Here is a 121,896-nt window from a genome sequence, read left to right on the forward strand (position 1 = left end):
TGGAGGCCAGGGTGCAGAGATGCCCTCTGTGCCGAATCCAGGTGGGAGATTCTTGTGGCTGTAAATGACTTAGGCATACAGATGTTTAAGCATATGTATCCTATCGCTGGGGCAGCCTTAATGCTGTGGGAAATGTATGAGACGGTTAAACCTACATTATCTGGGATTTAAGATGTTTGCTTTGCAGAACAAGGGATTAGAGAAGAGAAAGCTGAAATGACCATCTGTCTGCAGAAAAAGGATCCTGTGAATTAAAATTTCCACAGTCATATTCCTTAATCTGCTTGACTTTATTTGATATCTTCCACCAGAGCTGACGTCCGTGTGCCCCAAACAGTAACAGAGTCCATTTTCCACACGTGGAAGTTTTCTACTGGTGTCTTTCTTCAAGGAGTTGCAAGGTCTCTGTAGAAAGCATCTGTGGCTGTTGGAGTTTCCCATTGTTTGCAGCCCTGTATAATCTTGGCACTTCTAGCACCTTCTGTCTCCAGAGAATGACAGCTGTGAGTGTGCACCCGGGTTTTTTATTGCTTCTGCATCTAGTATTGAAATGCAATTGCCTCTGGGGTGGAATGACTCACGCTGTTGAACCGTATCACTGCACAATAGTTCAGATCAGCAAGTAAATAGGAATACTGTGTGCTTATGTACTCGTGTTATCAATTTTTGCAATGTGATTGTGGATCTAATGGTATTTGATGTTTCTCTGTAGAGCCTCTGTTCCTGGAAACATAGGAACCTTGAGCTTTTGGTTTTAAATAAGCTTCTAGGCTTTGTGGCTATAGAGAAGAAATCTGCAAGCGTGTTAAAAGTGTGGCCTACAAATTCGCAATCCAGAAAGCTGAAAGCCCCAAGCTTATTAATTTTAAATCTCATTATTTTGAAGCGCAAATTATATTTCCCTTCAAATAGCAGACATAATACCTGCAAAGAGCCAGCAGATCCTTGGTTCTGTGGTGGAGCTGTGCACTGTAAAACGCAGAGGCCTCTGTTTACCTAACAGAACTGATACAGAGATGCTTAGAGTCTGAGTGAAATAAAGTTCTTTGCTTTTAAACCTTTCCTTGCTCTCATCCTTTGGTGGATGTAGTTCTGGAGACAGAGGCCCTGCCTGTGGGAGCTGGATTCTGGGCAGCTTCAGCCAGACAGAGAGGTTGCTGAGCACTGATCAGCCCTGGTGAACGGCTTGCGGTTGTGCTGGTGTTACCATGTGCTCTCCAGAGGCTCCCAGGTGTCTTCAGAGTGAAACACAACATAGACTGAGGTTCGTACCCTTGCGTAGGCTGTCTTGCAGCCTGAGTTTGAGATTTTTTTTTTGCTGCACTGTGTGTTTTCCCCTTTCTTTTCTTGTCTTTTTTTTTTTAAATTTAAGCACAAGCCAGCACCGCTGCTTAGCATTTCTTTGTTTACAGCAAGGTGAGTCGTATTTACAGTGCTGGGGAATTTGTCAGGAGCTGCATTCTGCTCGTCATCTGTTTCTTCCCCATTTCAGAAAGCAATTAACAGGCAGAGCATGTGAATAACAAAATGTGCTGGAAGGGGCTGTTCACCCAACTGTGCCGAACGAAACGACTGCCTGTCAGTTGCTCCAGGCAGCTGACAGCTCTGACACCAGGGTACAACCCAGGTCCTATAAACAGAGATGCCCTGGACTGGTAAGTCAGTAGAGGAGAGAAGAGATCCACATGAAATAGCAACTGGACTTTAGGGTGCTTGAGGAGAACAGAAAATGTTGTCTCTCCAGGGTGAGGGACCACAAGGCAAAGAAGGAGAGGAGAGAAAGAGCATCCTCTATCCCAGGCATTTGGATACTTCCAAATCTTTTCCTTCCCTCACAGATTTATTGTGGCATCCTTCAAGTGAATAGGTTGCCTGAAAAGCAGGCCCACTTGATGAAGCTTTGCATCCATCCAGCTTGCTATAAAATAATAATCATACCATTCAGAATATGAAACCCATCAGTATCGCCCGAGGGTAGGCGTGCCCTTGAAAGGGAGAGTTAAGAGTGTTTGTTCAGAGCAAGAAGGCAGCAGGGAGGATGGAGCTGAACGCAGGCGACAGCTCCTGAGCCTGATGCTTTCTGACGGGCAGTGGCTGCTCCCTCCATCAGCCGGTACCTTGGGAATCCGTCAGGCTTCCTACCTGAGGCCGTGGTGTGAGGATGAGCGAAGGTTTGGCTACACGGGCGGCACCGTGAACAACCTGGGCACAAGCCTGCTTGTGTGTGCAGCTCTGTGAGGAGATCCAGAGCCTGGTCTCGGGAAGGGTGTGGGCTGGAGAGCAGCCTTCCCAGGAGAGGCTGTGGGCAGAAGCCCTGCTCGGTTAATCCAGATGTGTTTGTGGCAGGAGTTTCCCTCGCGGGAACAGTGCTGTACATCACACAGGTTAGAAACTATTGTCTTCACAGGGCCGTCTCCCAGTGGAGTGCTCCCCTTGCTTCTTTAATTGCAAGGGAAAAATGTTACTCCTGTCCTGTCTGTTTCTCAGCTGCTGGTGGAGAGTGCTCGCAGGTATAAGAACTTACCAGGGCAATATTTAATTTACCTGAACAGACATGAGCTGCTGAACTGTCTGAAGCAACAAAACCATAGCACGGTGCAACAGTTTGCAGCCCTTAAGTGAAGCATGGTGACCAACCAAGCCCCTGAGCCCTGCTGTTTTGGTTCTTACGCTGACATTGAGTAGTTACATTTGTTGGAACAGAGATGGGAAAAGAAACTGGGTCAGCATCAAACATGGTGTTAGACTGGCTATTTGCAGACCCATGTTTATTTAGTCCTAGGGACACTTTTGGCCACTTTCGGCCAGTTTGAAAACGTCCTCTGTGCAGGCGGAGCCCTGTGGCCCAAGGAAGAGTCCAGATGCCATTCCTGTCTGTGCCATCACGCCTGTGAGAGAAGCATTGCAGCAGCTGCGCGAAAGGGCTTTGAGATTCAGCAACAAAGTGGTTATTTAGAAGTGAGATGTTTGTTGTTTTTATAATAGTGCATTCCTTTGAAATGATGGGCTCAGCTCCTTGGCAGAGGACGCTGCTGGATGTGAACGCCACGCACAGCTCGCACGTCCGCAGACGCCGCGGACAGAAATGCTCTGTGTGCTGGAGACGGCCCAGCTTGCGAAGCTCAGATCCGTGTTCCTGCAGGAAGGGTGCGTGTTCGCGCGTCTGTGCTCCAGTCCAAACGCTCTGATTTTTCCTGCCTCTACGTATGTCCTCGGCGCGTGCCGTGAATAAGATTGCTTTGAGCGAGTGCTGTAGTCCTTTAGGGTTCAGTCAGGACTTGAGCTGTTTTCTTCCTGAAAGCACTCGGGCAGTCCTGCACCTGGAGTGCGCTCTGTTCACGGATGGAGCAAGACTTCAGCTTGCTTTTGGCAGGTCTGCTTTAGGACATTTGTCTCTCTATTTGTAGAAGAGAACGAGTGGCTGGGAGACAAGGGAGGAAAGACGAAAGGAGTGTGAATGAGTAAATGTTAAGCTTCTGTTTACGGAGAGGCTTTTTGATAAGTTGGTAGCCATGTAAACAGCACTCTTAATAAAATACAGTCTCTCAGAAAGGCCAGTTCAATTCTGTTCATGGACGTGGAGAATCTGAGATGGAGGAGATCTCTCCTCTGCTTTCACGAGAAACAATTTATTTACAGGGTGAGGCTGTCAGACCTGCATGAACACTGCCAAACCTGGCAGGTCTGCAGAATAAGTAGTTGTTTGGTTTATATTTCTAGCTTCTTCCTTCAGCCAAAGTGCCCCTGCTTGAGCCGCAAGCTTTCTTCTGAGCAGAAGTATTAGGCGGTGAAAAGCCAGGCCCTGTTCTCACCTGCCAGCTGGTCCTGACTGATGCTGCGCGTGTTTGGCAGCGTGCTGCGTGAGATGGCTTGGAGCAGAAGTGAGTCCTGCAAAGGTGTTGTTGCTTGAGCCTCTATAGAGAATCAAAGCCTGATTTCTCTCTTTAGCTGGGATTAGTTCAGGGAATGACTCACTCTGCTGTCGAAGCAGCTAATGCTGCCTGCAGGATTATCCTGGCTGCTGCGGCTTGGACTCCCCACTCGCATTGTTCCGGTTACTCAAGTGAGTGACATTTGGCCTTCATTAAAATTTGTAATTGTAGTAACTTTTTCTTTGCTTCTTGCTAAGCTTATGAGGTGATCAAAGAAAGAGGTGGGAGGATCCACAGGGAAAAGTCAGAGATCTTTTGTGGCATTGCCAGAATGCCACAGCTCAACCCAGTCTAGCTTGTGGCATCGTTTTTTACCAGGAGAGATCAGACTCCATGAGCTGTGCATCTACTGTCTGTAGGAGATTAATGCTGCTGTTCCACTGGAGCCTATGGCTCAGAGATAATGACCTGGTGAGAGGCACGTGGAAATAGGGCATGGAAAGGTCATAATAACAATTATAGGAGAGTAATAAAAGCAATTAAGTATTCACAGCAGCTTATTCCTTTGTAAGGGTGCAGATATCCCATTTTAGAGAGGAGCAGAGGTCGTGCTGTAGAAAGACAATGAGCATATTTGATGCGGTGGGTGATGCGTTCCCTGATTTGAGCAGGATCCATGTCCTTTTCATCGGTGTTCAGGGCGATGCAGGAGCTGGAGTCAACGTAGACTATGAAGAAGCGTTTCCTTACACCTGCTCTGAGGCAAGAAGCTGCAGGACTTCCTCGTGCTGTGGAGGGGAAGCGAGCCTCTGCGCCAAATCCCTGTGGTGGTACCGTTTTCTAGGGAGAGAGAGTAGCCGCAGCACGCTGGAGCTTTCAACATCCTTAGCGCAAAGATGCACATCCTCTGTGGCTTCCACATCGAACTCTGCCGCTGCGATGCCTCTCCGTTCCTGGGCTGGATCTAGTGGGTTGGGAACATTCCTAACACCGGAGGTGTTATCTGCCACGCTGCAGGCTTGTTCCGTCATCTCTGGCAGAGGATTTGTAGCCTGCGTCCTCCACTATGCGAAGGCAAGGTTTTGCTGCCAGGGTGGTGGTGTAACTGAGATGTAAGGCCTGTGTGTGTGCAAAACCCTGCAGGGTTTGAAATGGGGGTAGAAACACAGTCATCCTCAATCTGGTTTTGTGTATGATTCACGAAGGGACTTCTGGGCCTTGAGAAGAAAGTGCGTATCCCGTGCCAGCAGATAAATGTTGCAACGCTTACTGGTGCATTAACAGTGGATTTGGTGCAGGATTGATACCAGAGCAGTGGGTGAGCGTGGCTGCGTCTCCCATCAGCTTTATCAATGGCAATGTTGTTGCTGTTGAAATGTGTGAGGAAGCAGGCTCGGAGTTAAGTGCCTTGCACATCTGGAGTTAGCGGCAGGACCCTGGTGTCTTGTCTCTCACTCCTCTGTTAATCACAGCACTGGAGGTGAGATGAAAGCCTTCTCCAATCTTCTACAGCTAGTGCCCAGGGCTGGGGGGCACATCTCCTGCTCCTTGGAGCGGAGATACGGATGGAAGGCTGTCGGGGCTCCGACACTCCTCCAAAACTCCTCCGGCTGCTCAGCTAGGATGCTGCAGGGATGTCCGCTGCCCTTGCTGAGTTGGAGGGGCTGCAGTAACGCTCCCTGCTATTAACCCGAGGCTGCTTTTGGGAACGTGATTCGATCCGAAAGCAGTGTGCTTGGCTCCCTTTTTGTCGTCGGTGGTGGTGGGTTTTTTGTTTAACGGCAATCTTGCCTTTGTTGCCAAAGCTGCGAGTAGGGCTGGGCCCAGCGAGGAAGCGTAATTAAAGTTTGCTCAGACAAAAGCGTTTGGTGACGAGATGCAGTGTTGCTGAATCCACAAGGGGCACAATTAACTGATAAGAGTAAACTAATTGTTATTCATATTAAATTAGGGCACAGGTGATTTGGAAAATCTATAGACACTCCCATATGCTTTGCGATTTTGCATTGCAGATTATGGTTTTATAAGGCCCTTCTGGGATTCGGATTATAGAGGCAGAGTGTGGAGCTGTATCTAAACTGAACATACTCTTTCCTGATTAACTACATGATAAAAACATAAATGTGCACATCAGAGGATTTATCACTGTGTTTGCATACTAATTTTTCTTTTCCAGGCATGAACACGACGGTTTTTTATAGATCCAAGTGATTCTGTTTAGCGACAGCTGAGTAAACCAAGGCAAGGTGACGCGCTTCCCGTGTTGTCACGTAATGGTTTTGAGATGGGGGTTAATAGCAGAACAGGCAGATGGCAGGGACGTGATTGCCACAGGAGTGGTAGGAGATGCTGAGATGTTGTTTCCAGTTCTTTTGTGCCGGACTGTCGTGGTTTGTGAATATGTGTAGGCAAGAGGTGGCAGGGCCGCGCTCGCCCTGGCAGGATGAGCTGAGGCTGCTGGAGCTTTTGGAGCAACTCTGCGTCAAGCTCTGTTGGTTTAAAACAGCTCTGAAATGAATATTTATAAACGGGACACAAGAAACGAGTCTAAATTGCTTCTGTGATCTTGGGACATGTGAGATATTATGATTATTTATGCGCTTCTGTGTCTTGCTTTATCGGTTTGTTGTTGCAATCCCAGAGTGTCACAAGCTGCTCTTGAAGAAGGTTCTCCCTCAGTAAGAGCCACAGCTGCCTGGTGAAGCAGTCGTAGAAAATGTGGGGACAACAGAGCAGTATCAAGAGAGAAATGCAAGCCTTTGCCTTGGACTTGCTAGTAAGTTTCCTGAGCCCTAAAAACGAAAAAAGAGCCTGTGACTTCCTTGCATCTGGAAGTCCCCATTTGGGATTATCCCATTTAAAACAACGAGAGACCCAGCAATAATCAGAGTGATGCATGCATGTTTTTGCTTCCTCTCCTCTCTCCTGATCTCAAGCTGTGGCATCCAGAGCTAAGACAAGGGTTTCTGACCCATATGATGGGTGCGTGGGGGGTTTGGAAACAGAGCTTAATTACAAAGCGATGTGGAGAGAGCTGGATCGCTGTTTATGTTTGTTTGCTAAGAGGACGCTTCCCAATAAATTAAAATCCCTCAGAGAACATTTTGGATGTATGTGATTTAGCACCGTCTGGGTTGCGCTAGTCTCTGAACGATCTCTGCCTTGGATTCTGGCCAGGATAACGATCGGAGAAAGGCTGTGGCTGGACAAGGAGCCTAGGGGTTATTGAATCACTCCTGCCAACTCCAGCAATGTGCTAAACCATTTCCTTATAGATGTTCCCCTGAGTTAGGTTTACCTACGATAGGTCTTTCGCCTGTGAAGCGTTTCTTCCAAGATGTTAAGAAGCAGCACTGTCCAAGGGAAGCTCTGGGGGAGGTGTGGCTCTCCTTTCCTGCGCTGTGAACTGATGCAGGCTCTGCCTCTCTCAGCAGCCCAGAGAAGAGGGGTCTTGCGTTAGACTGAGGTGAAATCCCGGTGGTAAAATGCCAGGCTAGGGCTTAACTGGTTTCCAGTTTGAAGAGGAGAGGACCACCTGCCCATACATCACCACGACTTTTCTTTTGATCTCCCGAACGCTTGCTCTGACCCGCCCCCATATATCTGTGAAGCATCCTGAGGGCGTGCTGGATCCACACCTCAGGGTGTGTAAATGCCCTCTGTGCACGTACAGAACCTTGCTGGGGTGAAACAGCTCCCCACAGGCAGTGCTGCCGGGGAAGAGAGCATCTCCCTGTCTTGGCTTCGAGGTAAAGATGGGCCGTACTCGGGGCATGGTTTTCCTCCAAAGGTCCTTTTGGACGTTCATCGTATCAGGTGGATCAGGTGCTTGTTGGTCTCTGGTTCCTTGCGTCTGTCTGAGGGCACTGCTCAGCTGGGGACATAAACATTTTGAGTGGAACATAAGGACATTTTGGATGGGATGACAGCTTTTATTGTTGCTTGCTGTACCTTTACCAGAAGAAAAAGAAACCTTGGCCTCAGAGTAGATTTGTCACAGAATTATCCTCCAGTTTGCCCCCTACTGAAGCCTAACAGACTGGAAGCCTGGCAATTGCTCTCTGTAGTACAGCAACAAGGGCAATAGTTGCTGGAAATGGTCTGTGCAAGTAACAGGATGTGTTGTTCCACTCCATAAGAAGCTTGTGCTCTGCTTGAAGACCTGCTGGCCTTTGTTTGGCCCTTGGAGAATAATAACTGGGCTAGCAGGTGCTTGCTGGAGGATCTTTTTTCTCAGTATGCACATGTCAACCAAAGTAGGGCAAGGATCCATTCCAGAGCGTGGGATGGACAGTGGTGCTTGAAGGGAGCACCACAGAGAGGCTGAGGGGTTTTGTCGCGTGGAGAGTTAACACAAGTGGTTATGAGCAGCTACTCCTCGGCCCTCCTGTGGGAAGAAGGAGAATTGTTTAAGGTTGGCAAAGGGGCCAAACTATGAGGTTTTCTTTCTTCATGGCCTCTCCCTAGGGTCCTTGTCCTCTGCATCACAAGGTAAGTGAGACTATCCCATGAGGTACTCGCTTCATAACGTCAGGGTCGGCTCTGAAGAGCTCAGGCATGTAATCTCAAAAAGCGGCCCGTCTCTTTCCTTGTCCTGTTTCTGTAGGCAGTTGTGTCTCAAGCCTGGCACCACGAGGCAGTAATAATCTAGAGCCTGGCCTACGGGCTGAGGAAGCTCGCAGAAAGCCTGAGGCGAGGTGGTTCCTAGGTTCTGGAAACAAGAGAGCGCTGCCGGAGGGAGTGAAGCTGTGATTCGGGTAGCAGGAGAGCCTGCCAGCCAGGTTAGATGGAGAAACGTGAACCACATCAGCCCTTGGGTTGCTCCAGCCGGCACGCTGCTCCCTCCCAGCAGCCCAGCGCCGTGCTGGTGCATGCGCTGCAGAAGTATACCCGGCTATTTGCTGACTATCTGCCCTCGCGCTCTTCCCTTTGCCCTGCGCTGCCTCGGCTAATGAGGTTATTATTTAGCCGGAGAGAGGCATCCGCTCGTGTTTGCGCCTGGCCGCAGCACGGTTCCAGGCAGGAATCCTCCTGACAGTGCCAGATGGTGAGCCGCGAGCGCGGGAAAGAGCAGGAACGGAAGCCGCAGCTCTGCCCACTCCCAGGAAAAAGCCTGGTGGGAGCGTGGCTGCCCCAGCTCTGCTGCCACGTGGCTTTGGGTTCTGGAAGGGGAGACGGAGCGCAGTCAAGGTGTGGGACTGGCTGGGGCACGCAGAGCGTGTCAGGCTGTGAGCATCTAGTTTAGCTTTTCTTGTGCCTCCGGTCCTGTGGTAATAAACCTGACATAAACCCAGCCAGAAGCACAGCATTAATATTTTTAAAATGACGTTTGAGGTGTTGAATATATGCTATGTTCTCCAAAAGAATATCCATGTCTGCGTGCAGACTTGGGGCTTTGTTTTCCTTTTCTAGTGGATGTTGTGTGTATGTATTTCACTCAGGGTATTTTGTGCTATAATAAGAAGGGGGAGGGAGCAGGAAAATACAGCTCTGTTTATATACACTGCTGTCAACAGCGGTGCTGCATGTTTCAGATTCGCATCCTCTGTGAAGCACGCTGGATTCTAGGCAAACAACACCCTTCCCCGCTTTATCCCAAATCCGTCGGGAGGATTGCCTGACCTCTCCTCCCATAGCCCTCTTTGCTGGCAGGCTTGCCCTCTCCTGGATTTCGGCTCTGGTGAGTGTGGTGCGCTCCGTACCCAGCACGCAAACAAGTCGATACGCTACGGTTCAAAGGGACAACCTTGGAAAATGTCAGAGCACCAGCTCTGCACCATTGTTCTGCTGCTCTGATCACAAAAAGGAGCTCTGAGGGAGCCGGGCTGTCATTTTCAATCAGGGGGGCAGGGGAGGGACACAGCAATGCCTCTCTCTGTCTATGGCCCTCCTGAGCTTCTGTGACACTTTTCCCAATGCCTTTCACCTTTGTGAGTCTTCAGAGACGCTGATGCAGGGCTGAGCCTGAAATGTTACTGCGCACTCATAATTTTTATAAATCTCAGGTATAGCACATCTCCTTTCCCTCCTCCCTGAGATTTTATGTGTTTAGGTTTTGTGGCAGGGAGCATTTTTATGTCTCTTCTCCCTTGTTTTCTCCTTTCTCACCCCGCCCTGAAACAGTCAAGACCTGTGCCCTTTCTTATCTCTTGATGTAGGCCTCAAGGGACGGTTCCTTCCTATCCATCTCCTGAATGCCGTAACAGCAGGTAGCCTGGGACACGCTGGAGAAGTGCTGGGTCTGAATCCGCCCTTTTGATATAAGTGGACATTATGCGTTTTTACTAGACATAGAGTTCAGTGAAACCCTTAGTACTAGCTGAATTGGCACAAAATTCCCAGGCAAGTAGTCTTTGGAGCTGATCTCTCCCTAGGTACCTTGCAGAAAATGAGACCAAGGACAAAAAAAAAGGCCACGTTCCCTTTGATTGCAAGAACTCTCTTGTTTGGCAGAGAAGGTGGCTGAGCAGAAGCGAGCCCAGCTGTGCTGTCCCTCAGCTCTGCATGAAGGATTCTGGATTGGCAGTCCTTGTTCATCCTTGGGCATCCACAGAGCAGGTACGGCGTGAGGGGAGAGGCTATGATGAAGGACTTCTCTTCAAGCATCACCTTCCGTGGACAGTACTTCAGCACTGGCCTGGAGGCGTCATCTCCCTGGTTTGTCTGGTTGCCAGTCTCAGGAAAGCTTGCTTAGACCTGAGCAGTGGCGTGGGGCTGTGCGTGGAGTCCTCTAGCTTGCTTCACTTCAGGGGGAAAGAGTATGGGAGCTGCTGTCCCTGTCCCTGTGATGATGCAGTTAGGATCTGTCAGTGTGTCTTGACACGTGCTGATTTGTGGGTAATGCTTTGACTTCCAGGCTACAGAGCAGACATCTCTGCTGCCAGCTACCCCTTGAGATCCACAAGTTAACTGGGATCTGAATGCTATAGGTTCAAAATGAAAAGCCTGGTGAAAATGATGGGAGTCACTGGTGAAGATCACTGAGATTGCTCCACGATATGGACCTGAGCTCCCCGAGTGCTTCTCACAGTAACTGGAAGCTTATGGTTTTTTCTTTGTTGTTCCTTTTTCGGTTAAGTGTAAGTAAATCTCCCTATACCTCCAGGTTACCATGGCACTGTCACCTTACCAGGTCTGGAAGAGATGGAGGAACAAGGGAGTAGCTGTGGCTGTGGATCTGTGTGTGTCCGCTGTGGAACGTGCAGCCGGGAAGAGGTGTGGGATATGGAGGGGATGATCTGCTTGGAGGCAGGCGAGCAGGCAGCAGTGGCAGTACAGGTAGAAGGTAACTCACCCCCAAGCTCAGGACTAACTTCTGGCTGATGTTGAATTGTCTGGCTGTGAGCGTGGCATTTGCAGACGTATGTTCTGTGGTGTTCAGCCATCTCGGAGAAATCTGCTGCTGAGCATGAGTCAGCCCTGCCCGGGTTAACTGTTAAAGGGCAGTGCCAGGAGAGAAGATCTTTGCTCCTCAGCCCGTTTAAGCCCTGTGTTCCCCGGGTGGTCCTTGTGGAGGAAAGGAGTATCCCTAGGGTCCTGCTCATTGTTAAAGGTCACAGAAGTGTCCTGTCTGCCCCTTGGGCTTGGTACAATTGTCCCCAGATTAGGGGCAGCGTCCAGAGCCTCCTTCCCATGGGGGAAGCGTGATCCTGCTGTCCTTTCCCCAGTGCCAGGCCGCTTAGTCAGCTGCCAGGGTGGACGTGGGGATACCTTGCTGTTTGGGTAGGGATGGCTGAGCGGGGCCATGGAAAGACGCAGTGGAGCTGCATGAGATCTGACAAGATCTGCAGAGCCCAGGTGGACTCAGCTGGAGAACCGTCCGTCTGGGCATGGAGGTACGCACGACGAGGTGCTTCCGCTGAAGTGTGCATGCAGAAAGTGCAGCAGAACTCAGCCTGCCTTCCTGAGAGGCTGGAGGGGAACCTTGCTTTGCACCTAGCATACGGTCAGTGCTTCCTCTGAGAGGTGCTGAGCTTTCTCAGCAGCCAGACCCTTCCCTCACGCCCAGCTCTTCCTAGCCTCACACTTTCCGTTTGCCTGCTGAGCTGGGAGAGCGTCTCCCCTGGCCTGTGGCTGCAAACTCAGTGGGTGACACCGTGGAGTGAGGAGAGCAGGAACCAATTCTTTAAGGGGCCATCTCAGAGCCTTCCCTGGCTTTTCCTCCCGACGCAGGGAGAAGTGCCCCTGCCTAAGTGGAATAAATTGGTACAGACCATTAGCAACGCAGGTCCTCCGCTGGCAGGGGGAGGGAAGGGGCTGTCGGCACTGCTCTGGATACAAAGCAGCCAGCTACGCTCTGGCTCCTTCCTCCCGCACCCCGTTGGCCTCCTCCTCCTCCTCCCTGTTTGCACGCTCCCTCCCTCCCTCCCTCCCTCTTTCACTCTCTTTCTTTCCCTTAACGCCACGCTGCAGAGAGGCAGACCTGGGGAACCGGAGCTCCACAGAGGCAGCGGAGGAGGAAGCAGCTCTCCAATGCCGTTTCTTTGCGAGTGAAATGGGGAGGCAGAGAGGCAATGAAGGAGCGTCTTGTTTGCTGCGTGGATTAAGAAAGCATACCTAAAAAAAGAGAAAAATCTGGACCCAACAAACGAGGAAAAAGGGAGGAGAGAAGGAGGAAGAGGTTGCTGGGGGGAGCCCACTCCGGTGGGTGAACGGCCGCTTTGAATCGTGCCTCTGTTCCCAGGGATTAAAGCGTGAATGGGAGCAGCTTCCCAGCCGCGATGGCGAGCGAAGGCGGTGCAGGCTGTGGGAACAAGGTAACTCTTGCCTCTTGCAGGCGCTGCATGGCTGAGCTGAGCAGGACAGAGATCCTTTATGCACAGGGCTGGGTGTGTGTGTGTATGCAGCGGGCAGGGAGCGGGAGGAAGCAGGAAAGCCTCAGAGTGATATTTTCTACCCCTCCCAGTGTATTTAAAGGATGCAGAGCGGGTCCCGGGGGCTGCAGTGCTGATCACTTTCCCCCTCTTTCTCATGCTGGGTGCCTGAGGATGCCAAGCCGCTTTGCCTGGGGAAGGCTGACTGGGTTCTGGGGAGATGTGCCGGTGTCTCGCCTCCAGAAGCACTGTGCTCCCAGCCTTGCCCTCCCACACCCACACCTGCTCTGGGGCTCTCTTCCTGGGCTCGCGTGCGGCTCTCGGGGAGGCTGCGTGGGGACTACAATGGCCCCGCGCCCTTCCAGCCCGGTGCATCCGTGCGGAAAGAGGGGAGGGAGGTGAGGGGCGACTGAGAGAGTTGCTTTTCTCTTCCCTTGGTCTGCCTTTTCTTTGCAACAGAAAGGGGATGGGATTTAGGAGGAGAGGGAACTGAAATCCCTTTCATTTGTGCCAGCAGTGGTGAGAGCCAACTTTGAGGCTACTTAAAAGGAAAAGCTTTCTGAGCGCTATCTTTTTGGGGGAAGAGGAGATGGCTGAGCGATGCTTTGCCATCTGAGGAGTGATCTCTGTGTCGTGTTATGTTGTGGGAATGGGTGGGGAGGAAAAATTGTGATTATGGGGGAGAAAGTCCATGGTGATCAATGAAACTGTCCACAAAGGATGCTTTCCTTCTCCCTGCTGGGCCTCTGTCTGACTCAGTTCCTGGGTCTCTGACTCTGAAAGTCTTATTTTGGCTCAGTCAGACCAGAAAGCACAACTTCAGATAGTATTGGGAGGTGGCTTAGCCCAGATGTTTGGCAAAGCGCTGAGGAGAACCTGATGTTTACAGCTGTGGAGCCCGTATCCACTTAATCCCACCAAGTCATGAGCCCCAGTTTGCTGTCAACTGAGCTGGGACCTTGTATACACATCTGAGGAGCGTACAGTCCAGTGGTTTTTATGGGCTGGAAGAAACTGTGCAGTCTGCACAGGTCTGCACGTACTTGTCTAAAATTGTTAGCGTCCCTGGCCGGCTGCAGTGAGGTGTCACCAACTTGTGTAAATGAGTGAGGCTGGGTGTGTTTGTGCACGCACGTAAATATGGAAGAGCTGTGTAAACGTGCAGTGGAGCTTCAAGCCAGTCTTTCGTTTCGTGAGTAATCCTTGGACGAGGAGATTCTTCTAACTCACCCGAGGTGCATCTTGCTTGCCTCGTTGGTGTAATTAGTCCTCCTCTGTACACAGATCTCCACTGCAGATGGGTTGACCAAGATTTGGCTAGGAGGTTACAGTGGTTGTGATTGCTTGGGTTACCTGGCAGAGCTGGGATCAAAAAGGTGTGGGAAAATGGAGGCACTCGGGGAAAAGAGGGTAAAATAGCTTCCTTCTCTGTGTAGCACACAACTCTGTTTTCTGTGCCAGCTTCAAAGCGCTGAGGAATACGGAAAATGTTGTAGTGAAGGAATTTAATAATTAGACAGTGAAAAGGAAAGATACTTCTCCCAGGAGGGTTCGCTCTGTGATGGAGGCCGAGAGCTTTGGAAATGGCCAAAGCCAGCAGGACAGTAGATGCTACTAGAATGAGAATGCTGATCAATAATTTCATTTTCCTGGTTGGGTGTGTATGGGTGTATGAAAAACAAAGTAAGAGGAATGAAATCGGTGACGTTGGCTCGGAGTACTTTCTCTTCTCACGCAGCTGAGTTATAAACCCCTCCCCGCACCCCCCCATAGGCGTTGCTACTGAAACGCTGTCAGCTTCTCCGGCGGAGCGCTGTGGACTTGGAGGCGTTAGCAATGCAGTAGCAGCTTTAATGCGAGCGGGCTCCCTCCGAGCCGGGCTGGCCGGGGGAAGGTGCAAAAGAGAGGACTCAGCTCTCGTGTCATTTTGATTCTCCAGGTCAGCAAAGTGAGAGGGCATCCGTAAAAAAGGGTCTCTCCACAGGCATGTGTCGGCAAAGAGGAGAGGGGGAGAGCTTTCCCACTTGTTGGTTGGCATCCCAAAGTTTCCTGACCCTTCGAGGCAGTAAATGCAGAGGGGGGATAGCACCCCAACCCTAGGAAGGGACTGTCGCCTTGTGTGTGTCACAGGCCTGGTGCGGTGCCACTGGGGTCAGCGATGCTGCTCTGTTTGTCCTCCTCAGGCGGTGTCTCACAGAGCTCCAGCGGTGCCTGCATTTGCTCTCTCTCCTCCTTTGACCTGCGGTGTTCTTCTGCGTCTTTCTGGGTTTTGCTCTGCGATTGTGCACCTTCTGAGGCAAGAAGACCAGCGAGAGCCTGCAGTGTGCAGGGCCTTGGTGGTTTTTAGCACGCTCACAAATGCTGCTCCTTTCTGGCAAACAATTGCTGTAGCTGGGAGATCTGGCCTAAGCTGGCCAAGAAATCTTCCAGTAAAAAAGTGTGAGCGCATGCTCTCCCCTTGTGCAAAGCTGGCTGCTCAGTGTCAGAATAATGCTTTCTGAAGCGAAAGAGTGCGTCTGCCCTTTTGATCTTTTCCAGCACCCTCGTGTTGCGACAGCAGAAGCCTCGAGAAATGAAAATAACTGTCTTTTAAGGGACGCTGGGGCAAATGTTGCAATTCATTTTTTAGTGTTTCTCAAAGACTTGCCTTTTGCAAAGCCTTTGCTCTCTCTTGCGCTTGTTCTGTTTCTGCCAGCTCAAAAAAAAAAAGTTGTGCAAAAGTAGCTTTTTTTTCTTCTTCAAACAAAACCCAGTGGGCAGATATTCATCCATGGGAAGAGAGGACATGGTCTTTTCTTGCATCATTTCGCATTTGGTCTTGCAGGGAGGCTGCCTGGCTTCCGGGACTGCTTTTCTCATGGGCTTACCAGGAAGATCTCTGACTTCTGGGGAAGCTGAAGGCCTTGGTCAGCATCATTCCCTGTGGGCAATGCCCTCCATGGCTTTCTCTTTCTCCACTCTTTCTGCAGCCCTCCGTTGCATGCAGTAGCCTTGAAAAGTGAGCTGGGCTGTAGCTTGTTTGGGGAGGTGCGTTTGGTGTGGCTTCAACCCACCCGAAGGCAAAACATCTTCTAGAAGCAATGTCTTTGGAAGGGCCCTCTGCAGTCTTTTTCGTGGGTCCTCTGTAGCATGTTTTTATGTTTTGCTTGTGGAGACCCTGAATCACTGACCTACCACTGTTTTGCTTCTCTGGTGTCGAGAGAAGTGATCTTTGCCAAGCACAAGGTCTTGAAGAGTGAGGATAGATTCTTCCTTTTTCTCCTGCAAGCCCCCCAACTGTTTGTTTGGGTTGGCAAGTTGACATCAGGGCTGGATTCACCTTCAGAAGCTATTAAGGGCTTTGCCTTATTAGGATGTGGCCCGTAATCAGTCTTCATATCCTGATGTAGACACGTGGACCACCCCCAGGTGCTCTAAGTAATACAGCGTATTAGTCACTATTGAATGTATCTTCCTACGTTTTTTAATGGGAACTCCATGCCTCCAGGGAACTGAGGCACTGTGAATTTGAGGAAATCATAGAATCGTAGAACGGTTAGGGTTGGAAGGGACCTTCAAAGGTCAAATAACTGAGAACAGTTCACTGTGGTAGGGAGCAGAACCTGGCCTCTTGCAGTGCTAATGGCTTTGTCCCACAAATTTAGCTATTTTAGTCCTTGTCTTGTTCTTCACCCTCTGTCTGTGGATATGCTGCTCAAGATTCCCCTCCTGCCTGGATCTGAGCTATCTCTCTAAAGACGGGACAAGAGCTAAGCTTCTGCACAAGGCTTCCTGTGCTTTTTGTGCTGTTCTGTAGGAGCAGGGGATGTATTCCCTCTCCAAAGGGTGTGTTCCTGCACGGGTCGCTGCTGTCCTGGCTCCAGCCTGTACACTGCACTGGGATGCCATTTACTCCTAGTTCCTGAGACGTGGTGTGATGCTCGAGGGTCCTTGGTGCTGTGAACATCCAGTCTCTGCGCTGCAGCATAGCATGTAAGTAAACAGGATGGATGGAGAAAATACTGCGTGCTTGGTTTTGATGGAAGGGCAGCCAAATGCTGACCAGGGAAAGGTGGTTGGCCTGTGATCATGTAGGGATCTGGCAAAGGTGCAAGAACCCAGAGAGGAAATTCTGCCAGTTAGAATGGGGCGATCTTCAGAAAGGCGTTAGGAAAACCCATCTCTGAAACCTCCAGGGAGGGGGTTTACATCTTCCCATCGTGATTGAGAACTCTCTCCGTTCAGCTCTGGGCTGCTGCAAAGATCTGTGTGCAGAGCAGAGCCCACGGAAGAGAGGTGTCTGCTGATCCCCGCGTTCCTTCCACAGTGCCTGCTGGAGACTGGTTATCCTCTCTGACATCACAACAGCTGCTGCTCAGCTAATGCAACGTGGAAAGGACGGTTCAGACTCTCTCCTTCCATTCCTGCCTTGTGCACTCCAGACTAGTGGGCTGGGTTGTCAGAAAAATTTGCTCCTCTGCACTGGCTGCCATCTGGGAACAGATTTTATCTCAGCTACCTTGCTGGATGTCATTCTTAAATGCCCTAGCACAGTTTCTTCCTTAGATTTGGCACCTGAAAGACAAAAGAAGGCTAATACAAAAGAAATACCTTTATCTCGCCTTCCGTTCAACTGGAAAGAGACCGGAAGCAAAAGGATGGATGCTGAGGCTCAGCTCTGGATTTCATGAATGGACGAATGTAGAGACACGAGTGGGGATTTTGAGGGGATTTGGAAGCCTGCTCCAGGATTTGTCTGGCACGCAAAGCATTTAGAATACTTCCAGCATTATCATACCATAATGCCAGTGTGATTGGGGGGCCACTCCAGCTCTCGGTGAATAAAATCATAACTTCTGTCACCTAGGAGAGGAGTCTCGCTTTTGAGAAATTGTAGGTTTGCATAGCCCATGCTCTTTTCTTGTCCTGGTGGCTGAGATACTTTTGGGTGCTGCTGTGAACGAGTGGGTCTGGTCACGTACACGTGTGGGTGCTGAGCAAGCTGCACGAGCCACGCAGCCTCGGAGCAGCGCACCGCACCGTGGCCTCTCGCGAAGAACCGCAGCGTGACAGTGGAGTGGGTGCCTGGGCTACCTCCCCCTGAGCTTCTCTATAAATACCACCTTGGTGCTGAAGCGTTCTGGCTAAACTCCTTAGATGTCATCCTTTTGTTTTTCCATCTGTTTAGCAGTTTCTAAAACTGAAGAAGAAATGTGCACCAATGCGTTTCTCTTAACGCAGGTGGCCCTGTGAGGGCCAGGACTATATTTACCGGAGGCTGCATGGGAAAGTCCTTGGGAGAGTCCAGCTTCTCAGGGAATGGGCGAAACCAGCACGCGCTGGGGAGTGGCATTGCTCTGGCCACGCAGGGCCAGACTAGTTTATCTTCTGTGATTGTTCCATCTGAATAGACTGACACAGAGAGCAAACCTGGAGCTGCGCTGAGATGCCGACGGCCTTGCAGTGCTCCTGGCTTGTGTGTACAAGTGAGCTTTTTCCAGCTTCAGCTCATGTCTTCCCTATCCAACCACAGAAACCTGCCGCCACCCTTGCACTGAGACAGCAGTCCTGCGGTGGGAATTACTACTGTGGGAACCACTGCGCCGAGGCCATCAGCCCACCCCTGCACTGGAGCAGCATGTCAGAGTGCTGTACCGTTTTTGAGCGGTCCAATGCAGGATTTTGGGCCTTTTTTGTGGTCTGCAGTGATGCACTCTGCTCACTTCTAGGGCAGCTGTGGCTGCTCGCAGTGCAACAGGAGATGCACTGAGCTTGCATTTTCCTCCTGCCTCCTCATCTCCGTACCTGCCCAGCCAGCCTTGCCCGTCACCAGCAAAGGAGCAGTGCTTCTGGAAGGATTTTCTGTGTGTGTAGATGAGAGGCAATGCTGAAAGAAATCATTCATACTGCTTCGTGGGGCATAGGAGCCATCGTCCAACCCGGGTCGGCTGTTACACTGTACTGAGCAGTCCAGCACTGCCACATTCAGATTTAGACTTGATGGAAAGGAGGCATAACTTTGCTGTTTTGTGTGAGCTCCTGCGTGCCTGCGGTAGCTAGATGCCTCCCTGGTTTGTGAATACCTCTGCAGGGACCTGTGACAAGGTGCAGGATAAGTCACTGTTCTCCTGTGGGCACCACATCACTTCCCACGCCCTCCTTGCCCTGCCATCCCCCCGTCCCTGCGGGGAGCTGTAAATCCGAGCCCAAGGGAAAGGTTGGAGTTTGTGGAGTGTACAGGAGGTGAGCGATACTGTGCCGTAGCTATTAACGAGGTACATTAACCAGATGATGAGGGAGCGGCCTGACAGGGTTGTTAACTCCTGTCCCTCACCGTAACAGAGCTGTAAAACCCTCCGGAGGGATCAGAGCGGGAGCAGCACTGAACTCTTCTTGGTGGAGTCCAGGCTGAGAAAAGAGCAGCTTTGCAGGAGGAATTTTGTTAGAGGCTGGGTGCGGTACCTGGAACCTATTTTGGCTCATGAATAAGTTGATATTTCTTCTGAATAATAAATGCACACGATGGTTGCTGAGAGGCAGATCTGTGAGTGGGCTGGGTCTCTGAAGGAGGCAGTGAGACATATGGAGTGAGCTGCAGTCCTGTTCTGCTGGATGCTGGAGCCTGGCAGGACTGTGCGGGGATGATGCTTTGATGGTAAACCTGCATGACTGAGCAGAGAGGGTGCCTGTTTGGCCCTTCCTTGTCTCCTACGGTCAGTATATACCACTGCCCGGCTCAGACTCTGGGGCTGAGGAAGAGAAATATTTGTAACGATGCCATTTATCTGTCTGTGAGGGGCTTGGTGTGAATGGGAGGAGAACGGTGCTGGGATTAAATCCTAGCCCAGTTTATAGTGGGGGTCAGCAACCCGTGACGTGTGTCTGCCAGGGCAAGCAGGCAGGTTGGGGACAAAGCAAAGCAAGGCTGGACCCTGAGAGCTGTGGCTTTTTTTGGAAGGCAGCAGCTGTGCTCAGATTAGCAGGATGCTTTAAGATGCTGCCTCACGCAGTGGTACTGAGAGGCAGCCTCTTGCTTCCTTGAGAGACAGCTTTCACCTGACTTTCTAGTGGCACGTTTTGCTTCTAATTTGAGAGAGAGAAGTATAATCTGGCACAAGCCTGCCACCCTTGAAAGGCTGCCAGCCAGTTCGTGGCACTCTCTGTCTGCGTGCTCTCTACAGCCTCGGTGATGGGATACAGGAATATTCTGTCCTTCCCATCCTCAGCTCGTGCAGTAGCTGCAGGGATGCGATGCCCAGGAGAGGCTGACTTTGGCCGTGTGCTGTGGGGTTGTGTGGACATTCAAAGGTTTCTTCAGATGGGCTGTGATCCACTTGGATGAACAGCAGCTGGTTATGGAGATTAGAGCTACGGAAGTCACTGCTAATGAATAATTCTTCCAGTGCCTTTCTCGTAACAGTGGCACATCCACGAGGCGTGACTCTGACATATTCATTTTCAAAGAGCGAGCAGCTCCTGGAATGACCTTCCGTCAGGGTTTGGAAATATTTGTTTCTGTGTGTCGGTTAGATGAGCATAATTTCTGGCATGATTTTCACCAGGAAAAAAAAAAATTGCAAGTGCTAAGACAGGGAGCATTGAAAAGATTGGGTGGAATCTGAGTAGTGAGGGTGGGGGCTAGGGCGGCTCTGCCTGCCTGGGAAGTCGTCGGCGTGCGCGCGAGGTGTCTGTATGGCGGCAGGCTCTGTGGGCAGCGGGAAGGATGCTGATGGACCTGTTTGTGCTAGCTCGGCCTGAGATTGTTGTGGCAGGAGATTGTTGAAAGAGCCAGTGAAGCAACGTGATTAGAGTTCAGCTCAATTCTTGGGTGGCTCACTTTGAAGTCACATCTGCCTTACGCGGAGTTAGTGACTCTGTTATTAGTTTAGCTCTGAAATTCTCCAAGTGCTAGCAGCCTGTGTTCAGCCAAGAGCATTGAGAAGGGGGCCTGGCAGGCACAACTGTGAGTAAAATTACTCTAAGATGAATCCCTTGGCAGCAAGGTGGAGCTGTCTGGATCCTGGAGATGTAGGTACTGTCTCTGCCTTCAGCTTGGCAGACTAGCCTCAGGAAGAAGGAAAAACGGTGGTAAAAGGTGCCTTTCTATAAATAAAGCCCAAAGGACGGTAGGAAGGGGAGCTGCCAATTTCTGCCTTTTGTGGAAGAGTAACTGTCCATGACACTGTGAGGATACGGGGATTATTGTCACTGTAACCATGTGAAGAGGTGCTGGGGTCAGGAAAACATCGCATGCTGTAAACCTATTGCTGCTGAATACTTTTGGAGTTTTGCGCTAGCAGGACACGTGTGTGGAAGGGGTGCTGTGACCTGTGGAGCAGAGGACCTAAGCTGTCTCCCTGCCACTGCCCTGTCCTCTGGCTTTGGGAAATCTGACAGCTGTGAAGGCGCTGGTGGCAAAGGGTTTGTTACAGTCCTCTGAAGCTCAGAGATACACCTCCTTTCTTCCTCCAGTTTATCTTTTAATAATGCTGCCAACATTATTTCTCATCGCTGTCTCGTGCGCTCTGTGCTCTGCCTGGCTGTCCTTTTTGTCTCGCCCAGGCATCTCGTACCATGGTGCTGTAATGGGAAGAGACTCCGGCTGCTCCAGTCAGTGACTTATCCGACAGCCTGAGTCACTCTTGTTACAGAGCAAATTGTGAGCTGTGCAGCAATCCAGGGCTGAGACCCCGGTCCGTGGGGAGAAAGGGGTTGTGGAGTAGGCAGGTGTTTGCATTCAGGTTGGGATCAGCATGTGCACTCTTCTGCTGCCAACACTGGTGCACTTTTGGCTTGTGAATCTTGGGATGCTTCCCAAAGCAGCGTTGCATTGGGTGGATGTGGGAAAATGGAGGATCAGGGACTCCAGGGAAACCTGTTCAAAAGGGAGCCTGTGGAGGAGGCAGAATGAAACAAGGTCTTCACTCTGCGCTGAAAAAAACCAACACATTCAGAGAGAATGAAAGAGGAAATTCTTCTCTTTTTTCTCAACATGACAGCGACTCCGAGGAGCAAGTGTGCCGAGATGTCCTCACAGACGTTCCACATCCCCTGTTTTCATGGCCTGCGTTCTGCATTTGTCAGGAAGCCCCGGTCCCTCGAGCTGCAGTAAGGCTTTAGGGCCGCGTGCAGCACTGAGCGCCGCTGAGTCCAGGCAGCAGTGACTTCTCCCTCTGTCTCAACCATCGTTACTGCTCTGGCTCGTTATCAACTGAGTCAAAGAGTTTAGTAACTCGTGTTTTTAAAGATTAGTCATCTGTAAGGCTGACATTTGAAAGATTGAGAGTTCCAATGAAATGACAAGGGCTGCTCTTGTGCTTGAAGATATTTGCTTAATTAAAAAAAGGTAAAGTCAACCTGACTAATTAAGTGTTGTACCTTGACATACAGCCTAGGAAGGTGCAGAGGTGGTCCTAGTCACTTGAGGAAGCTACCAGGCTGCTGTCACGTGCGTTGGACAGGACTGAAGGGAGTATGATGGTTCTGGGCTGTAGCTCTGTTGATACTCTCCTAACCCTGATCCCTCCTTGGGCAAGGAATGGCCTGCCTCTCTGTCCCTGCCACGCAGGGTTGGTGACAGTCGTAATAATAACGGTGTAATTTGCCTGGTTGATTTGAAATGCACTCTAATTACCGCGTGATTACAATATTCTTAGAGCAGCCATTACAAAACCCTCCGGTTTCTCAGAGTTCTCCAAGAGCTCACGTCGCTCCTCACCTTGCGAGTAAAACCCTGCAAGGGTGTCTGTCCATCAGCCGTGTCTGCATCTCTCTTTGGCCGGGCAGGTGAAGCTTTTGCGAGTGGTGAAGACGCTCTTGGAAGTGGCAGGGGCTGGTGAGCGGTACCGGGGAGCTGGGCAGCAGCGAGAGGCACTTGTGCCTGTCTTCCTCTGAAGGCTGCTTGCTCACTGCTTTTTTGAGTTGGTCTGTGAAACCGTTGACTTAATTCTGTCTCCAGCTTTTGTTTGGCTTTTCCATTTCTCATTCATATGGGGAAGACTTGGGCTGGGTTTGGCCCCTGGGTGATGCTAAAATGAGGAGAAATGACCTTCCCCAGGCATGCACACCAGGTTGGTGCGAGCTGCGCTTTGCCAGCACCTCAGGCATCGGTGCCCGTGCCATTTCTGTATTTAGCCTGCGAGCTACTTGAGCGCTGTGACTCCTGTCCAAAAGCAGGCTGCTATTTTCACCTCACCTCTAGAGCAAGCTGAGGTGCAGATGAGCCAAAATAACTAAGCCACAGGGGAAGCCGGAGTCAGAACCAGGCTTGGACTGGAAGCTGGACAAACTGGTAGATTTAGCCCTTGCCTTTCCCACTAAGAGACAAAGTAGGAGCCAAGTCCCACCTCTTTGGGCAACGCTGGAGTAGCTCTGGGGTTGTTGGATTGGCATATGGGCGTTTTATGCTAGTAGAGAAAATAAATAATTTCCTTCCAAATGCCTCTCGAATGGAAGATGGGCCAGTTATTCAAAGGTTTCCAGGCAGGCAAAAGCCTCCGTGTTCACTGTGGAGAAGGGAGGTGAGGGAAGAAGGACGAGTGCATCACGGGAAGCCCTGTGCGCTTTGTTTCAGCAGGCACAGTAGAGTTAGGAGAGCCTGCCGAAATTTGTCAGGGATCAGAAATCGAAGGGAGAGAATTTTAAAATAAATGACCTTCCTGTTTGAAAGGAGAAGGTTGGGTAGGTTTGTGGCTGCACTAATGGACTGCAGAACTGCAAGTGGCGATTGATTGTGTTGCAAGCTGCTGAATTAAGGCTGGGTGTTTGCTTCATCATCCCAGATCCCCCTGCCCTCCCGCTTCCCTTTCCGCGCTGTGCCATGAAGGAATCAATGTTAGTCCCTCGGTCCCATTAGTGACTCTTGCAGAGCTCACAGGCTGTCAGACTCTCTGTGCCCCGTCTGACCACCCGGCACTGAGCAGGGCTCAGGATTTGAGCCTCACCTCTTTCAAGAAGCCATCTAACAGGGGTGGGAGCTGGGGATTGTCTCTGTGGGTTGGTGTAATGCTTTTGGCTATGATTTTTTGTCCAACTGCTAGCCAAGGAGCTGAGAGAGCTCCGAGTGCCATGCTGCATCTTCGCTGGATCTGTCCCACGAGGCCATAGGAGAGAAAACCTGCGAGAAATACCTCGGTGACTCAGTGAATGGCCCTGTCCCTCCGAGCACCGCGGCGATACCAGTATATTTCTGCAGCATTGGGGCATGCTGTGATGCTGGAGGGTTTGTTGCTCGGGCAGCAGCTAACAAGGACTCTTGAACAGGCTGGGTGAGTAGGGCGCAGCAGCTAACCTGGAGTCTCTGACCCCAGCGTAGGCTTGTCTGCAGTGAAAAGGTAGTTAAAGCAGAAATGCAGATGTGAATTTACAGCCCAGAAGCTCTTCAGCTCGAATTATCTGCCTGGCTGCTCTCAGTGCCTCTGAAATACAAAGCAACTAATTCCCGGCTTCTGCGGCTGCCTCGTGAGCGGCACGTGTTGGAAGTGGCATTGGTGGGGAGGAGCGCGGGGGAGACGCCGCGTGTGAGGAGCACTCGGCCTCCCCTAAGCAGAACAGCGCCGTTGGACACTCCTCGCTGCGGGTCCGGAGCATGTTTGCTATTGAAAAAAAAGGAAAATGATGCTTTTGAAAACTAAATTCCTTTTTAAAGTGTTTAAGGTGCGCAGTGGTGGCGTGCTGCACTAGGAGAGGGACAGCTTGCTCACTAGCTCTGCAAGATTTCTTTTTTCCCCCTTTTTTAATGCATTAGAGTCAGGTTATTAATAACTCTGTTTAAATAGAGCAGGATTTCTTTTTATTTCAGAGGTAGGGAAGAACACAGTAATTAAAAGTAAGTGCTGATGGCTGTGAAGCCAGGTCTCAGCTATGGAGCTGCTGAGCGGATGCTGCGAGGTCTGTGCTGCGTGCCGGGGCCTCATCTCCCCAGCAAGTCAGGAGGCAACGGTGTGCGGGAGGTGAGCGGTCCCATCTCCAGGTCTGGAATTGGGAACAGACTGCAGAGCCAGCTGGGAGATAAAATTAGGGCTTGTGGCTTGCTGAGCCCAGCTCTTCGTATCTGAGGGTCGTGTTTGTGAACCTGCCCAGGTGCCGGTGTAACGGGAGGCAGCCCCCAGTGTTATCCCACCAGCCCAGGCTTCTCGAATGCACCCACAGCATCCTACACTGAATTTGGACAGCGTATAAACACCCGGGGCTTCTCTCAGCCGCTAACAACAGAAGCTGTGAACTGTGTGGTGGCGAGATAATCCTTACTACAGCATTAGCTAGCGCCGCAGCCTTTCTTCTGACAGCCACGTCGGTTCTTTCATCACCCAGCTGTTGTGATGAGTTTGGTTCAGTGATTCAGTCTTGCAGATCCTGAAACCGTGGCCATTGCTGGCTGGAGAGGTGAGGCTTGGTCATTACGGCTTGCCTCTCTTATGTGAGCTATCACGCAGAAGCACGCGTCTTCAAACCCTTTGGACAAAGCATATGCAAAGCCTGTTATGGAGCTGTGGAATTGAGTCCAGTCTTGCTGGAATTGGGTCATCCTTTGTTAATGTAACTTTTAAAAATCTCTGGAAGTCAGCGGTGCACAAAATATTCAGTGCAATACAGACCACAGAGGTGGAAATAGAGTCTGGAAATACGTCTGTTTCTGACAACGCTGATGTGGTCTTAGCTGAGCGAAGGGGATGACTCAAGGTATCGTCGTGTCACCAGTCGGAGAAGACCTGATGGAGAAGCCCTTAAAGGAGCTAATTAGTGGAGCCCTCTTTTCCCAGCGCTCATTCAGCGTTCACCCACCGGCAACCTTAAAGAAAGTCAAACGACATTTCATGGGTGTCATCAGCATTTCCCTGAGAAAACAACTCCCAGTTGTCTTTCTATTTCGGAAGTGGGCTGTAAGTCAAACAGCTTTTCATCTTGATAGAGATGCTTTTTAAAAATCACGTGTGAAGTGCAGCCATTTATCAAGAAGTATTGGGTGCCGTAAATGCTTTCACGTCCAAGACTTGAGTCAACGCACAGCTTTCCTGGCTTGAGAGGGAGTCTGGACCAACCGCTGCCAATCCCGACTGCCAGACCGGTGCATCCTGTGAAAGCGGTAAAGGCAGTGCCACCTCTGCGACAGACAGGATTTCCTGGGCAGCCAGGCCAAGACTGGTGAGGCTTTTCAAGGATCCACATCAGCTTTGCCACTTGTGCGTGGCACGTGTTTTGCTTCTGCCTTGTTTATAACAAGAAGATTGCAAAGCCCGGGTTCAGCCCTCTTTGAAGGCGCCGTAATAAAAGGATACCTTCCCCTTCACAGTGTTCCCCCGATGGAACAACCAGGAAAGGAGGTGCAGTGACTGTAGCTAAGGATCTTTGGGACATCCTGGACAGCACTTGGGCACCGTGGTGATGATTGCAGTGTAAGAACTTGTACAAGACAGCAAACACGTTTAGGACGATGCCTTAAATCTTTTAAGGATTTAGCAGAAGATCTGCATTGCTGTTGGAAGCAGTGAATTCTTGGGATTAGGCAGTGTAAGAGCGGTGCTATCACATCTGTCCTGTTTCTAGCTCTGGCCACCTGCAGACTTGGGGCAGCATAGGGGGAGGATTATTCTGGAGAAGAACAAGATTCAGATGCTTGTTAAAATTTGGCTGAAGCTCTGACACTGAAGGGTTTATATGTTTTCCGAACTGGTGGGTGGTTTGTTCTAATTCTGGATATGCAGTTTATTCACATGCACAACTAATCCTTTTTTGAATCCTGTTAAGTTCTTGTTTTTTCTTAGTATCCTGTGGCAATAAGTTACAGACACTAATTGTGCTTGTGTTGAGCTCCCTTGATCCACTTTACTCATGCTTGCTTTAAATGTTAAGTGTTGTTCTGAGAGAAGCTTGCTTGATATTCTATTTTTCTGTGAGATAATCTGTGTTCCTGATCCTGTTTGTTACAACAGGGCTCAGGAGCTCGGAACTGGAAGGGGAGAGTAGGTCAGGTTTTGCCTGAACGGTTGCAGGGTTGGGGAGATTATGTGATGTTTGTGCCTTAATTTCTCTATCAGCTTGGAAAACACGAGGAGTGGCCGCTGTGTATGTAGCCAAAGCAGGCGCAGCGACAGAACAAGGGTGTGCAGGTGAAGCTGGGCGAAGCACTGAGTGGAAAAACAGCCTCCTAAAACCAACCTTGCTTTTCAGGCTTTTCCAATATTTCTGCATTTTCTGGGTTTTTATGTTGAAAAAAGGAAAGAAAGAAAAAAGAACACCACATTATTTCTCTGGTTTTGGCCACAGGAATTATTTTAATTTTTTAAATAAGGAAACAGTTGCTGGATGAAGAGATTATGCAAACCGTCACCCCCTGTCGCAGACCCAGGCTGCGTTGGCTCGACTTTTTTGATTCCTGTGGATGAATCCGGTTCTCCTCCAGCTGGCAGATCGGTGACGACGGTCTGAAACGTTTTGGAATCCTTCTCACCCCCTTTCTTGACTCGGAGGGCTGGGCTGCAAAGCCTCCGTCCTTTTCCCCTAGCAGTCAGGCGGATCTGAGGTTGAAGTTAGCGCTCCTGATGAAATCCTTGAAGAACAAGCAATTCTGTGTGCTCATTACTCAGTTCTGGTGATGTTCTGCTTAATAACTAAACAGTAATTAGCTCAACGGTTTTGCTACTATACTTATAATAGCCCCCATTAAAGTTATGGGGTTTTTAGGCAGTAATGGCTTACGGAGTAATTAACGAGCACGAGGCTTTTATTACTACCTTTATTTTTAGCCTGGGCTTTACAAGCCTTTTCTGCCAAATACCAAAATCTTAGAGAGAGGCTCGTCGTGCCCATCCCCTGGGTGACTGCGAGGGAGAGCCGTCATCGCCCCGTGCCTCAATTTCCTCGTCTGAAAAACGGGCAGGTTTGGGGGATGCTTTGCCCAGGGGAAAAGCTGTCAGGGAGAATATATTTCGTATCCTGAAGTGTGAGTGTTTATTTTCTCTGTAAAGCTTTTGTTGTAGGATTTGGCTGTGTGTGTTTGTTATTTCCCGGCTGTTTTGTAATGCAAGTTAAGTGTTTGGTATGTTTGTTTGGGGTTTTTTGGGAGTGTTTTTCTTCCATCTAGACAATATTTTTACTCTGGTGACATGTATATATACAAATTCAACTCCAGCAGTTCTTTAGTTTAACGTGTTCCAAATCACCTCTGTTCGGTGTGGGAAAGCCGAGGAGCAATGATGCTGGGGCTGCTCAGCCCCCAAGGAAGAGCGAAGGTAAACCTGACTCCAAACCAGACTGCAGATCAAATCAGCCTTTCCTACAGCAAGTGTCGGAGCTGACGCCAATTAACTTGATTTAAAAAAAGAACCTTCCGCGTTTAATAACCCAGCACGTTACCAACACGTGGCTGCGGGATTTATTAAGGCTTTTTTGATGAGACGAGTGCCGGTTTGATGCTGTCACGCCTTGACTCCATTGCCCTCTGCCGGAGGATGGGATCTCTCTTCCGCCGTGTGGCATCGCCCTTCTGCCGGCAGCTTGTCAAAATATCTGTCTGCCAAGGGAAGTCTTTCCCAACTAGGTAAAACACCTTGGTTTAGAAATATTTTAACCCCAAAATCGATTACGTTTGAGCTGGTGATTTGCATCTTTTGCCTGGTTTTTCAAAACTGAAAAAATTAAGTATACTTTCTGTAGTGGAAAATAGAATTTGGTCTTTTTAATTAATTCGTGTTTTAAATTTGTTCCTCCTCTTCCTTTTTCCTGTGGAGGAGGAAATAGCAGAAGCCCGAGACTGACAATCTGAACAGAGCCAGGTTTTGTTTTGGATGTTTTCAGTGGGAGAAGGAGAGTGGTATTATGATGGGGCAGGGCTAGAGTGAATGCCATGGAAAAAAGCATAATTTTCCCCAAACTGATTTTTAGCTAGCCTCACTTGTGCTGTAAACAGCAACAAAAAGCATCCTTTGGCTCCGGTAGCAAGGGATTTTTTGGATGTGGGGCAAGCCTTCTGTCCTGGGCTGCGAAGCTGTGACTTCTCTCACCAGCAGTGCAAAATCGCAGGTGACCGTGTGTTTCCTAGCTGGTGCTGTTCACGGGAGAAAATGGATTTCGCCTTTCGCAGCTTTGACGTGTGATGGTGAGGTGGGAGCATGGCTTTGTTGCACTGAGAACTGGCGTCACCCTGCTCTGAGGCCCTCAGATTGCGTTAGCGCGTTGGGAGGGAACACGCTTGAAATGCTTTGCCTGGATCCAGAGTTCACAGCGCTCGCAGCAGCCCCAGGTGAATTCTGACAGCGTCCTTCAGTCAGGCTTCTCAGGGTCGTCAATAAAATCAAATCGCGTCAGGAATTAACGGTGAGCAAATGTCAGTGCTGCAGAGCAGAGTACGACGCTGTGGAGAGTGGCAGCTCGAGGTGCAAAAGCGTGGGGGTCAGCAACTGGGGGCCAGGCTGCGTCCGTGGCTCCACGTTCTCCCCCCAGCCCACGGATTCGCATCCGTGCTGGGGTTCTGTCCCTTTGGGCGTGCGAAGCGTGCCGTACAGGGAAGGGACCGTTAATTACAGCCGCTGCGCGTCGGGTATCTGATTCACGTCGGCAGCCCGATGGGGCGAAAGGCGCTCAGCGTCCGGCTGGCCCCAGGAGGACACGGGGAGGAGGCGTTCCCACGGTGGAGAGCACGATCCCCGGGATCCGTTTGCTGCCAGCCCCAGCGGAGCTGCAGAGCAAAGCCGACAGCTCTCTCTGCTGGGGCACGAGTGGGCTGTGCTGGCCCTTGGCAGCTGGAGCACCCAAGTGACAGCTGATTGACCAGGGAGCTGCTAAATGCTCTGCAGCGAATTAAAAGGAATCGATCCTGATGAGACCGGTGCCCGAATGGTTGGAGGCTGCTCGTTTTGAGGGGATGGAAATCAGAGTAGCACTCCAGCCCAAAGGTGCCCGTTCTCCATCACGGGAAGGCAGGGTCAGCCTGTCCTGCGTGGGACGATGCTGACGGTCTGAGTCTGGGTTGGCAGGAGGCAGGGAAAGAGCATCTTTAAGGTAAGAGCGCTGTATTGGGAGGAAGCTGCCCTTGACAAACGCAACGTTTGATGCGTGCCAGCCCACTGTGGCAGCTTGCCAGATGCCGTGAATTGACTCAGAGTGGCTCTTTTAGCATGTCATTTCCTCCCACCCCCTCTCCAGTGGCAGCGTCCTTTCCGTGGTGCGTTTGCGGCGAAGGCGCTTCACGAGGCAAAGGTGCTGAGTCTTTTTGGACTGCCCCTTACGGCTCTGCCCTACAGGGACGCTCAGAGGACGTGTTCTGGCTTTACTAGAGGATTCAGAGGATGCCAGCGCTTGGTGCCCTCTGTTCAGGCGCTGACAGCAACTGCAGGGACAACGAGGATGAGGCCAGATGCTCTTTCCTGAGGGCACAGTGTGCTTTGGCAGCGCTAGGCCAGCGGGATTTCTCTGGCTCCGAGAGCTGGACAGGGATGCAGCAGGAGGCTGATATTTGCTGGAATAGTTTCTCCTCTTCCTCCCTGGTTTATGTTGTCTGGATGATGCTGTTTTCTCCAGTTCTGAAAAAAATAGGGACAAATCCACGTTGCTGGGAGATGCTTCCTTGAAAATCTGCAGGGCATCCAGCTGCACAGAGCATATCCTTTGACTTTGAAAAGCTTTTCCCTGCTGGTTCTCCGTGCTTGACTGCGGGAAACCCTGCTTTCCGTAGCACCAGATGTGTGAGGTGGTTGGCTTAGGGGCTTCTTGTTGTTTCCCCTGGAGACCCTTCCACAAGCCTGGCTCCCTCTGAGCACCCTCACTAGCCCTGATCCACCACAGCCTCCTTCCGTACCCCTGGGTCCTTGCATTCCCTAAATGCCGTTTGCCGGCGCATCTGCCGATTGCATCCTCCGGCCAGGGTCTCCTGAGCACGGCTGTGCCGCTGTGCGTGGTGCCGGAGGAGGGTGGGGGCACATGAGGATGGGTCCCCAGTTCCGTGGGTGCTGGCACCTTGATCTCTGCGCAGGTTTGTGTATGGGAGGTGGCAGGTCTCTGCCTGGTGAGAGACCTCTGCGTGGGGGACTGGCTGTTGCTAGAGCTGGCTGGAGATTTTTTTATGATTTCGGGTTTTCTGTGTTGTAGAAAAAAAAATGAATTTGCTGAAAGTTTTGTTGAGGGACATTTACATGTCCCTTTTAAAGACAAAGGCCAACCTGTGATTTCCCACCCCCTTGTTTTCTCTGGTAAATGAGTACCTCTGTGATTGAAGTGCTAAGTTGGAAGAACCACGTTCTGTCCACAACTTGAATATCGCTTCCTTGCACTTTAAAAGGACAACCTGTCAGTTCTTGGAGCCATTTCACTTCAAGTCTTCCACTGGGCTCAGTGCCGGAGGCTGACTGTACAGCCCATTGATCAAGGCATGGCCAAGGAAAATTCAGATCAATCCAAATTGGGCTAATTGGGGATTTGAACCTGGATCTTTCCATGACTGCCCCGTGCAACCGAGAAAAAGCAAGCTCCAAGGGTGTCGGGAAAAACATCTGCAAAGCAGCATCGTATCTACAGCCCAGGCTTGAGGAGCTCCCCTCTGATGTAAGGAGGGGATGGGATAGCTTCCAGGACACCGCAGCAGCTGTGCAGTGGGAGACCGGTGGTTTTCCCCAGAGCAGGCTGCTCCCTGCCTTCGACTGCGATGTTCTCTGGGCTCTGCCTCATCTGCAGTGCAGGCTGATGCATTCCCCGGCGCGGGACGGTGGTACTAAACCGCGAGCCATGTTCGCAAACTGCCCGGCACTGCTAAGTGGTGCGCTTTGCTTGCCGAGATACTTGGATAAAATACAGTCTGCTTAAATCTTGTATGTGCTTGTGTTGAATCAGACTAAGCCGTTGTGGCAGTTTAATGTACTCCAGTGGCAACACCTCTGAGATGGAAGAAATGAACCTGAGCAGGCCGATGGAAGGCTGAGTTAAAACTGGCTGCGTCGGAGATGCTGGTGGGATGGTCTGAGCTGAGGGGGTTACAGGGACGGGTGAAGCACGGAGTCAGGAGCTCTGCTGGAGCCGAATTCCCACGAGCGTGGGCGCAGTCGGCCTGAGCGCTCTGCCTGACGAAGGGAGAGGGTCTGGGGGGCAGAGCACCTGCCGATGTCTCAGGCTGGTAATGTGGTCGTTACGGTCCCTGCTTCCTCCGAGGGGCTTGGGCCCAGCGCGTGGTGGTGTGAAGCTTGGCTGGCTGCTGCCTGAAGGGTCCTTTTCTGCTGGGGGATGGTTCAGACACTGTGGTGCTGAGCAGCTTTTGCTCGGCTGAAGGAAGTGCCTTGCTTGACATGGGGTTGTGAAGGAAAGCAAGGCTCTGACACCCAGGAGGTGTCTCTCCTTGGAGGGGAGGGACACATTGCTGCTGCTCACTGCCCCAGTTTGATTTGCTCTTCTTGAGGAGGATTTGTGAACTCGATGGAGCAGCTCCCTGATATTTTTCTCTGCCTACTCACCTTTGCTTTGTGTTGCAGGTTTTCTTCCAAACGAGTCCCTGAGGTTCATGCTGGCAGCTCCAGCAGCGTCCTGTAGAAGTGCCCTCCTGCTCCCGGCCCCAGCAGCCGAGGCCCCTCCAAACCTGCTTCTGCAATGGGTGGGTTGTAAGCACTGGTAAGACCTACGAGTCGTGTTGCCTTTGCTGCTCTCCCTCTCTCGCGTTCTCTTTCTCTGTCCTTATTCCTTCTTGCTCATTTATTTCTGTTCTCTATGTGCTCTGCTGTTCTGTCTCTGGGGTTTTCACTGTCAGGTAATGAGGAGCTGTGGGTCCAGTCAGTCTTGGAGATGCCGAAGAGACGAGACATCCTGGCTATCGTGCTGATAGTTCTGCCCTGGACACTGCTAATCACCGTCTGGCACCAGAGCACCATTGCTCCACTGCTTGCAGTGCACAAGGGTGAGAGAGAAATCAAACCAGCCCATGCCAAGTCTGTGCATCCCTCCCTCGTCCTCATCTCCTCTCTCATTTCATTTCTCCATGGCAGCCATGCTCATCTCAGCTCCCAGTCCATGCTCATGCAGGAGCCTCCCCACTTCTGCTGTAGGAACAGCCCAGTGCTCCTAGGGGTTCTTCAGAGACATCAGACTCGGAGCCATGGGATGTGCTTACTGCACGGGGAGAGCTCTTTGTGGCCTCAATCCTGAATCAGTCAGGGTACTGACAGAAGATGCTTTTCTTTGTTCCCTGATGATCCGTAAGAGAGGATTCCCTTCCTGCTTGCCTGTGCAGTGCTCTGCACACAAGTTAGTCCAGCAGGAGAGATGCAAAAAAGAGAGCAGAGGAAACAGAGCTGCCGCTTGAGACAGCTGCTCTGGGAGACATGAGGCTCATGAGACATGAGGTTTTTTTAAGTGTCCTCAGGAAAGCAGCAAACTTGTGCACTTGCTCTTGAAGGAGAAAGCAAGAACAAGAACCAGCTTCTCACCCGATTGTTTGGTGGAGTTACAATGCTATAGGAGTCAGCTTCCATGCTACCCGTCACACAAAGCATGAACTAGAGCTGTGGCCCCAATTAGATGAATTCAGGAAGTTCTGGGGGATCCTCTGGCCAGAAGGGCCCTAGTTTTTTATCCTGTTCTTGCCATAGCAGCGATACCCGGCTCTTGAGGGCTGGAGGAAGCCATGATGCCTGCTGTGGTCTTCATTCTTGGTTCTGCCTTTTTCCTGGGTGCCAGGGCAGGCTCGTCAGCTTGGGGAGGCTTGTCTGTGGGGACAAAGGCCAGCTCATTGTCCTTCTCCAGTCCCTTTCTCTGGGAGATTCTGTCCCCTTTTCATTTTAGTTTTTGCACCCATCCTCCACGGTTGCTCATCCTTTTGCTGAGCAGTCTGATGTGCACTTTGAATTGTCAGAAGTTCAGAGTTTGTCCCGAGCAGCTTTACATTTCCGCTGGAGGACTGACAGCCACCCGTGAGCCTTTGAGCAGTTCTTAAGGGAAAAATGGCTGTGATCCCCTCTGGAAGGTGGACAGTATTTCAGAGGATGAGGGATCTGCTGGGCTCTAAAACCGGACTTAAAAGACCACTAAGAATGTGCTGTCTCTACACCAGTTTCATTCAGCGCCCTAAAAACTGGGAGCTGTTTTTTGTGAATGGCCACGGACACTGAGGTTACAGCCCAGCCACCGCTCTGCTCTGGCGCAGTCCTCAGCTCACCGATGACCTGGGTGAGAAGCTTCCTCTGCCGCTGCTTCTCCGAGCCCCAGCGGAAAACGAGTGGTGACAGAGACCAACCTGAGAGCTCTCGGGAGAAATTGTTTTGTTCTCGTAAGGCGTTTCTGAGATCCTTCGGTAGCAGGTGCTGAAAGAGATGTGCATCCCTACACCAGTGAGGACGGAAGGGCAGTGCTTACCCGTGCCAGGATTTACAGCTGAGGGGCTGACCTGCCGGGGTTTGCGAACGCTCTCCAGCACCGTCCTGGCTAATTACATTTGTGTCCGTGTCCAATGCGTTTTGCAAATTTATTTTTGAATGGATTCCAGTGTTGTGTGATTTCAGAGAGCTCTGCTATGCGATGCTGCTGTGCTTTGCCTTGTATAGGACCTGATACCAACACATGTGGGACGCCTTGTCCCTGTCTCCCCCCACTCCCTCCGTCAGTGCCATGGAGTACGAGGCCTTCCTTCGGTTCAGGGCTGCTATCAAAGCCTGTGCTGCTGGAAGAGTAACGTGCTATGAAAAACCACGGGTAGTACCCTGCTGGCTCAGATCTAATCACTGTCTCTTCCTGTTCTTTCTCATCTGAAGTTCCTGGTAGTAGCTGGTTTTGTAAAATCTGTAGCTCAAAGTATTACGTGCCCAGTAGAGAGCAGCTGGCTTGTATCCTGAATGGAGGTGCCCCTTCATCTCCCCCAGTTCCTACCTGTAGACCGTGGTATTCCTGCTGGTCTGCAGTGGTACGAAGGTGTGGAAGTCGCACCCTGGAAAAGTGACAGGTGTATGAACAATTTTTTTTTTTCCTTGAGCTGGTTGTGAACAAGTCTCTCTTTGCAAGGATTTTATATGTTTGAATCAGCGTATCCTATATATATGCTCTTCATTGTTCACATCCACGCTACGGAGTGGGCTGCTGTGTTCAGAGCTTGGTGGGGTCTTTTTGAGAGAGGTTAGTCCGAGGCAGGTGAAAGTCTGTGCAGGAAAAAGCCTACAGTTACAGGCTTTAATTTCTATTCTCCATTTCTGGATTTGAAGACTGTCTTTCCCTGCTTCTCTGTGCCCCATGCCAGGCTTGTCAGGGGAGCAGCGAGGTACCGCAGTGTCCTGGCCGGATGATGCTGCCAGGGGATCGTCGCTGCCTCTATTTTCCATCAGTTCCCTGCCTCCCAGTCCGGGTGCTGCAGTGCTCGAGTGCAGCGCCGTCAGTCCTGTCCCACTGAGCATGGTGCCAGGGCGCCGGAGCTCTTCAGGAACAACAGGTCGTCGATCTGTGTTGCTATTTTCTTTACCTAGATCTAACTGCTGTACAAGCCTGTCTCTTCTGGGTGCTTTTTGAAGTTGCTTATTCTGAGCACTCAGCTGCAGCATTGTCCTGGTTTGTCAGGCCTTGTTTGGTGCTGGTTTTTCTAACAGCAGAAACTTCTCTTCTCATATGTGTTTGTCCCTGATTCCTGTATTTATTTGTGTACTTATTTATTAAAGCCTCCATCTGAGCTTGTTTCCTTTCCTCTGAAACCGTGAGGGTGACCAGCTATGAGCAGGCAGCCTCCCGGGTCAGTCGGGGGGTGTTGGAGGAACAGAGTCCGTGCGACTTTTTCTTCTCTCTCGTACTCTTGCTCAGATGATGGTGGTGACTCCCGGCGTGATCTTGCTGCAGGCTTGGACTCCAAGGAATACTGCTTATCGGACCGGGACATTGTGGAGGTGGTGAGGACAGAATATGTTTATACCCGCCCACCCCCGTGGTCAGACACCCTTCCCACCATCCACGTCATTACACCCACCTACAGCCGACCCGTACAGAAGGCAGAGCTGACGCGCCTGGCCAACACCCTCCTGCACGTGCCAAACCTGCACTGGATCCTGGTGGAGGACTCCCAGCGCCGCACGCCTCTCATCACCCGGCTGCTGCGGGACACGGGGCTTAACTACACCCACCTCAATGTGGAGACACCCCGCAACTACAAGCTGCGGGGAGACATGAGGGATCCCCGCATTCCCCGGGGCACCATGCAGAGGAACCTTGCCCTGAGATGGCTGAGAGAGACCTTTAACAAAAATAACAGCCAGCCTGGGATTGTTTACTTTGCTGATGATGACAACACGTACAGCCTGGAGCTCTTTGAGGAGGTAAGACCCTGCTTGGGGCTCCCAGTGGGCTCAACAGAGCAGAGCAGCGTGTGGGGTGTAAAAGATGCTGTGTGCTGAGGGGAGGAGATGCTGTGTGCATCCTCTGTGGAGCTCTGAATCAATCTTATCTCTGTAGTGGTTCCACGGCAGCTGTCCTGGAGTTCTCTCTGGGATTTGGTTACTGCGCTGCGTTTCCCGGTCAAAGGCATCATGTGCAAAGTAATGGGAATCCCAGTTTATCCTGTGACGTGTGATCGGAGGCAGACAGGTTTTACTGGAAAGGAAGCTAATGAGGAGCTGCCTTCCCCTGTGGGGAGCCTTGTTAGGGTTGGAATATTGCCTGCTCTCCGCCGTGCCTGCGCAGAAGCACGTGCCTAGCAGAAGAAACCTCAGCCGTCCTCCTTCCGTGCCCCACGCTGAGATATGTGGCAGGTTCCTAATCCGACCTTATCCGCCTTTCCTCACCAGCTCTGTGTATCGCACTCGGCTGGCTGTTAATTCATGTTTGTTCTTGTTTGAGGAGTCCCTGGGGTTTCTCTTCCTTGCGTGCTGTTTGCCTTTCGTTTGCTCTCGTCCCAGAGTGTCCACTGGTTAAATTCTGTAGCTGTCAAGAGCCTGGCACCTGCTCTGCACAGATCCCCGGCTGAGGTAGCAGTGCCATTTTGGAGTTACGCCGGAGTGGTGTCAGCGCAGTCACAGCGCTTGCAGGACATCTTGTTTGGAGATGCTCTGTGCTCTCGGCCTGGAAGTGTGCTGCTGCAGGAGCTGTGATGGCAGGCTGGATTTCAGCATGTCCTGACAATCCTGTCAGGCTTGAGCGGGGGAAGGTTCCCATGTGCTTTGTTTGTCCCACTCCTACTGAAGCTTTAAATGAACTCCAGTGCCTTTCCCTGTCTGCAGGTGTGCAATGGCCTCACAGTGCCAGGTACGCTGCACCTCACCTGGCTGCCAGCTCAGAAATTCCTGGTTCCCTCATTCTCCTGCAAGGGAGCCCTTGCAGCAAGGGGCAAGACAGGAGGACTGTCTCCTTCCACACCAGTTGCCAGTTTTCATACCAGAGTTCTCCTATTTATTCGCTCCTTTCCCTTCCCTGACAGCATTCACTTGAGCTTGGATAGCCACGGGAATATGTACATTTTTTAAAGCTGAAAGCAAATTCAGACTTGAATGTCTTTCTTCCACAGTCCCCTTTGAGGCTGGTTCTGGCAGCATCCTGAGACAGACGCTGCACGTTAATAAAGCAGAAAGGCTTCCTTTGTTCGCTCGTAGAGGCTGCTCCTCTCTGAAATGTAGCTGCAGTTGGGGTCGATGGAGCCAATGGCATGTGCTGCGAAATGCCGAAGACGCGCACTATTGTTCCCTGTGGGCAGAGGCTGCTGTTAGCATGCGTATAATGCAGAAGGGCAAGTGCCAGAGCTCTTCTGGTCTCGTTTGCAGTAATTAGCAGTGATGAGATTAGCTCTGGGAGATCCCTCATCTAAGAGACTGGGGTGAGAGCAGAACACGAGGCCGAGCCTGCCAGCAGAGCAGGACAAGGGTGCTGGCGAGCGAGCGGACAGACTGGCATTCAAATCATCTGTGTTGGCAAGCGCGGGCATCTGAAGTGTCCCCTGATGGCTCCTGTCGATTTCTGTTGACTCTACAGGGAGTAGAGGCATCCAACATCGTTCCGCTGGGTAGCAGGAGCTACAAGGCACCGTCCGTGCTGGGAGTTTGTGGAGAGGCTGCGTCTCTGGGCTGTCCCTGAGGTTGTGGGGGCCTCACTCTAAAGGTGCTTTTAGCCTTACTGCAGCTCATGGGTTGAGATCACGGCTCAAACTCCTTAGCTTTCAGAGGAAGCACCTTTCTTCCCAGACACCCCATTCCTGCCTTTCAAGGTGCTTCCCTCCTCTGTGTCCTGATTTCCCCAGCTGTCCGTGTGACTGATGCCCCACAGCTCCAAAGACCTTTGGACGAGAAACCACTCTTAAATTTCGGTGACATTTATTATTGGCAGCTTTGTTTTCAGTGCCACTTTCCAAACTGGGATGCGCGTCCTCGTACGGGTGAGTAAGGAGCTCTGCGGCTTTGTCCGAGGGAACCTAACGCGGTCTCTTGGCTCTAGGGTTTGGGGAGAAGCTCAGGGACGTTCGTCTCCTGCAGGACAGCGAACAAGGTTCTGCTGGGGTACCGGTTTGTATGTTGGAAGTCACATCCTTCTCTTCCCTTGCCTCCAGATGCGCAGCACCAGAAAGGTGTCCGTGTGGCCAGTAGCCTTCGTCGGCGGCTTGCGCTACGAGTCACCCAAAGTGAACGCTGCGGGGAAGGTCTACGGCTGGAAAACGGTGTTCGACCCCCATCGCCCCTTCGCTATCGACATGGCGGGGTTTGCCGTGAACCTCAGACTGATTCTCCAGCGATCTCAGGCTTACTTCAAACTGCGAGGGGTGAAGGGGGGCTACCAGGAGAGCAGCCTGCTGCGGGAACTAGTGACCTTGAATGACCTTGAGCCGAAAGCCGCGAATTGCACTAAGGTACGGTCCTCGTACGTGGGTTGTGAGGATCCAGAGGTAGGAGAAAAACCCATTCAGCCCCATCGTTCCGTCACCTGGCCTCTGCTAGTTATTTGACTGTACACGTTGCCTAGGAGCCACCAGGTCACGCAGCAGGACCCTTCTGTGCTAAATAACCTAGAAACTCCAAACGCAGTGATGGTTCTTACCCTAAAAACTTCCCAGTCTAAGATGAGAGACAGCAGATGGATATCTATCTGGAATGACAGGGAGTGTGCGAGATACAATGAGACAATGCTGGTTAGCGTGACAGGCATCAGTCATGGCACGTCAGCAGCAGAGGTGCTGCCAACTGCTTGTGAAAGCTTTGTGGGTGGGCCTGCTGGGCACCACGGGCGTGGAGGGGGTCCCTCGGAGATCACAGACCCCTGTGCAGTGCTTTCGTACCTTTGTCTGTAATAGGCACCCCCAGTCTGATCTAGGGAGTTGCTTAATTATCCCAGGGTCATTTTTCTTTTTTAACAAATGAGCTGTCACTGCCAACAGACCCAGAACTGGACCCAAGTCTCCATCCTTTTTTTGGGATAGGAAAAAATTTTGAATAATAACCTTTGTCTTTGCTTTCCATCTGCACTGCTCCACCTCCCACAGCCATGGAAAAAAGAAGGATCTCGATATTTAGCAGTACCCAGGCAAGGAGTCCAGGAATAAGGGACAGGAGCTGAGGGAGAGGAGTAACTATTTATCATCTGCTACCCGCTGTGCCTCTTTTTTTAAAATCTACATGTCCGTGGCTATGGCTGTCCAGCGCTGGGATGAATAACACAGATGGTCTCCCAAGGATGGGAAAAGAGATTGGATTGAAATTAGATCTCTGTTCTTGGGCACTGCATGCCACACTAGCTAACAAGAACGCGCTGGCTGGAAATCAGTGTGTTTCCAACAGGCCAGGGGAAGTGCGCAGGTGGCTCTTGGAGGGGTGTACGGAAGATTAAAGGTGTTTATTCCATGGCCAGTTGTGCAATCTTTGCTCTGTTGTCCCTGCAGTAAGCAACTATTGGAAAGAAGCTGTGTTAAAAGCTGGAGATAGGAAATAGTGGTTGTGGAGCAACACAGGGAGGAAGGAGAGGAAAGCAAAGGTTGATTCCAGGCAGGAGGGGAAAAAAATGGTGCTGCCAGACAGGCTGCAGTGTCAGTGCTGTCCCACGGGAGCTGCAGGTCAGAGACGGAGAGGAAGCAGGGATTGCTGGCCAGGATTTGAAGCAGACTGCATTTCTTTTTTTTTGGCTAGGCTGTGGAGATCTTACAAGGGTCCTTGTTGTGAATTGAATGCTGTCTGCTGCTGGCAAACTCTGAGTGCAGCTTTGCAGGTTCAGCGTCGCCTTTCTGCGTTCAGCTGATGCCAGCAGCCTCCGTTTCCCAGTTGCTGCTTTGCTTACCCGTTTGACGAGGAGGAGAGCCCAGGGGAGCAGCAGAGGAGGACAAAAGTAGGCTGTGGGCTGGGGTCCTCTTTCCCTGAGGTCAAAGCACAGGCTTTTTTTTTCTCATTGTGCTGGTGTGCTCCCAGCAGTTGCCACAGTTTGCTTCTGTTCAGCATAACCATACTCCTGCTTTGCAGTGAGATTTGCATTAAAAATTATGACGTGCTCAGATAGAGTCATTACGGAGGGATCAGAGAAGTGTGTAAGATAAGCACAGACATCTGTTCTGCAAAAATGCTGCCTTCCCTGTGTGCAGGGCTGGTGTTTGTAATGTTTAGCAGAATTCAGCCCACAAATGCACACTCCTGCAAAAAGCTTCAGCTTTGGCCAAAGACGTATATCCTGCTTGTTTTCTTTGAAAATGAAGGAGAAAACTAAGGAAGGCACTATTAATTGCTGAGGAGAAAGAAGAGAGTTATCCCTCCTTATCCGGAGGGAAGGGTTGGTTTAGACTGGAGTTGTAAGGAAACGAGCGTGCTGTGTATTTCTGTGTTCTGCTGCTTCTGCGTTTCCCCCCGTACACCCCCAAAGCAAACCGTGCTCTTTTCAAGCCACTGACACAGCGTAGAGCTCTGAGGTTCTGCATTCACATGAAGTAGGTGTAACTGGGACATATTCTGCTTCCCAGTTTCTATTAACATCTGAGAAACAAGCTGCAGCGTGCTCAACTAGGGAGCCCTTAAAAGAGAGAGGCTTTTAGTGGCCCCAGCTATTGAAAAATCCTCAGCGTGGGCTGGCACAAGAGGACAGACTGCAAAATAGAAGGGCACTGGAAATGAGGCGGCGCTTTGTTGGTTAAGCTTCCCACACACGCCAGTGAAGACACCAGTGCTCGAGCTGTTAATTTTTATGACAGACATGCAGAACTTTGAGAGTTCTTTTGGCGTTGTCTTGTCCTGAGTAGTCACCAGACCTGCTGTGCCAGTGCCATCCCCTGTACCACAGCTGGAAGCTCGACAGAGAAAAACAAGAGTTACAGTTACAGAGAAGCAATCTTTGTTGTTTTATACCAATGGATGTGCTTTTGGGAGAAGAGGGCCTCCATGGTGCCTGAGAGAGCCTGCAGAAATTTGGTTTAGCACAAGCTGAGAGGAAGCAAATCTGTCATTTTGGCTTGGTGTCTCTTTTTCTTCACATTGTGTAATCTCCATTTCACGTAACAGTTACCGAAACCCTCGGAAAGGGGTCCGTGTGCTTGAAATCCTGTGACCCCCCTAACTCTATGTTGACCTGCCTGTTTGCTTTTTAATTTCCTGTTAGAAGACAATGAAAAAGTCCGCTATGGAGATGAATCCTTGCAGTCTCTCAGATCTGTTTTGGGTGCTGTGATTCTGAATGGCAAGGCTGGAAATGATTGGAAGGGTTTTGCAGTAGTAGAGGGCATTTTAAAGTGGACTCCCTCAGGTGACCACTGTTCGGGGAAAGGGAGATACTTTGTCCCCTTTGCTGTTTATTCCCCTGCAAGCTCTGCTTTTTGCACAAGCCAGAGCTTCCCTGAAGCATAAAACAAACACATTGCCTGTGGAAAAAAATCAAGCAATTGGCTGAGAGGAAAAGCAGGTGTTTCTGTGATCTCCCTCCCACGTTAAAGAATAGAGGGTGGGAAATGGCCGAAGCTGCTGTATGAAGCCACAGCCTCTCAAAACTGGTCCGTTTTAGTTAATTTAATGTAAGTATCTTTTTTGGCACTTGGCTTTAACAACGCAGAAGTGGGATCCAGTTTAAAGAAAAGCTAATAATGTGTAAGTTGTGGTCTTCTGCTTATGGAGTACGTAGTTGGAGCTGTGTAAGTGCGAGTCCTGCTCCGGGCAGCACACAGCCCTTGGCCTTCGGCGGGGTTGAGTGTTCCCGTGTCAGCAGTGGGAAGAGCTCTTACCTGCTCCCACCGGCCAGGAGAACTGGCTGTAAGGTTTTTCTAGCACCTGGACTGCGTTCAGGTTTGTAGGTTCTGTGTGCTGGATGAGGAGCCTGTAACTGACGCTTGCGTGGCCATTGAGAGCCACTTGTACAGAGCCGGCTGGTTTCGCCTTTTCCTGGGTGAGTAACGCGGTAATTGCCGCACCGTTGCTGCGGTGGGCGAGCAGGACTGTAACAAAGGCTAACTGTGACGAGCGGGCTCTGAAGTGGCTCTAGGGGAGGGATGAAATGGTTTTTTGGACCCTCTCCAGACAGCAGTTGGTCTCTACTGCCTTCGTATTACTAGCAGGAGAGATTTAAGCCCCGCGCAGGAGGTGACTGCTCACATCAGAGGCAGATTTGGTCAAACAGCTTCTTGGGAAGGTGGGGGTGCTCCTGTTTAACCAGAAGGGTTTGAGAAGTTCTTTGTTCGTCCTTCAGAGATACAACGTGCCCTGGTTTTTCAGAAAAGCAGGGACTGGGTACGAAATGGTTTGCGGATGCTTGGGTTAAACGTGCAGAGTATTGTCATGGCAACAGGAGGGAAACCCCCGCAAGGTAGGAAATAGCAACGCAAACAGGGGAAGGGAAGCAGGAAGCTGCGGCTCTGAAGGAATAAAGCTGCTCCCAGCCATTCAGGTTCTAGGAGCAAAGCAGTCTGGTGAGGGGCGAGTGTTTTAAACAGCTTCCAGAGCTGTCTGTGCCAGCAGCATGGCACAGCTGGTAGAGACTATTTACCTATAATACGCCCCCCTCTCCAAAAATGTTAGGCCACCTCTTCAATGTATGTTTTTTCCAGGACTCCTCCACAGATGTTGATCTATATTAAACTTCACTGCTAAGACTGAGGGAAGCTTTTAGTAGAAGCTTCAGTCCTGTTTTAAGCAAGTTGGAGAGGGGCTTTAAATACAACGTATTGTAGCGGTGCAGAGTAGTGGATGGCAGCGTGGGGCCAGCGTTTCGGAGGAAATGTGTTGTGGGGCTTCTGAGGTGGTGTGGGAGACCAACGCTTGCTGGGCTACGAAAAGGCTGCGTACAGCCTGGAGCAGTAAGTACGGCTCAGATCAGTGCTGCTCTCACATCTTTTTAGGGTCTTAAAAGCATTTAAAAGTCAAAAAGGAGTGATAGTGAGGTCAGAGAGCAGACTGATGTCTTCCCTCCGATAGTGGGTTTTCAGAGACCCGCTGAAAAATGCATTTTAATGTTTCCCCCAGCCAAAGGCAGCGGTGCCGACCGGAGCAGCTGGTGGCAGTTGGTGTAACTGCCTCTTCCCTCCATCGCGGGGTCACAGTGAGGGTGGCAGGAATTTGCATTTCCACTGTGAGCCTGGCAAATAACTCCACCCTGGCCAAGGGTGTTAGTACAGTGATGACCAAGAACCAGAGTAAGGAGCTTGGTCTGGGGGGAAACACGCGTGTGGTTCTCCGGTTGTGAAGGAACAGCCTTACCTCGTTGCGAAGGTTGATGAGCCTTTCGAGGAAGGGGGTTGATAACTACGTGGAAGGAGCAGGTTAATGTCCCAAGACAGGACACTGTAAAACGGGTAATTTCTGCGCGCTGTGCGTTTTGCCTGCCTAAACGAAGTTTTATGCAAGCCTCCTTTCGGCTGTGAACGCGCCATTAGGCGCCGGGGTAGATGGTTAAAGTGCACTATTGATTTAATGCGCAAGAATATTTGTTAGTGCAGGGAAGAGACGCAGCTAATGACTTCTCTTGGCCTCTTCAGGTTTTAGTCTGGCATACGAGGACAGAAAAGCCTGTGCTGGTGAATGAGGGAAAGAAAGGATTCACAGATCCCAATGTGGAAATCTGACTGAGCATGGCTGAGCGGAGACCAACACCAGGTAAGAGCTCGCCTTTTTGAACAGTAATGAGGAGGAACAGTGAAAAAGGAAAATGCTAGATAATGACAGGAAAAAGTTAGGAGCTCGTTTGAATGTGCTTTCTGATTTCCATTCTTCACATCTCTGACCTTCCCTTACTGCAAAATTCCTTGAGACCATTAGTTAATCTTTCTTTTTTATCTTTAAGACAAGCTGCTAAAGGGGAAATACCTGGTGAGAGGTTGGGGGGAAGAAGAGAAATCCAGGGAGTGAGAGTTTCGGCAGAAGTTACATTGTTAGAAAAACAAACCCTTGTCTAACCAAGAAGGCTGCTAAAGCACAGGGGTGAAGGATGAGGATTCATCCGCCTGCAAACACCTGAGGAAAGCTAAGGCAATATCAGTGAAAGCATTTTTAAGTCAGGCAGAAGCTTTCACTGAGGGAAGAGTTTAATTTATATCCACATCAAAGCCACACAAAGCCAGTGACAGGTAAGAGAGGGTGTGGACTGAACCCCACGAGGCGTTCGTTTACCTGAGGTGAGCACGTAGTGCTCCCTCAGTGGAAAGGAGGGAAGAACCCACGCGCTGGTGGCTGACCTCCTGCTCGTTTGTTCGTGCCCCGGTGCCTCGCCTTTAATTACCTGAGCGCCCCGGTGCATTTTAGCCCTCCATATTTCCAGCGTGCGCTCTGCAGTCGGTGTACCAGAGTGAAGGTTGTGCAGTTTGCGTGTATCTGCGTCCAGGCTGTGTTGCTGCGTTTCATTATTATGGGGAAGACAATAAACGCACAACTCCCTTTAACTGGAGTGCAGAACCAGGCCTGGAGGGGAGAGGGGGTTGCTGCTCATCCTCTTTTCCTCTCGAATACGGAGAAGAGCGAGCAGCAAAGGAAAGGGGTAGGTTTGCTCAGCAGCGGTGTATTTTTAACAGTAACGAGCTCTCTTATAGCACATTCCCTCAGGCTAGCTGGACGGAGCCCTGCCTGCTGCGGCGGCCTTTGGCAGGACAGCAGAGGAAAGCCTGCACTGCACATTATCTGCGCTATATATAGCGGCTTTGCGGAGAGGCCATAGCTCTTCGGCGCTGTCACAACTGCTTTTCACCAACACCCAGTTGCCTAGCAGCAGTACTCACAGCTCTGCAGTCTGAGATGGGTTTTGGGCTAGTTCCAAGGGGTGGCAGCTGACTGCAGCGAGGCAGGAGGGCGATATACATGCCGGTTGTGTCTCTGTTGCAGAAGATTTCTTCACGCACAGCCTGCAAGGTTCCTCTCCAGCCATGCAGTAGCCAGGACCTCTGCTGACTTCCAAGAGTTTTAGCCTACTGAAAACAAGCTACACTGCACACATGAACTGCCCGGATTCCCCTGCCCTTCCTCCTGGACTCTGAGCAGAACCAGATGCTCTGGAGGTGGAGAAAAAGCACAGAAAATACAGAACTGACATCAGCTTCAGTACAAGACCAGCTGCCTCGCGAGATGCTCGGTTTGGGAGGAGCGCATGCAGGGCACCACGGACTGAAGACGCAGCCCAGCTGGAGTGGTGGTCTAGACTGGGGGGGCTGGTTTACAGGACCTGAAGGCAAGGGTGAGAATGCCCACAGGAGCGCGTTGGGCCCTGCTGACTTGTTTTTCCTGAGACACGCGTACCTTGTGGCCATGTGTGCAACAGCCCAAGCGGCTCTTCGTCCGTGGAGGGGACAGCTGCCTTCTGAGATGGCACCTGAGCCCTTAATTTTAAACCTGCTTTAATCGGTGTTTGTTACGCTGCACAACACAGGAAGGTTCTGGGGGAGGGTGAAAAGCAAGGCAGGTTTGATCAAACCCATTAACTATCTCTGTTCTCTTTGTATTTCCTCTCTTTTCCCTTCATTACTTTCATGGTTTGGAGGGCACTCTGAGATACCTCTGTGTTCCTGGATGGAGTTACGTTTACAGCACGTGATGCTCTAGTCATCCACGCTAAAATAATTGGGAGTGGGTTTTAATGAGATTGTTGTGGCCGTACACCACAGTTCTCCATCCAGGCTCTGGTCCTGGTTCTGTTCAGCTCAGGTTTGGTTCACATGAGCATTAGGCGTGGGATTCTCTGAAGGGTGCTCCTACCCAAAGCCAAATTTCCACTCTTAAAAAATAAACTGCTTCAAACTAGGGATTGAAAGATAAAAGCTGACTGTAGTGTATTTACCATTCTACTGGAATGTATCCTTCAGCCCCAGCCCCTTTTTTCAGGGCCACGCTCTTGTACTGCGGAGCTTCTGGCGTGAAAAGCCACGCTGGAGCAGTTAGAGAGTTAACTTCTCATGGACAGAGCAGCACCCTTGCGAAGGGGATCCTGTGCTTAGTGCTCTGTTTCTTCAGCACCTGGTTTGAGGTAGGTTGGAAAACTCTCTGTGTAGAGCATTGCTTGCCTCTTCCCTGTTCTGTAACATCGAAGGACCTGGGAGAGCACCGATGAAAGGGTCTGCTCTGATCAAACTGTATTTTGCTTCTCAGCGAGACGCGCAGGACTGAGCGGTGCAAAAGAGGAGCCTGGGTGCTACCATCCTGGTTGACTCTGTATTTGAGATTGGCAAACTTGCTGAGGAAGAAATTGAGGTACAGCATTCCCCTTCTCCCCACCTCCAGCCCCTTAAAAAACCCCAAAACTTACCTCCCCCTTCATCATTGTTGTCAAAGCTTTGATGAACCCCCACTGTCCCAATTCTTTCAAAAAGGTCTGAAGCACAATTTTACCTTTGAATTGAGGGAAAATGTAGTCCTGGAAATAGACTTTGTTATTTTTAGCCCTAACACTCAGAACTATTAAAATGCGATAGATTTGATTGTTAGCTTCACAGTGCAGAAGTCTCCCCTTGGACTAATGACATTGTGTATTTCCTAATATTTAAAAAAAAAAAACAATTTTAAAGTTATTTTCTCCCACTGTATATCAAAACCATTGGGGAAAAGGTGTTCTTTATTTCTCAGCCATAGAAGCCTTGCTATGTAGCCTTTACAGAAATGTTCCTTCAGATGCGCTGGCTGAAGCACCACTTGGAGAGAACGCGTTTGATGCTACCGGCCGCCGGCTGCTCCGTGGGAAGGGGCGTTGTTATCTCATATTAAACCAGTAGCTCTCTGCACTCAAGCAGATTTATCCTGTTATTGTACTAGCCTTCCACGTTCACTTCAGTGTGCAAAGCCTCAAGTGGACAAAGAGATTTTTAAAGGACTACAAAGTTTTCATACCATTTAGTTCCCAACTGCTGTCCTCTCCTAGCTGCATGTTTTGTTTCACTGATCTTAATTCCAGTCCCTGCTGGGTTGTAACCTTCCCTTCTTGGAAGGAAATAACTTTCAGAAAAATGCAAAAGATTTGAGTTCTGAAAATAACCCTGCGTAAATGCTTCACTCTCCTCAAAATTGGGCCCTTCGAGCTGGCACAGAGGCTACCACGGCCCTGGGGAGCAGAGATACGGACCAGCTCTGGCCAGGAGGGAGCGTGTTACGGCTGCACTGTCTGTTCTCAGTTTTAAACAAACTGTATTTAAAATTTGTTAAATAAAATTATGGTTTCTAAGAGCCAGAATACCCCGCAACTCCGTTATCAGAGACAGTGCACATTTGGTGTTTCTCTCATAGCTTGAATCCTCTGGTTACTGGAACAGAAAGCAGGGGCTGAGCAACTTCTTGGAGATTCTCAGTTTTGCAGCTGGAATTTGATCTCTTCCTCTCCCTAAAGAGATGGCAGCTCCTCAGTGACTGCGGAGCTGGTGAGTTAAAAAAAAAAACATGTCATGTTTTCCTAAATCCTGTGCTTCTGTTTTGAGGGACAAAAAGAAAAAAGAAAATAGGACCCAAGCTCCCACAGCAGGTTTAAGTAGAAAGTATGGATGTGCTCTCCCATTTGCAACTATGTATGCAACCATTTACTTCTTCCCCAACCAAAATGTGATCCCTGCTCATTTTACAAGGGGGAATTTCATCCTTAGGTGCTTTGCAGTGAGAGCAGGGATGACTGGAACTTGTCTTTTTCTCCTCCTGCTTGGAAGTTCTCATTCCTGCCTGGCCTGAAACAGAATGACATATTTCACAGAGGACAAAACACATTTCACTTTTAAAAACTTTTTTTTTCCTTTTTGAGAGAGAGAGACAACCTCCATAATAAAACTCAGTGGAAAAAAAAGCTTGAATTAACGTCATTTGACAACCGACTTGGCTTCCAAAAAGTGAACAAGTAATGGCCTCTGCAGAGCGAGTTGCTAAATTCTGCCTGGAAGCGCAACAAAATGGTTTTCCACACCTGGTTACTCACATGTTCACCAACTATTTTCTCCCTATCTAATTATAGAAACGAGGAGGCCTGTAATAACACATTTTTCAAGTCACTGGAGAGCTGGGCTCTGCTTTCAGTTCAGATGGCTTCAGTGCTTCAGTCCTTTCTCTCTCTCCTGCCTCCAGCACCTTTGTATTCCCCCACATTCACCAGTCGGTCCACAGCATCATGCACAGCCATCCAAGCTGTGAGTCCTCGGTGGTGCTTCCGCATCCATCCACGAAACAACGGGCTCTGGGTCTTCCGGGGCCCATTCTCTCTTCTGAACTTACGGCCGAAGAGCAAACCCTTTACCTGGGTCTAGTGGAAATTAACGTGCCCAAGTGCCTGGGCCATCGCGTCCCCAGACATGCAACCAGGAATATTCAAGATGAACCAAACATGGGAAAGAAGCTCTCATCAGTCCACGTACTGGGTCCTTCCTAAATAAGGTATGTCGACAGATTGTATGATCCGTCCTGCAGTGCGTTCTTCAAAAATGACAATCTGCAGGAGAGAGGGATATGTAAACTTCCTTCATGCAAAGGCTGAGTTACTTTAAATAGTTTTAGGAGGAAAAGGCAGATGATCACAGCAGGGAAAGGAAACACCATGTAAAGAGATCAGTCAATAACGGTCTGAACAGTAACTGAGATTCTTCTTCAGCACCACACGATGCAGAAAATAAACCAGCACCGCATCAGGTTTGTCTTGATTTTGAAACTGATGCAGTGCTTTGAAGTTTAGCTGCCACCCTTGTGATGTCTTAATGGTTGTCAGAGCCACACTATCAGCTTCAGAGCAGCGCCTTCCCTAATTTTTCACAGACCTTAGGAGATAACGGTTTCCTTCCTCTCTATAGTGCTGGATTTCAGCTAGATAGGTAATTAATACACTGTATGTGGCTGGCTCTTTGGGGCATGACTCAAGAACAGGAGCTTTTAATAACACATACAAACAAAGAGAACTCCCAGCGAAGCCTCTCACCTCATTGCTGCCTTTCCATAACCAGGGGCCGGGAAGGTAGAGTGTTTCCTGAGGTCCGATCTTCCAGTAGCGGCCCAGGTTCTGACCATTGACAAACACCACTCCTTTTTCCCAGCCCTACAATTGGGACAGTACACAGAATTACTGATGCAGCTGTATTGCCCAGTTAGCATCCCCACAAGAAACTAAGTCTGCTTTCACACTTGCATTCTTCCAGGCCACTTTCTGCAGGTTTTCTGCTTGCTTTCCCCGTGCAACTCCCTGAAGCCGTGAACATTTAAGTAAGCCCTGTTGAACAGAAGTTATCCTTAATGTACTAATTAAAAGCATAAAGCTTTCCAAATGTGCAATTTGTGACTCATGCTTGTAGAGAAAACCTAATCCTTTTGAAGAGACATATCTTTGCTTCTTCCCAAGCACAGAATATCTTCCGTCACCCATTTCCCAGGTGACAGAAACACTGCACTGCTGCTGACTAGCGTAATTTGCGACAACGCGTAAATTGAAAAGTGAGCGGTACAATGATTGGCATGAACCTTGGCTCTTAAAAGGAGTGAAACTGGAGGAGGAAATTTAGTAATACTTAATATTTCATCTTAAGTTCTAATGGGAGGAAGAAAAGCAGGACTTGCCTGTAGCTTCAAGAAAGTGTCCTGTGGCTGATGCTCTATCCACAGCCTTCCGCGAAAAAAAGCCGGACCGACAAAGTAATCTGGGACTGCGCTCCATCCAGCAGTATGTCGCAAGCTGTAAGAGAATAACCCAGCACAGCTAACAGCAGGGAAGCACCTGGCAGCACTGAGAGACGCAACACTGGTCTCAAAGATCACTTCAAATGGCTGCTTACAAGGGTGGATGGATGTTGTTACGACAGGATTGCTATTTCCTTGCATGCCTGAAATTGGAAGCAGTTGCTTTCTACTGGTCGGGCGTGAAGGTAATATTCTTCATGCTGCCAAGGGATGAAGTGGTTAGCTCCTGTAAACATTCAAGGCAAGCACCTAGCTGATCTCTCCCCTCCACTTAAGGTAAGCGTACTGGTGGTCCATGGCTCGGTTTTCACTGTCCTGTGCTTGCCGCATCACTGATAGGCCAATTTCTGGTGCGAGAAAAGGACAGATGTGGCTATCACCATACTTCAGAGCAATGTAAAAATCTCTGCTTCGTGTTGGCTGCTGAAGTGCCCGTCCTCCTTCAGACGTGACAGTGCCATGGTGCAAGGTTTAAATGCACCATGTGTGGCTTGCACAGGCTAAAGGAAAACCTGCAGGATCGATAGGATTCAAAGCAGACATTCCTGCCCGCGTTCCTGTCAAGGAACATGAACACAGCCTTGCAAGTTTGCAGTAATTAGGAGCAATCTGGCGTTATTTCTTACCTGTGGCAAAAATTTGGGAGCACGGGACAAACAGAAGAGAAAATAAGGCATGTAGAATTCCCACAGAAGCCTTGAGCTTCTGTCAGAACACGTTCCTTCCGGCCCTTGCGAACTGCATCTCTTCGATTCAGGGAAGTTATTGATCCAGTGCAGCTTGGCTGCTACTGAATTATTCAGCTACGAGCCTACCGACAGTTCCTTTCACAACACCCCGCTCCATCCTCCCACGCACTCCTCTAAGCTCATTGTGTTTCAGTGCCACTGGTCAATGGCCAGTGACTGACTGGAGTGTTGGCTAATCTTGCTTTTGTTTGGGCATGGCAGTTCACTTGCTTTAATGTTCCTCACTGGAAATAGTCTTCTAAAACCCTGCAGGCAAAGGTCATGGGAGTTACACATCACTAAGAAACCTTCAAGCAGCCTCCCCAGCACCTGTTAAGGTTGTCCTTAGAAATTTCAAAATGCAGACTTTTTATTCTTTTAAAAGCCACTTCAGTTTAACATGGCCTCTCTCTCCTTCCTACCCAAAATGCAGGAGCTGTGCTATCTTGGGGAATGCACGTGTGTTACTTTCAGGAATTAACAGCATAACTGAAAATAGTCTCTCTGCATCATGGCCAGAGTCTATAGGGCATCTGTTCCCTCAAACGTTTGCTGAGGTTTTCTATGCCTACCAACAGAGGCTCCTTGACTTACCCCTGCTAGATTTCTTTTTCAGTCTTTCTGGAATTCAAGCAAAACAACTTAAAAGAGAGAAAGCCATCTGGACTTGTTAATGTCCTATTAGTAGCTTCCTAGAATTAATCCGTTCCTTGCGAGCTTGAATTACTACATGTATCAGCCTTATAGCTAATTTCAAGAAAGACACAAACTTCTCCAAGACGTGGGTGTGTTGGGACCCACCCCTTTGGGTAAGCCACACTTTTACCTTCCCTATCTAACCCTGCTGTACAGGGTTAGAGGAAGTCTTTAAATCCTCCACAGTGGGAATCCATTTCACCCCTAAATAATGGTATGGATCAAGTGGCACAATTTTCGGCACTATTTTGGGCAAAAGAATCAGAAAGGAACTTCCTCGTGCAAAAATTTACTCACCTACTTTTACCTTATGTTGCTTTTCTGGTTTAACTGCTACCTATTAGATTTTGTACTGCTGGTAAACAGTTTGTTTCAAATGAGGAAGAAGAAAAAATGTAAATCCCACAAACCTTTTCATGAAGCCAGGTTTCATCTCCAAACTGTAAATCTTGAAGTTCCTCAAGGGGGTTTTGTTCAGGAAGACGTCACCAATTAAGCCTGCAAGAGCAATGGGGGTAACGAAGAGCTGAAAAACAGCTAGAGCTGGTAGATTTTCCTGTTTGAATGTGAGGAACAGCAGGAGATGGAAAGCAGCCACATTCTGCAATGGAATTTGGGTCCATATGGTCCCATTGCTCATCCAGATTGAGTGGGGAACATTACTTAGACTGTGGCCTCTCCACTCTCTTCTTTGCTTCAACTCACCAAGCCGTTAAACAGCCTCCAAGCAGAAAACATTGTTGGCACAAACAGCAGATGTTATTGTTGGGTTTTAGTTAGCTGTCCATGTACGGATTTTTTTTAAAGCAGTAGATCAGTTGCCTCTCTAATAGGCACAGGAAAATATAACATGGGCCGGCACTAATATCCCATGCTGATCCAGTGCTTTTTTTCATCCAAGAATCTTAGGACACCTTAACAAGTAATTTACCTTTACCACTCTCGTTAGATGAAGTTATTCTCCATGTAGCGAGCAAAGGCTGGGTCCTAAGCCAGCCTCCTAATTACAGGACTGCAGCTGAGACTGCCTGAGCAGCGCAGAGGCTTTATGCACCTCTTCTGCAGTAAAATAAAATCAGTACGGGCACGTACCTAACTCCAGTAGTCTATTTTGTATAGTTTTTGCATACAGTTCCCCACTAAAATAGAATCCTGGGGTTTCGCCCTCTTCAGCTCCACAACTGTGTGTGATAGACTTGAACATTTTAGTAAATTCTGCTCAGTAGGATGCAATGCTTCCTTCTGATCTTGCGTGAGTTTTTAAATGTCGTGATCCTCCAATATCAAACCCCCAGGGGAAAACACTGATTAAAAAAGGTGTTTTCCTTCTCTCCTTACCTTTCCTCTGCTCATTCAGTGCCAGGCCATAATTGACGCGACCGCGGTTCTCTACCAAGAGTCTTAGCTGCCTGAATCCCTGGAGAAAAAAAAAAAAAAAAAAAAAAAAAGAAGAGCATCAGCTGGACTGTTTACAGCACATGCTGCATAATGCTTGGTTAACAGAGGTCAATAGAGGTGTTTTAAGAGGTGAGGTGGCACCAGTACCTTTGGCAGTTGCAATATATCCATTTACGTTAAAGTTCTGGATTATGTGACAGCAAAGTGTCCCCATATATTTCAGCTACTGCAAACAGTTATGCCACCGAGGAACTCTCAGCCTTTTCATTAAAGTTTTTTTTTTTTTCTGTTGAATTTCTAAGTACCATTTTGATATCACCCACAGAGAGAGAAATGGAGTGTCTTACTGCCAGCTTCTGCCAGGGTGAGGCTACTCTCAGAGCTGAAGAGAGACAGTCCCCTCATTTCATTTGAGACCCAAAAGGTGCAAAATCCACATACTATTGCTGTAAGCGATCTCCAGTTCCGTTACCTGTCCTTCAGGAAGGGAGAGCTCCACTGTGTTGTAGTCCAGCTCACCAACATACATGGTGTTAACAAACACCTGCAGAACAGAGCGCAAGAGAGGAGAGCACCTTCTCAGCAATTACGTTATAATCACGTGTTGCATAGGTTACTGAGGTTTTATTTGGGGAGGAAATTGTCTCTACTTGAAACTAGAAACTCAGCATGTCACTGATTCAGTCCAGGTGGAAAAAAAAATTACTTTAAAAAAATAATAAATCACAAACATTTCTCAGAACATTCAGGATTCTGATTTTTAAAGATGTAAGTCTCAGTAGACTGGAAACTCAAGCTGAGTTACAAGTCATAAGGGTTGGGGCTTTGTTGAGAACTGAAAAGAGCAAATCACACTTCTAATCTAAAACTTCACGTTTTCCTTCATGGTTGACCCACTTCCTGCCTAGCTGCCAAGACCAAACCATTTACAAGTTAGCCACGGTTGCCTTCTGCTCCTTACCTGTGCTCGATCACGGACGTGGTCCCTCGTATGCAGATGTCCACCACCAAATATGACAGTCTCGTAGAGCACGTATCCGTACGACTGCCCGCTGCTGTCGTTTAGACGCAGGTTCTCCATGTTAATAGGAAACTCTGACTTAATGGGCTGCAAAGGAGAGACAAATTTAACGGCAGAAGCGGCCTCTCAGCATTGACAGGCCACGTAGAGGCAATTCATTTAAGACAGGTGTTCCACTCTGCTACAGGTCACATTTACGCTGTCAGCCTCCAGAGGTCTGTTCCAACGTGAATTACCTTGACTATGAAAGCTACAAGCACTGAAGAGAAAGGACCAGAGAAGAGAGCCAAGGACTTGCAAAACTGGAACTCCAAGAGAACAGAAGCAGCAGTAAAAAAGGTGAGATCAAAGATTTGCCTCCTTTGCAAATCCTCGACAAGACATTCCCCAACCTTATCCTCGCGGGATAACACGCTAGTGCACTAACGGCCTTTTCCACCTAAGAGGTGATGCCTTTTAGGACTGAGGTGCATTAAAATGGGTAGTACTACCTGTAAGAGAGATGGCAACACGTCCCAGAGAGAGATGTACTGATGCAACAGGATTGCACCGTAGGACGCCTTGCTTTCAATCATGGGAGGGAGAGGAAGAGGCTGGCCTGTAGCGCAAACAGAAAGATGGAACAACTATTTCAGACGCAAAATGCCAACAGAGATCCAAGGACCCTCCAGCTCTCCTTCGGTCCTCTCTCTCTCATCTTTTGGAAAAAGCACCCAGCCAGTCAACCAAGCAGAGTCACAGGGCTGGAGCAGAAGGGCCAGTTTGAAGAAGTCGCTGATTTAACAATATTTTGGGTCTTGAATTTATAATTACCAATGATCATGCTGAAGAGCTGTCGGAGCTTGAAGAATTTGGATGTATAGTCTCCAGCCTCTGTCAGCACAGCGTCGTAATCTGAAAATGAAGCACATATCTTTTAAAAAACGTACAGCAGCTCTGGGACAGCCTTCATGTACAGTGCCATCAAAGCAGTAAAAGCCCAAGACGCAGTTTTCTTGGCACTGTCTATATTATGGAAACCTGTCCACTTTTATCTGTGTGAAGGTAGCTAGACAAGCATAGAGTTGCGTAATTTGGAGAACAGCCACTCACCAAGGAGCAACATACTTCTGGACATATAATTTGCACGGATCCAGAACTTCACACAGGATCAAGTCAACAATTAATGATTTTAACAAAGGGCTGTTGGGATGAAAAGAGCTTACGGTACAATTTGACTTGGTAAAATTAAAAACCAGAACTATATCTTGGATCACCATCTTTCCCTAGAAACAAGAGCCAGCACAGAGATAACATAAGCAAAGTCATCATCTGCTACTTCTACTTCCAGTTCAGAATGAGGGGATCCTCCACATCCTGGAATGGGTCTGGAAATAGGAAACACTAACGTAAGTTAGTGTTTTAGACAGGCAATTGCTTCTGAGCTGCGTTCCAGCTTGTCTCTGCATGACAGAGTGCTCGTACTGATCATTTCTCAGTGCTTCTGTCAGCTATAGCTAGCCCAAAGGGTGGTCTGAGCTGCGCTCTCACAAGAGGCGCATGGGCAAGGCAGTGAAAAACAACTCACCGTAACTGGTGACATCTGACTTGTATTCATCAGCCTCCAGAGCACCGTTCATGAAGCCGAAGTTGGTGCCTCCGTGAAACATGTAGAGATTGATGGATGCTCCTAATTTAAGGACGCTTGCTACAGTATTCACCATTTCTGTAAAGGAAGGGCAGTGCCAGGAAGGCCACAGACCAAGGAGTAGGCTAACACTTCCAGTAATTCAAAGCAGACACAAGCATTCTGGTTCTTGTCACTCAGTCACGCCTGCGTAATCACAGGGATTTGTACTGTGATTTGTATTTTGCCCTCAGGAAGGGCAGCACATCTACTGACATATCGGCACATATACCTCTCCTGTGGGTGAAAAAGGGTAAAGTTCATGTGCTTGAGCAGGAATTTTGCTTTTAAGCAGAACAGTTGTAAGGGCTACTCAATGAGACTCCTAAACTCAACACAGCAATGACCAAGACAATTGCAGGAGGATGAGGCAGTCATTAGAGTAGTCTGAAATAGCTCTGTTGTCACTGTACTTAAATGCCCTGGAAGTTGTAGGGTTGTTGGCTGGTGGTTCTTTTTACTACTAGTCTTCCTTTCTAATAAGCTTTTAAACTAGAGAAAGACTGATGCTTTTCAGAAGGTGTTATACTTGCAAGAGCCTTGTGTTCACCATATTCCCACAAAAGGTAAAGTAATCCTCTCTTCATGAGCAGTGTTTATTCACTGGACATCATAATGTCATTATGATGGAGGTTTCACAAAACTTGTGACATTTTTACAAAATACCATCACAGGATTTAGATCACCTCAGGAGGTGAAAGAGATGATCTAAGCCACTGGGCTGCATTTTTGAAGTCAATACAGAGCAGCATGAGGCCTTAGGACACACTGACGCTAATATCTTAACAGGTTTGGCTCTCTGCACACCTGTCCTGCGGGACAGGAAATCTGAAAAACTTGTACGTCATTTTTCCGTGGTTGTTTGCCGAGCAATAACCCCCTCCATCTACAAGAACAGTATATGTTGCTCACCATCTGCGTCAAAGACATAGTGAGGGCCTCCCCAGTTATCAAACCATCCGGTCCAATACTCCATCACCATCTTTGGCTGATCTCTCTGGATCAAAACAAAACCAAACGGTTAAAATGGAGACAGAGGAGTTTTGCGCTCATCCCTGTTTTCTAGAGAGGCATTGTTCAAATACATTTTGGCAGCGTGGCTTACAGGAGTGTTTTCTTCTCAAGTTGGCCTTAAAAAAAAGCAGCTAAGGAGCTCTGAACAAGTGAGGAACAAGATGCTGTGGGCCAGCAATGCCCAGAATGGGCAACCAAAGCAGAGAAGCGCTCTGCTAAGCACAAAGCAAAAACCACGGCACGCAATCTGGTGATACCAAACAGTTCTGGATACTGTTATTTGGTAGAGCTGTAGCAAAAAGACAAACCAACTGTCATTGTTTAGCTTCTACTAGAAATACACATTTATAAATGTCTGCTTAGCAGCTACGCCGCTGCCAGCTGAGAGTTTGCAGGTGCGCTGCAGCCAGTGCTTGCCAAGGTAGGAACAGCAGACCTTAGCAGCTTAATGCCTTTTTAATGCTGCATATGGTGCTGGCAGAAAAGAATTAGCCTTTGCAGGAATTAGGTCTTCATTAAAAAGGCTCTGCACACAGAGCAATTGCTTCCCATTTGTCAGCGCTTGCCAGCTCCCTTAGCTCCTGTCGAATTCCACCCGGCCCCATCACACCGGAAAACACGACACGCGCTGAGCCTGGCTGCCGCTCCCTCCTCCTGGTATTTATTTCTAATCAAGGCAACTTTGCCCTTTATTTGACAGGGGCTTTATCTGATGCCACGTGAAATGGCCAAGGTAAGTGGCATTAAAGAAACTCGTGTTTCATTAGCAGAGAACAACTGCAGGTGCCTGTAATAATCTAACTGTTCCAGGTTCAGACCAGCTCTCAGAAATACGTTTAATCCATCTGTCCCCAGTAAACTAGTGAAAGAGTTTTATCACCTTCTGGAATAAAAGAGCATAACGAGGAAAATATAACATAGCTTCATAGTCCTTACAAATATGAATGACACGCTTCCTATCTTGTAATTATTAAGTGTCTCAAAGGAGGAGAGGCTTTTATTGGGCCATGCTGCATTCAGTGGGTGGGGAAGGTGCCGCCTTCTCTTCATTCACAGGGTTTGGGGAATTTTCTAAGACCTAAAGAAGGCAAAAGAACATGCAGCAGAGCCTCTTTTGCCTGTACAGGAAAATAAACCAAATTAAAGCGGTAGGATTCAATGTTCAGCATGCCAGCAACAAGGTTTCCTTCCACAGTTCAGGCCAGGGAAGAGATCAGAAGAGAATCGATCACAGCCAGGGGCAGATGTCAGTTGTTCACATTTTTCCAGCTGACATTTGGAACAAGCGGAGCAACGGGGAGAGAAGAGGACAGAGGATGCAAAGAGAGAGAGAACTTGTCACTGAAAACCAAGCCTTGTTATTCCCTCACTACTCCCTCATCACACAATCAAGATACTTTTTGCATCAAGTGTTCATTAGGCAATTCCCTACCCCTGATTCACATCTCTGATAGCACAGGGGTTAAAGACACTCAAGCGACACTCTGAATTTGAATGCTTCTCTGCAGTAAGCACTGTTAAATGCCAGGCAGGCTGGGCTGCGGAGGAGGCAGGAAGAGCCTGGGACTGCATGCTGTGGAAGGTGTTTTGTGAAGTCGCTGTGGAAGCGTATCGGAAATCAAAGTGTTCTTCTGATCGGTTCTGGTTCTGCTGCAGAAACAGGACCAGATGCCTAGTGGAGCCAATACTCTCTTCTGCACAGCATGCCATTCACACAATTCACATATCTGCACTCAATATGAGGTGTCGGAGATGACCAAAATACCCCTCACAGTGTACCCTCAAAGAACTGCAGTAGATCAGCACCCAGCATTTGAAGGCTGCATTTTTGAAACACGTTCTTGACAGCATCTGTAGCACCAGGGTAGAAGAGTTTGGGGAAAACGATGGTTGAGCTTTGACGATTGCAAAGTAGGGTGCTATTGGGTATCAACACTTCAAAGCGTGAAGAAATCTAACCCCTAATGGCTAAACACAGGCCACAGGGCAGAGCTGAAGGGAAAGCCTTTAAGAAGGTGCTGGAAAACAGCACACTTAAAACCTCCTTCACCTTCCAGAGAAATCATCATAGGTATTTTCACTGATTCTGGGAGGATCTGGCCTAATGAGAAGGCAGCTCAAACACTTGTTCAAAAAAAAGCCCCAAACCAACACACAAAATGAAAAGAGACTATCAGTGCTCATTTCTAATGCTGTCCTGGAAAATCTAAATGAACTGAGGTTCTCTGCATCTTACCTGTACTGTGTCCAGATATTTCAGTAGCCCAGGTTCCAGTTTCTGAAAGTTAACAGTGGCCAGTGCTATTGGGAAAAGAAAGAGTTTTTATTTCTTTAGACACGTACAAAATGCCTAGGGGACCATCTCCTCAGGCATCAGCCCAGCACAAGCTCATAGGGAACTGGAACATCTTCTGAACCACCAGTAAAACCTCCTCGGAAATTTCCCATCAAAGTCTTCACTTAGTATGCAGAATCTAACTGGACCGCAGCACACAGCGGAATACTTGCAGGCCATCTTTTTAGCTCTAACATTCAGAGATACTAGAAAGAGAGAGCATCAGAGCAGCTCGCGGGGTGTCACAAGCTTTAATTAGAGGTTGGAAAGCACTTGGACATCCTCAGATAAAAGGCACCACATAAAGGCAAACTTATTATTAGGAAATCATATCTGGATGCCACACTGATCTCCCAGGCTTTAGCTGCAGGAATCGCTACCCAGGCAATATCCTACAGCTTGTCATGTCTGTGGGGGTGGGTGAGAGAAACCACAGTACCAGGGAACCAGACAGAAATTGTAATTGGAAGACTTATCTGTGCTTCTGCCCTGTGCGGCATGGGGGAACCAGCAACTAGTTTGTGCGTGCTGCATGCAGAGCCAAAGTCACTGCAAGATCTTCAAGCACTGGAGTGGGAACACCTGCCTGCAGGAGCATTACAAGACACTGATCTGGTATCAGTGTCCCAGCCCCTGCTACACGTTTGAACCATTTTCGGACTATTCTAGCCCTCCTCAGTCACCCTGATGATGTTTCTCCCAAGCAACTTTGGAAATGCAGGAGCAATGATATGATTCTGTATTAAAAACTGACTTCTTACAAGAAAGCTGGTATCAAATGCAGCCCCAGTTGTGTCAGACAGAGCAGTTCAAACAGAATATTTACAGAAGCAAGAGTTCACTTCTCGCTATTTATACCTCGATTTTAATAGGCTGACCTATGTCGTGTGATGAGCTGGAGAATCTGGCACAGTTAAACATGGCGGGATAACAAAATCAAACGTGGATTTAGCACTGATGTAACACACTAGCTGGCAATCCAAAATCGGTACACCACTGATGAAAACAAACAAAATCACAGAATCACTGCATTTGTTTTCAGCTCCAGTATGGACTCTTCTATTTTCTTAACGCGTTTCTACAGCGGATTTTGTTCTCTTTCCTTTCATAACCACCTTGCTGCTCTACCGCTTTGAGCCCTAGTTATTCCACGCATCTGATCACTTGACACGTTGACTCTCATGAGCAGATTGTTATGACATCTAAGAGGCAAACTGGTATCAAAGAGCTCTCAGCACGCAACATGCTGGAAGACAACTCCAAACAAGAACGAGCTCCGAGGCAGTGAACATTCCCACAGAAGATGGTGAGGGCTAGGGACATTTCCACAGCAGCCCTGCTGCATGTCAGCTCGCTGGCAGGGAGAGAGTGACTCTGTGTGGTCAAGGCTGGAAACTGCATTATGCACATCTGATAACCCTCCTCTACCTGCCTACCAAAGGCTATATGCCCCAGAGCAAGCTCACCGAGAAGACAGGGCTGCCCTGAAAACTCCTGCTACACTTAACAGAATATCAGATTTCAGAATCTAGGTTTGATGGACTTTTTTCCTCTCTTTTCAATTGCAAAGCAGGCACCTTAAGAATAAGTTATTACTATTAGTAATTGCTGAGGGTTTGTTCTGCGTGTATACCATCCAGCTACGGGGGTCCCTCCTCTGGGGCGGAAGCTCCTACCACAAACAGAACACAGATAATGGGTGCAGCTTAGCGAATGAAGCCTGCGTTTCATCAGCTGCCCCAGACAAAGAACACAGTCTTACCTTGCTCTCCTACAAGCACATACCTCCTTCCACTAAGCCAAATGACAGCCCGTTCTTGTTGTCCGAGGTCATTAACATTTCCACAATCCCTCTGTTTAACAGGGCCTAAATTAAAAAGAGGAAAAGCCATTGTGTTAACAGCCTAAGTTTAGTATTTGTCAGGATATTAAAGCACTAAAGTACATGATCACCTTCTCTGGGGATAGCTTGACACTGGTAGTGGCTTGGTAAGAAATATTATTCCTGTGACATCTCCCATTCCTCCTGAAGCTTTCCCTGCCTACTTTTCCCAGCTTAAAGACAACTGAAAAATCTTATTTTGTTTTAGAAAGCTGGATCAGTTTCTCACTGATGCATCGAACTTCAGGATTTTTTCTTCTTCTTCTGAGATCAGTTTAATACATAGCTTCACTGCTTTCCATCAAAAGAGGGCTTCAGGTGGAAGAAGAAAAAGAAAAGCAGCTCATCCTTCCTGACTGTCTCACAATGGAAGCTGAAAGGAGAAAATAGCTGGTTTGCCAGTGAATGCCACCACAGGACAGCTCAGGTACCTATGTTCTTGGATAGTCAAGTCTGAATTAATTTACTGGTTCTTCAGTATCACAGCACTGTATGAAATAGCACTCTAAGGTTTTTAAAAGGCGTGAGCACACACAAGGTTCTTCCCAATAAGATTGTTCTCTTACAGAACAGTGGCTGATGTTTGAAGGAGAGGTTAGGATATCCTAGTTGCAAATTAACCCCTCTTTTCACTGTACCTGCATTAGAAGTCCCTCCTTCAGCTTCAGGGAGCTCTGAAAACAAGCCTTCGGTCTCTTAATTCTACATTACTAACTGTGAAATGGTGACAAAGACACATCAGCTCACGCAGGAGCTACCCACGTCATGCGCACCAACGAGTTAACGTCTGCGGTGTGTTTGAAGGTACCTTTGCATATTGCCCGTGCCTCACACCCTGTGCACAAATGTAGACTGAAGCATTACACAGAGTCTACCTTAGAGAAGCATCACAACAGAGAGTTTAAAGAGAAACCCCATTCAGAGTGAAGACAACCTGGTTAGTTTATCAACCGTCTTCACTTAATCAATACCTGAACAGATGCTGGTATCTGACAAAATTCAGCTACTGAGGAAACTGGGATTTCTAACAAGTTTTACTAAGATAATTCCCTGAGCACTGCATTAATAATCAGTTTCTCCCCCTCCTTTTGAATGCAAGTGCAAAATGGAGAAATGGCAGAGAGCTGCCACACATATTGAAATGCACTACAGGATTTCGGAGCTGGGCAGAGAAACCAGGAATAGAAACAGCCATCTGAGGCAGACCCAGGTGTGCGCTCAGCTAATCCCAGCTCAGAGCTGCGTGGGGCTGGAAATGTCAACACACCCTTTCATGGCCTAGCTGTTTTGGAAAGGCACTGGACTCAAAAGAGTGAGATACAGACAGGGATTTCAGGTTTTGTGTGAGTTGTGAGAGTTTTTTTAATGGGTATATTAATTCCAGGAAGATTGCAACATCATATATGCCAGATGCAGATGTGAATTAATCAGCTTGCCACATTCAAAGCTCAAGGCTCAAACCAGAACAAAGACTAGGAGCTCCATCTCACATTAGATCTCATTCCAACCAAAAAGGAAGCCCTGCAAATCCTGCTTTCCCACATTTTCTTTAACCACCATAATATACTTCCTCAGATGTAAGTTGCACACAATACCAGAATATGACGACACAGCACTGCAAAAATACACCCACAGGCCTGGCAAGGAACCATTATCTGTTCTAACAAGCCTGTGAAACATCACAAGCTCTTTCTTCACTGAGATATGGAAAAGCAAGCACCAAGTCTGCACACTGTTCAGACACAACAGAGTCTCCTGTTGTCCCCATTCGTTTAGGGCTCTGAAATCTATTTGCTTGTATGTGCGATATAGGGAGGGAAACTATGTAGATATAACAGACAATTTTGACAATATCAGTTCAGATTGGCAATTAACTATGTACACTTCATATTTAACCTTCTAAGCAACGTTAAATCATTCCACGAGATGGAGTTAGTGCAGGAACAGGCACCTCTCTAAGCAGATCAGAACTCCTGCCACACGATTTATTTGGTTGAAGAGCCTCTGTACGCCTTGAGCAACAGGACTGCCTGAGCCTGAGCTAAGCTCAGGGTGCTCAGGGCAAAGCTGGGGTACTCCGAGGGTTTCAGAAGGATCTGAAAATGCTGGAGCAGAAGAGCAGGGAACATACAATTTATAGCACATACACAACACTGGATGGGTAACCTCTCTCACCTGCAGCAACACTTTTAAGTGTTCAATGAAAAGAAATTAAACAACAAATCTCGTGAGACATACTGCAGATCTTGTTAACTGTCTGCCTTGCAGTTGTACTGGGGGCAAACGAACAGGTCAGACTCATGTTAGATCCACCAGGACCTGGCCTCCTTGGGCGCCGGCCAACTCTTAATCATTCAGTTCAGAGACAGGAGCCAGGGCACAGTCTCATCTCCATTTGACAAGGGTAAGGGAGGCGTTGGGCAAATTAAGCTGCCTGATGCTGAGCTCCAGCTTACACAAGTTTAGGACTGTGCTGGTGGTTTATTCACATAAATCTTCCTCCCAGAATTGAACAGAGACAAAAGAAACCTTTCTCTGATGTTGTTTTAGAGAAGCAAAACAGGACCAGCAGGAGACAGGTTCTTCAAGGCCAGCTATTACAGATACTCCCTCATTTCCCTATCACTCTCTTCTCTGGAACACGTAAGAACACGGGCTTATCAGTAGGGAGAGGGTCATAGGCCATCTCTTCCACTCCAGGAAGAAACATCAAGGAAAATCCAGCTGGGTTATGCACTGACACTTTCAAGGGTTTCTGAAGCCATGCTGAAAAGTTATTCAGAAGAAAGAAAACACTATAAGGAAGGCGGATAATGAGAGAGATTCACCACAGAAACAACGAGATGTGCCAACATTACCATTTTAACATAGCTCATGTAGTTTGGGTCTTTGGCGTAGGAACCATATTCATTTTCCACTTGGACTGCAATGATGGGACCTCCTTTCTTGTACTGTTGGGAACAAAAGGAAGGAGTTGTTCACCACTATTTCTAATCAGAGGGACTGAAATCGCGGTGGCACTGGCCTGCAGGAAAGATGCACGAGTCTCAGACAGACTTGGCTCCACCCTCTCATCCTCCCAAAGTCTATGAGGAACCAAATGAGTAGATCTGGAGAGCTGACACGGACAACTGCAGTTCATACTGCTTCCTAAAGCAAAGCTGGTAGATTTGTCACTGCTTCAACCTGCTGCTGTTACACAACAGCTCACACTCAGCTGTGCAGACAGTCCCCACTTGTGGAGAGAGTGGGTAACAGACTGTACTTGCCTGAAGAGGGACGACAATAGGCATTAGACGATCAAAATAGGCATCCACAGCTTCTGTGAAGCCCTTGTACGTTGTCCTCAGTTGCATCTCTGGGTCCTGCAGTAGCCAACTGTGAGACAAGCAGCAAACAGAATCTATTAGACTCTCCTGTCCAGTCAAGGCTGCCCGAGGTCACACCACGCACTGACATGTATGGACAACATCCTGAGTCAGTGAATGACCCCATGTAAGGCGGTCTACCACTCACACCTTTAGATGTCCAGACTGCAATTGCCGAGCTGTTCCCCTTCTTTTTGTTCTGTATTTTGGGCCTAAGCTCATTTCATTAACTTTCCCAATAAGATTTCAAGGGCTAAATGTTACTTTGGAATTCTCTGCATCTCCAATGGCACTCTACAACCAAGTGCTCCCTCATAAAACCCCAATCATCACTCAAAACAAAGCTTCTGGTAATTGTTCCCATGGTTTCTACTGCTAATTTACGAGACGTAGTTTGCTGATCTGGGGTTAACACAGAGAACAGCAATTTGTTTAAGAGCAGAACAACGTAGTCCTGCAACAATTTAAGCAGAGTGAGCTTGTACCTGCCTTGCCTCTGCAAAAGGAGGCATTAACTAATAGTGCTTCCAGAGGTCTGAAAGACTCAGCTCCTGTATGCTATACGCAGCTCGGGGGGCTTACAAAATCATTGCCTCTTTATCTGTAAAATAAGAATAGTACTGTTGCTCTTTATCAGAATCTTGTAACCTGTCTGTGGTGGTTTAGCACTTTGAAAAATGAAAGGGTTAAAAGAAAGAATCCAAAAATTTTGTCAGGTGTCTCCCCTGAGGTTTATGCTCTGTGAAGGTAAGGAAAACAAGTGGTATATAACCTGGCACTGGTTCCACTGGGATCTAGTAACCAGGCAAGTCTCAATGCTGACGTACTCAGTTTGGCTCTCAAAGCCTCTTACCAACAAGCTCTGAGCTTTAGGAGAAAATGCAGTATGAGGCTGGAAAAGTTATGAGTCTCTCTTACTGCCAGCCATGCAGAACATATGTTCTAGCAGGACTTTCAAAATGGACCAGAAATAAAGCAAATCCTTACATCAAGCTGCAAATACTACTATTCATATTCTACAGTCAAGTTGCAACAGCAGCAGCAGATGAGTTCCCCAATGCTGTTTTCTTGCTGTGAACATTACACCATAACATCATTATTATTTTAAAGCATAACTGCTCAAAGAAGATTCTAGTTCCAGGCTTACTACCTGTACTGCTTAGGACAGCTCAATAACATAATGGGTCTTCACCTGCCTTGGGGACACAGAAAATAAAAATGCCCATCTAACAGCCAGCCATTCTAAACCTTTGAAGGAGGCTCAACTGTAGGATCAAGGGGTTTGTTTATTTTTTTTTCCACAGTCCCAAACGCTTGCCTGAACTGAACTACTTAAAAACTTACCTGGGCAGACCACCAAGGTCCCATTCAGAGCAGATATAAGGTCCAGGACGCAGAATCACCCACAGTCCATTTTTAGCTGCCAGTGAAAGGAAGGCCCTAGAGATCCAGACAGCGTAATTATTGTCTGACTGCAGAATCCCTACTCCATGCACTCCTAATACACCAATCACCATGAAATTTAGGTACCAGAACCAGAAGAGAATTGCTTGATGAAGCAACTGTACTGGATTGGTACTAAACCTGTAAGTTCCCTGGACTCCAGAAAGCAGGAGAAGGAATGAGAGTCTCCATTGCCTGATCAATGTACAGGCTTCGTTACAGAAGCTGGAAAGGACATCTTCATCCAGAACCGACATGCACACCCTCCCCTCAAAACAGTATTTAACAACGGAGCTGTCTGTACCACGTACTCTAGATCCAGGTTTCGGCTGAAGTCAAACTTCCCTCTTTCTTGTTCATGAAGGTTCCATGGCACGTACCTGAAATGCAGAATTAGGGCAGCGGAGGTGAAGGGCTGAAAAGGGCAGTGCATTTGTGAAGCACAGAAAAAAACCTACGCACTCCCTTTGTTAGTCAGTAACAGATCCAGAGATAACGCATGTGTACATTACATTTTTCTGACAAGTCCTTACTTTGTTTCACTCTTTTCCTGTACTCTGCAATATCTGAGTTTCTCTTTAGGTAAATCTTTCATTCTCCAAACCAGAGCAATTTCTAAATCACAGTCGTGCTGAATGGCCGTTTCAGCCCGACCCTTCCTCACCAGGTCAACATTAAGAAGGCACTTTCCCACTACGTCTGATAGACATCTGTTCCAGGATACTGCGGTGTGTGATGGTTAAAGAAAACCTGAGTCCCCACTACTTTTTTGGTGTCTTTTCTCATAATAACAAGTACAGAAAGACATTGTTACGGCCCACTGGAATGAATGACAATGTCTCACCAACTGCTGTGGAAAAGGGGAGAGGCTGCAAAGTACAGAGCCTAGGGAGCGTGGACACTTACGTCGTGAGGGTGTTTAAGCCACATGCTTTCATCTTAAGCATGCGATCCTCCCAGTATTCCCTGGGGACTCGGAAATAGTGCATTGAACCTCCAAATATACGGAAAGGCATGCCTTCCAGGAGGAACTGTGACTTTTCTGTCTGCAGGCCTAGGGTCCTCCCCCATAACCGCAGAGGGATCAGCTCACTCCAGTTAAACCTAGAAGAGAAAGAGAGACATATGAGCACCCAGTCTTTAGTAAAGACATCTGGGCCTATCGTAAAAAGAAATCCATCCCCCTAAGAGAGGCTCCTCATTTCACCCTACCTGCCAGGATCAGCTCTGACCTTCCTACTTCTTAAGTTAACCATGCTCTTTGTCACATAGAGCATTTAGATTTTTCAGAAGACTATAAAACAGATGGAAGAGCTGCCCGAGATGTGTATTTAACATTCATGTCACTGGTAGCTTCCATCCTGAATAACCCAAGCCACTCTGCCGTAGTCTGCAACTGAAATGTAGCGCTGCTCAGGCACAGGTCATGAAACTGAAAATACAAGGAGGGGAAGTTTTCACTCACAGTACTAGCAAACACTTCCATAACTTAGGAAATTTAAGATCTCCCTGCGTTGCAGTAGGATGACATACGCTGGCTGATTTCCAGATCCTTGTTTTAACAGTGGCTCTATTTCAGAGTTGCTACTCTGAGTGTCTCGTGGTCTCCAATACCTTCCAACACAACGCACGGGAAAAATAAAGAACCCTCACCTGTTCACTGCGAAGGGAGAACCTTGTCCTTAATTTAAAGAAAACTCCTGGATTAAATTCATCACTCAGGAAAGAAAAAGTCAGCTTACCTCTGCCTGCATTACTGCTTAGACTAATTCCTTAATGTGTTATTTGCCAAAAGAACCTGGAGATAGCCAGGTCAATACTCACGCCATCACGGCTCCATTTGGGTCAGTTCCTGCATGCAAGAAACTACTTCCTATTGCCTTACATGGCTCATTCAGGGTTCATGTTGGCTGAACCAAGAAAAAATGTTATTGACTAGTCCAGATCCAAAGCAATTACAGTGCCTCCACCACAGCATCCCAGTCGCACAACTCTGAATACGCCGAAGAGTTAGACAATAGCAGGCTTGTTCCTCCGAGAGGTTATCACAGCCAGAGGCGAGGGATGAATTCCCGCCTCAAGAAAGCAAGAGTGACCCGCACATTTGAGAGAAACGTCACTTTTGGAGAAGAGGGAAATAGCTAAGCCTCCGGTGTAGAGCGGGTGTTAGCAGAGGTAAGGACTTCTCAGAACTCATGGCTTACGGGGATGGCTAAGCAGGAACCTGTCCTCCCACAGAGGACAAGGAGACTACAAGGGAACTAAATCTAAGACTTCAGGATGCTGCTCGGGCTGGCTGACAAGCACAGAGGGTACCTGTATAGCACAGCATTCTCACAGGGCTCTGAAACAACCGGCGGCAGGCATGGGTAATACCTGGAAAAGGAAGTCTAGATTAGATATTCACTGCCTTCACTCAGCGAGCGCTCACGTGCATTCCTTGTCGAACCGTTTACAACAAATAGTGCTGAGCGAGGAGATAGTAACCTATCCGTGGTGCAGTAATAACAGAGCTTTTATGAAGGTAGTGCAGCTCAAAGGAGGAGAAATAAGCACAAACGCCTCACTGCCGTATTGAAAGGGTGACTGCCTGACCAGGAACAGGATCACAAATGCTCATCCACACAAGAAACTGGGTACAGCCAGAACGACGACGTGAGGCTAGGAAACGGCAGAATTTTGCTTCCAAGGAGTTACTGTGAATTTTACCAGCAGGGGAGGTGGCTCTCAGTCCACACGCAGGATATCCTATGGCTACCTGCCCCTCTATTCTGCCAGAGCTAGAGCCGGAAAGCTCAAAGGGGTCTGGAGACACAAAGCTCCAATTCTTAAAGATTAAGTGGGGAAAAAAAACAAACTTTCCAAACTGTTTCTGAGCTAGGTGAAGCCCTAGACTACCCCTGCACGCAACGCTACAGCTAACTGCCACTGGTGCCAGAATGAAGGCTGTACTCAGGAAGCATACATAGCCAGATAAAAATAAACAAATCACTTAAGCTCATCTTCTTAATCCTGCGCATAACTTAGCTGGCAAGTTTCCATCAAGTTTCCTACCTTAAAACTCCCTGGCTCCAGTGTTTTTTCTCACCAAGAAGGACTGGTAGGAAGCCCCCAGGCTCCCAATATTTTCTACAGATTACCCTGGGTATCCTGAAACCCACATCTCTCACTACCATCTGTTCGAATGGCTCCTCCTGAAAAAAAAAAACCAAACTTCTGTGACTCAGCAGAGCTTCATCCTGTTACCCTGAGCTGGATTTCCACAGCTCAAAGTCCACCTGGACTCTGCTACCCCTTGAGAGCAATATATAGCTCCCAGGAGATTTTTTTCTCACTTCTATAATGACAACATAGGTTGCAAAGAATCTTTTTTTTCTCTTTGCTAAAGGTTACTGGCCTACTTTGTCCCTCTGTTTCCTCCCTGCTTCAGGGAAGACTTGTTTTATGCAAAAAAAAAAAAAAAAAAAATAGCATTAAATTACGAAGTTCCCCCAAAACAGAAGCTTTGAAATTGGGTTGGACTAGTTAGTCCTTAAGAAAACAACGTGTTGTTACAAGACTTAAGTTGAAATGCAAAACACTCCAAGCAGAATAGGAAAGTCACAGATACCTGCTAAACCAGACAGCTACGCTAAGGCATTCATGCCTGTAAAACAAAAATCTAGCTGAAGTCCTCTCTGCGTGAGATAAGAGATTTTCCTTTGGCCCTAGTCTGCCACGTACCCTGAACAGCTGGGAGAAAAAGCTAACGGAAAAGAAAGTCAAAACAGGAAAAAAAAGTGCGGAGACTATTAGCTTGCTTTGCCAGTACTAAAGGACACGCTTCAGAGGACAAGGGACTTCACAGCTAATCCCTAAGCCCTACTTAGACCTGCCTCAGAGGGCTTTGCTGTTTATTCTGGGCTTCCTCTAGCCAGAGAAAAGTGAAAGCTTCGAGTTGCCTTCACTCACAACTGGATATCTTGCTGCCCCCGAGGTCCTGTGTTGGCCAGACAAGCCCCAGGCGCACGCTCAGCGCGGCTGGGATAACAATCACCGCATTTTGCGGCACAGTTTTTTTCTCAGGTGACCTGGGCCACGGAGAAAAACACTGGGTACCAACGGGTATGGTGTTTTATAGATACACTCTTACAGGAGACAGACTTCCATGCTTTTATGAGGTATCGGTTTGCAATAATCCTCTGCTAAGAACGCGTGCGGCACAAACCCAAGGCTAGCTGTAAAAGAATTTTGCTTCTAATTAAGCAAAGATTAATCAAGATTTTTCTTTAGCTTTGAGGATCAGGTAACTTCCTACGATGAATTTAAGAACCCACTACAAAATATCCAAGTTATAAAAAGGATCTGAGCGGCAATAAAAAACTACATCTTCCCTGGCCTCAATATTATCTCCGGCACTTTGCTGTCAGGGACCAAGGAGCTTCCACCGCTCGGCACAGAGAGGCTGCTGTGCAGACATACACCACTGGCTAGGACACGGAGACGCTCGTCCAGGAAAGAGCATCACCCCCAAAACGAAACATGAACTAAACTACGTGGGATTTAAGCTAAAACCTTGAATAACTTTTGTTGCTACAGGTGGGCTACAGAGGAACAGGTATTGGTCTGGAGCACGCAAACGGGACCAGAAGAAGAAAGTTTGTGCCGTTCTGAAAGGAGAGGCGGACATGCCGCACGCCGCAGCCCAGCTCTCCGGGTACCACGCCGCTCAGCCCGCGCTGCCAGCGCCGACGCGGGGACGCAGAACGGCGAGAACCAGGCCCAGAACGGGCCGGAGCGAGCGGGAACCAACGCTCCGGCGCGAGCGCGTCAAGAGGCGCCCGCCGTCGCTTCGGCGATGGGTTAGAGGTGACGGAGCGATCGATCCGCAAACGTGCGTCGCCCATCAGAGCCGCGATGAGGTAAAGCCTTACGGGGAGCCAAGGCCGGCGCGGACGGCGTTCCCCCAACGCTGAAATTTACAGCGCTGGCGACTGGTGTCTCCTCATCCATTACTTTTTTTTTTTTCCGACAGACGAGAAGTTGTGGCTATTTCGTGTGACGTTTATTTAAAGCTTGTCAATCGTTTCTGCACGGGGGCAGCGTTTCTCTCGCCGGCGCTTCCCGCGCTCCCGTCCTGCTGGAGGAGGAGGGCTCCCTGTCAGCGCCCCTTCTCTACGCACGTCGCCAAAAAAAAAAAAATAAATAATAATAAAAAAAAAAAAAAGCCGGTTTTCCCCGCATCGAGCCCGGGCCGCAGCAAATCCCTTTTCCAGGCGGCGGCGAGAGGGAAGCGCGAAGCTCGTTACCGGTTTCCCGATGCGGGGAGCCCCCCACTGCCATCCGCCGAACTCGCTGGGAAGCGCCCGCCGCCCACCACCACAACCGGTACCCCGACCCCCGCGGCGCGACGGGGGCCGTGCCGGCTCTCACCTGCGCAGCAGCAGCCACAGCACGAAGACGAGGAGCGCGAAGCCCCCGAACCGGCGCTGCCGCCGCCCGCCGCACGGCCACATGGCGGCCGCCCGACCCCCGCCGCCGCCGCCGCCGCCGCCACCCCGCCGCCGCGTCCCCCCGCCCCCCCCCCCCCCGCGCTCCCCGCCGCCTTGGGCCGCTCCGCCCGCCGCTCGCCCGCCATTGGTCGCCCGCCGCCGCGCTCTGCCCGCCCCCTGCCGCCGCTGGTGTCTCCCATTGGCCAACAGCTTCCCGCCTGCAGGGTGGGGCGAGGGCGTGCGGCTCGGGGGGGGGGGGTCGGGCGGGCCTGCGGCTGCGGTGAGGGCGTCGCGGCGGGGTCCCCCACCGCCGCCCCGCCTTGTGTGTCCAAGGCTCAGGCTTCAAAGCGCCCTCGCCGCGCCGCGAGAGAAATTCCCTTTGCCGAGCGGGCAGGAAACCGAGGTAGGCGACGTACGGGCCTGCTAGCAATGGCCTTTTGCCTGCAGCAAAGCCCGAGGTGGAGAAAGGCCGCTGAGGCCCTGTCAGCTCCCTTCCCTGTCGCGCACTGAGGGGGAGAAGAGGAGCTGGTGCATTTGAAGAGGTTTACAGAGACGCTGCAACTGAAAAAAAAACCCTCTTGTGACCTCTGGCTAAACACCTGAAATACCACAACAGGAAATTATCAACTTCTGACACTCTCAATAAAGTTGCCAGCGTTCCTTTATTGATTCGAAATCTGAGGGGAAAAAAAAATAGCTTAATTTACCAACGTTTTTACTCCCCCTACATTGCACACAGCAGGGAGTACTGATTTGAGGCAACGGAGTTAAATGTTTCTGTGCAGGACCTCTCTGATTTGTACATCTGTACCGCAAAGGCTTCTTGGAGATTAAGCACCAGGACGTGGCAGGAACAGGGAGAACAAGAAGTGCTCCGTATTTTAGAAAAGGTGTGCTGGGAAAAAAGAGAGAGAGAGGAGTGCTTCTAGATAAACGAGAGGCATCCTGCTCCTCAGTTGAAAAGCCATTGCACTCTGCAAGTGGCTAGAGCTGCAGTATTTGTGGCTAACTGGTTCCTGGCGGTGCAGTTAGCACCCAGGAGGACAGGTTTTCAGGCAGGGGAACTCATTTCCTCCAACTAAAGATTTCCCAGCCAGAGGAAGAGTCCTACGGGATGAGGCCGCGCCTCTGCCTGAAGTCCCCGTTTCAGTCCTGACTCAGCAGAGATGACCAAGAGGTCTAGTGTTTCTGAGAAGGATGGGTGGCAAGCAGCCCACGACCAAGCCTGGGAGACAGAGGCTCGTATTCAGGGCTGTGATTTATATCTTCAGGCTGCACAATGCTAGCCTAGAAACAGCAGCTCTGCCAGGCACGGAGTGCAGCTGTGGCAGCACGTGGGTGGCGTCCAGCTGTGCTCCCGGTCAATATAAGACTGTTTCCACTGGGGTATCCCCATCTCCACTCCCGGGTAGAGAGCTGGTGAACAGGGGAGGGAAACAGACTGAGCTGTAACAGATGAAGGAATTGAAGGCTGGAGATTAGCTCCTGGCTTCAGCGCTGTAGCAGACTCCTGGCCACGATCATCCGCATCACCTCATTGGTACCTGCAGCAGGATGAGGGTGCACAAGAAAAGACAGTTAGGAGATGGCCCAGTTCTGCCACCAGTGAAGGCAAAGAGAATTCTCCCCAAATCTGCAGTCTACAGCACAGAAAAGCTCTTCCCACCAACTGAGGTGGCATTTAGGAGGTGCTGGGCCAAAATACAAGTGCCAAGTGCCAGCACATGGCTCAGGAAAGGCTTCAGAGAGGTAGATGCCGGCGCTTCTTTTTATTTGGCCATTGAGAGGATGTGGGCACCAGGCATGGAGCAGAACTGCATATATAGCAACATCTGAGTTCTCTGCTTTACTATTTAACACACACACACAACACACAGAAAGAAAGACTGTAGACCGCTCGGTATGCATCCCATATGAGGTGCCCTGGTATTAGGTGAAGGGATTTCAAAGGAGGGAAAACAAAATAGTTCAGAGGCCAAACTGAGATTAGAAAAGGCCACACACTGTTAGAGACACAGTGTCAAAGAGCGATGACAGACCGGAATCACGGGAAAGGAATTGCTGGGGAGCGTCAGCACGTCTCTGTAGGAGTAATGGGATTAAACTGGGCAGAGGCACCGCTTACACGACAACTAGATATCCCCCCCTGCTGTAAGACTCTCAAAATACACAGTGGCTGCTCCAGTACACCAAGAGCTCTTGGCCAGGGGATTCACACACATGTCATCCAGGGACACCTCGTGCTCGAAGCAAAACGGGATTCTGAAACCCAAGAGTCAGAGAGTCATGTGGGAAGGTGGGGGCCTCTGGAGGGCCTGTTCTCTCCTGGCTTCGCTGCTAAGTCACTGGTAGTAAGAGTGTCTTTTACCTTCCAGGATCTGGTGGACTCGGATGTCTCGCACAAACTGCTGCACAGCGTAATCCTTCAGGTAGCCGTAGCCTCCGTGCATCTGTAGAGCCTGGTTACAGATCTAAGAAGACAGCATCACTGGTGAAGTGACTTGCGTGGTGCAGAGGACGAGTCAGTGACAGAAACTCGGTAAGGACCCAGGAACCTGGGCTCTTTGTTTTTTTTTCCGGATCACCTAATCTCATCTCTTAACAACGTCTGGTGTGATGGCAAGGCGCTCTCAGTCCCCATCAGTGCTGCTCTCAGTGCCTTCCTATTAACCAAGTGCTGTTTCACATTAATGGTGCATTTATGTGAACACAGTAGCCTAGAAAGACCCAGGAAATGCTTTACTTAACTAAGGCAATTTTTGCTGCATTTCCATGGTGCTACTGAGGCAAAAAGCAGAACGTCAGATCACCATCTAGCGGGGAGTCAGGTGAGGAATCTGTTCAGGGCTCTGGTTTCTACTGAAACATGACTCCATGCATCATTCTCTGTCAGCTTGGGACATAAAACATAGTAAATAGCAAAAATGCACTGCTGAAAAAAGACAGTAGCTTCTAAATGACACTGATCTAGGAAGTGTCAAGGTGCAGATTTCCTTTTCTTTTCCTCTGTTCTTGCTTTCTCTTTTTATCTTTTGTGATAACATTTTATCTTTCAGTGGTCTAGGAAAGACCACTTGCTACCTAGGAGTCATCAGCCTGCAACATGCGTGTTATCCTTTTAAAATAAAAATGCTCTGCTCCCTGTCTTGTCTTCCTACTTGGTCCCCTAAACAGTAGTGTAGGGTCCCTACAGCGTCAAAGTTCTTTCTGATATCCTGCGCACCAAGAGGGGTCTCCAAGCTTCCAGTTATGATGCCAACTGAGGTGTAAGTAACGTACCGCAAAGCATTCATCAGTAGCAAAGAGCTTGGCCATGGAGCACAGCACAGCCGCGTCCTCCCGTCCCTCCTGCAGCGCCCGCGCTGCGTTGCGAACCATGAGCCGTGCTGCCACCAGGCGCGTCGCCATCTCCGCCAGCCCGAACTGCAGGTACTGCCAGCAGACAGCACGAGAGGAAAAATTAGGTCAGCACCTCTGGAGGGGCTGGGGTCCTGAACCACATCCCCACTCCCTTCAGGCAGCTCTCAGGCCTGACACGCTTTCTTACTCAGGAAAAGAACATTCCTGACTTCTCCAGGGAAGACCCTGTGAAGTGGGTGATGGGACCTTTGGCTGCTTGTTCAGCCAGGGGCAGCAAGAGCACAGCTCTGGGAATGCAGAACTGGTCGAGAGGTTACCTGATTGTTTGCTAGGGGTTCTCCAAATTGTTTGCGGACAGTGAGATGTTCCCGAGCCAGAAGAACAGAGGCATGAGCAGCTCCTAACGAACATGAAGCTGGTGGGAGAAGCCAAGGATACAGGATGAATATGAGCTAAGGCAGATGGGCAACAAGATGATCCTGCCCTCCTTCCTTTGCTCTCAGCTGTTACTCTTACCAATATTTATCCTGCCGCCATTCAGTCCCTTCATGGCAATGCTGAAGCCCTGCCCTTCAGCTCCCAGCCGGTTGCCGACAGGAACAACGCAGTCCTCAAAGATCACAGCCCGAGTTGGCTGGGAATTCCAGCCCACCTGGAAAAAAAAAAAACAGAGCACCTTCCAGAGTGCTTGGGGAGCAGCACACCTCCAGCTCCCAGCAGAGAACTGCCCAGCCTGCTCTCAACCCCTCGGTCGCATTGCCAAGCCAAGCGTCCGTGGTCTACATGGTTTGGCCTCAGTGTGCCAACTGCAATGCATGTATTTGAGAAGAGGGACAGATCTAATGAACCTTGTTCTTGAGATTAAAATCCTTCACTTACCAAAGCGACAGGTATTGGGCAAACTTCACCAAAGCTGGACTTGGCTTGGAAAAAACACACTAGGCATGGGACACCGGTCCCATCCAAGAAGAGATCCCTAATGCTTTGCACAGACGAGCTCGTCTCTGTCCTGCACTTCCCTGAAGCGCACCGGAAGGAAAAAACAAGCCTCTCACCTTCTTCTCTTTCTTGCCAAAGCTGAGCCCTGGTGTTCCCTTCTCCAGCACCAGGCAGGAGATGCCCTTGGGTCCTGGGCCTCCTGTGCGACACATGACCACGTATACGTCGGTGTCGCCTCCCCCACTGATGAAGGCCTGCAGAAGGGCACAAGAAGAAAGGGGTGGCTGTGGTATGCTAACCTTGAGCCTGCAGCAGCAGCGGGGGTACAAAGACAGCGGGGCAAAGACCCCACAGCCAGGAGGGATTTAGGGACCCAACTGTACTAAGCTCTGGTGAACGCTCTGCAGAGAATGTCCTACCTTGGGAGAACACACAGAGATGAGGAGACAGTAGGAAATGGAAAGGACGGTGAGACCCAGGCCCCCTTGTGCATGCAGCGCCATCCAGGAGCTTTAGGAGGAGCAAAGAGGTACCTTGGAGCCATTCAGGATGTAGGAGTCCCCCTTCCTCTGAGCTGAGGTCAGCAGGGAAGCTGCATCACTTCCACTTCCTGTTTGGGAGGTAAGGAAGCAGCCAGTGAAGCAGCAGGTCCAGAGCCTGTCCCCAGTCACACTCAGGTTTGCACCATGAGCATCTCAGCAATCATCATTTGCCTCTTCCCAACTTCCCGGTGATTGCCCAAGGGAACACAAAGTGAAACTTGTCATCTCCAGGTCCGCGCAACGCTCATGTCCAGTTAAACCATGGCAGGAGTGAGGGAAGGGAGAAGATCTCTTACTTGAGGATGCTCACCTGGCTCAGTCAGGCAGTAAGAAGCAAATTTTTCCATGCTACAGAGCGATGGGCAGAACCTGCGCCTCTGTTCCTCGTTGCCAAAGGTGTCGATCATCCAAACGCACATGCTGGAGCAGGAGAGAAGGAAGCAGTGTTACAGTAGGTGAACACAGCCCTAGGAGGAAAGCAGGTCAAAGAAGAACATCCCTGGCTGAGCAGAAGAACCACGGGCTTCAATTAAAAGCACCGAGGCTTGAAGGTGTACTGCTCCATCTCAAAACAAAACAAAATTAGGTGCCACAGAAGCCAGGAGGAAGAAGATTGCCTTCCATTCACACAGACTCACTGCCTTGCAAAACAGCAGGCTCCTGTTTAACAGCCTCAGCGTTCCCTGCAGAGCTAAGCCCTACTGTCTCTTCGGAAAACTGCACCCGGAAGAAGGAGGCATCATCACTCCATCTTTCCATGCAAAGCGAGCCTGTCACTGGACATGTCTGTGCAAGCAGGATAGGGCCGGGGTGCCTCTGGGCTCTGTTACAGTATGACCGAAGCCCAACGCCTTTTTCCAGGCAGGTTACTATCTATAGACAGCTCAAGTGGAAGAGCGGGGAACAAAATCCAGAACTTAATCCCATCTTGCATGCCACAAAGCTAAAATTACTTCTTGGTGGCATCTCGATTTTTGTAGCTTATTTGTTTACTGGTGTCAAGAGATCCTCACGGGGAGGTGTCCGCTTGGGGTGCCAACCGTGAATAATAAGCAGCACCAGGAGAGCTGTCTCCAGCTGGATTTAGAGCCCACGGAACAACTGTGGTTTTCGGCCAGGCTGACACCAGCCGGTGCTCGGCAGACACACTCACTTGTGGATGCTCAAATAAGCAGTGGTGCTGGTACATCCTGTCGATAAAGCTTCAAAGATTATGGAGGTATCAAGTCGTGACAAACCAGAGCCGCCCACGTCTGGTTTCACATAGATCCCACCAAATCCCAGCTGGGCCGCCTTCCGCATTGTTTCCACGGGGAATATTTCCTATCGGGACAGGCAGAGACATCGCAAGTGAATACTCATGATCAATTCAATGTCAATATTCAACCTCTTTTTCACCTGGGTCACCAAGTCCAGTCTCAGACTCCTGGAGAGTTTCAGTTAATTGGGTGGGTTAAAGAAGAGGCAGCTACCTAGGCAGATGCATACCATCTTCAGGAGTAAATTCAAGTTTTCAGATGGCTGAACAGCCTGGCTGGCAAAGCTTCAAGGTATTTCTGATGGCTTCCCACCCCAGCTACAGCAGCAGCTTCAAAGAAAATCTCTACAGATGGCAGGAACCCCTCTGGTGAGACCCAAGGATCACAACATCCTAAGGGAGGAAAAAATGAGCGGTGCAACCCTTCCGAGGCTGTCGTACCTTTTCATCCCACTCAGCCATGTGAGGAGCCATCTCCTTGGCAGCAAAATCAAGGGCAACTTTTTGGAATTCCTTCTGCTCCTCAGTCAGGCCAGCGGATGCTAGAAAAGCAGCAGGAGATCAGAGTTAAGTGTCTGTTGCGGGAAAGCGAGCACTACCACCTACTCTATATCCCAAACAGTTTCTAAGCGTCCCTTAACTCACACAAATAGTTCAGGGTCTCTGCTGCAGAGACCGTTTCTCTGTTCCTCGGGGGCATCGTGAAGCGCGGGCAGAGGGCTTTGGGAGGGGGCTTTCTTAGGACGAAACAAACCCGAGGTCCCAGTTATCTCTTGTCTACTCAATGTTAACTACGTTGCGAGACCGGGAGAGGGGGAGCACTGTCCATGTCAGTGGTCACTCCATTTCACTAGGTCTGTGCTGCGGAAATTCAAGGAAACAGTCCTGGGACTTCAAAGGAGCGACAGTGGGAAGCAAGCAAAGAATAAAGCCACCCTGTGGAAACGGCTTCTAAAGTTTTAGTGAGATCCTGCATTCGAAACCTCTCGCTTTGTTTGCCCATAGAGCCAACATTGTTTCCTTAGCTCCTCTCCTAAAATTCGTAGGGACGCTGCTGCTTCTATCCCAAACGTTGTTATATTTAACCGTCAAAGCAATTCATCTGGGAAGCGTCTGGGAATCCTGCAAGGATGACAGCGGCTCGGACACAGCTGTTATCCTGGGAACCGGAGACCCTGCTCCGGAGAAGATGTAGCAAAGCTACGGGGGAAGGAGCTTTTCCTTGCAGGTGGGGACCCGTCCCACTCCCTCCTCGGCTTCACCCGGGACCGCCTCCCGCCCTCAGGCAGCGATTGCGGGGCAGGGCGGGGGGGGGATCCCCGCGGCCGGCTCGGCCCCGACTCGTTCCACGGGCCAGGCGGGGGGCCGGGGCTCCCCCGCCCCGCTCGCCCGGCGGCCGCGGAGCCTTACGATCGATGCAGGAGGCGATCCCCCGCCGCCCCGCCGCCGCCGGGCGCCGCAGCAGCGGCAGCAGCAGCCGCCGGACCGCGATGCCGGGGGCTCGTCGCCACGCCATGGCGGGGAGCGGGGTTGCGGAGGCGGAGGCGGGGGGGAGCCGGCAGCCCGGCTACCGGTCGGCGGGGCAGGCTGGGAGCTGTAGTCCTGCTCTCGGCGCCTCCCGCTCGCGCGGTGGCTGCGGGGAAGGAGGGAAGCCCGCAGGCCATGCCTTTATTTTTTGCATAACGGTCACCCACTTCCGACTCCAGTCGGGTCGGGGGCGGCGTGTTTCGTCCTCCTGCCGCCGAGGCGACAGCATCCTTCTCCCCGGTCCGAGGCGAGGGGGCTGCTGCGGCCAGAGCCGGTGAGGGGAGCCCGGGGGGCGTGGGAGGGAGGGGAGAGGCTTGGCATAGGAGGTGGAAAAGTTGATGCCATTCGCTGTGGCAGAAGGAGGCCAGCTCAGGGCCAAATAACTTCTAAGGGGCTGCTGGCAGAAGGGGGTGGGGGTTGGAGCAGCCAGCTCATTCCCTTTCCCGAAGGGACTTTGCGTGCGTAATCCCTGCGAGCAACAAGCTGAGCCAGACACCCCTGGTGCGAGGCTGGACTGAGCTCTAGAGGCAAGCTGTTCTCCCTTTTCCAAAATTACAGCTCGCCTCTTGCACGGCAGAGGGGGGCCACGCTTAGGCCGAGCACCCTCAGGACTGTTCTCCAGCAGCTGCGCCACTGTGGAGAAAAGCAGCCCTTTTGCTGATGTCCATCAGAGCACTGCTGTGGAGGGCCGGCCTGCCTGCCTCCAGCACACCGAGGGTGTGGTCCTCAACCACTGCCAGCACTTGCACTGATAGAGGAAATGGCTGAGCTCAAGGAAAGAAATTTATTTACTTTCCCCTTACCGTACAGCTTTTACTATTCTGTGTCTCGGGTATCTCTACTTTTTTCAGCTTGCCTGAATAAGCAGTAATTCTTTCTTCTTCTCTTATTCAGCAGGTGCTTCTCAGAGAAGAGAGGATAATTCAAAGAGACCAGAGATGCCTTGGCCAAGCAGAAAGAGAGACAAAGGAGCAGCAGCAGGTCTGTGCTGACATCCTAAGTCATTTAGCATTGCTCACTTGAGGTTCTAAGCTAGAGTGAAAGTACAGACAGTCATCTTAACCGTCTGTCTGTCAAAGCCACAAGCCTTATAGACGGCATTTCCTCTAAAAATGGGCTGAGCGCCCATGTGTGACTGAGACAAGTCTGCCGGATATACAGGAGGGACAATGATGTATCTCAGCACAAGGTGGTTAAGAAATGTAACTCATGCCCATTTATGAAGAGCTTTAGGGTCCTACGCTTTAGAGATGGTCAAAGTCTACCCAGTGCAGTGGCAGGAAGCTGATGCGGTACTGTCTGCAAAAAAAAACCCAAAAAGCAAAAACCTTGCACTTGAGGCAACATTATGTGGTATATGAGGTGTGTGATAACAAAATTACACAGTTAGCTTCATCTCTGCCACTTGTCTGCTTAATTGACTCCAGCAAATAACCACCTTCTTACCCTTTAATCACTTCTTATTAACTGTTTTTTTTTCTGTCTGGGTTCTGGGCAAACAGGGATATAGACCCCCTGTGAACAGGGAGCACAGTGGAGGCTTTAATCTAAGGTTACCAGCTACTGCAGTAATTGAAATAGTTTGCTTTGCTGCTGAATCTTCCTGTTACTCGCTAGACTCGCCTAAATCAACTTTGTTGGCTGCAGCTGATTTATCAGCAATTCATTAAAAAAAAAATGCAGTTACACTTCCTGTGAGCAACATGGTCTGTCCTGGCTTTTTTTTATGATTAACTATGACTATTAAACTACATTTGTGCACACTACACACACACACAAATCCTTATTTTGGATGCTAACTAGAAAAACTCAGAAACATTGGTGCATAGCACCCCATAGCATCTGGGGTGCACCAAACTTCTGCTGCAGTCAAATACCTGTATGTGAAACCAGCCTGGATGACTAAAAATGTTTCAGCACCAGTCCTTATTGCAGGGGGAAAAAAAAAAAAAAAGCTTTATCTGAATGGGGTTTTTTTTTTGTTTCTTTTAAGATAAAAAAGAGCCTGATGCTAAAATTGCCAAAACTGAGGAGGAGACTCCAGATAAGGAGGAAGAAGAGAAGTCCACAAAACCTCCAGCCGGGAGTTCCAAGTCAGGATGGAAGAACTGGAAGAAGACAAAAGAATCCGACTCTGGTGGGGAGGAAAGCAAGATAACATATTGTCACTGGCTTCTGAAATCAGAACCAGAGAGCAGGCTCGAGAAGGGAGTGGATGTGAAAGTAAGCACTGCACCCATCCGTACTCAAAGTACGGAAGCAGTTTCACTACTATCCGGAGCAATAGTGCCTGAACGCTAAGTTACAGGATCAAATAATTCAGATTGTTTGCGATATTAACACTGTTGGGTCTTTACTTCTGAAGAACTATCTGTCTTCCTGGAAACAGAAAGACATAATATTGTTCTTTTCCAGGGTGACAACCTTGGGGTTTGGTAACTTGTAATAAAGAGGAAATTGGGTCCTCAGGATGCTTAGCTTAGGGGCAGTGTCTATTTCAGACTCTGCCTTTACACTGCTGCAGTGTTCCTCCTTTATGGCGGCTTTTCTTGAGCACCTGTGGGAAGCGAAAAATAGTTCTGAGAAGTTTGGACTATAATTGAAGGAGCTGCTAGGAACAAATGTTTAGGCACAACGTAGACAATAAAGATGAGACTGCCTGCTGAACTTAACCTGTATTTTCATTCCTTTTGGCAGTTCAGCATTGACGACCTGAAAGCTCAGCCCAATCAGACAACCTTTTGGGATGGAGTGAGAAACTACCAGGTAAGGAGCACACCTCAAAGATGGAATTTCTGACAGAGCACTACAAAAAAGATGTCTCTCTCCACAGATAACTTGTTCCCTTTCCCTGAAGGATTTCCTTTTAAGGCACTCCACCTGCTTTTACAGCTGTATTTTGTCAGGGGTTAAACCTCCTGCTTCATTGCCTCTAGGTCAAAAGTAGATGATATTCTGTCAAACCATCCAGTTTTTCTTCAGCTTGGATTTTAGCTTAGACCCGCCTTTACTTCCCTTGACACCTTTTAGCAAGTCTGTACTTAACCCAAATACCATGCCTGGTCAGCGTAGGCCTTTTGTACCAGGCCTCTGTGTAAATGAAATCCCCATGTGCTTCCCTTACTATATATGATCCCCCTACCATATATGCTTCCTCCCTATATATGGCCTGCTCTGCTGCTCGTTTGCTGACAGCTAACTTGTCTTCTTTCTCTGAACAAGGGTGGCTGAGCTGTTAAATTCCTACATACTCTCTAACCAACAGGATCTTCCTCTTTAGCCTTGTTTTTGCTTCATTTCATTGCAGCGTAGGACAGCTGTACCACAACCATAGGAAAACTTATCTGAGAAGTTCTGAAACACATATACCTGTCTTGTTGTTAGTTCTTGTTCCTAGCTGCTTATAAGAAACCCCCGAGAGGCTGATACAAAGAGCTCAAAGTCTCTCGTTTACATCTGCCAGGCAAGGAATTTCCTGAGAGCCATGAAACTTGGGCAGCAGGCCTTCTTCTACCACAGTAACTGTAAAGAGCCTGGCATTGTTGGCATTGTCAAGGTGAGTGTCCCTTTCTCGTTCTGTGTTTCAAGGAAGGTGGGGGGAAGTAGTAATTGGTGGGCTACCAAACAGCTCATTAGTCCTACTTCTGTCAAAAAAGTCATCTAATTGGAGCAGGGAATGAACCTAGGGCATCCAGGCTCAATGGTACCTATCACAGCAGGGCTGACTCAAGCATCTTTCCCCAGAGAAGTGGAACCAAACTGCTGTTTGCCTGCTACCATTTCAGAGTGCTTCCAGCCAAGTCAGGGGTTGCTCCACGCTCTGATTAAAATCTGATTCACTGAATTCTAGTCAGCTGGGCCTGCAAGGCTGCAGTGTAAAACCTAGGGCACAGAAAAGCTTTTCCTTTAAGAGGAGAACTAGTCACAAAGACTATCATCATCTACTCGGTTTTCTTCTATTGTGTGTGCCCCTTCCACATTGCTCTCCGAAGAGGTGATGATGCTTCATTGACAGCCACACTGGTCTGCAGCGCTTCGACCCAAGACATGTAAAGGAAGGAAATACATCCCACTGTTAGAACAGAGTTCAGGGAAAGCAGGGCTGATTTTTGCACCAGGATTATTCCTTATGTCTAGTCACAGCTCTCTCAAGGGCATTTCATGCCCTTTGCTAACAACAGTTTTTAGCTGATGGGAACTTGTCTCTCCTTCTGCTTCAGATTGTAAAGGAGGCATACCCTGATCACACGCAGTTTGATCAGAAGGATCCTCATTATGATTCCTCCAGCAGAAAAGAGAACCCCAAATGGTCCATGGTAATGTAAACTAAATACAGCTGCTTCGAGCTCTGTGTGCAAGCTGAGTGAAGGTAGAAGCCTCTTTGCATCATATTACGTATCGTCTTAAGCTTCTGTCCTGGCCTAGCTACCTTTTTCTCTCTCAAGAGAAAATCCATTCCTGGTTGTTTTCTCTACCTTTTCCCTGTCTCTTTGGCACCCAGAAGGGTGCCAAAATCTATCTCCCTAAATTTTCAGATCTTTCTTGGATGCAGAACTGACTTCCATGCATGGCAGAATTCTGGGTTAGGAAAGAGAACAAACGTATTTTAAGTACCCCTCTCAGTGTACAGCAAACAAAGCTGTAGTTCTGAGGCGTACTAAATCATAGGGAAGTGATTATTCACAGGCTGTCTGCATCCTGCATCTTTATTTCCTATTTATTGTCTGTGACATCAATGTACGTTGCTCATGCTCGGTGTTAAGATTTATGTAAACAAATCACCTGCCAGAAGTATCTGAAAGTTCTTTTAGCCTTGAGCAAGGAAAAGCTTCCATGCCATTATAAGATAGTCATTTGCTTCAGTTTAAAATCTTTAACGCCCCGAAGATCTTGCATGACATCTGGAGTCTATATACTTCTCCAACCATGCTCCTTTGCTGCCCATCGCTTCCCAGGTGGATGTCCAGTTTGTGCGGATGACAAAACGTTTCATCCCCCTGTCTGAAATCAAGGCTCACCACCTGGCACATAAAGCAGATGGAGGCCCCCTAAAGAACATGATGCTTTTCACAAGACAGCGCCTTTCCATCCAGCCACTGACCCAAGGTAAGAACCTTCTTCTCTGGACTCTTGGTGCCATTCCCTCTGAGAGGCAGCCCTCACTTAAAGAACTTGGAAGTTCCACTTATGGCTTTTTCTTTCTTACCTTTTCAATGCAGAGGAATTTGATTTTGTCTTGAGCCTGGAAGAGGAAAAGCCACATTAAGAAACTGACAGCAGCACAGCTTCTGCCCAAGCCTGCTGATGCCTTCTCCTAAACCAGCGTAATTCTCAAGTTTACTTGCTCAATTGCAGCAACAAGAACACGCCCGCACAGCTACACGTCCCTTATTCTGACACACAGTTATTTTTTGCTTATTTTTAAATAAAGCCTTTTAGAATCAATTGCAGCTACTCGATTTTTAATAGTGGAAAAATCTGCAATTTATCTCTTGAAGGATGAAACAAGTCCGTCCTCCTTGCGAATGTTTATTACAGGATCTAGTGCAGTTCCATGTACTGCAGAGGGACATTTTTTTTCTGCGGAAAGGTATCGCTGAGCTTCTGCCTAGAACAAGAAAATTTAGATGTATATATGCACCCAGCCTGATTGCTGCAAAGCAGATCACAGTTAACTTCCTGCAGGTACAAAACTTCCCATGTTATTTTAGTAGTGACAGCAGTGAAATTGGAGAAAATAAAGCTGGTTTGCTAATTGTTAAGCTACTTGGGTCCTCCACCAGCACAGCTTCTAAGCAGTGACATAGCTTAAATAAAGACCAAGAATTTATAAAGGTAACAAAGGACAAACTCCTTGAGCACGTTTGGAGGGTTGCACAGTATGGCAGTAAAGAAAAATTTCTTAATACCATAAAGAACCCCCCCAAAAAAAAAAAAACAAAACCAGACCTGAGCCAGGCAACATAAACCATATCAGACAAAGTCATGCACAGCATTTGACAGCCAGGGCTGGCTCTTTTTAATTGGAGAGACAAAAAACCCAAGTTTTAAAATACAGCCATTGAAAAGATGACGAATTAAGAAACATGTAAACACAGCAGAGGCTTAATTACAGGTTGCACTGCTTGGTTTAGTACTTGCACACTCCCCTCTGCCTGGGAGAGAGGGAATGACCCAAGTACTGAACAGAACCACCCAGCTCAGGGGGACGCCGTTGCTCCAGTAGTGTCGGCCCCTTACCATGCTCATGAAATGCTTTTCTAAAATACCTAGTCCTGGAGTGACCTTATGCTTCAACTTCTCTCGAAAGATGCTCAGCACATCTGCTCCACCCCAGACAAACAGGTGGTCTAGCGGGTAACAGGTTGAATGGTCCATTTAGATTAAGTAAAAATGGGGATCACTTCTAAATTCTGGTTCACAAATAGGAACACAGGGGAGAGGGCCACAAAGTAGGAAAAGAAAAAAACAAACCAACCCAACCCAATGCATAGGCTCATGCACCTCTCCCCAGTAATCCCTCCAGAAGCACTGAACAGATGTTTAATGGAAATCTCCTTACAGTGCGTTGTCTTGTCAGACAATTATCTTACATCCAGTTCTGATGCTGTTCAGCCAGTAAACAAAACACTCCTGGAATGCAGACACATCTTCATCCATGGGGTTTCTTTAACACCACATGGCCTACAACCAAAAGGAATGGGCAAGGAAAAAAAATTCTAGATGGGATGGGAGTTGAGGGAAAGCTAGAGGGCGGTGAGGGTGCTGCTTGTGCTCAGCCTAGCCACGGAGGGATAGTCTGCTATCCCCAGAGCTCCCAAGAGGAGCTTCGCTTGTCTCTAAAAGATGGTGTATTGCCACAGCACAGGTGGTTCTCCCTACACAGATCGGGGAGGAGAGCGAGTGTCAGAAGTAACATCCAGATTCCTTTGCCATAGGAGACCCGCAGCAAGTTACCACCCCTTGCCCTGGCGTAACAAGGTAGTTGTCTAAAGTAAGCTTTTGCTTCAGTCTTAGGAAGACACAGCTCCAGCCCATGGCACAGACTTCTCATGTAAAGAAAAGCAAGCCACGTCTTCAATATTACAGAGCAGAAACATGGTGTGACACGAGCGTTCAGCAGAGATGAGATCATTAGTGTCCTCTACAACAGAGCGAGACTGTCCAGCTCTACTAAAAACCACAACCTTACACATGGTAAGCAAAAGATAACTTACTTTGGCAAGCAGAAACACATTTATCACTGAAATACAGTAGCTGTCTCATTACATAAAAAGCTCCCCTTCCCACCCAGACCCCACTCCCTCCACCAGCACTGTTCCACTAAACAAAGCAGAAGATAATTCCATTTCCCAGCTGCAAGACAACTGTTCTACATTCAGCTGTAGGACAGAGGCAGAGGAGATTCGTTCCAGAGTCTAAAGGAAGCTGGGCAAAAGCCTAGCAAGCCAAAGACTCACAGGGAAATCCAGACAAATCCCACTTCATAGAGCTTCCCAGCGTTTAGTGCAGACTTGTCTCTCCATCTGGTAGGAGGTCTAACCACCTGCTTCCTTGAAGGGCATCTAAACAGGATGGATATGCTCCAGACTCAATCACATCTAATGGAGGAGAGATTCCCTTCTGGGAACGTTCTCATGATTCTACTGAGCTGAAGACTAAAAGCAGCTTATTTTAGAAAAGAAAAAGCCTGCATTCAGGGTCTTAGTTCGTGGCATACCCTCAGCCCTCACTGGTGATTTCAGCGCAGGCCTCAAGAATGTTTCTCTGGAATCAGAGAGCTCTGCTATCCTTCCAGTTGCTGCTTGGCTTCGTCTGGCAGCACACACAAGCTTCTTAAAACAATTGCATCCACTTTCCATCCTTACTAATCTTCACCCCACAGGCGCGAGGGAGCCAACAAAACAATACACGCGTGTTTCTGTACTGCTGTCTGTCCCTACTACAAAGCCTGCTCTGTCACAAGGACACAGCTCCCTCCCAAGAGAGCCCCCATTTATTTCTCATGTTCCAAAACTATTCTCTGGACCTCTCAAGGCTGGTCTGCTCTGCTCTGCAGCAGCAACCAGACAGACTGAATCTCAGGGGCACTCAGGCAGCTGCCGGGACAAGACTAGGGAGGCGCTGCTTTTGGCCAGGAGCCTTCCTGCCCCCACTTCTCGCCCACCCAGCAGCACTGGAACCTTCACCGCTCTGCCCAACCTGTGCCACCTCCTCCTGTATTCGCATGCCTCACTCCCTCCTGCCAGCCGCAGCTCCCCCTTGACACAACACGGCAGTGAGCTCCACAGCAAGGACACAACGCCTGCTGCCCATGCTCTGCGCGGCTCTGCGGCAGCCCCAGGGCTGATTCAACTACATGATAGAACTGTTTGTGACAAGGAATCCAACGCCAGATGAAGAGGAAGGGGAGGCAGCGAGGGGAGAACACTAAGCCATTTCCAATAGGCTGCACCTCAGCCTCTGACTCCCTCCTCTACGTTCCAGCTAATCGCTGCATCATTTTCCCTCATGAAGATTTCAGAAAGGCAAGAAAAATATCCATCCTACACAGCCCCCAAGCAACCTCCACACCGCTGGGAAGAAGCAGCGGATTTGGCCTTCACTTGCTCTCTCCCTCCCCGCTGCCACACAAAGGGTCTCGGGGCAAAGAGGAGATCAGGCAGCTCCGCAGCCTCCGGACACATGCCTCAAAGCAGCCGACCCCAGAGGAATGTAGTTGATTGGGAAGCACCGAGGTACCTTCAACTCCGCACCACCGGTGTTTCAGCTTGCCTTGCCCTCCCATCCCCTTCCCACCCTACGAGTCCTTTGAAGAACGGAGTTAAGTCAAAAACGGGTATTTATTTTCATGAAGTCTCTGAAGTGTTTTCTCTTCCTCCTTGCTGCTGTCCCCACTGGCTCCACAGCAGCCTTCCTCCGCGTGGCCTCTCACTGCCGGCCGTTGTTCTCTGCGGGCTGGCTGGGGGTCTTGGCCTCGGCGTGTGAGGATGTCCCCTCAAACCGCTGCGAGGCGATGGCTGCTTGGTGGGACATGCTCTTCCTCACTATGTCTCCTTTCCGCCAAAGCACCACCTCCTGTAGTAACACAGCCAGCGCGGCTTGTCAAGGCTTGCGAGACCTTCTCCCGGCCCCACCCAGACCCAAAGGCTGAACCAAACTGCTGGGCAAGCAGCTTGCACCTGGTGAGAACTCAGCCCATGCTGGCATGTTCCACCCAGACCCTCTCTGCACGCTCTAATTTGTCTAGTCCTTACAGATATTTTCCCCCATGGGAATCCCAAATTCCCAGAAGGTCCTTATAACAGTATCCCAAGTGACAGTCTGCAGGACCAAGGCGTTTCTCACCTGCTGTTTAAAGTAGCGTCTCTCTTCCTCATCAATCAGCACCAGATTGAGGTAATAACGCACTGAAAACTTCTTGTTGATGTCCCTCATCGTTGGAGTCAGCTCGTAGCCAGCCAGAAAGAGTCTGATGGGAATGGACTCCCCTAGAAAGTGCACAGAAGCATCATCACAAACAGAACACACAGATACAAACTTTGTGACCGTTGCCACAAGTAAGATGAGCTAAAAGACCTCGACTCCCTTCAAAAAATCAGCACACACGGTCCATAGCCAGATCCTGCCCTTGCTGGCAGGTATTCTGTCTCCACTTTAACAGCGTATGACTCATTTGTGACCTGCATCAAGACAACACTGCGGGAAAAAAAAAATGAGTAAGGTGACATTTTCTCTGGCAGGTGACTCTGCTGGGCAATGGAACTGGAAAACAAGCGGCACAAGAGATTGGCACAGAGCTAGAACACCAGCTTTCTGCTCCACGTTGCAGCAATGCTAGCTGGCGGGCCATGCCAACTGTGAATTTACATCTATTCCTGCTTCTGCCACTGCTTCATCAAAAGAACTAAGTCATTGCAACTCATTACGCCTCAACTCCCCTTCCTCATACCGGAGAAGGAAGGGGACCATATTTAATCATCCATGTAAACTGCCGTGAGTCCACAGGTGAAACAGGATGCGCGCTACTAGTGATTCAGCTGAAGATACTGCAGGACTCATATTCCCACCCCAAAACACTCCAGAAGAGGAATTCTGAAGGGTTTCATCTGCCTTCTCACCTCTCACAGGTGCTCCATCCATGATCTCGTATTTAGCTATTGTGTCATTCTCATGATACACGTTTGGTCCGGTCCCTGTTGTTTCTCTCTTGATGATGTCTATCTCCATGTGTTTGATCTTGATTCGTACCAGCAGGAAATAGATCTTTCCGACAATCACATCTTTTAAATGATACCTAGCAGGCAAAGGAAGAAAGCACCACAATCAAACACTGCACAGGAGACCAGGACTCGGACTGAAGAGCGCTTTGCAGTTATCCACGGCCCCAGCTGTAAATTTCAGATAGCATATCCACCACCTCCACCAAGCTGCTGTAAACAGCACTTCATCTGTCATCCTCCCGTCTTTGGACAAGGAGAGGAACCTAAAGATTTTCAACCAGGACTTGAACTGTCTGCCAGCCTCGCTGAAGCGCAGGAACAAAGAATCCCTTTGAGGATCCCAGGCAAGACACACGCCTCAGGCTTCCGAACCCAGCTGTCCCCTGTAGCAGATGGCTCCCCACAGCCACTGGCCACTCTGGAGACACTTACTTGGACTTGTTGTACTCAAACTCAATGTGCAGGCAATCCTCAATCCCCACCTCCATCTTAATAGAGGAGTTGAGCTCCGGGTAGGTGCTCAGGGTGTGCACAACTATGTCCATCTCCTTCACCACATCGTTCAGTCTGCGGCTGACAGTCGCTCGGAGGAAATACCTGCAAGGAGAGTCCCCCTCCTGTTAGGGTTGTACAAGGTAGCAACAGAGACAAAGCAGGGAGGGATGTGGGGGTGAATGGATTGCACTGGGCTATCCAAGCAGTCCTACTGGTGGTACCCTGGCTTCTGGAGCAGCCAAGACCCCATGTTGTAAAAAGACAGAAAGGAATTTTCAAATGGAAAAGCAGACCCTAAGACTTCTCTAAGCTGTCATGCATTTGCGAGCTCGAGTTACCTAAGCACCATTTTGGGGATCTGAGTAACAGCTTGCATACGTTAAAACCACTGCCCTTTTGCAAGAGATTAGATCACACCGGTCTCCACAGACACACCTCTTTCTGCAGGTCTCAGAATTTTCCAACCCCCTCTTTGAAGCCAGTGACTGGCTTTCAAGTCAACTGGAGTGCCTAGATGTGAAATACAGTTTGCAACATATGAACAAGATACAAGCTAGGCATCTGTTTGCATATAGAGCACAATTTAAGCCGACAAGACTGATTACAAGGCAGCAAAAATGTCCCAATTGGAAACTAAAGCAAACAATTTCTCTTGGTTTTTGAATTACCAAGTAAATTAGAAAGTATTTGGTTGATTCAGAAGGGACTGATTTCTCTTGTTACTTACGTGGTGCAAAACAAGTTCCATAAAGCCTGATGCATGTTTATAAAAGTACAGCCCTCAGAGACAGCCTTTTACAACTCAGCCCACCAAAATTCATTTGGAGTTTGCGAGGATGTCTGGGAAGGGATGCTGCACTCCAGCACTATCACAGTAAACATCGGTACTGCACACTACACAGAACCAAGAACTGGGGTCAGCAGAGGGAGGAGACTCACCGTAACTTCACATTCTGCCCCGTGTAGGACTCGTAAGGTTTTTCCACGTGTGTGAATTCAAAGTCAAATGTCTGCGATTGAGTGAATTCACCAGGACGGGCCAGGTCTTTCACCAGAGACACAAACTCATGGTGGTTTCCTCGGTCATAGTAGAGTTCTAGGAAGACAGAAGTCCAGGTTAAGTAGCGATGCTTAATCCCACCTGATGCAGTGAAGAAAGCCAGGAGGTTTCACAGCTATGAGCAACTTTCTTGTCCAGATCACTACTTCCTTCACCGCTGTTCAGAGAACCTACCGAGGGAGCCTGTGGCTGCAACATACTGCAACTCTTCACTGATCTCCACTGGAGCCAGGGGCAGGCCAGAGCCATCCTCCCTGAAACAGGAAGGAAGAGGTCCGCACAGCCTCACCTGCTGCAACAAATCAGGAACTCGGCTTCCCTTTGAGTGACATGGGTCACCAATATTAATTATGTTCAGACTGTTTGAGAAGAGGAGCCAGCAGCTCAAGCAGTCCCTTCCAAGGATTTTCTACGCAACGTTCTATTCGAGGCCAAAGGCATCGCCACTGTAAAGAGAGGAAAAAACACCACCGCTTCTCTGGAACAGCAAAAAGTGACGGAGCAAAACCAAAGGGCTAGGAAGCTTCCAACTGTTCCTGCTTATCCTTCAACAACAAAGAGTTTGAGTGGTCTTGATTCACACCAGGGAATAAGGAACAGTGGAGACCCTCACCGATCCTGCCAGTGTTCACTGCGTGACTGCCAAGTGTTTGGGGAGGCAGTTGAGTCAGCTGTTGCACCAGCCCCTGCATAACACATTAATGGCCCCGCGAACACCGACGAGGGAAGAGCGTTCACCTCTGGAAGCACTGTTCAAACCAGCTCAAGTAACCAACATGGCCACATTGCTTCAGTTTTCCCCACAACCTTCTCGCGTCAGCAGGAAACGACTACAGGTTTCCTCATTTAAAGAAAGCAATCCTCTCAGCACTTCCACAAAGTTTTCTCTCTTAAGTCAAAGCAGCAGAAACTTCAAACTCCGCACTTTGCATTAACAGCTCTGTATTACACATAACCATCAATGAAATCTGCCCTTCCCAACCCTGCGAGTGAGCTGTGTGACTACAAGACACCCACACAGTCCTCCTAAAAGGTAAAGCCTCAGCCAATCTGATACGTTTAGATGAGGAAACAAAAACCTAAGTCATCAGACAAGCACATACACACAAGTTCGCTGTCAGCACTAAGCTGTGCAGAGGAGGCTTCTGAGCGGTATTAGTACAGGTCAGCAACTGCAGCGAGGCTCAGTTCTCTGCTCCTTGAGATGCACGATGAGATTTCAGCTCTTAAGTCATGTCCGTTTCTTTGCTCACCTTCTCTCAGTAATGGAAATCCTGGCACTAGAACACCCCTCACTTAGGCAGAGCAGCGAGCGCCATCCAGCCCTTTAGGCTGGGCAGGCAGGTGACAGGAATAAAGCCACGTGCCACAAAGAGAGGAATATATCATCTTCCCACACGCTACAGAAGGCAACGATGGAATTTAAAGCAAGGGGAGGCAAATGTCAGCGTACAAAGTTCTCTGCTACCTCAGAAGGGCACTGATTGGCACCCTGCAGCCTTCAGAAGAGAAAAGATTGATGTTTCCCACACTTTAGAAGACATTGGCATGTCAAACAGGTATAAGCTGTAATTTCAGGTTTTCAGAGCTTTGAGGTTTCCAGATTGAAAAAAAAATAAAATAAAATAACCTGCCAATGTTTTGGTGGCATGCTCAGGACACAGTAACCCCAGGCAAACCGAAATCTTAAATGGGTTCTGTGCTCACCAGAGACCACGCAGGACACTGTGTTCACAGTCTGGACTCCCGTACGTGGCCCGGAACAGCCACCTTCCCTGTGACACATCACTCCTTTACGTCTCAGTCTCCCTACCTGTTAAATTGTTTCCTGTAGATACTGACTTCATGGCAGCGAGAAGTCAGAATGTAAGGCAAGCTGGTTTGAGATGGAAAGCATTAGGGAAGTGCCATCAGCAGGGCAAACTTCAGCAGTCTTTATTAAAGTGGCACGATAGGCAACGAGGAAAGACTAACGTGCAGCCACAGCAGCTCCTAACACATCCTGCTTGGGCAATAATGTGAATTCAAAGCAGTCATTCTACATGTGTACAGCTCCAAAGTCTTCCAGAATGGGGAATGAGAAGCAGGCCAGGCAGCAGAGAGGAGACAGAGCGGAGCAGAAAGCAAATTTCATGCTTAATTTCCACTGATGACCATCATCAAATAGGAGGCCATACGCTAGCTCCTGATGAACGGGCTCACTTACGCTCCATCGTTTACAGGCTCTCTCTGTCTGTCCTCCCCTTTCTTTCCAAAAAAGCAGTGTGTTATGCACAAGCGAGGCCAGCAAAAAAAATAACCAGCAGTATCGCATGACTGGGAACATCCTGAAGTTATTTTGGCTTGTGGAGTGTCAGGCACATCCATGAAACACGGACATCTCCGCTCTAATCGAGGAGTGGGCGTGGCAGCTACCTTTCCTCTAAGAAAACAGGAAATATTAAATCTAAATTGGTTACATGCACAGATAACCACAAGTTTTCAACAAGCTGAAGTCATCCAACTAACTGCGCAGGGAACTCAAAGAATAAAAGATGGAATCAGCCGAGCTGAGCCCATAGGCCTCAAGGAAGCTGACCTGCCCGGGCAAAACGCGTTGCGGGGCAGGGGCTGGGAAGGTGCCGCTGGCGATTCGAGACCTACGGGCAAAACCCACCCGATTCACCGTCCACGGCACAGCCATTGCTTCCCGCCGTAGGCAGGCCTAACCGAATCAATAGGCACAGGAGAAATGCAAACAGACATCCCTTAGAGCTGTGAATAATGACAGCTGGGAGGACACCGCCCGAGAGCCGGCGTTGCCAGGGTGTCCGGCCTCAGACCTGGGAGGAAACCGAATCCTACCCTACCTGCGAGCGTGTGCGCTTCCAAGCTGAAATCAGTGACCCAGCAGAAACACAAAAATAGGACGGGAGAACAACGACCTGGAAACGGACTGGAGTTCCCTCCCTTCTGCCGACGTTCGAGCCCAGAGAGCAGCCCAGGTTGCCCGGCTCGAAGGGAGCCTTGGCACGATTTCAGGCGGCCGCGGGAATTCTCCGAGCAGCGAAGCGCTGCCGGGGAGCGAGCGTAACCTACTTCGCACCAGCGAGGATTTCCGTACCGTAGGGCGCGACGACGTTCCCGGGAGGGAACTCCCGCTAAACCTGCCTGCAACCCAGCCGCCCAGGCGACGGAGGGGAACGTGCCGGCCCCCGCGCAACGCGACCGAGAGCGGGGTGCCAGGCACCGGCGGGCCTCCGCGCCCCGCGCCCCTCTCACCGATCTGCCCGATGAACTCCACTTTGATGCCCTGGTGCTCCAGACGTTTGGTGGGGTGCTTGAGGGTGAGGACCACCCGCCCGGAGACGGTCTCCCCGTCGTAGAAGAGGAAATACTTCTCCTTCTTGCCTTCCTCCGTCTTGTGCTCCACCCGCCGCCGGCTCTCGGCGTCGCTCAGCACCAGCTCCAGCTCAGCGCTCTGCCCGAACCCGAAGAAGCTCATGGCACCGGCGGAGCGCGGCCGGCGCCTCCCGGCCTTCCGGCGGCCACCACGGACAGAGCCCCGGCGGGGACGGGCGGTGACAGCGACCCCGCGGCGGGCACCTGGGGCCGGGGCGGAGAAGGGGGGGAGAAGCCCCGCAATGCGGCAGGGATGCCGGGGCCGGGGAGGCGGCGGCGGCGGCGGCGGCGGCGGCGGCGGCGGCGGCGGGGCCCTGCGGCCCGGCGCCTCCCCGGCTGCCGCTGGAGGGAGCCCGGGCCGGGCCTCGCTCCGCGCTCCCCCGCCCGCAGCCACCGCTCCGCCCCCGCCTTCCGGTCGGCGCCACCCCGCCCCGTACGGGCGCGCTGGAGGCGGAGGCTCCTCGACTGCATCCGGGGAATCGGCGGGTGGCGCGCGGAGGTTGGCCGGTTCGAAAGGGGCCGGCGGTGGCGGGATGGCGGCGGAGGAGGCGGCGGCTGAGCTGACGCGGGTCCTGGCGGAGTGGCGGCTGCGCGACGTGGGCGCAGGTGCGGGGCCGCGGGTGGCGAGGGTCCAACCTTGGGCAGGGGGGTGAGGGTGGTCGGGACGCGGAGGCGTTCTCTCCGCCGCCCCCCCCCCCCCCCCTTCGCCGCGCAGTCACGCTACCGACAGCCCATGGAGGGGCGCTCCCCTGTATTCCGTTTTTTGGGTCGTTTATTTATTTATTTATTTTAAAGTACTGTCTGTGGTCTCTGTGCCCCTCAGGCTGGGTGGACACGGTCTGGGATCTGGATTTCATAGAGACCGAAGCCCTGGATTCCAGGATAGCGGCGGAGATCGCGGGAGACGAGCTGGATGCTTTCACCAGGCTCTACCAGTGCCTGGTGCCCTTCGCTGCCCAGGACGGTGAGAACAGAGAGGTGAGGCCAACCGCAGCGGGCTGCGTTCAGCCGAACGAAAATACCGACCCTGGCGCAACTTGGGGCTGTTTCCTCTCATCCTGTCACTTGTTACGTGGGAGAAGAGACTGACCCCAACCTCACTGCACCCTCCTTCCAGGGGGTTGTGGAGAGCGATAAGGTCTCCCCTCAGCCTCCTCTTCTCTGGGCTGAGCAACCCCAGTTCCCTCAGCCGCTCCTCATCACACTGGTGCTCCAGACCCTTCTTTGCACCGTTGCCCTTCTCTGGACGTGCTCCAGCAACTCAACGTCCTTTTTGTACTGAGGGGTCCAAAACTGAGCGCAGTATTCGAGGTGCGGCCTCACCAGGACAATCGCTTCCCTGCTCCTGCTGGCCACGCTATTTCTGATACCAGCCAGGATGCTGTTGGCCCTTTTGGCCACCTGGGCACGCAGCTGGCTTGTGTTCGGCAACATTTACATATGTATTGTATATGTAGGGCTTTGTTTGCAGTGGCAACTGTTAAAATATTAATAGTAGCTACTAGTAAAGAGCTATGTTAATACAGAATTTCTCACTGTTTCTCACATATTTTTGCCTCAGAATGTCTGGACCGTGTTTGCCGAAAACAACTTCTCTCATACTGCTCTTGTGGCTGTGTTGCACCACTTTGTCCAAGCGGGACAGCATGCAAGAGCTAACGCACAGCAGAGGGTTTACGCTCTTCACGCGGCTGGGTTGTACTTCCTGCTGCTGGAAATCCCAGGTGAGTGAAGGGATGTGCCTCTTTGTTGTTGCATAAAACATCACTCCGGCAAAATCAGCCGGCCAAGTCCGCTGAACAAAGGGGAGCAACTTCTAGCAGCTTCTTACGGAAGCTACCACCGTAGCCCCCCTTCACTGAAAACCAGAACACACAGCAATATCCTTTGGTATTCAAGGCTAGTATATTTGGACAGACCGCTCGGTGGATAAGGAGTTGGCTGGATGGCCGCACTCAGAGAGTGGTGGTCAACGGCTCAATGTCCATATGGAGACTGGTGATGAGTGGCGTTCCTCAGGGGTCCGTGCTGGGCCCATCCCTGTTTAACATTTTTTGTTGGCGACACAGACAGTGGGATAGAGTGCACCCTCAGCAAGTTCGCCGATGACACCAAGCTGTGTGGTGCCGTCGACACGCTGGAGGGGAGGGATGCCATCCAGAGGGACCTTGACAGGCTGGAGAGGTGGGCCCGTGCCAGCCTCATGAAGTTCAGCCAGGCAAAGTGCAAGGTCTTGCACCTGGGTCGTGGCAATCCCAGGCACAACGTGCTGCTCAGTAACAACCCTAGGTCCCCTCTCCGAGATAACAACCCTCCTAGCTCCCCTCTCCAAGGTTGCGTTCTCACAGCTGTGTGTAGCTTGTAATTTCCCACAGTGGCCCTACATGGACCATCACTGAGATCCCTCACACAGTACTGCGTCCGGTTCTGGAGCCCCCAACATCAGAAGGACATGGACCAGTTGGAGAGGGTCCAAAGGAGGTCACGAAGATGATGAGGGGGCTGGAGCACCTCTCCTGTGAGGACAGGCTGAGAGTTGGGGCTGTTCAGCCTGGAGAAGAGGAGGCTCCGGGGAGACCTTAGAGCGGCCTTCCAGTGCCTCAAGGGGGCCTACAGGGAAGATGGGGAGAAACTGTTCAGTAGGGCCTGTTGTGACAGCACTAGGGGTAACAGTCTCAAAATAGAGGGAGGTAGATTCAGATCAGATATTAGGAAAAAATTTTTTACCATGAGGGTTGTAGAGCACTGTCCCAGGTTGCCCAGAGAGGTGGTGGATGCCCCATCCCTGGAAACGTTCCAGGCCAGGTTGGCCGGGGCTCTGAGCAACCTGATCTGGTTGGAGATGTCCCTGCTCCTGGCAGGGGGGTTGGACTGGGTGGGCTTTGAAGGTCCCTTCCCGCCCAAACCAGTCTGTGATTCTGTGATTCTATACTCTGCTCTAAAGTTTCGCTCGTCTTTGTTGTGCAGCGCATTACCAGCTAGAAGGGGTCGGTCAGCTGGTGGTCCTACTGGAGTGTGTCGTTGCTGATGGTGTGTCATCCTGATGCAGTTTGGCTTTGTTCAAACAATTATTTTTCTTCTCCTGAACTCCCTCAGGCTCCCAGGACAATGCCTTTGTCCTGGCTATCTGTTTGGCTGTGAAAGGACATGGAGAGGTAGCCAGGTGATTCGGTGCTGTCCCGGTATTTTGTCTGGAAGGTGGCTAATGTTGTCTTTTCTGGGCAGGCAGCGTAGCTCACCAGCTGTTTCATGAAGTGATGTTTGATCAATGTGTTCACACCCTGACAAAATGTTGGCCTCAAGAACAAGATCTGATGAGGAAAAGAAAGAAGATGCACACTCAGAGCTCTCAGACCAATGCAAGAAGAAACAGAAAGAAAGGAAAGCCATGCAAGAGTGGCAATGTAAGTTGTTTGTGTAATCTCTTCAGGTATAAATCTCTATTAGTAAGCTAATGGTTTGCAAGCTATTTCACTTCTAGGTCAGCCTGATACTCTTCCTCTTTTTCTTCCTTTTCTTTAATTCTTAACCTTTTATTCAGCAGTTCAGCTGTGTTCTTGATCCTGTACCTATTATTAGGAATTTCAGAGGTCTGATGATTCAACATTAGCTGCAGTTGCCTGGCTGCTGACTAATAGAAAAAATACAGCTTATTTGTCTGTGGCATATTGTTAGAAAGCTCCGTAGCAGAGGGAGAAACTAATTTGTATAAGCTTCTTCCCTTCAAGTTAGTGCGTGAGCAGCTTGCAAAAGGCATTTGCATTTCCTTGCCAGCTTACTGATGGGAAGTTAAAGGCTAAATGCTTTGGTTAGCTGTTCTCAGCTGCTCGTTCTAACATTTATACTTCTTTTTTTTCTTTAATATGGATCTGAGGATTATGCATCAGAAATCCTGAGAGAACATCAGTGCCACAGGATCACGACAAGCAAGGGAAGAAGGTCATAGGCATTTGAGATAAATTTCCAAGTGTCAGATGAGAATTCAGATAACTGTTTTCAGTTCTGATGGACTTTCTCCTTCAAAATGAGAATAGGCTGTGTTGGAGCTTTCTTTTTTTTTTTTTTTTTAATTTAACGCTCATCTTTCTGTCTTTTTTTTTTTTTCCCTCCCCCTCTTAAATGTGTTAACTAGTCTGAAATAAAAGATTTCGAATTTTGCATGTGAAATCATGTAGGACCTAGGCTGAGAACTCTGTGAAGCACTGAAATGTGCAAAAGAGATCAGCCAGTGCTGTGGGACAGGATGGTGCTGTTTCTCTTTTCTGCCATTATAGATGGAAGAGATATCAGAAGAGGAGGAAGAGGACCGTGAAAATGTGTACTTTTCAACAGATGATTTTCTTCAAATTCGCAACGCAATCTTCCTTCTTTTGAAAAACTTTTTAAGACTTCTCCCTAAGTTCTCCCTCAAAGAGAAACCTCAGTGTGTGCAGAACTGCCTGCAGGTAATAAGATTCAACTCAAGGACCTTTGTGTCACCTAACACAAACTTCTGGTGGATGCAGAGCACTCCATGCTAAGGGAGGGATGGCAGCCCTGCCTTTCGTAGTCTGGTCCCCGGATTAGGCTGTCCTCAGCATAAATCTTGGAGCGGGTTTCTTGCTCTGTATCTGTCTCTTATGTTTAACACTTGCTGGCTAATGCCATCCAGGCACTTTGTTTTGTTCTGAGGTGCTTAACCCTGACCCCCAAGCATCCCGTCAGACCTGCACATCTTCCCCTCATGTGAATTAGCTAAGGTTGGCTTTGTTTCCTTGCAGATCTTTGTCAAAATGACAAACTTTGAGCCAGCGGTACACGAGTTGGAGTTTTCAGCAGCAATGTGAGCAAGTAATTCTTTGTGTTTATATGGCGCTTTGAACAGGCAGAGCGCTTGGTGCTGGTGTTGTTGTTATCTTGTTTATACGAAAACGAAAGCAGTGATTTCTTTCGCTAAAGATAATTAGAACGTGTTCCACCTAGCTAACAGTAAACAATATTTAGTGAATTGAATGTTTTCCAGTTAGTGAGCACGTTGTAACAGTTGTAGTAAATGCTTTTCTGATGAGAGGTGAAGACACCTCTTTGCCTTCTTTTGCTTAGGGATGTTAACAAAGCCAAGTACATTCCTCAGCTGGCCTATCATGGACTGCGGTTGCTGTCTTTCCCTCTACATGGTACAGACGATAAGGTAAAAGTTGGACAAAATCTTTAAAATCTTCACTGCAGTATTGAAAAAGAGTAGTTGTTTCTTTCCTTCTCTGTACATCACTTTTGCTTGCATGTTTTTTTACTTTTTACATTCATTTTACTTCCACGCGTGTGCACGTGTTTGCTGGGTCAGAAGGCAGATGCTTTTTTCCACCCCAGTCCTTATTTCCTTTGACTTGTACAACGATGCATTTTGCGTGCACTGAATTCTGTGCTCTAGTGACTCTTGCGGCAAATGAATCGAAAACAGGGGATAGCTACAGTGGCGTTAAACCTCCCTGTCTTACAAAAGAGAATTCCAGGTTACTGCATTTGCCTGGAATTTTCTTGTTTCCTGCTAGGTGGAGCTCCAGCACTGCCTGGTAGCGTGCTGTGGCATTAGCTTGTGCAGCATGACGGGGAAGTGGTGTGCACAGACGATGGTGAGCAGGGTTGATTCTTATTCAGAGACTATTCTATCATCACGGAGCATCCAGTTCTACCAGAAATGTGTCCGCAGCTTTACATTTTTATTTTCTTAAATGGTCAAGCACACTATGTAATCTCCCACTTACCTGTGTGTTGTTCCTGTGGAGTTCCTTTTGAACTTTGGGTGTGTTTGCAAGTCTCTGTAAACCCTTCTGAACTCACTCTGAGCTAGCAAGCCAGGGGATTAGTGGCTGTCTAGTCAGGAAAGCCTGGAGCTTAGTACGCACTAACCTGACAGGTACCCGAGTGTCTGCCCACCTTTAGCAGCCTTAGACCTCTGTTTCAACCTCCTTGGTTTCTCAGTGCAGCACGAGCTTTTCAGAATTGTTGACGTTCGTGTTATCAGGAAGATGTAGTAGCTGGTGGTAAAAACATGCGTTTAGTTTAAGATGTATTCTGTGCAAAACCCAATGAATTTCCGGAAATGCCAAACGTTTCTGGCGAATTGAAATCCACTGTTTTGGCAGGGATCTGTTGATGTTTTCAGGAAGCCCTTCTCAGGCCTTGCTGAGCTTGTATGAGAACATCATAGCTGGAAAAGATGTTACGTCTGTTAATGAATGGCTTCTCTTTGAATTATTCTGCTAGAAGTCATGTTTGGTTCAGAATTATTTCCTAAGCCTGGTCAGAATGAGTATCCATGGGTTCCAGTTGTTACTGAAATGAACCTGAAAATAACTTTTTCTTTCCAGATTCTTAATTGCGTCTTCCAGCGAATGCTCTACATCATTCTTATGCTGGAAAGTGGTGGGAGTTCCAAACCTGCAGTCCTTGCCATCACATCCTCTGTGATCAGTGCCAGGAATCGGGCTATAAAATTCATCAGGTGAAGTACAGAGTTCTGGCACTACCCTTCTGGATATGTCTGCTCTTTATTCTGGCATGCCTTTGGTTTACTATTTAGTTGATAAAAGGATGAGACAAACTGGCACTGACTTTGAAGTTGTTTGTGCAAATGAGGTTTAATTAAAATGTCTGTGATGGGAATTTCCTGAACTTGCCGGCAGAGGGGAAAGAAGGTGCTGTTTGACAGAAAAGTGGCTTTGTGTCAGTTTTTCAGGTCTTGTGGTTTACTACAAAGTATTGTAAAGGAAATTAAAGATTAATCTGGGGCTCATTTCTCCTTAGTGCTTTGCTTTCTTCTGCTTAAATACATGTTTGGGCTGTGTTTATTATTCCCCCTGTGTGGGGATCCATGTTGTTGGAAAGTGTAGTTTGTGCAGAGATCACCAGACAACATATAGTAAGTAGACTGAAAATAAAGAAGCTTTGAATATTGTCCTTCTACTTGTAGAAGTGTATTGGAATAAGTGTGTTCTGCCTGCAAAGCCAGGTTAATGTAGAAAGGAAGTAGGTCTGCTCTCCGCACTAGCGCTCCTGATTCCCGAATGCGCGCTTCTCCTGACTTTTGAAATATATTCCAAAAGGAGTCTCCCTGACTTAGTTTTTGCTCTGTTATATAACCAGCCTTATTAAAATCTACTTGTTTTTCTTCTGGGCAGTTCTGTAGTAGATGAGCTGAAAGAAGTTGTTTTTCCTCTTCTTCGAATATTGCTGCAACATATCTGCGCCAAGGTAAAAAAAAAGATTTTCATCATTTGCAAATTTATTGACGGCCTGATTGTGTTTTGTTGTGATCTTTACGAGAGTTTTCAGACATCTTAAAAATAGTGTCACACTCCAGGAGAATACTGAGCATGAACGCTTCCTCCCTCATTCGCAATTGATCATACCCTACTTGTGACCTTTCCAAAACTTCCAGTTGCTTTTACCTCTGTTTTGGTAGAGGAAAATAAGGATTAGGAGAGCTCTTTGCCTAGCTGACTATCTGAAGGCTGCCAGGATGACATACTGCCTCTGGATTTAATCTGAGCACCATCTTTGCCTTGGGGAATTTGCTGTGTGACTCGGGGTGAGTGCTGACGTAGCGAGCAAGGAAGCTGTGATTGTGCTCCCAGTCGTTGCTGAATGTGACCATATTGCCTCATTAAATAAAAAATTACTTACCTTAAGCCCTGAAATGCCATGCTAGCTTCTAGAGCAGAGCATCAAAATATCATACCGTGCAATTGCCCTTGTTTTCCAGGTCCCAGATAAGGCTGATTATCGCACGTACGCTGCACAGGCTGTGGTGAATTTGCTGACCAAATTCCCTTGTAGGGAGTTTGCTGACTTCATCGCTTGGCTTTACAAATACTCACGCAACACTAAAGTAAGTGCGTTTCCTTGATGTTCCGGGGTTCAGATACAGCAGTGTTTTGTAGATGAAGGGTTCAGTGTCAGCGCTGAATGGCACAGTTGTTATTGCTGGTACCTAAAAATGGGTAAACAGAGTAGGGAATGCCTGCGTCTTTGCTCACATTAACAGCACCTTGTGTGTTTTTTCTTCCGAACAGATTGGCTACAGAGTGTTTGCTCTTGATGTAGCGTTAGCTTTGTTGGATGTGCCTGAGAGGAACTTGGACAGCTCCTTGTCCCTGGATCATCAGAAGTTTCTGAAGCATAAGTTTTTAGTACAGGTCATGGTGTTTGGCCGGTGTTCAGACATAGCACCTGTGGTCCGTAGCAAAGCTTTAAGCAGCTTTGCCCGCTGTCTTGAAATGAAAGCTGCTGCTACCCTGGAGAGTATACAGGAGTTATTACAAAACTGTAAGTATTGTGGGTAAATTAGATAGTGAAAGCATTTCTTGAACTTCTGTGGAATAATTACTGGGAGGTAGAAGAACTAGTTGACAGGAACTTTAAAACCTGCACATCGTATACTTGTGTTTTGTGTTGTGATGAGATGTAATAGATGAGTCTTGTTACTCATGAAGGGATTTATTCTCATATATCAGTTTTAAATAGATTCTTCCATGAGATACCTTTGGTGGATACTTACAGACAACTGAAATTGCTCATGGAAAAAAAAAAAATTCATTCTTGCCTGGCAGTTAATTAAATCTTGAGTTGCCTTTTGCTTCTGCCAACTTGTTTTGTTCGTGACTGGCATTCTGAGCTCCCTCAGGTGTAGTAAAGGCCAGATGGCACAATTCGTAAGTATGCACAAAGCATCCTACAGTTGGATCACTTGGCTGAAAAGATTTGGAATGACAGAATATCCAGAATTAAAACACTTCATTTAATTTCTTTTTTTGTTTCTTTTTGGCAGCCTCTGACCGTACAGTCGTGGAAGCAAACACAAACCCTACGGATTTGATAGTCAGTGCAGAAGGTATAGAGTCATTCTTTTCTAGTAAGCCTCAAGCTTTTCTTAGCATGCCATTTTCTAAAAATATGCATATCTGTAAAACCTAGGGCATGCATGAGACTCTCTGTTTAACAGTGAACCATCTTGCTGGGTGAACATACGCCTTTTTTATTCTTAAACTTTTAACTTTTCTTTCAGGTGCGTCCAGCCATCCCCTGAAGACCTTACCAACTTTAGAAAGTATTAAGCTGGCAGTCAGTAGCAATACTTTGCTTGACGGTATGTCAAAATTATACTAGCCTTTTCAGATACCTTTTCAAAACATTAATTGAAATTAGGCTTTCTGAAGTGTATTCGTTGTCCGTTGTTCAAAGAAAGTGGAGAGAGCTTTCTGTAGAGCTGTTAAAAAACACTTATGGTGATGAAGGCAGTGGAAGTGTCACAAAGCGAGCCACAAAAAAGTGCTATTTCCACTCAAGTCAGAAAGATACCTTTAATCTTGAAATCCTGATGTTTGTTTGTACTAATATGGTGGCGACACTTGTTGAAAAGCAGGTAATTTATTCTTTCCTAAAAGGATGTGGGATATAATACGTGTAACTCCATAAATTTAAGGGTAATTAAATCTCTTGCACCGATGCACAAAGGACTAATAGATTTTTCCTACATAAAAAGCAGCACCTTTGACTAGCACTGTTATGTCGCGAAGAATTCACTTCTCTGCAGCATCAGGTATTGGCTGGAGCTGAAAGCAAAGGGTGAGGTTAAATGAACTGATGCAGAACGGCAAGCAGCTAGTTCTAATTTGTTGACAGCATGAAATCAGCATGTAAGCTGATTTTGCAGCCACGACGTTCCTTCTTTGAATCTCTTCCTTTCTTTTCCTCTTCTGTGTAAAGCTTTTCTTCCTCACCTTTAGGCGACTGCCAATATCTTTGCTCTCAATTCTTGCTGTTCACCTCTCCTGAACTGCTGACACTTCGGTTTTGCTGCCTGGTTCACATCCTGCATTGCTGTCTTTGTTACACGTCTCATGCTGCTCTTCACATGGGATCTCTCTCCCTATCTCTATGAGCCAGGCTCCAATCTTTCCCATTGAAAGCTTTCTTTTAAGACATTTCACTGATAAATTTCATTAATCTGCTCTCTCAGATAGAAACGTCCTCCAGGCCACTTCAGGTATTGTGTATTCCCTGTTTAGCTCCAGGCTCCTTGTGGCAGAGGACGCCCTGGTTTTGTATCTGATACCCAGCTGAGCATACACTTGGCACTTGGCAAAACAAATTAAGAAAAGGATTGGATGAAAAAGGACTGTCTGGAGCTCAAGAGGATAGCTGAAATCAGGGCTCGCCGAGCCAGTCAAGGTGCATTAGCAAAGCTGTCTGGCACACACTCCTGTTTGGCTTACGCCTGTGCTAATTTTGCACTTTGAAAACCAAACAGCTCATATTTTAGAAGCGAAGTAAATCTTAGCTGAGAACAGTCAGAATGTGCTAAATCCACAAGGGCAAAGATGAGAAGGGTAGGGATAATCTACAGGGTGAAGTGTGCACTGCAGAATTCCCTTGATAGTTCTCAGCCATTTAGAACTCAGGGTTTTTTTGTTTGTTTGTTGATTTGGCTTTTTTTTTCTCTTTTCTATGTCACTGTGAGTAAAATGAGCGTCAATTGTCAGCGTGTGATTATTTGAGCAGATTTGATCACCTTCACAAGAGCTGGCCTATTTTAATGGCAAAATCTTTCAATAAAGAGGTTCTGTGCTTTTTCTGTCAAGCTGTTATCAGGAGGAAAATGCAATCACAACTGCCCATTAAGAAAGCGCAGATCAAAGTCCCTTTGCTTCCTTTAGCAAAAATTTGTTTTCAAACTACTTTTGATTAGCTCCCTGTGACTAATAATATTTCTTCATGGCACCAGAGTGGATCTCCACATGAATGTCTCTAAGTAACAGATCTCCAGGTTTGGCATATATTGGGGAAATCTTACTTAATGCCGTAAAAAATCTAACAAACAGCAATAAATAGAAACCTTAAAAGCAATGGTAAAATGCTTGAAATCAGGTCAAAAATTACAGATTTTTTTTTTCTTTTTACTGCATATATCAAATGATTTGGTATATCACTTTCTTTTGTCATATATCTTAAAATATATTTTCAAATGAAAGAACTTGGAAAAATGCTTGGGATTTTTTTTTAGGATTATTCTGGGTTTCTTATTGTGCTTTGTTCAGTCCTACTCTCTTGCCCCCTGAAAGTCTCGGGGAACAAATTATTGTTCAGTTGAGTTCAGAGCTGTATTTGTCCTTGCTGCCGCACAGTGTTCGGTGTGTTCGTGCTGCTAAAGGCTGGTGTGGATAATTTCTTTTTATCCTGGTTTTGGGTAGGAAAAGAAGTCATGGCCACCTTGAGACGGAGAGCTGGAGATGAGAAAAGCAACGTGAGGAAATCTGCTCTCCAGGTACAGCGGTTTTCCCATGTTTCCCTCTTCTCAGTGATTACCTAGCATGCCATTAAAATAAATAATTGGGCCAAAGCACTGTAGCGAACTGTATGGAATTTTGCCCACCTGTAGCTTCCTGCTATTCCTGCAGAGCGCCTTGAGAAGGTCTTGCTTGCTAATTCCTGATAAGTAAATAATGCAGGCATGATGATGGAAAATTTTTCTAGTACCCTTGCTGGCATTCTCTTGTTCCGTCATTTAGAAAGAGAGGCTCTTTCCAAATGTCAATAGGCATTTCAATTAAGCGACTTCCTTGTAAACTGAAGCATATTAGCTGCTTAGTTTGTTTTGACCTTGTTAACAAAGAGATTCGGTTATACCCAGCCTCTTTTTGAGGTATGCGTTGCTTTGCTTGTTGCACAATGTTGTAAATGAAGTCGTTAGCTTTTAAAGAGATACGCTTCAGTGAAAATGTCATCGTTTTAAAGAATACGGTCGTCTTCTGTTAGTCCTCTTAATTCCAACTCTTCCCCCTCAGTTCACATGCTGATTTAAGCTTCTCAAGTTAAGGCTTTGCGATTGTCTTGGTTTAAAGCTTTTTGATTTAAAAAGAAAAAAATTGAAATCCCCTCTTCTGTATGATCAGGTAAAAGACATGGTTCGTACAAGAGACACATTATTTTCAAGGGGAAATTGTGACATTCGTTCTATCCGAATGCTGTTACAAAATTGGAGTGACTGAAATTCATTCTCCATCTCCAGTTGTGCCCAGTACTCATAAATTGTTAATGCGATGTTTCACTCTCGGTGAGATAAATTAATCTCTACTCAAAGCTGGTAGGGGGTAGATTGTATTTTTGATTTGCGACCCAACGCGCGTGGCCTGTGTTGCCAACAAAGTTGTGCTGGTATTTGACTTCCAGGTTATTACGAACATCCTGAAGCACAACGTGATCCCTTGCACTGCGGAAGATTTGTCCATTCTTCGGGACCGTTGCCGGGACACCACTGCTTCTGTGCGGAAGCAGGCCTTGCAGTATATAACAGAGCTCCTCGCGGTGAGGAAAAAATGTCATGAATTCTTACGCAGAGCTGAGATGAGCAAACTGTGGGTTAAAAGGAGGAGACAGACAAATCTGGTGTATGTCAGCTATTCATTCAGTGAATTTCATTTTATGACTTTTCATTTAATTTCATTTTTTTTTTAATTACCTTTTGACTTGGAAGTCCTGACTCATTCTTATACATTCTTGTGATTTATGTAGGATGCTTCCAACTGTTGGAAACATTTATTTTTCTGGCTGTTGATTCATGTGTCATGGAGAAAATGTTTATGTTGCTGGTCTTCTCAAGTTTAAAAAAAAAAAATTCTGAATCACTTTACTAAGATGTAATTTGTAGATGATAGCACTGCAATATTTTTCCTTTTCTATTTATTCACAAAGAGTTAGTAACTTAGGCTGGGAGCACAGGGTTTATATTAAGCAAAGCTTTTTTTTTTTTTTTGCCTTTTTTTTAGTGTTAGATCATCTGCTGTACAAGTTTATTGCGATACTGTTATAATTATTCATAGGGTTTCAAAACAAAGTGTTACAGTACTTCAGCAGAAGCACCAAGCAGCTTAATCATTGGTATGATCAAATACCTTGCCGTGGCAAGGAGATACAAGTTCTCTTGTCCCATCTGCTCTCACACTGCAGTGCTAGTTGAGCAGTATGCTGGGGTTTATTAAAATTTATTTTCAAAGTTAGTAGCTGAATTTGGAGGATTTGCTGATCTTACCCATGCGTACGGGATCCTGTAATGATTTTTCAACGTTTCTAATACAAAGTGTGTTTCTCTCAGTCTCAGCACAGCAATGTTCTGGTGCAGAAGGCCTGGTTAAATGGAGTGGTGCCTGTCGTAATGGACACCGACGATGCTGTTCAAGAAAAGGCCTTGCATTGCCTTGATCAGCTCTTGTTGCAACATATAAAGTGTTATAATAAATTCAGTACTGAAGATCAAAACCAGGTTCTGGCGTGGGATCTCCTTACCCTCTTGACTTCAGAAAGCCAGGAGCTGATGTAAGTGCATTTTTCCCTTCCTTGTGGGCTCTGATGGCTTTTCCATAACAGCCCTTTGTCCGACGCGTCGGATGTTTTTATTGCCTTTACTATGTTAGCATTAAAGGACAAAATTAGATTTTCTTTTTTTTTCTTTTTTTTTTTTACTTTTAATCCTGGTAGAACGTGCAACTTTTCCTTTGCAGAAGGAAATTGACTGAAGGACTAAGATAAGAGTTTGAGTTTATACTCTCTCGTTCATTGCGCAGCCACAGACCATTAGGTGTCATAGTTTACGTACTGTTTAAATGCACATGTTGTGTGTTGTCCAAAGACAAGAAACTAAATTTATTGGGTGGATTTTTTTGAGCTGTTTGAATTCCCTGCTTGAAACAGTCAGTATAAGTGCATGTGACTGCTAGAGATGGAAACTATCATGTTGTGAAGTCCCTGTGTTGCTCTGCGGTTCCTGGGACCAGAGAAGCTGGTGAGCACGGACAAGATGGCAGCTGATGAGAAGAGTGTGATTTTTCCTTTGTGTCAAGTATTTTCATTTGCTGCTCTCGTTACCTGTGCTCTCTCCCTGAACTCAAGTGTTCATAGGCAGGAGTGTTGCATGCTCTTCTTGATGTGTTGGTGCTGCTTGACGCAGCATGAATATTTAAGTCAAATGGAGGTGTTCTGATGACAGAAGTAAGAGAGGATATATAAAGAAAGGAGAACATCACCTTTTATTAATTCTGATATACAATATGTTACTAGTCTTATGACAAATAGAATTATTCTGCCTTTTGCAGAATGCTGTGGGAAGAAGCAGAAGAACTGAGATGACACACAGTATGACAAGGACACAACATTGATTAAAGACAGCTGTATGTTTATTAGTCAACAGGGCATAATAGCTTAGAAATAGAAAATGAGATACTGGTTGTGCTGCCTTGCCAATCTGTGAAGCTGTCGATGTTCTAATTTGGGCTATTTTATAACATAGTTTGCAGATTCATGATACCTTCTTTTGCATGACCTTAGAATACCTTGCAGCTTGATAAATCTTAGAACTGTTTCAACATGAAGTGGGTAACTAGGGTTAAACAGAAAAATCAGCAAGTTATGGTGCCTTGACATTACTGTATCCTGTCCCATTATGGGAATTAAGTAACAACTACTAGAAAATCTTTGTTACAGGTTGCTGAAATTGTATTTTCTTGATTTGTCGTGGTATCAGTTGGACCTTCCATCTTACTGACACAGAGCACTACATCCGTGCTTGTATGCCAGGTCTGCAGTGTGTCAGGATTATGAACGGAAAGACTGAAATACTGCTAGTAAAATGTGTAGTGGAAATCTCTACGTATTCTGAGTGGTGGGAATGCCAAGCGATAGCAGCTTTGTTGTGTTGCCCAGCGTATTCTGGACAGGTGTTGGATTTTACGGCCAGTATCTACGACCAAGTGTTTTGTTTACTCTTCCTTCTACTTACTTTTCTTTTGTTTCCTCTTTGTAGCCGTTACTTGAACAAAGCTTTTAATATGTGGTGCAGACGGAACAAGTTCACTTCCACTTTCGTTAATAATGTCATGTCTCATTTGGAAACGGAGCATGCTGTACCGGCTTGGGTGCTGCTTGCTAAGGTGGCAGGTTCTTCAGCCAAGCTGGATTATTCCAAGATCATTGAATCCTGGGACAACGTCAGCAGGTATATGTGTGCTTTGAACTCCGTCCTCCATTCTGCAGGAAAGAGATGGGGGGGTGAAGAGGAGGAAGAAGGCTAGTGAACACTTTCTGTTCTTCCACAGGCAGGTTGCTGTTTAGCTGCTTAGATCACAGTTCTTTATTCAGGCAATCGGTTCAGCAGCTAGAAGGCAAGCGATGGCCCCGCAGGTTTGGGCAGTAACCAGCTCTTACCTTAAGCTTTTCGAGCTTTCATTTGGTTTGACAGGTCTGCTTTAATAATGCGTATTGCAGATGAAAGGATTTTTCTACTGTGATTTGGTGGTGTTCCTTAGCATTAGTGTCAGTTTGTCTGCTTTGCTGTTTTTCAGGCAGCAGAACATGAGCGCTGATACTACGGGACATGTACTGTGTGTCATCGGTCATGTTGCAAAGCAGCTCCCTAAAAGCACCTGTGAGAGGCTGATTGGTGAGTGGCCCTGAGAAACTGCAGGGGGGAACACAGCATTCCTGCCTCCCATCTTAACAGTTTTCTCTCCATAAGCAGTTGATAAGCTTAGGAAACGCTCATTTTATGTGTGTGATCTCATTTTCAGATAATATCAAGTGCTGGCTGAAGGAGTCTCCGTGTGACTTGACGGTGATTAGCCCCGCTGTAGAAACTCTGGAGAAGCTCTGCCGTGCATATGCAGGTGTGCCAGAGGTGACACAGGTGGGACTTAAAATACATCTTTTAAAATAGCTTGTTTCACACTTAGGAGGGCTGTCTCTTGAAGGCAGCTTCAGTCTCTAGTCTGTCGGTTGACTTGCTCTCTAAACAAAGAGGATCTGACTCCAACAGCAACTCGAGTCTGTTCTGCTCAGCTCTCGTACTTGTTTTACTGCAGTTGTGGTGGAGAACATCCTGTAGCTAAGGATGGACTTTAAGAAATCCTCTTTCTTCAGAAGAATTTCCCCCCCACACACACCTGAAATACCTTGCGTTTGCCTTCCTTCAAAGCTTACAGAATTCCTAAAGGAGACCCATTGCTGTGCCTTTATGATACCAGCTATTTCTCAGGCTTGGTCCAGTTCAAAGCTACAGGTTTATAATATAAGCTCTGATTATTCTATAGCAGTCATCATAGTATTATAGATTATTGGCTTACAACCAAATGCAGATGTTCCTGCACATTGGCCACTTTCGTGGTTCTAACAGCTTAGCTGCCATATGTATACGTATTTGGTTTCTGATGTTATCAGGTTTAGATACTAGAAATAGAGAAATGATGCTGTGTTTTCATCACAATCTGGTAGACGATTAGCTTTTTTTCCATTCCCCTCCACCCCTTGGAATTTGCATCATGTTTTCATTTGAAAGGAATTGCATTTCCCAAACAACATTTAAAAATTCACACAGGCAACCTCAAATGTGTCGGATATACGTGGAACAGTCACCTAAACCCTTTTTGTTTAAATCTGTGTGATTTCTATAATGAGGTAAACTTAAGCCTGTGGATCATTAAAAGCCAGATTCTCCAAGGTGTTTCGACACTTGCACACATCCTTTGATGTGCAGGAAGAATTCTAAAGTTCTAAGGCACTGTCTGATTGATTTCATTAGGACCTAGATTAGTAAAAGCATATGACTTTCAGGTTAGAGATTCATGTGTGGACAGATACTACATTTTGTTTAATTAATAAATTGCTGAAATAATTTCGTTTAATTATGGAACAGGAGCTGCTCAACCAGGTGTGTGGAGAATTAGTATCAGTCTGTGAAAGCTATATTTCTGATATAGTCTTCAAAGAGGACGGATCAGAGCGGCTGCAAGAAGATGTCATGGTAAGTATGGTTGCCCATCGCAGATTGGTCAAAGTATGTAGGTCTACTTGAAACTGGTGTTCCTTAAAGTTCACACAAATAAGTGTGCTACGTAGGAAGATACCGATGTGCACGCCTTGTTTGAAATGTGGCATGCTTGTAATGAAATCTGATGTTTGTGGGCCTGGGAGCATACAACAGTTTTATACATCAGCAATTGCTTTAAGGACATGATATCTCGTGTATTTTTAATAAAACGACGTGTTTTTTTTTTTTTTTTTGCTTTTCCACTCATACTTCTTAGATAAGCTGTTTGGGAAATAAGTCTGTAAAACACATAGAATACTTCGGGGAGTATTTCAATATTACTAGTAGCTGGGGGAGGGTTATAGTGTATTAAAAATACACCCACCATTTATGCTTCAAAGCTTCACCTTCTGTTCTCTAGCCACTGTCTCCTTGAAAGGACTGAGGGAATTTTACGTTGGTTTTGGAGATGAACCATACCAACTCCTGCTGACTTCATTTGCAGCTCAGCCATTGCCTTTTGACTGCAGTGTTGCTTTTTCTCTGTAGGTGAGACACCTCTTTATCTTGGGTGACGTTGCACAGCTGTGTCCAGCCAAAGTGGATAAACGCATCTTTCTTTTGATTCAGTCCATTCTGGCTTCTGTCAACAAGGACCAATGTGAGGCGCTCTTCGTACTGCCTTTAAATTTGCCTTTACAGACAACACTGTTTACTGGAAAAGCACGTTTTCATTCCTGACCTGTTCTTCCCTAGTGTCTAGTTCTCCAGATGGTGAAGAAATTTCAGTTTCTCAGCCACTGTCCCAATTCAGAGGGTCAACCATGCCTTCAGTGGTCAGAGCTCATGCGTTCATTACTCTAGGTAAGTGTCATCCTGCCGTGGAAGTGTGCCCTCGTGTATCCAGTTCCCACCCTTTCTGATTAAAGTTCTGCTCAAAAGCTGTGTCAGTTGTAATGGACAACCACAGTGCTCAATGTTCGCATTGCCTCAGCTCATAGCTTTTAGCAATGCAAATATCCATGGTAACAAGTTACACAACCCATAAAATCCTGCCATCTTTGCGACTGCTTCTCAAGGTGGTTAATGCGCTAATAGTGATCAATAATTAGCAACGTCCTTCAGAATTGTACTGTCCTTGTACTTGGAGTTAGTTGCTGTCTGGCTGAAGGATCATCTTACATGTAGTAAGGTACTCAGCAGAGCAGGAAGAAAACTTGGTGCTTTTTGTGCGGTTTAGAGCAGAATGACTGCACATAGTTCCTTGTTCTCGGCATGAATGAAGAGCTTTGTTGATAGAAGCCTGGTCAAATCTAGATCTCCAGTATCATGGAGCATACTTGGTGAAAGTTCTGTTTTTGTAGTACCTCTACGGTTAGGAAAAACTCTCTTCTCTTGCCAATAAACAATATTATTCTTCCCTTAACTGCTTTGGGAAGCTTAATACTTTTGTACAGAGCTTAGAAACAGTTAGGGAGGAGGAATGTTAGAATGCAGGCTATTTTATTTTAAGTTAGTTTAGTGATGCTCTTAGAGGTGGGTGTCTCCCTGCTATGCCTATGACAGCTGGGGCTGTTCTTTTTAGCTGCTTTGAATAATAACCTGTACACAGAAATAGTTCGCTGTGAAGGAGGGAATTTGGCAAAGAGACCCACACTGTAGGTCTAAAAGGAGTTTGGAAGAACTCCTTGAAGTATCATTTCTTTGAGAGGTCCTGCAGATTGCTCATCAAATTTCAGCATGTGTTTCTTGTTTATTCCTTTATTTACTTCCTGATTCCTTTCTCGGCTCATGTTGGACTCAAAGGAGGCAGCATGCTGGGCTCTGGTGGTTAGGAAGAAGAATGTATTCACAGCACTGACAGTCTCGTCCCTGTTTCACAGGTAAATTGTGTTTACAGCATGAGGATCTGGCCAAGAAATCCATTCCAGCTCTAGCTCGAGAACTGGAGGTGTCGCGTGATGTGGCTGTTCGCAATAATGTTGTCATCGTGATGTGCGATCTATGCATCCGCTACACATCCATCGTGGACAGATATATTCCCAACATTTCCTTGTGTCTGAAGGACCCAAGTCCCTTAATCCGCCAGCAGACGCTGCTCCTGCTTGCCAACCTTCTGCAGGTAAATAGAGGTCCTAAGCATGCATCTGACAACCCTCTTCAAGTGCCTCTGTTGTGCTGAATACTAGCAACCTGACCAGTGGGTCTATTGCTTGTAGCTTGATGAATCTACACTAAATCAAGAAGACTTTAAACTATATATTTTGTTACACAGTTGAACAATAAGATTCTTTTTAGTCGAGGGTTATCCCTTTTCTTGTCTTCTGTTTCTTTGAATCCCCATCAATTTCACTCCTATACGAATGAATACGATAAGCATCCCAGCACCTTTTTCTCCTTCTGTCTCTCTGCTCATTGTTCTAAAGACTTAAATGTTGAGAGGCTCAAGATGTTTGCCCTCCCAATGTTCATATGAAGCCAACCAAAGCAGATTTGGAGTGCATTCGGCTCCAAGAACAATGTTGAAAAGCATGTGTGCCTTGGCATGGGAGAACAGATTGTTCATGATTCTACTTTTTTATTGATGCTCTGCTAAACCTGGATGCTTGCCGCTGTGGCATTTAGGATGTTTAAAACTGCCTTTAGAACTTGTCATCTTGAGGTTTATTTTGTGTACCTCCAGCTGAAGTTGTATAGCTTGCTCATTTGCCTGATGTACGTTCTGCTGGGCTACATCAGATATTGGCCTGACTGCGGTCTGAAGGTTCACGCCAGGTTTTTCCTAATTCAGGTTGATAATTTACTGTCTGCCAATTTCTTATAGGAGGAGTTTGTGAAATGGAAAGATTGTCTCTTCTTCCGTTTTGTCAGTGTCTTGGTGGATCCAAATCCAGATATTGCCAGGTAAAATAATCATCTGTAAAATAATGAAAGAGTTGAAGGTCAGAGATGTAGTCAAAGGAGTCTCAGTCTTGCACCTTCAGCATGCAGAGAAAAATTTATGTGAGAGAGCAGATGATTCTCCCATTAACCTCTTCACTCATACAGTTGTTCACGCTTTTGGGTCTGTGACGGTAGCAAAAAAGCGGTGAACCTTTTTCCAAGTCATTTGAAGGTCTTAGAATAGCAAGCTATGTGTTCTTGATTCTCAGTTATCCAGAAAAAAGCCATTTTTGAAACAAGCCTTTATGAAATCTTCCTCGTGGTTTTCTAACAGGCTCTGTCCTCAGTGCTGGTTTTGGACTAGGATTAAATATTCTCTTTTTTCTTATAGGGCATGCTTTGTTTTTTTTTAAACCTTCTACCACATTTTGTAATACTTTGACGCGTAAGAGGAATTATGCACGCTGGCTTTAAGTGCATGTTGATGAGGTTTTTGTGGGTTTCAAAGTCTCAAGCTGCTGTGTTAAGCGAGAATGGGAGTGGGGCAGGTTCCTCTAATGGCAGATCATACAGGGATGCTGGATGCAGAGGAAGTTTGGGCAGCTTGCTACTTGCTTTTGCCTGGCTCACTCTGTCTGAAGATTGGTGTGTCCAGGGCCATCAACCTGTCACTGCTTACTAGTGCATATCCACACTTCTTTTCCTCTTCAGTGAGTTTTTAATATGTAAAAATGTCTTTCCAGTAGATGGTGACATTGCAACGTCGTATTCCTAGAGATTTAGCTAAGGAACACGGTGCTATTTCTTTGGGAGCCTTTTTCTTTGCATCTACATTCAGTGACTGCGTCCAGACAAAACCACGTTCTTCGGGTCTGGGACTGACTTGCAGCTCTTGCAGGACTTTTGGTGATTAACTTTTTGCAAAAGTACTGTGAGTGTCTCAGCCACAATGGAACTTCAGTTATTTAAATAATGAAAGTGTTGTGCCTGAATTCAAGTTCAGATTTATTTCTGTCTCTGTTTATTTTAATGGCCAAAAAATGAAGTAGTGCTGTGGGTCCTGAAAACGTCTTATCTCTTTCTGGATGGAAAAAAAGGCTTAAAGTCAATAAGCTGATATCCTTGTTCAAGCCCAGATGGAGCTGGGCAATAATTAAATGTGGTATTGAGGGAGACTTGGCAGAGGAAAACCATCCTCCGGCTTTACAGCTTCTGGCCCTGCGCTGTGTTTCAGGGGTGGCTTTTAGAAGCTGCCAGATGATAAGTTCTTCCTTTTCCTCCTTTTCAGGCTTGGAGAGTTCTGCTTGGTGCACCTCTTGCTGAAGAGGAATCCAGTAATGTTCTCCCAGCACTTCATCGAGTGCATCTACTATTTCAATAGCTATGAGAAACACGAGAAGTACAACAAGTTTTCCCAGAGCGCGCGGTCAGTTGAGCACATTTGTATCTCCTTATTGCAAAATGATGGGCTGTCTGGCCACGCAGCTTTTGCTTGCAGCAAAGTGCTCCTGGTGCTTTGTGATTATGTGTGCAGTAGTGGGGAAATGGCTAGGGGAAACAGTGTTACGCTAAGAGTGTCCTGCCTTCCCCATGACACCTCTGGGAGGACTTTTGCATGTAATTTCTAGGAGTGTGTGGTGTCCTGACAGGTTTATGGGTCTTGAAAGCGACATTCAAATATTCCTTGCTCATTTAAAGTCTTATTATTTCTGTGAGTTGGCATAACGTGACTAGGCCCTTGTAAAATGTCTTGCTCTACCACAGGGCAAAGAATCTCTTCTCTCTGAAGGGAGAAGATAACACAGAAAAAAGGATGCATATCTACAAGTTCCTGCTAGACCACTTCACAGATGAGCAGAGATTCAACATCACAGCAAAGATCAGCCATAACATCCTAGGTAAGGGCCTGTCTTTAAAAATCTGGCAGACAAAGAACTGGTGTCTGTATAAAACCATTAGCCTCTCAATCCAGCCGTGTTATCTTCCTGCCTTTGCTGGCACTGCTGTTTCCGGTGAAATACCTCTTATTTCTTCCCTGTGTGTTCCAGGATGCTTTGTGGATAACATACTTCCATTGGACCTGGAAGCCAGTGAGCTGCTCTCAGATACATTTGCAGTCCTTAGCTGCAAAGAAATCAAGCTATCAACTATGAGATCCAAACCCGATGAAGACGTTCAGCCTGAGGAAGATGAGATGGCAATGGCCAGTGCTGTCATGCAGGCGGCACAAAAAAAGCTCATCTCGCAGGTGAATGGCACTTGATCTGAAGTGGGAAGAGGGCTGGACACCGTACTGGGAGGAATTTTACGTTTCTGCAATAGATGAACTTGCGCAAAAAAATTTTCCAAGTATCATAGTGACACCAATGACGTACCATGCCTGTGGGCTGTTATTCAGGCTCTGTCTGTAGGTCCGCTCTGATCAGAGGGTGCCTCTGGAAGCACTGTGTGTTAAAACAAAACATTAAGGCTACATTTGTGAAGGTTGCTTGTCAGTGAAGCTCCGCTAGGCTAAATTTGTTCCACAGATCTCTTACTGGTGAAGCATTTGAGCGCAACAATGGTTTCTGGTGCACCTTTTGGCAATTTGCCTTCGATGTGAGAACTGGCTGACTTAGTGATGCATCTTAAAAGACTCTGCTGAGGTTAAAAGCCTACGTACATGTGTGCAGCATAAGAGCAGGCTTAATTGCGGTAATTCCCTTGCTATGGAGTGGTAACTCCTCTCATTTAGGCCATTCATCTAACCACAGAGTGGCTGCTCCTTTATTGCATTGTGTAACTGTTCATGCCTTGTTCAAACAAAGGTTCAAAAGAAGAACTTAATAGAAAACATCATCCCAATAGTCACATCACTGAAGTCTTTAATGGAGCAGAAGAGGATCCCAGCTCTCAGGGACCTTATGAACTACCTACGGGTAAGGGGAAGTGTTTTCTTGTTGTTTTTTTTTTTTTTCCTCCCTTGAGTTAATGTGTTAGATGTGCAACCAGTGATGGAACGAACAGCCTTCTTAGAAGGAAATTTAGAAGGCATATGATGTTGTGACACTGCCACCGTGTTAAATAATGTAGGAGGTGGAGGGATTTTAGATAAGGATCTCAGTGTGTTACGTGTGAGCCTTCTCAGTGGAACGTGGGCAGAAAGCTTGAATGCTGGAAAGCTTTTTCATGTTCTGAAGTACAAATTGGAATCCAAACTCTTAGCCTGTTAAAAACACCTCTGCTGTACCAACTGGTATTTCCTTTTGCACTTAAGCAGCTGTGATCTGAATGGAGACATGAATCAGTAGTCAGGAGAGATTTCTGAACGAGTTTAAACATTCCTTATTGCTCCAGGAAATGATGCAGGATTACCGAAATGAAATCAAAGAGTTCTTTGCTGTGGACAAGCAGCTGGCAGTCGAGCTGGAGTATGATATGAGGAAATACGAAGAGCAGCTGGCCAGAGAGAAGGAGCTGGACCAAGAGCAGGTCTCGGCAGCACAGGCAGAGGTGGTTGGTGCCATTAACTCTCTACACGTACTGTCTCCTATGCTAAAATTTCTGTACACCTAACACCCAGACTGTATGTCTGTGGACCTTATTACAGCACTTTTAACAGAGTGGTTATGTAATGTTCTCATCCCTCTTCACCTTTGCTGGCAGAAGCTGTGGTTTCAGATTCATTTAATATGCTTAGAACGACAACAAACAACACGTGTTAGGCAAAAAGGAGCAGCAAACAATTAATGTAAAAATAATTCAATTTAAAGGGAAAACTAAGTCTCATTTGCCATTGTCTGTGCTTACATGTTGTACTGCTCTCTGTGCCCAGAGTGGTAAAGATGATAAACAGGTCGAAAAGAAAAGAGTTCATTTCATCTGACTTCAGGTCTTTACAGAGTGGAAACATATCTGTCCTAGTCATGCAGATCCTCCTTTAAAGTCAACATAAAGAAATAACTATGTGCTTGGGTCAACTGCCCTGAACTATTTTAGATGCCTACCTTAAGACAAGATGGCTTCTACCCTGGAAGTACCTTTCTCTCTCTGCTGACGTTAAAAGAGCGCCTATATATAGACCTCTGAACTAGGACATACGTATTGCATCAAAACTTCCTGTTCGCTTCTTGTTAAAATTTTGGCCAACAAATTCTTTCTCCCTAGCACCCCTTTACATCCATCACACAAAGGGCCATTCTTAATCATGCAGCATGTAGGTCTAGGCATCTTGTATCTAGGGTTTCCACACTTGTATCCATTGTTAGACATATTTCTCCTGTTTTCTGTAGCAACCTCCATCTTTGGAGAGAGCTGTACCTTCTGCTGGCTGCAATAATGATGCTCAGTCTCATGTAAGTGGGAGAGAGGCCTTGCCTCCTGGATCAAGTGGTTCCTCGGTGCCTTCTGAGTTTACTACACGTGGTGCTGATGTTCCGGGACAGCCGTTGCTCAGTCGCAGGTATGGGTTTCTCTTTCTATTACCAGTTATGATATTCTGTGTGGCTTACATTACGATCATAAGGGATTGGGAGGGGACAGGTCTCTCTCATCATTACATCTGGGCTTGCAGAAGGAAATCACTTCACTGTTTCTGTCATGTTTTTTTGCCCTGTAGGCCAGCATCCTTGAGCACACTTGCCATCCTGAACTCTGCCAGGAAAGCAGTGGAAGCCACAAGCAAGCGACATAGCAAGAGTGTTGGAGGAAGATCATCAGCTGTACCACTTCCATCAAGCGCAGCTGGCAGCAAGCAAGGTAGGAAGCCTGCTGCAAACTGATCTAGCGTTGGACTAGATCTAGTTGACACAGCCTGATTGTTAGACCCTTGAGGTCTCTGACTGAATACATTTCTAGTCTTAATTATTTCCTTGTTATTTCTAGTATCCTTTCAAAGCTTGAATCAACAGTCTACCGAAGAAAATGTTCCTGTGGTGGGCCGTGCAGTCAGCACACCAGAACGTAAGTGTAACCCACAGGAACCCTTTCAGATGGGGCTGAGCACTCATTCTCTGAGAGAGGTAGCAATGCATGGCTCCCCTAATGAGCAGAGAAAATTAGTCATTCATAGCTATAGGTGATGTATTGATCTAAATGGTTGTAGTAAATAAGAACTCTTCTGAAATTGAAGGTCTCGGATGAATGATGTACATGGGGAAGGACAGTCCAATACGGTCTCCATTTACATGTCACAGGGTATTGTAATATTGAGTCAGTGCAGGAGAGCATTTATTTGGGGCTGCTGAAGTAACAGAGCTACTGCCTTTTCTTCCTTCATCGACTCCGGGCTGCCAAGGAGGCATGTTGTCATGGTTCCTTAATAACATGCATTGCCCAAAGCGTGCAAGATTCTGTTGCATGGAGGCACTTGCTCTCCTTAGCTCTGGACGCACAGCTTAGCATTTTTAGCCTGAATTACAGAACACTGCAGCGGAGGGAAATACTCAAGGTCTGGTCCTTTTCAGCTCTAAGACGGGTAGTTCCTGTTGCCCAAACAAAGGATCTCAGGTGGGCTACGACCTGCTTCTAGAGCAGGCAGTGAGCTGTGACCATTGCAAGAGAACACAGAGTGTTCAAGTGGGATTAATAACCTGCACGGTCATTTCTGAGCGTGTGTGTTCTACCCTCAGAAAGAACCAAACTGAGCATTGGAGAAGGAATTACTTGGGTTTTTTCACTCTGCTGTGGAAATTAAAGTAAAAAAATTACACAGAGAGGAATCTCTAATACACAAATTGAGTCTGCTGTGCTTATGTCCATTGCAGCTGAATTGCCATCTCGCAAAACCTGACCTTCAAAAGTTAGGTTTTATTGGAATGCTTTCTGACAGCCCCGCAGCGTTCTGCAGTGTCGCTTTCTACAAGCGCGAGAGGCCGTTAGAGTAAAACACAAACGGAGCTGACTTCCAGCAGTAGATTCCCTTCCTTTATGCTAAACTCTTTTAGGGCATCTCTGCCGCGGTGTGAATTGTGAGTGTGCTGAACACCCTCCCGCACTCTGGAGAGAGCTCCAGTTAAGCTGGGAGTGGAGGTCGAGTGTCTGATAGATCATCTCTCGTTGGGCAGTTGTGAATTGTTGCGGGAAGGGGTCGATCTTCCAGAAGCACCGGTATCTGACTGCACTCTTTGCCTGCCACTGTGCGCCTGACCTGCGCGCACACAGGAGAGCAAACGACGTGTGGGCAATAAGGCAGTCAGCTGTGTGGCAGTCCGCGAATACCTGACATCTGCGCGGAGGCAGGAGCAAACCAGCAGCAGTGATGTGCATCCACTGGAAAATCTGACCCTTCTCTTCCCTCTGCGCTCCACTGTTTGGCTAGATTTGTCTGCCTCCATGTTTCTCTTTGCCGCCTGAGCAACAGGCAGTGATCTTTGTGCAAAAAAAAAAAAAATGGGGGCATGTTTTTAGAGAGCAGAAATCTTTAAGCACCATATCTCTGTCTGGAAGCTTGCATGGCTGTTTCTCTTAAGCACCATATGGTGAAAAAGGAGGAAGAACATTAATCTGCAGTGGTACTAGGGCTGAATTCCTACTTTTCTTCGAGGCAGCATGTGTCCTTCAGTGAGGAGACAAAGTGTACAGAGCATTATCATCACTTCAGTTAGCGTGTGTTGAGCCATCTGCATGGTGGCGCTGGGTCTTGCAGGCTGATAGACAATCAAAACGTTTTTATTTCTCCACTATGTCGTTCTAAAACTATTGGAGATGCAGTTCTTTGTAAACCATTTTGCACTTGAGAAGTTGAGAACAGGTATCTCCCCAGTGAGTCTGTAGAGAGAAGTCCTTTTAGCAGACTTTCCAGCTCCTACCTTATAAAACACCTTCTACCTTATTTCCTTGTGAAAGATTCTGGGAAACATGAGCACAAAACAGCATGGAGTAAAGTAAAATCTGAATATTGTGACATCTCTCCTGAGATAAATGACAGGAAAGAGACAGCTGACAACTGTGGCCTATTCAGGCAAGCTAAATTCTACCTAGCTTCCTTGTCAAGTGATTCCTCTTGTCTGGCTGCAGGCAGTTCCTCACAGAAGGGCTGTTCAGGTCCTTTGTCAGTCTTCAGGGGCCCTGTGTTCTGCCTTGACTAGGAAAAGCAGCTGGTCTGAATCTAACACGTTACAAAAGATGGCAAACCTGCAATGCAACCTAGGTAGGACAGGGAGGCTTATGACTGCGGTCGCACATTAAATGAATTTGCCCCACATCCAAGGAAGGCTGTAAGTCTGTGGAGTATGAAGCTGATGTGCACAGATGGCCCATCAGATTCAGCACGTAGTTTTGAGGCTGGATGGGAGACACCTGAGGTCTGCTGGGCTGGAAAAGTGTATGTGTATGTGTATGTGCTTGCAATTAACTGGATGTACTTCTTCTGTGACGCTTAAGTGTCCTACTGCAGCGTGCCTTGTCCTCTGGCTATGTCACAAGCTGACTGCTCATACGTGTGTTTTATTTCAGAGACCATTCATGACTTAACTTTTGGTGCTGGGGTCAGTTACATCAGCGTGACGCACACACCCAGTTCAGCTCCAGGCAAGTTATCTTTGTGATTCTAACTTGAGGAGGGGAAAAAACCCCAAATGACCAAATCTGTGGCATTTTAAAAATATGAAAATATGTGCATTATCTGCAGAGACGAAAGAGGCTGAGGAGGAGAAGCCAAGAGATATTATCTGTATGACATCACCAGAGAATCCGTAAGTTCAAGGCAGGTCTGAAACAGCAATCATAGTGAGAAAGACTGGTCAAGTGCTTTAAAATAAATGGTCATTCTGCTTCCTTCTTCTAGCCTGCCCTTGCCACGGGAGTGGAAAATAGAATCTCCAGCAACAAAAAAAAGCAGACAACGTGTCCCTTTGAGGCGGTCCCAGCGGAAAAGTGCACTGAAAGAAAACTGATCTTTTCATTGAACCTTTGTACAGAATCATCATGTTGCCTGAAATCTGTCCTTTCCTTCTGTATTTATAAATCATTGTGGGCACATGTCCTTCCTCCCTTATCTGCTCTTACTTGGTTTTTACATGAGCTATCTAGAATATGGGCATACAAAGCCTGCATTAACACATGTATGTATTATAAGCTGCTGCTGTTGACAAAGCTGGCTGGAGTGCTAGAAAGCTGCAGTACAAAGGGAGGCTTGCCCTTCACTCACAGGATATGTTATTTGTCCATTTGGAAAAGTAAGAGCATAATGTTGCCACTGGCTTAGCAATAAACGTATTTATCACAGCTTGCAGGGAAGTGAGTGGCTTGGCTTACTCACGCCATCCCTCATTGTCCCTCTTGGTTATATACTAGAGTTGCTTTAATTTGAACAAAGGTAAAACAGCTTGTCACTGCCACACCCCTAAATGTGGTAATTGTATGCTACATCACCTCTTTATTTGTTGGGCAAATGCCTGTGTGTATGAACAGCCTTAATGTTCTTTTATACGGAATGTTTCCATTCTTGAACTATGTTATTTCCTACTATTAAATTTTTATGAAAATAAAGGGTTACAGAATTAATTCCACCCACAGCTTCTCTCCTTTTCTTGATCTGACAGAGAAATTATTTTTTTCTATAGATTTCTACAGCCTCAAAGTCTCTTCTACTACGTCGCTGGTATCTTAGGCACTCAGTTCAATTAATGTTGGACCCAGCAGCTTTTAAATACAGACCCTTACTTGACTGCAAGCAGGATATGAGTAACTCACTGAAATCAAGGTTGGTAAGTCGTATGCATAGCTTTGTGCTCTGCGC

General features: G+C 48.0%; 6 protein-coding genes and 1 long non-coding RNA gene across 18 annotated transcripts; 3 read left to right on the forward strand and 4 right to left on the reverse strand.

The window, feature by feature from the left end:
* The first annotated feature begins 12,187 nt into the window (after positions 1-12,187).
* B3GAT1 (beta-1,3-glucuronyltransferase 1) lies at positions 12,188-47,188 on the forward strand. Of its 6 annotated transcripts, none has more exons than XM_086766090.1 (7): positions 12,188-12,628; positions 32,119-32,254; positions 32,391-32,537; positions 35,417-35,925; positions 38,142-38,438; positions 43,521-43,638; positions 44,857-47,188. In XM_086766090.1, the coding sequence occupies exons 3-6, from the start codon at positions 32,426-32,428 to the stop codon at positions 43,605-43,607; spliced, it is 1,005 nt and encodes a 334-aa protein (XP_086622216.1). In that variant the 5' UTR covers positions 12,188-12,628; positions 32,119-32,254; positions 32,391-32,425; the 3' UTR covers positions 43,608-43,638; positions 44,857-47,188. The 6 variants fall into 6 exon arrangements, with proteins under 6 accessions (XP_086622216.1, XP_086622214.1, XP_086622215.1 ...); XM_086766088.1 differs by having other exon boundaries at positions 32,119-32,237; XM_086766089.1 differs by having other exon boundaries at positions 32,119-32,237; positions 35,453-35,925.
* A 520-nt stretch (positions 47,189-47,708) lies between these two features.
* On the reverse strand, positions 47,709-70,714 carry LOC104482966 (beta-galactosidase-1-like protein 2). 2 transcript variants are annotated; one of them, XM_086766085.1, is made up of 20 exons: positions 70,617-70,699; positions 67,521-67,580; positions 66,111-66,308; positions 65,516-65,584; positions 65,106-65,201; positions 63,663-63,771; positions 63,252-63,344; positions 60,297-60,378; positions 58,413-58,477; positions 56,075-56,159; positions 55,064-55,201; positions 54,310-54,390; positions 53,988-54,094; positions 53,437-53,583; positions 52,948-53,019; positions 52,416-52,494; positions 51,488-51,575; positions 49,534-49,648; positions 48,902-49,018; positions 47,709-48,421 (listed from the first exon to the last, which is right to left on the reverse strand). In XM_086766085.1, exons 1-20 carry the CDS (start codon positions 70,697-70,699, stop codon positions 48,335-48,337), a joined length of 1,971 nt encoding a protein of 656 aa, XP_086622211.1. In that variant the 3' UTR covers positions 47,709-48,334. The 2 variants fall into 2 exon arrangements, with proteins under 2 accessions (XP_086622211.1, XP_086622212.1); XM_086766086.1 differs by lacking the exon at positions 67,521-67,580 and having other exon boundaries at positions 70,617-70,714.
* Positions 70,715-71,318: 604 nt separating this feature from the next.
* Positions 71,319-78,307, reverse strand: ACAD8 (acyl-CoA dehydrogenase family member 8). The gene is made up of 11 exons (XM_086766156.1): positions 78,185-78,307; positions 77,216-77,316; positions 76,670-76,839; positions 75,827-75,936; positions 75,508-75,584; positions 75,091-75,228; positions 74,552-74,687; positions 74,353-74,450; positions 73,955-74,107; positions 73,044-73,146; positions 71,319-72,219 (listed from the first exon to the last, which is right to left on the reverse strand). Exons 1-11 carry the CDS (start codon positions 78,288-78,290, stop codon positions 72,167-72,169), a joined length of 1,245 nt encoding a protein of 414 aa, XP_086622282.1. The 5' UTR covers positions 78,291-78,307; the 3' UTR covers positions 71,319-72,166.
* On the forward strand, positions 73,075-83,746 carry THYN1 (thymocyte nuclear protein 1). 5 transcript variants are annotated; one of them, XM_086766158.1, is made up of 8 exons: positions 73,075-73,214; positions 79,196-79,282; positions 80,295-80,524; positions 80,999-81,067; positions 81,765-81,857; positions 82,522-82,617; positions 83,257-83,407; positions 83,521-83,746. In XM_086766158.1, exons 2-8 carry the CDS (start codon positions 79,240-79,242, stop codon positions 83,565-83,567), a joined length of 729 nt encoding a protein of 242 aa, XP_086622284.1. In that variant the 5' UTR covers positions 73,075-73,214; positions 79,196-79,239; the 3' UTR covers positions 83,568-83,746. The 5 variants fall into 5 exon arrangements, with proteins under 5 accessions (XP_086622284.1, XP_086622283.1, XP_010125146.1 ...); XM_086766157.1 differs by lacking the exon at positions 73,075-73,214 and adding an exon at positions 78,392-78,575; XM_010126844.2 differs by lacking the exon at positions 73,075-73,214 and adding an exon at positions 78,392-78,575 and having other exon boundaries at positions 79,199-79,282.
* On the reverse strand, positions 80,638-83,610 carry LOC147597874 (uncharacterized). The gene is made up of 2 exons (XR_015261035.1): positions 83,508-83,610; positions 80,638-80,858 (listed from the first exon to the last, which is right to left on the reverse strand). It is a non-coding gene; the product is annotated as an uncharacterized LOC147597874 (long non-coding RNA).
* A 3,379-nt stretch (positions 83,747-87,125) lies between the features above and the next one.
* VPS26B (VPS26 retromer complex component B) lies at positions 87,126-93,827 on the reverse strand. Its single transcript, XM_086766257.1, has 6 exons — positions 93,341-93,827; positions 89,959-90,115; positions 88,957-89,121; positions 88,423-88,598; positions 87,650-87,792; positions 87,126-87,379 (listed from the first exon to the last, which is right to left on the reverse strand). The coding sequence occupies exons 1-6, from the start codon at positions 93,561-93,563 to the stop codon at positions 87,233-87,235; spliced, it is 1,011 nt and encodes a 336-aa protein (XP_086622383.1). The 5' UTR covers positions 93,564-93,827; the 3' UTR covers positions 87,126-87,232.
* A 134-nt stretch (positions 93,828-93,961) lies between these two features.
* On the forward strand, positions 93,962-121,670 carry NCAPD3 (non-SMC condensin II complex subunit D3). Of its 2 annotated transcripts, none has more exons than XM_086766299.1 (35): positions 93,962-94,066; positions 94,284-94,438; positions 95,022-95,184; positions 96,686-96,864; positions 97,735-97,905; positions 98,221-98,282; positions 98,543-98,630; positions 99,811-99,944; positions 100,621-100,693; positions 101,205-101,330; positions 101,515-101,767; positions 102,270-102,353; positions 102,507-102,587; positions 104,692-104,765; positions 105,671-105,805; positions 106,593-106,813; positions 108,297-108,488; positions 108,835-108,932; positions 109,060-109,175; positions 110,181-110,288; positions 110,844-110,955; positions 111,051-111,158; positions 112,178-112,416; positions 113,119-113,198; positions 114,466-114,603; positions 114,942-115,075; positions 115,226-115,425; positions 115,985-116,095; positions 116,514-116,672; positions 117,449-117,618; positions 117,775-117,914; positions 118,041-118,118; positions 120,612-120,686; positions 120,787-120,850; positions 120,943-121,670. In XM_086766299.1, the coding sequence occupies exons 1-35, from the start codon at positions 93,994-93,996 to the stop codon at positions 121,049-121,051; spliced, it is 4,503 nt and encodes a 1,500-aa protein (XP_086622425.1). In that variant the 5' UTR covers positions 93,962-93,993; the 3' UTR covers positions 121,052-121,670. The 2 variants fall into 2 exon arrangements, with proteins under 2 accessions (XP_086622425.1, XP_086622426.1); XM_086766300.1 differs by having other exon boundaries at positions 102,270-102,332.
* The last annotated feature ends 226 nt before the right edge of the window (positions 121,671-121,896 follow it).

Source organism: Chlamydotis macqueenii, chromosome 24 (assembly GCF_036417535.1).
Source record: "Chlamydotis macqueenii isolate bChlMac1 chromosome 24, bChlMac1.mat, whole genome shotgun sequence".
Taxonomy (NCBI): domain Eukaryota; kingdom Metazoa; phylum Chordata; class Aves; order Otidiformes; family Otididae; genus Chlamydotis; species Chlamydotis macqueenii.

What these genes read in the sequence shown, in the direction of transcription:
- B3GAT1 (XM_086766087.1), top strand. Translation starts at nt 32,351, where the DNA reads ATGTGCTCTGCTGTTCTGTCTCTGGGGTTTTCACTGTCAGGTAATGAG. An exon ending in ACTGCTTGCAGTGCACAAGG is followed by an intron (nt 32,538 to 35,416) that starts GTGAGAGAGAAA and finishes ACTCTTGCTCAG; the next exon opens with ATGATGGTGGTGACTCCCGG. An exon ending in AAGCCGCGAATTGCACTAAG is followed by an intron (nt 38,439 to 43,520) that starts GTACGGTCCTCG and finishes TGGCCTCTTCAG; the next exon opens with GTTTTAGTCTGGCATACGAG.
- LOC104482966 (XM_086766085.1), bottom strand. Translation starts at nt 70,699, where the DNA reads ATGTGGCCGTGCGGCGGGCGGCGGCAGCGCCGGTTCGGGGGCTTCGCG. An exon ending in GGCTTAAACACCCTCACGAC is followed by an intron (nt 65,585 to 66,110) that starts GTAAGTGTCCAC and finishes TCTGCATTTCAG; the next exon opens with GTACGTGCCATGGAACCTTC. An exon ending in GACCTTGGTGGTCTGCCCAG is followed by an intron (nt 63,772 to 65,105) that starts GTAAGTTTTTAA and finishes CTTGTCTCACAG; the next exon opens with TTGGCTACTGCAGGACCCAG.
- ACAD8 (XM_086766156.1), bottom strand. Translation starts at nt 78,290, where the DNA reads ATGGCGTGGCGACGAGCCCCCGGCATCGCGGTCCGGCGGCTGCTGCTG. An exon ending in ACATCCTGAATGGCTCCAAG is followed by an intron (nt 75,229 to 75,507) that starts GTACCTCTTTGC and finishes GCCCTTCTGCAG; the next exon opens with GCCTTCATCAGTGGGGGAGG. An exon ending in TTGGCAAGAAAGAGAAGAAG is followed by an intron (nt 74,688 to 75,090) that starts GTGAGAGGCTTG and finishes TTTTTTTTCCAG; the next exon opens with GTGGGCTGGAATTCCCAGCC.
- THYN1 (XM_086766158.1), top strand. Translation starts at nt 79,240, where the DNA reads ATGCCTTGGCCAAGCAGAAAGAGAGACAAAGGAGCAGCAGCAG. An exon ending in ATGGAGTGAGAAACTACCAG is followed by an intron (nt 81,068 to 81,764) that starts GTAAGGAGCACA and finishes TACATCTGCCAG; the next exon opens with GCAAGGAATTTCCTGAGAGC. An exon ending in AGAACCCCAAATGGTCCATG is followed by an intron (nt 82,618 to 83,256) that starts GTAATGTAAACT and finishes ATCGCTTCCCAG; the next exon opens with GTGGATGTCCAGTTTGTGCG.
- VPS26B (XM_086766257.1), bottom strand. Translation starts at nt 93,563, where the DNA reads ATGAGCTTCTTCGGGTTCGGGCAGAGCGCTGAGCTGGAGCTGGTGCTG. An exon ending in GGAGTTCATCGGGCAGATCG is followed by an intron (nt 90,116 to 93,340) that starts GTGAGAGGGGCG and finishes CTGTCTTCCTAG; the next exon opens with AACTCTACTATGACCGAGGA. An exon ending in GACGCTACTTTAAACAGCAG is followed by an intron (nt 87,380 to 87,649) that starts GTGAGAAACGCC and finishes GTGTTACTACAG; the next exon opens with GAGGTGGTGCTTTGGCGGAA.
- NCAPD3 (XM_086766299.1), top strand. Translation starts at nt 93,994, where the DNA reads ATGGCGGCGGAGGAGGCGGCGGCTGAGCTGACGCGGGTCCTGGCGGAG. An exon ending in CCTGCTGCTGGAAATCCCAG is followed by an intron (nt 95,185 to 96,685) that starts GTGAGTGAAGGG and finishes TTTTCTGGGCAG; the next exon opens with GCAGCGTAGCTCACCAGCTG. An exon ending in ACAGGAGTTATTACAAAACT is followed by an intron (nt 101,768 to 102,269) that starts GTAAGTATTGTG and finishes TCTTTTTGGCAG; the next exon opens with CCTCTGACCGTACAGTCGTG.